Source organism: Macrotis lagotis, chromosome 2 (genome assembly GCF_037893015.1).
Source record: "Macrotis lagotis isolate mMagLag1 chromosome 2, bilby.v1.9.chrom.fasta, whole genome shotgun sequence".
NCBI classification, from domain to species: domain Eukaryota; kingdom Metazoa; phylum Chordata; class Mammalia; order Peramelemorphia; family Peramelidae; genus Macrotis; species Macrotis lagotis.
The window spans coordinates 307095901-307240079 of NC_133659.1; the positions used below are offsets into that span (position 1 = coordinate 307095901).

The 144179-nt window shown below is 38.5% G+C and overlaps 1 protein-coding gene and 1 long non-coding RNA gene across 5 annotated transcripts; one reads left to right on the plus strand and one right to left on the minus strand.

Moving 5' to 3' along the window:
• Positions 1-3963: 3963 nt before the first annotated feature.
• ATP2B1 (ATPase plasma membrane Ca2+ transporting 1) lies at positions 3964-119223 on the minus strand. 4 transcript variants are annotated; one of them, XM_074226561.1, is made up of 23 exons: positions 98413-107574; positions 96988-97114; positions 60141-60579; positions 48187-48384; positions 38343-38597; positions 38127-38252; positions 36330-36470; positions 33757-33795; positions 29856-30017; positions 28171-28385; positions 24080-24322; positions 22868-23109; positions 20454-20691; positions 18860-19039; positions 18203-18290; positions 17723-17829; positions 15953-16144; positions 15550-15763; positions 15089-15300; positions 13201-13308; positions 11440-11622; positions 11039-11125; positions 3964-5418 (listed from the first exon to the last, which is right to left on the minus strand). In XM_074226561.1, exons 3-23 carry the CDS (start codon positions 60346-60348, stop codon positions 5107-5109), a joined length of 3750 nt encoding a protein of 1249 aa, XP_074082662.1. In that variant the 5' UTR covers positions 60349-60579; positions 96988-97114; positions 98413-107574; the 3' UTR covers positions 3964-5106. The 4 variants fall into 4 exon arrangements, with proteins under 4 accessions (XP_074082662.1, XP_074082663.1, XP_074082664.1 ...); XM_074226562.1 differs by lacking the exons at positions 96988-97114; positions 98413-107574 and adding an exon at positions 119127-119223; XM_074226563.1 differs by lacking the exons at positions 96988-97114; positions 98413-107574 and adding an exon at positions 118922-118942.
• LOC141515188 (uncharacterized) lies at positions 118821-120586 on the plus strand. Its single transcript, XR_012476240.1, has 2 exons — positions 118821-118899; positions 119864-120586. It is a non-coding gene; the product is annotated as an uncharacterized LOC141515188 (long non-coding RNA).
• Positions 120587-144179: the final 23593 nt, after the last annotated feature.

Consider the following 144179-nt stretch of genomic DNA (forward strand, 5'->3'; position numbering starts at 1 on the left):
TTTAAACAATAGTCCCAAATGATGGCTGTGATTGTTCATTCTCTCAAATGGATAATTTGAAAAATTATGTACAAGTCAGTCCCTTCAATTAAAATAATTATAAAGCACCCAGAATTTGAATTAAGGAAAACATTACTAAATTGACAAAAAAAAAAAATCTCAATTGGACAAAAAGTTCAGTGCACAAAAATCCATTAAATGAATATTACCCAATAACTTCAAAGGTGAAGAACCCAGCTGTAAGGTACTCTTTAAATAGGATATCAATATTCTCCTTCAGAATTTGATAGCAAGCTTAAATCAATAATTTCAAGATTAATGTGCCATCATTTTATCAGGTGGGGTCCTAAGCAAACTTCCTTTTTGCCGGTTGTACAAACCACTCTTCTTTCTCCCAGTTCTGAAGAGTCAGGGACAGGGCCTAGACTTGTGAATTTATTGCTATATCAAACTTCCATGGCAGGATGGCACCTTTAGATCCTGAGTGATTTGTCCAAGGTCACACAGCCAGCATACATCAGACAGGACTTTAACCCAGGTCCTCCTGTGGTGGAGGTGAACTATCCACTAAGCTAGGCTGCCTCTCTTGTCTTTGGAACCAGTCACCCTCCTGCAAAGTGTTATGTCAAATTTCCAAATGACTCCACTCATCCCTCTCTTGGGCAATACCCTTCCCTCCCTTCCCTGCTTCCTCAGAGGCACTGCCTTCTTCTGTTTGTTAGAATCTAAGTTCTTCTTTGTGGACCCAGACTTTCTATTTACCCTATGTTGGTATCTCAGATTTGTGCTAATAGAAAGTAAGAAGATACACCTGTATGTTTGTGTAGCCTTGAAATTATTAAGTAAGCAGAGTCGTTTCTCCTTCACCAAATGGGGACACCAAAGTCTTTAACAGGACAGAAGGCTTGGCAGAAGAAATTATTAAAAAGGGAGTGAAGTAAGCAACCTTTAGAAAAGAACATTTCTTTTAAAAGTTGAATATATCTATATATCTTTATCTATACACACACACGTGTGTGTGTGTGGATCTGTACATACACATAAATGAAAATTATCTTGCTTATTCCGGAATTTTTCAAAATAATAGTAAAAAGGAAACTAAACTAGCAGGAGACCTTTTTAAAAAAAATTTATTTTTAACCAGGCTCATTCTAATAGCAAGTTGGATACATCCTTGGCAAGATATTTGGAAGTTAAGATTGTGAGATTACTCTTATATATACTTGGTAAACATCTTATTCTGCAATCCATAAATACATACAACACAGCCATCAAAATAAATTGCAATGGCCCATTCATTGATGCCAAGATGCCACCTGGCCTTTAGCGCTTAGGGAAGAGAAACAGAAAGGCAAAAGGCAATTTACAATATAACTACAGTACACAATATGTAATAAATAAAACACGTTGCCATGATATAACAATCATTTTTTTTAAATCCTCATTTTTTTAAATTCTGGTAAGATCTCCAAAAGAAATTTTTATTTTTAATTCAAAATGAATCATGTGAAATGTACATACAAATCCTGACTGGACAGAATAGAAAAATATCTTATTAGGATGATTAGAAGAGCAGCTGGTATTTTTATAATTTTGTGATTTATAAAGCAGTTTACAGAAGAACTTGTTTTAGCCTCACAGCAACCCTGTGGAGGGAGGCAGGGCAGATAGTATGATCTCCATATACAGATGAGGAAACTGAGGAAGAGAGAACTTGAATGACGTGCCCGGAGACATGGCAGCCCATGACAAGAGGTGGGATTCAAACCCAGGCCTTCTGGATCCAAATCGAGTGCTCTTTCCCTCAGACAACAAGGGCAGTCGGAAACAGCTTTAGGATCAATTTCTGCTTCGTGCATATATTCAGAAACCCCCCCAGATTTACATAATATACATCATGTGCAAATTTGAGTCCACTTAAGAATTATGAACATAAAACATTATTTCCACAAAGCTGATAGTTAGGCAAATTATGCATATAAACAGAGCTTAAAAGGCAAATTTGTTCAATTTTTACAGAAAGACCAGTTAATGACTGTCGATGAATTTTATAACCTATCAGCATTATTAAATGAGAAAAATATATTCTTTCACGCTTGTAATAATACTAAACACTAAAACTCAGGTTCTGTAGTAGCAAGGAGAGTGGAACTGTGCTACCCAGGGCTGAGGATAGTGTGGGTGATGGAAGGTATACTAATACTGTAACCTGGCTATTGTGGTTTCACTACCGTGAAATGCTATGAGCCCATGGATTTTCATATGGCTGATTAAAAAAACCTGAAGATTTATTTCAGCAGGAAAATTGTTTGACTTCAAAATTTGATATATAAATCCTAACATTTAAAAAGGTTAGTCGCCATTCACAAAGATAGCATATTTATGAAATTAAAATGGATTGACAACTTTTACAAAGAGGTAAAAACCAAAAGGCTCAAGTGGCAGAAATAGATGGCAAGCATCGTTAAAAAAAAAAAAATTTAACATCATCATGATTATTTTGGTTGGCTTGTACATATCAAAAAAAAAACAATGAGAGTTAATAGAAATAATGCATTTATGCTTAGAAACAATTGCCATTTCTTAATTGAGCATTAATGTGTCACGAAAATTACCATATCAGACATTAGTAAAGATGGCTGTGACTCATGCTTGTCATGTTTCCCCCCTTTTACCTAGCTTCCACACAAATACTAGGAAATGCATGAGAAAATTAAAAAATAGATAGGAATAATCAGAAATATTTAGCATGCAAAATTCATGATTTGGGGGAAGGGGTTGGAGGATGAAATAAACAGTTGAGTTTCTGGTATTGTTCTCAGTTCTAGGTTTTACATCTTTCACTAGTCCCCATGCCAGCCAAAAACAGAGAGTCAAAGAGAGTAGAACAACAGGAAAGGACTCACTACTGGGACACAGTTGTCCTAAGCCTGGTTAGGAAGAAAGGCTATTGCCTCAAATTAAAAATATCTGAATATTTTGCATGGGAGATGAACACAAACCATCCTCAGATGCAAATGCATTGCTAAGCCTGTGGAACTTCAGATACCATCTTCAAAATAAAACACAGCAACTATTTTTCCCTTTTTGTCTTGTTTCCGAGGCTTGAAGCCTTCAGTAATAAGTATTTGAGCCAGAAGGGACTAGAGATCATCTATTCTAATTCTTCGCCTTGCTTTCTAGATAAGAGGGGAAGTTAACGGCAGAGAGCTCGGCTCTCCTGATTACAAAGCCAAAGCCGGGCTCTTTCTACCAGAGCCTGCAGCCTCGTCCTGCCTTTGATACAGGTATTGGTAGAACATCCTGAGGGCAGCGCAGCGAGGCGGCAGAGTCACCGGATTTCCAGGACCCGAGGTGGGTGATGACCCCGGCTGAATGAAGCCCAAGTCCTACCCCTGGGTCGTCCTCCAAATCACGAGCACCAGAAAGCGGAGCTAGCCATCGGAGGTGGCTGTTCCTGCAAACGATGGCAGCTGACAATGCTCTGGGGACAGCTCTGCCCTGAGTGCCAAGCCTGGCTCACAGATGGGGGAGACAAGATGAGGAGTGGGGAGGGGCAGGGGGCTGGTCGAGTGGGGCAGAGAGAAGCACCTCGGCCAAAAAAGAACTTCTAGGCAGGCAAAGGAGCGCAGACCCAAGAGAAGAAATGTCCACTGGATCATCTGGTCTTGTACTAGCCTCACTGTCTGTCCACCTAAAGCTGATAATGAACGTAACAAAGGAGATGGCAAACCAAACATGAGCTGATTTTAGGTAACATGAGTTTTCAAATGATGGCATCTGGCCCCTCTCCTTCCTCAGACCCTGGCGTGCGCCCACCACCTAAGCACTCATAAGGGCTGCTGACGGTTACCAGAGTGACATCAGGTCAATGAGATAATGAATCCCACTCTGAGGTTCCAACTTTTCACAATTGTTGTGGTTAAAAAAGCTGAAAATTTTATAAGAAAACATTGCTACATATTTATTTAATAAAAGGGCGTGTTTATTTATGTTTACAAACAGGTTTCAAAAACAAAAGGAAAACATGTATGCTGCTACTACTAACCTTTTTTTTTTCAAAATGCCAACAGCCCTCATGCCGTATGAAGGTTTCTTAAGATTTATTAGAAAAATCAACACAGTTCACTCACAGTTCACCAAGACATCACTAAACTAACAGGTTTAGACAAAAACAAAAAAGGACTAAGGTTTTGTTGTATTTTGATTTAATTCAATTTGCCTGAAATAACAAAAGCATTTCAAGCACCTTTCATTACGTAACTGATGTCCCGCATTAAACAATCTACTAAATTCTGAACAAAAAGTTATTTAACAAGTTTTTCAAAATTTTTAAAAATTAAACAGTTGTTTTCAAAACCATTAAGTAGTAAATGTATTTAAGAAACTAATTAGGACAGAGGCCATAACTTCATTAGGACACCGCTGCTCATGTTTTCACAAAGCATTAGTGTTATCTATTTGGCTATCAGTATTAGCAATTTATCTACAATATTTAACAAGGTAAATTGTAGGCAAAAATTTAGTACAGTTTCAATAGAAACACCCTTTTTCCTGAAAATACAGCAGTATTTGAAGGACTAATTTTCTCTGCATCAGTTATAAGGAAGCTTCCCATCTATGAACAGGAACAATAAAAGTATCTACAAACCTTGTAAACAGATCTGTATCATTTATAAACATAAATAATCCAAATTATTAACAGCCAACAGCAGAAATTAAAGTATCAATTCAATGATCCAGGCCTTCATTGTCTTTCTCAGCTTTCCTCCTCCCTCACCCCCTTCAAGGATTAAGAGAAACTAAAGCTTTGCTAAACACACCATTCAGGACCATTCGGAAGTACGCTCGATGATCCACAGGTCACTTATGCCGAGTTACTGGTTTATCAGTCAGAGTTCATTACTCCCCACCCCCCAAAAAGCACCCTCAAAGTCTGGCGGAAAGCTTTTTTGTTTTAAAAAAATAAATCTACATTCGTACAAGTTATGTCTTCTGTTGAAGTCCAAGACAAGAATTCTATCTTGTCCATCACAATGTGTGAAAAGACCCAGTTTCGATTGGTTTCTTTACAATGCAGCTAGTGTGTTAACATTCAGCTTACGATCAGAGTGATGTTTCCAGGCTATGTAGTGGGCTTCCTGGGGATGAAGAGGTAGCAGACTTGTTCATTTCGGTTTTAAGATGAATTCCGCTGTCCACGGCATTATTATTTTTGTTAGAAGAGGGTGGAGGACTCGAGTTACGCTTTGTGGGGGGATTGTCTTCAGTATCAGTGTCATCAATAAGGGGAATGTGAGGCTCGGAGTCCTCTATCCTAAACTCAGGATGCGTCATAAAGTTGTGAATGGACCTTCGTGACTCCGTTTTTTCTAGCCCTTCATATAAAGAACTACGAAATGCATTCACCACTCGAATCTGCGAGGAGAGCAAGGAGAGCACAGTATTAGAAGCTTACAGACGGGGGCCACTGAAAATGGCTTATTTATGAGTCTGAATCCACAAACAGCAAGGTATGAGTGAGTCATATTGGCATGTAATGTGCAGTGGGACTTGCAATAACACTGTAAAAAAACCAAACATTTTAGTAAGACACTGCAAAGAACGACAAAACTACACACTCTTAACAATCAAGATGTCTAGAGTTTAAAGTTGTGTTAAAATAATCACATCATTGGTCAATGGCTGAGACTTTAAAAGTCAATGTCAAAATGAAGCCATTTGAAAAAAATGTAAAAAAAAGCACAACAAAAACTTAACTATACATAAGCTTAGCCCATTTTAATTACAATGTTTATTGGAAACCAATCAGAAAATGCTGAACAAACTCAAGCACAAAGGGTTACTATTTATCATGCTAGGAATTGGGGGGGCACCAACTATGAAAAAGCCAAGCAGATATAAGCCGAATGCAACAATGAATTGACACCTAGTCCTCTATGCCCTTAATTAAAAAAAAAACCCCAAAACAAATCCCTTCAAATTATGCAAAATATGCCACATTAACAGATATAAATATTTGAGTATATGCCAATTTCCCTAATGAGTTTGAATATTAAAAAACACATCCTAAACATCAAACTATATTCCAGAGGAGAGAAAAAGATGAACATGCATTGTGATTTCCTCTAGCACAAATTCTCATTTCTTTAAGAACACTACATATGCAAACTTTTCTATCAATTCTTTCACTGAACCCCAAAGATAGAAAGCTATGCCCAAAACTGACAAATTTAGCAGCATTATTACACAAAGTTTTCTGAGAAGGATGAATTAAAGTAGATTCTAACATGAAAAGAGTTAGACCATCTTCTTAGCCAAGTCTGAGTGACTTTCAATGAAAGACAAATTTTCAAACATTTAATTCTTCATTACCTTTTAAACAAAAACAATCTCAATCTTTTCCTATGGCTCAAAATTCTCCTCTCCAAAAGTCTTTTCTAATAAATCCCAAATTAGGTACCATTTTGTTAATTGTGAATAGGTACAATATTTCATGTAGTCCCAGCAATAAAAATACAATATGGTCAATTCCTATTTGTGTTTACAGCTTTAAGATTATTTTCTGGCTGATATGAATGTATTATTTCCGCTAACTGAGGCACCAAACACTCTTGTGCATGCAATAATTTGCTTCCTGAATAAGTAAGGATAATAATCCTTACAAACCTATCTGGTCCAGGGTCCTAACGTTTGATCAAGTACAAGCAGTGCCCCTTGGGCAGCACCCTCAGCTTCAGTTTCCAGTCAAGGGGAGGACTGGTGGAGGTTCTGAAACTCCACACTCGGCCCTTTCTCCCAACTCCCAGTCTGGGTGGTTTGCATCCTGCGCTCTAGGTAAAGCTACAGGATGCAATGCACACTGCCTGGCAAAGAGCAGGTACTATAGTATAGCTATCATAATTATTAAGAATATTTATGCAAAGAAAATGGGGGGGGGAACCAAACATCTTCTAGTAAAGCATAAAAATAGAAGGCAAAAGGATAGATTTACATATTTAACGTTATTTATAAGGAAAGCTTTCAATGTATTGGTCTTTGTCTATATTCAGAGTACTTCCAGGGAGTAGAAACTCCTAGAATTTGCTTAAATTTCCCCTTTTTAAATGCCCACTTAATTTACAGAAAGGCATTGCTTTTATAGACCCTTGCTGATGCCTTGAAGGAGGGGATTTTGTGGTGAAATGGAACATGTGGCAGTGTGGCCAAGTATTCATCAGGAATTAACAGCTGCCAGAGAAGAGGGCTAAGAACTCCCAAGGAGGAAAGGCATGCCTACGGACTGAAAATTCTAACAAGGCAGTGGAGGAAATAATATGTTTAAATGAGTGTCATAGGTCAGGTCATTTACCCTAATCATATCACCATCAAAAGTTATGAAAACTTCAGTCTTATGAGATTTTTTTTCCTATGGGAACATTTTCCAATCTCATGACCAAAGTCAATGGAATTCACTTGGAGGTTGTGCTTACCAGAACAGAAGTGATTATAATACTTTGTTTTTTCTCCAAAGGTCACAAAAAGCAACCAAGGATAGCCCAATCATTGGTACCTTTCACCTGGTCACTACTTTTTACTTTTAGATCCAATCATTGGTGCCTTTCACCTGGTCACTACTTTTTACTTTTAGATCCAATCATTGGTGCCTTTCACTTGGTCACTACTTTTTACTTTTAGATCCATCCATGAATCACCCAACAGCCAGAATTTTGGTGCTGAGATTCTCCAAACTGCACTCTGCTGGTCTTATCCAGCTGGTGAGGCCCTGCCAGAGCTGAGCCCTTGATAAACCAGAAGCCTTAGCCCAAAAGCCAAGAGAAGGATCTTTAGTGAAGGGTTCCTGAATAGGAATTCATATGAAAGCCTTGCTTCACATGTCATGGAGACAACAAAAATTTAAATTTTTACCAACTGGGCTAACAGTTAGACCAGGCCCCTTGCATCTACACAGATCTCTATTCAATTTTGTCTTGTTGGTTTGGGGTCTATTTTTCCAGCCTGCCAAGATCATTTTGGATTTTAATTTTGTCATAAAGTATATTAGATATCTCTCTCATCTCTGTGACATCAGCAAAGCAAGGCTCTTTGAGTCACAGGTAAAATGGATAAACAAAATAGGGTCCAAATGGATAAACAAAATAGGGTCCGGTGGCCAGTTATGAATCTAATGATGATCTATAATTTATGAATACGGTCACTCAATCAGGCATGAATTGAAGCGAATTACAGTTACTTAGTCCCTATTTAATCATAAAAGACAAATCTGATGCTAACACCTAGAGGTGTTCAGAGCATTGTCTTGGTCTCCTTATTTAGCAACCCTATTAAAAAAAACAAAGTTAGTTTGAATCTTTGGTAAACTTGTACAAACTCCCACTGGTTACTGCTTCACTAAGTGCTGAGAGATCACTGTTAGAATTTTGACTCAAGGGGGCAGCTAAGCGGTGCAGTGGATAGAACACCGGCCCTGGAGTCAGGAGTACCTGAGTTCAAATCCGGCCTCAGACAATTATTAATTACTTAGCTGTGTGGCCTTGGGCAAGCCACTTTAACCCCATTGCCTTGCAAAAACCTAAAAAAAAGAAAAATACAAAAAAAAAAAAAAAAGAATTTCTACTCATGTCAAGTCAGTCAGTGGTCCAGTTTCTGTCCTTGCCCTTCTTTTTCCACTCCTTATAAAGGTGCATCTGCCCATCTCTAGTCTTGTGAGAACTTTCTGGTTTCCATAATTTTTCCACAGAATTACTCAAGCAGGTGAGCAATCTAAGCAAGCCCTTTTCCAGGCCATGAAACATAACTCATGGGACCTTTGAAATGGATTCCCATGAAGCAGTTCTTTACTACTTCCTCATCTACCTTGGGCTTCCATGCTCCCTCACTTTTTATGCTTGGCTCTTTCTAGTCTGATGATCGTTCTTAATAGAAGATCTGAGATGGAAATTTAAAAAGCACACACGAGTTGGCTTACTGGTCACCTAGAGAAATTTTAGAACTGCTCCAGGGCTGTGATAATGCACTGGTACAAGGTGATGTCACCTATCACAAAAAAGAGCTGGTGTGTGGGTGTGCAAAAACCAGAGGCTTCTCTCCCATCTTAGTGGCCAAAGTGGACACCAACTACTTTACCTATATTTCCATGCCATATAAATGTCAAATAGAAGCTTATTTATAAAACTCACTGAATGGGATCTAGAATTCTTACAATGAAATATTTGAGATCTAGCAATCTAGAGAAGCTCTATTTTGCTTGACTGGATGAAAATTCCAGTCCTTGATTTTGTTTTTCTGAAAGAATATAAAAAATAAACTGAATAAGAACAATGAATGATAGGCACTGAAGAAAAAAGCAAGAAGGCATCAGTATTGGAAGAGATGTGCTAGGCTTGCAGCTGAAGGTACTGCTGAGGACACTGAGTAAAGTCACAACACCACTAAGACTATTTGCAAGAATAAGATGGATTCAAAGGGGAAAAAATGTAGAAAAGCTTTGTCGCTATAAAATTTTACATATATGCAGCATTAGAAGTTACACAGTTATCACTATATGCATTGAGAAGGTCAATCTTCACAAAACTCCCAAATCATGGAAGTCAAAGGTATTTTCTTGTCACAGAACAGAGAGTCATTTCCACGGAATCTCTTCCCAAGAGAAGGACAGAAGACCTGACAGAGTCCCTGCAGTCTGACATAGAGCAAAGTGGGTCTGGGGGCTTAGCTTTGGATCCTGGGTCTTACTGTCTATGTGACTGAGGTAGTTCTTGAATCTCATTTCACTTCATAGTAACTGGGGGGGGGGGGGGGGGGGGGGCGGGGAACCAGTATGATCCTGCAAAGAGACAACCTAGGAGAAACGTTCTGAGTAAGAATCACGCACAAGCAAGCCCAAGTCCTCCTCTACTCCTGAGAGCTCTGCCAGCGGGTAGGGCTGTATCCTCTCCTTCAACTCCTCATCACTTTTTACCTCCCCGGGTCTCTTAGTGCTTCCAGGCCATGGACAAGATTTCTGCCCCAGATGGAGCTGAACCCGTCAGAAGTCCACAACTTCCCTGGGGGAGGGAGAGTTGTGAGTGAGGAAGGGTCTAAATATTTGTGAAATATCCTGGGGAAGAGCCTCCATGAAATCTGGATAGCAGGAATTCACTGTAAAGGTGAAACAATTAAATCCCAAGACTTTTTAGAGTTTGTTACTTTCTGAAACCCTGGAGGGGGGAAAAATACACCTGTTAATAAGTCTCAAGAAATGAAGATGACAGAAATGTACTGTCAGTGAACAGTCCAGAAAATTTTAACCTTAGTGGAATAAGTAAATGAACTAGTCTGTTGGATCATTTGAAATGACTTGAAAATAAGATCATTCAAATAAACATATCGATACCACAGAGTTCAGAAGTTTAGGGACACATTAACAGCATCTCAAACAGAGCCAATGAGAATAGCTTCAGAAGCCACTCGCAGGCAACCAGTTCTCTAAAATTGCTGCTTGCTCAGGGCCCCAGTCCTCAAACCGAGCAGCTTAAAAAATAAAAAAGATCCCATGCATTTTCAGTTTTAAAAATGCTCTTTCTTGGAACAGTGGGAACAATGTGCAGGCTTTTGGGAACAGTGCAGTAGAAACATGTTTAAAGGCATATACTCAAACATTTATAGCAGTCTGACTAGCTCCATACCCTCAGATGATTCCCTATGTGGATAAAGCACAGCTCAGCACATAGGGAAACTCATAGGTTTTGTACCAGTCTTAGATTTGGATGTCATTGTTTTATCTCATATCTAAGTTGCCAAAAAATGTTCAACTTGCCCCCTGCCAAAAACAAACAAAACAAAACAAAAGCCTTGAGGTCTCAAACCACTTGATGAAAAAAAAGCTTATGAGAGGCCTGAACAGTGAGTCTACACATCAAGGAGAAAATGAGAAAGGTCAGGTGTGTGAAGAGGAAATGTTAATTCATGCACTTAGGAACACACACTCACACCCCACAGTAGTAGAAGCGGTAGTAGAGGAAAACACTACATGTGTAGGGGTAGAAATATTGGTTACATCATGGTGCTGGCTGGCGATGGAGGGTTGCCGCCTTAGCGCCCCCTGAAGGGTACTTCCGCTCTGGAAAGCATTGACTACATCCATCTGCAAGGAATCAGAGATCGTGACAGCGGGCTCAGCAAGAGAGAGAGAGAACAAGAGCAAGGACCGTCCGTCCACAACACATCAAAGGTCAAGAAAAGGCACTTCTCAGAGAGCAGGTTTAGGCAAGAGGAGAGAGAAGAGGAAGAAAGAGGAGCGGGAGGAGACCCACCGCACACCACCAAGGAGGTCTCCGAGGCCCCAGGACCCCGGCTGGGGAAGGGCGGGGGCCTCGAGGACACCTTCTACCTCCCCCCACCCCCAGCTAGATCAGCCCTGGATCTCCCTGGCAGCCCCAGCTCTCCCTCCGCCCATACCTGAGTTTGGATTCGGTTCAGACCCCTAAACCACAAGATCTGTCCTCGGCGTAACTCTCGCTCAGCGTGGTCGATCTCTTCAACATCTTCGGCTAATTCTTCCTCAGGTATTTCTTCTTTCTGTGTTCCATGACCAGCTTCTTTAAGGAATTTTAAACGGCTAGTTGGGACTGTCGAAATTAGCTATGAAGTAGGGGGAAGAGCTCTAAGAATAACTCAAGTACAGATTTAAACAGGTCAATTTTACATAGGAGATGCTTTTAAAAAGATCAGATTAGGAGCTCTTACTAGGATCTTAGTAGGATCCCATCAATCAAGTTATAAGTTTATCATTAATCATAAATATTTACTATCTTTTCCTACATGGAAAGAAATATGGCTACATGTTTAATATTTTACTTAACTAAGCAATTTAGCCTGGTTCCAAGCTTTACAAACATACTATGACATATTTTGTTTCAAATAAAATACAAACTTGGTGATAGTCCTCTTTGCTGTAGGTAAAAAAAAATTATACATATAAACTCTTCCAACAGAAAAAGAAAATCATATCACTAGAAAATATGTAACTAAAAGGTCTAAACTGACTTGTAAACACTAAATTATAGGATCGAATCGAAGACTTGAAATAGCATTGAATACACAACAGCTGCCCCTCCACACCTCAAAGCAGATGTGGAATTCTTGATATGGTAAGGTAACTGGAACTCCCTCAATAACCTGGGAAGGTCAGAGGAAGGTTCTTTGGAAGATGACCATGGCTTGGCAATGTATGGAGAGGGCTTGAGGTGAACTTTCAGGATGGTGATCCAAAGCAAAAAAAGGAAAACTTAAGGAAATTTCGTTCCAACTTAAGAGGTTATCTGAAAATAGATTTTTGAAGTTACTCAAAAAGGGTAAACCATGACTAGAAATTATTTCATGCACACAATAGGCAATTATGTAGGCTTGTATGCTTATGTTGAAAGCCTCTGAAAAAAAAAGGGAAGTGAGCTAAGCCATAAACGCTGGTGGTGGTGGGCAGGTAAAGCGGTGCAAGAATGCTCATGCTACCTCAACTTGAACATAGTAATATAATTCTTACATCACATTTATGTTGAAAAATATGATACTGATTAAACATTAAGAACGAATATCAATTACAAAGAACATTTTCACCTTTGCCCTTGGGGGAAAAAATGACAAGCAATGAAATAACAGAAACACACTGAAAAGTTTAGCATGGTCTGGCATTTCTTTTTTGGTTTCCCCAGACTAGAGAGGACTTCAACATTAATTCTGTACTCATTACTACTTCTGTAAATGAATAGAAAAAAAAATCATCATTGAAATTTAGCAATCATCTTCAATGATTTTCAATCCCATCAATTGCTTTTAAGCTTCTCAGAAGAGAAGCCCTGAAAGTTATAAAAACCTCAACCAGTTGATGCAGTACTATGGCCAGCCTTGGACCCGAGCTGGTCCTTGGTGAATCACCACCTCTCTCTCCTCTAGAAGTGCAGGCGGACAATAGGCCACCCTGCCCTGGCAGAGGGTATCTTGTCCCCTGCAGTTTCCTGAACCAATGGACTCGGGTCTAAGTCCCTCCATAGGCAGACCTGAAATCTTTGTGAACCGATGACCAGAATGATACTTCCCTGGAGTCAAGCAGTAGACCGAGTTTATTTAAAAAGCAAAAGAAGAAAACAAAACACTAGCAAAAAAAAAAAAAAAAAAGTGAAGTGTCTTTAAGTCTTACACAAATAAAAGTGAGATTTTTACCTGGCCCCAGAGTAATGTTCCCATTCCTAGGAATACTGACCACAGCCACTGGGCTAATGAAAGTTTTGAACAACTGAAAGGTTTTCCACCAAACTGCACAATTATTATCTGGGGGAGCAATCAGAGTAAATTCATTTAGTAAAAACAGTTCTCTTCTTAAAGGAATATTTACTATTTAAGAAAAATAATTGTTTTTCTTCTATAGTATTTTAAAAAAGTATCATTGATCATTTTGTAATTTCAAAGTGAAAAAACAAAGAAACAAAAACCAAAAACTTTAAAAATCTTTCTAAAGAAGAATAAGTAGTTACATGCTAATTTTAAATATTTAAAAAGAAATGAAAACTTAATTCCTATTAATTAAGACTGCATTGATGTATACAACAAAATGAAATCCTAAACAACTTTTTCTTACTTTTGCTGTGCTTTAAACAACACTATATTTTTAATTATGTAAGAAAAGAAGATTAAGACATTATTTTTATAGATTCTCATTCACAAATAGCTCCCACTGAAATGTTAGAATATGTCCAAAGGACTCTTCATTGTGGAAGGGCTGATGGAGGCTCCCTGGGGTTCCAAAGTACCTGAGACTCAGTACCATCTCAGAGGACCCTCCCGGGTGCCCCCAGGAAGGCAGGGAAGCAGCATCCAAATGACAAAAAGCTCACCTAAAATCAAGGGAGGTGAGGAGTGCAAGGGTTTTCTTCCTCATTTTATAGCTGAGGAAACTGAGGCTCAGAGCAGCCAAATGTCTCACCAAAAGTCAGGTGGCTTCCAGGTGGCAAGGCAAGCAGAGAGACTGAAACTAGGCCATCTGGTTCCATCCCAGAGTCTACCTACTGAACCACAACTGCCACCAACATGGGGCTTTCTTATTCCAAGCTGATTAGAACCAGAAGACAGGAACCTCATTTTAAAAAAATGACTCAGTGAAGTTGTTTGGGGGGGGGGGAAGCATTTTTTTATGCATTATACACTGTAATGTTTCTTTAATGCCACAGATATACATTTGAATCTCATGGGTCTTAGGAGAAAAACAAATTAAAAAAAAAAAAACAAAGCTTAACAAACTTTAGTACAAAATTTTTGTTATGTCAAGAAGCTTAAGTTCAATTTTATGATGATGTGGGCCTGGATTTTGCCAAAACTTGTAAGGAAAATATTTTCACGGAAATGGTTTTGAAAAGTGGAATCTCCTCCATGATGATTGCTACATGCCCAAATTAATAGTGACTACAGATATCTAAAAGGTATTTTCCAGTGCCCAGAGTAAAAAGTAAATGACATATCAACAGCCAAAAATTTTAAAATCTTTATTTTCATTTACTTAGTATTACTGGCAATCACTGAGAGTACGCATTCGACTGCTGAAAAGGCTCACTTTTAAACTCTCAATCTTACTGTGTTCACTGACTTCTTGTGTGATCATGCCCAATTCACTTAATATCTGTCTTGGTGTCAGATCATTTGTCAAAAAATGCCACAGGGCCAATTGCTACACGAAGACATACATCATCTATATCAGTAAATGGTATCCCTTACATACAAAGTCATCTGACATTTTGGTAATCTACGCATTTCCTCTAAAAAAAATGGTTTCTATTTTTTTCTACTGATACATTTCCCATTTCTTAAAAAGACTTGCTTTGATAATGACATTTCAAAATGCAAAATGTACTGACAACTTTAAAAAAAAATCTGATTCTCTTTTTAAAAAAGTGGAATTTCAACCCTAATCTAGTTTTTCAATGCAAGAAGAATTTGAATTCAATACAATACAAATGAAGAATTTAAACAGACTTGGCTCTCATCTCTAGGTTAAGTCTACCAGTCAAATATCTCTGATACAATAACAAAATTTGGAATTGTCTTTATAATCACCTACCTGAATCACAAAAGTACCCAGAACAATTGTACAGAAGATGATATTTTTGAAGATCCCTTCAAACACATTTCTTTCACCATGAATTTTTCGGGCATTGATCTCATTAAACAATTGCATCAGTACGAAAGTGTTAAACACGATAGTATAATGTTCTGAAGGCGGAGCATGCAAAGGAGCATTTCTTCCACTGTCAATATCGAAAAATTTTTCCCCTGAAATAATCAAAAATTGGCATTTTGCAATTATACATAAAACACACTGAATGCATTTAAAGTTATGTGTGCAAGTTACTGAAATAAATAATCCTTCGGCCTCAAGGGAGGCAGTGAGAAGCTAACATTTTAAAAGTGCCTGCTGTCTGTCTGAAAAGCAGGAATTGTAGAAATTTTTAAAAATAAAAGGATCAGAGATATTAGGTTGGAATAAGAATTCATTAACCAAAGCTCTGATCAGTGTCTTACCGGCAAACAAGAGGGTAAAGACCACCACAAGTTGATAGACTGCTTGACCCAGGATATTTTTCATCATTGTGCGAGAGATGAGAGGCTTATTTCTACCATAAGGTTTCCGAAGCAAGAGAGATTCAGTAGGTGGTTCAGTTGCCAGAGCCAGGGATGCCAGTGTGTCCATGATGAGATTTACCCATAGCATCTGTACAGCCTTTAGTGGTGAATCCTATAAAAAGACAGGTTTCCTCATAGACATTCAGAAATATCCTGGAACTCAGAAATATGTGTCATTTTTTCAGCATTTACAATATAGGAAAAGTCACACAGCATCAAACCATGGTTACTGCGATTTTTTCTTTATAAAAGAAAAAAGTCAACAAAAAATAAAACATCTGGAGTTGTCCTTGACACCTACCTGCGTAATACAGGCTCCTGTGAAGGCGACAATCACCGCCACAACATTGACCGTGAGCTGGAACTGAAGGAACTTTGAGATGCTGTCATAGACGTTTCTTCCCCACATGACTGCTTTGACGATGCTTGTGAAGTTGTCATCTATGAGAATGATATCTGAGGCTTCTTTGGCTACATCAGTTCCGGCAATTCCCTAATAGGAAAAGCAGCAGAGCCCCAAGTGTTGGGTTAAGTTGGGCCCACCAGTTAAATGTGACCACCCCACCAAGACATCACTCCAGAGACCAAGCTAGGAGGAACAGCCTGCCAGCGGTTGGACAAGACGGCTCTTCAGAGCCCGGAGATTCGGGCCCCCACTCTTGACCTCCTGAGATTCTGGGCAATGCCTGCTTTGCCTCAACTTCTGTTTAGATTGTTCTGGCTCCCTCTTTCCCACCCAAACATATGAGACAAAAGTGTCCTCCACCAAGTCATCTCCCTCTGCATCCTCCTGCTCCAGCTGTGAAGCCAACCTCTTAGGCCTCATGCTAACCCCGCCTTTTTGTTCTTACAACAACTTGTGAGTTTTGATGTTGCTTATGGAGCTAAGCATTCTAACAGCCTTTGCAAAAGGGAACTATGTTCTCCAAGGTACCAAACTGTGGGGGTAAATCTTTGACATCCAGCAGAACTAGGCCTATAGCCCCAGGGGATTAAAAGAGGACAAAAACACTGATGAGAGTTCTTTTTGTGGTGGCAAAGAAAGGGAAGTTCAGAGTCTTCATCAGTTGGGGAGGTACTGACCAAATTGTGATCTATGAGTAAAATGGAATACTATCAGAATGTGAAAGAGATAAATTCAACCTGGTAACAATGAAAAATTAGAACTCTGATCAATAACACAAGGATCAATCATGATTGTGGAGGACTGATGATGAAGAGTGTTAACGCTTCAGAGAAGTGATGCCCACAGTTGCTGGTGGATACCTTTGCCTCAAGCCTTTTTCCACTCCGATTTGCCTTGCACTCATCTTTCTAAAATGCAGGTCTCATATCATCTCCCTAGTCAATAGCTCCGGAGGTTCCCTATCACCTCCAGGACCAAATACCAACTCCTTTTTGGCTTTCCTACCTCTTTTTAGCCCTTCTTTCACCCCCGACCTGCTCTGGGATCCAGAAATCCTAGTTCCTTGTGGTTCCTTGACTAGGACGCTCTCCCTCTCCCACCTACAGGTATTTTCACGGCTGGCCTCATGCCTGGAATCGTCTCCCTCCTCTCCACCTCCTGGTTTTCTTTAAGTCTTAGCAGACATCCTGACATCTGGAAGCAAGCTTTCAGGACAGTGCTCTTTAATCTCAGTGCCCTCCCTCTGTCATCATCTTGGCCTCTATCGACTATTTGCATGGCACCTCCCTCACGAGACTATGAGCTGCTGGAGAGCAGGGAGTGTGTGTGTGTGTGTGTGTGTGTGTGTGTGTGTGTGTGTGTGTGTGTGTATATGTGTGTGTGTGTATGTATATATGTGTGTGTGTGTGTGTGGCTTTCTTTGTATCCCCTGGCATATAGCAGGTGCTTGATATATGTTAACTGAATATAAATGATTAAAATGAAGGATGAGACACATTTTTGGACACGGGCATTCTGCCTAACTACTTATTTGTTTCAAGGATTTTGTTTTTCTATTTTCCAGGTGGAGGAAGGGGAGAAAAAAAAAAATCAGTGGTTGTTAATTCGAAAAAAAGCATGGCAACCAATATTACATTTCAACATTAACATCTTTTAAATTCCTACCATAGCAAAGCCAACATCTGCCTTCTTCAGCGCAGGGCCATCATTTGTACCATCCCCAGTCACAGCTACAACCTGTCGTTGTTCTGAGACAGTGCTATCAATTATACCTAACAGGAAACAAAAATGAGTACTTTTAAAACTTTCTTCAGAAGGCAATTGTCTTCTGGTCCATAAAGCAAAATGTTCTATGTCATCTGATTAACAGGAACTCAAAATTCTAAACAAATTCCAAATCATCCAAACCAAAGGTGAGAAAGACAATACACATTTTAAGAGCAAAGTGAATAATTAAAAATTATTATTAACAACAATAGCATTGTTTATCCAAAAAAAAGAGAAAAAAGAAAAAAGAATTGGTTTATAATTGGACAAAGGAAAAAATTAAGTCTGTTAGTTTTACAGAAAAGAATCAACTTACATTGTATATAAAAAAATCTATTTCAGAAATACTTAAGCATTTTTATTGAAAAACCTGATTACCTTTAACCAGTGTGTGCTTGTCTGTGGGAGATGATCTAGCAAGTACTCGAAGCTTTGGCCAAATCTTGTCTATGCGTTCTTGTTCAATCTGCAAATTTAATAAGGGTTAAAACTAGCCAATATCAATTTAATAAATGGTCATCCTGGCTCCCATTTTTTCAACCCTCCAATCCACCTTCCATTCCACTCCTTGAATAATAAAATATGGCCTGGATCACTTCATTTCTTAGCTTCAAGAGTTTCAATTATATTGATCAAAGCACAATCTCTGGAAGCCTGGTCCCAGGAGGCTTTAATTAGTCTTGTTTCATTCCTTTTCTTCCTTCCTCATCTCCCCCAGTCTAGCTGAGATCCCAAATGCCTTTGCCTGTCCAGCTCAAACACCTCTGCCATGATGGCTCTCCTCCGACTCTACAAGATGTACCAGACTTCTCCTTCTGGTGACCGTCTCACTAAAGCTAGAGTACCAGTGTTAGGCAAAATATAATAACATTATGAAGATGTTAGGGGGAAGACATATGTCTCATTTATCTTTCTGATCCCTTTGGAACCTGGTACAGTGTACCGTCCATAGGTAGCAACAAATATGTGCTCAATATCATTTCCTTAGTTGAAAATTACTAAGAATAAATTCAGTGAAGAAATTCAATAACCTACCTCTCCCTTTTCATTCCTTATTCTTCGGTTGAACTCTTTACCTTCAAGGCACAGGAAATCTTCCCCAGAAGGCAAAATACCACATTTAGAAGCAATAGCCCGAGCAGTATTAATGTTATCACCAGTGACCATCCGCACAGTAATTCCAGCCCTCTGGCATTTCCTTATTGCATCTGGGACCTGGTTTGCATGGAAGAACCTCATCATTACCTGTGTCTATGTGGCCAGACCTTTAACAGGGAAGACCCGAGTCCACCCGAGATAGCAGGTCCACACAAGTGCTCACACATGCACAGGACGCACCAATGCTATGCTCTGCTCTCAAAGCAAAAAATTTACTCATTTAAAAAGAGTCGCTGCTGCTACAACACTCATTCAAAGAGTGAGAATTTAAAATCAATCACGACAGAAATCTTTGGTTTCATGATACAGAATCATTAGTTCTTCAAGATCCTGGCTAGGAAAAAAAAGTCCTGATTTTGGCTGGTTTATAAAATCTAAAACTTGAATGAGATTGACTCTCAGGGATTTTCCCTGGGTTGTAATCTAGCTCAGAAGTGAATGGTGATATGAGCTAATCTTAAAACAGTGTTCAAATTCTAGTAACCACATCAACAAAGTAGAATAAAATAGTAATACAAATAAAAAAAGTAAAACAGACAACTAAAGTCATCTGAATTTAGCTTCTGAAAGTACATGACTTTTTTTTGGGGGGGGGGTTAGTTGCATATCACCTTCCTGATAACCTAAAAAATAGAAAAATATGACAAAATAATTAATTTATATTGCCTCAGAAAATATAGAATTGGTATTAACTCCACTCAGAATCTGTTGGAGGACAGATAGGGAAGGAGGACACAACTCTAGAATTAAAAAAACAAAATTTCAAATATATTCATTTATGAAGAGTGGGACTATCCTCTCCTTTTACCTACTAACTTACCCAATTCTCATATTTTAAGATGGGAAAGCAGGGAGTTCACATGGAGAAAACTTTTCATGTTAAAAAATATACTTTGTAAAAAAAACCCCAAAGAACTTTCATTCTGAAATGCTAAATAAATTTAAGTAAACTTCAATATTTCCTCCTACTTTGAAGAGCATGTTAGCAGCACACCATCACTGTAAATGGCAGAGCAGACAAAGGTCACCTCCACCTGAAAAACTTGACTAGTTCTCATTTTAGTCTGGGTGGGGAGGTAAGAATGATTTTCTTTGACAAATAACTGGCATAGGAGGGGCAAAGAGTCAATAGTATCTATATGTATTCATAACCCATGGAACAAAACCCAGAAATACATGAATTAATCTGAGGATGTTAAAAAGGAAATGCCTATCATCAATTACCTCAAAAAGAAGCAATCTGCCTCATACTTTGAGAACATATCAACATCTTTAAAAGATGGAACTTCTGACTAACAATTTCCAAACCATCCTTTACCTAATTTCAAAGAAATAATAGCTTGCATTATTTATTCCTCCCCAATTTTTACTTAAAAAGTGATCATTCAATTATTCTCTCTATTCCCCCCGCCGACCCCATGAGGCTATCCTAAATCTGAAGCTGAAGTAAACTGACAGAAGCATTCTCTACCTCAGGTCTCACGGGATCTTCTATCCCTACAACAGCGATACATGTCAGGCCGGTGACAATATCATTTTCATTGTCCCAATCTGGTTCAGGTTCTCCTGCTGGGAAATCTCTGAATGCAAGGCAGATCGTTCTGAGTCCTTCAGATGCCATTGGTTCAATCACAGTTTTAACAATATCATCACGGTCTCTTGGTCTAAACACCTTTGCTTCACCATTAGCACTCAAGATTTTGAAGCATCTGCAAAGAAATGTAAAAGGATCAAAATAAATAAAAATAAAAGCCAAATCTTGTAAATTCAATAAAGTGTAAGGACTGTCTTACATCATTAACTAGCTGAGTGACCTTGGGACAAATCCCTTAAGATCTCTGAGTGTCAACTTCTTCACCATAAGGCCTCCTTCTAGGTCTGTAATTTTATCCTTCTATGGAACTGGATTCAACTGAATCATGCTTGAAATATCCTGGGACCTGGGATTCTGCAAGGCTCTCTAAGCAATGCAGTTTAAGTCAGGGTTTTTCTTTCTTACTAAAGTTTCTTTCCTAAAAAAAGAGATAGTCTGTTTATATCACTGACACTTCTTAATGCTGCCCCCCCCCCTTCACTGTAACCTAGTTTAATTGCTGTTTTCAGTCATGTCCAATTCTTTGTGATTCCACTGGAAGTTTTTTTTGTGGCAGATACTGGAGTGCCTTGCCATTTCTTCTCTAGTTCATTTTACAGAAGAGGAAACAGAGACATACAAGGTTAAGTAACTTGAGCAAGGTCTCACAGTCAGTAAGTGTCACAGGCCAGATTTGAACCAAGGGAGATGAATCTGCCCGACTCCAGGACTGGTAACTCTACCCATTGTGCCCCCGAGATGCCCCAAGTAACAGTCTGGGAATCAAGAATTGTCAAGCAAAATAAACTGACCATTGTACATGTGTGGAAAATGCATGAAGTTTATTTTCTAAGGATGATAAGATAAGAGTGCGCTTTATTTTCCTCAGTATTGAAACAGGGAGTGCTCATTCATTTTCATGTCATTTGGAAAAGAACCTAAGATGATGAGAATTACTTGGCCAGGTGAGATTTCACCTGAATTGGCCCACAATTCCTTTTTCTTTTTATCAGGTGAGGATGAATATTCCTGTTAACTGAGGGGCTAGTCATACCCTCTGGGGCCTTTACCAAACCATGTGCTTTGATATCTGGGGGGCGGGAGGGGGGTTGAGGGTGGCAGGGAAAAGTCAGTGAAAGGATGACAAAAAAATAGGAAGGAGGCATGCAAAGCCAGGTGGGATGGAGCCAAGTGGAACACCTCCAGGCCGGCCCCTCCTGGAGAACAGGCCTGCTCTTTCCTCAGTCTCTTCTGCCTCTGAACTTTAAAGTGTTTTGGGTCACCTGGTTCTCACCTCATCAGTAAGAAAGCCAGGACTTGTGTCCAGAGTCAAATCTACACCTAAATATTAGACATCTTCTGGCTTTTGAACCACTGGGATTTTGGAAACTTAGGGAGTGGCCCTTAAGGAAAGGTGTAACAAACTAGGTATAGGTGTGCAATGGCTTGAATATCAACATGCACAAGAGATGCCTGTCTGGAAGTCTTGAAAACTGCATTTTGCTGATTTTTCAATCAACAAATAATATTGATAACAGGAGGGAGGGAGTGTGTGTGTGTGTGTGTGTGTGTGTACACACATACACATGTGCACATAACCTACTCTTCTCCAACTCTGTCTTTAGATGTTTCTTTAAGACTTTGGAGGTCTTCTCAAGTTCTGTGACATATGTGAACAGAAAAATCTCAAATTTTAGAGAGGAAATAAAGAGACATAAGGTTTGCTAACTTTGACACCTTCTCAGGGGTTTTTCTGGTCAAGTCTCTGGCTGATGTTTCTTCCATAATAATGAATCAGGTTTACCTCTCTTCTCAACAGTCTTAAATTCTGTTGCCACATCTTCAGAGTAGCTTAGGTAAAAAGTGAATTTCAGATGTGGTTATCTAAGAAGAGATCACCAAGGCCATGCTGGCTGAACGCTTCCATTTCATATCAGAAACAAATACAAACATTTGTAAAATACAAACCAGAGGTGTCAAATTCAAATACATACAGGTTCCACTAAACTTCACATAAACAGCACATCTCTGTGCCTATATACGGACTTAGAAAACCATGCAGTAATGTTATCTGTGTTCTCTTGCATTAAATTTATTAAATTTTGATCTAGTTTGGGTCATTCTTTGGATTATTATGGGACATATGTTTGATATCTCTGGTACGAGCCTTACAAAACATAGTAAATTTACAGACAGAAAAGAAAGCTAGCTAGGTAAAGTTTTGTGTCTCATCAAATAACCAGTGTGGAAATACAAAACCTATACAGTATATCACATTATATCATGTCATCATAATCAGCAATTGATCTTACTTTTTAAGAATGATCTCTGAGGCACCCTTGCTGAATAGTCTGTAGCTTCCATCTGAATTTTTCAAGACAGTGCTCATAGATTTCCTAACTGAGTTGAATGTGTAGACTTTGTATAGAGCTTCTTCAGGGATTTCATTCCTTACATCCTGATAATCTAGTTTTAAATCCAAAACAAGTCCCAGCAGAGCACATTCAGTTTTATTGCCAACATGACGTGGTAATCCACCTTCTATCTCTGGTGGCTGTAAGAAAAAAAAAAAAGTAAAAGGTTATTTTTTTAAAAAAAATATCAAAAATTTATGTCAAAAAATTTCTCAAATGTTCAGGGAAATATAAAAGTTGCTACTGAATACTATATAATTTCATACCTTTCATTTAAATATACATAAGGTAAGCATCTTACTTGGTATACCACTTAGTAAAACAATTCAACAGAAAATGTACCACTTTACTCTTCTAGTCTCATTTTTAGAAACTGAAACTGCTACCAACTGTCAGGGCTGGAAGTGGAATACAATTTTTGCACTTTCATCTATCATCCCCACTTTTTGTAACTTTGCTTCCATTTTTATATAGAAATAAAATGGAAAAATTTACATTTTAAAAGTAAATCAGTGTTTTGCATTATTAAGTTAAATGACTCATTGTGAAGGTTTATTATTTTTGGTTTACTGAATACAGGGGCCAGTTTATGGAGATGATAAAGGAACTAGTTTTTAATGTATTTTTATTTCAAACAAATTACTTCTGTCTAGATATAGAATTTTCTTAAAAAAAAGTTTTAATTTTTGGATAATTAAGAATTGAGCTTTACATAAAGCTATTTAGGAAAAAACTGATGAGAAATTAAACTGATCAAACAAAATTGTTTTAGCAGATGAAATTAAGAATAAAGATGGAGAAATAGGCAGTACATATAATGGAAAGAATTTTCTGATTTATTAGAACATTTGTCAAAAGACAAATGAAAGATTTTAAGTAAACATATGATAATTCTGTAAAGTTCTCATGGCAGCATTTATTTACCACTAAGTAGGGTTCAATGATTTCTAAGGTCCCTTCTACTACTTTAATCCTATTAAATGTTCCTGATATCATTAGGCCTGGTATAATACATGTTTGAAGATTTACTTTTAAGAATGATATAGGCACGCACTCACACAAATGTATATCAGGCATGTACATGATATATATGGACATAGTAAGTCTTACCAATATTTTTGATGTATAAGCACAATTCACAGAAATTCCAGTTACAAGATAGGAGAAAATGCTTTCTGGAATAGCATCAGGATCAGGAACTTTTTTATAATGATTTTCATTTATATAAGCCTGGACAACTGTCATTCTATTCATAGTGAGGGTCCCTGTTTTATCTGAGCAAATGGCTGTTGCGTTTCCCATTGTTTCACAAGCATCCAGATGTCTTACCAGGTTATTGTCTTTCATCATTTTCTATAGAACAAAAACAAAGAGAATACATTGTAACTTACAAATTCATCAGTATGTCAAAATTAAAACTAAACATTTTAATATTCTTAAATACACACTATCAAATAACACAATAGAGTTTTAATTTACTAGATGATGAGGCAACTTGCCCTATTAAGGACTACTGCATGAAATCCTTGGTTTTTGTTGTATGAATTGTTGACTACTACCTTAAAAACCTCCTTTTATCTCTTGCTTTTTCTTTTAAAGGTTTTTGCAAGGCAAATGGGGTTACCCAAGGCCACACAGCTAGGCAATAATTAAGTGTCTAAGGCTGGATTTGAACTCAGGTCCTCCTGACTCTAGGGCTGGTGCTCTATCCACTGTACCACCTAGCCACCCCCTTCCTTGCTTTTCTTTTTAATCACACTTTATTTAACTGAGATACTAATGACCCTGAATACACTACAGAAAAGAAGCACAGGTGTACAAGAGTCCATCACATTATGGAGAACTTCAGAAAAGAATTTACAAAAACCAAAAGACCAGCATCTGTATGTAATACAGGTAATTCAGCTTAATTATTATTTTTTTTTATTACCTAAAATAGAAAAGGGTGCAGTATATAGTAGCAAGTGTTTGTGCTAACAGTTCTTGTATGAAGTTGTTTGATATCTGGCTAGTTAAGCAACTGAAGGTTAAAAAAAAGCATTTACATCTTATTTTCTAAGGCTTCTTATTCATTTTAATGAAATATTTAAATTCAATAACTATTGTCTGATATATGAAAGAATGCTGTGAGAAGCCAAAGGTAAAAATCAAACGCAATAGATAAATAATTGCTGCCTTCAAGGAACTTATATTCTCACAGTGAAAGAAAGCCGAGAGAGGGGAGTGGAAGAGCCACTGGAAATCCCTTCAACGTAAACCTCAAAGAAGTCGGGAGCTTTAGAAGAATGGCCTTCCAGGACTTAGACACCATCCATCTGACTTCATGGAGGTGAGAAACAAAATGTCACATTCAGGAGTCACGTTGAGAGGAAAATAGGATGCACAGAACAGAATGAAATGAAATGAAAACGTCCACTCCTGTAAGCTCTGGACGGGATGCAGGGAGCCAGATAAGGCCTTCACAGCTCATGCTAAGAGCACTAGGGCAGGGAGCACCCATGGAGCTGAAGACTCCGTGGGCAGTTATTTGAAGGGTAGATTAGTTGAGCGTGAAGACTAAAGGGAAGGACAATCTATATAGCAAGTGGTTATAGTTACAACAGCCCATTTTTAAGAAATGTTTTTGGAGGCCCATTCAAGATTCCTTCCAATTCTAGAACACAATCAGACTATGCTCAAGATGGTTTAGTGCAGGAAGGCTTCCTCCAGCCTGGAGAGGACCCCCAAACTGTAAGAACAGAAACCAGAGTAGAGTGAATTCAACGCAACCCAAAGTCAACTGGAGTAGCCAGAGTAACCGGAGGGCAGATGCCATGGTTTCTTTCTTGTCAGGAGGTGAGGGGATTTCAAGCAGAGGAGCAACAAGTAGGGGAGCAAATTAGGAAGGAAGGTTTTTGCGGGTGTGCTGCACTGTAGGGGGAATGGGCTTGAGAAAGAGCCAGTTTTTTTGGGCGGTGGGGAGATGTGGCTTACTGAGGTCAAAAAAGTTGCTGAATCTTACAAATGTAGTAATAAAAAAAAAAAGAAAGAAAAAAATTAAGATTTTGCAAGGCAATGGGGTTAAGTGGCTTGCCCAAGGCCACACAGCTAGGTCATTATTAAGTGTCTGAGACTGGATTTGCACCCAGGTACTCCTGACTCCAAGGCCAGTGCTCTATCCACTGCGCCTCCTAGCTGCCCCATAAATTTTTAATAAAATCAGAATACATATAAAGTTATAGTGAGTTTGGTAGAATGGACAGTTTATTTTCAACATTATAATCAGGTATTTTGTGAGAGTTCAGAATGACACATAATTTTGCTATCTCTAACATTCCCTTCCTTATGGATATTTTTTTTCACTCAACATATTTTTCACTCAACAATTTTGATTTATGCATATCATAAAAACAAATGTAAAGACTGTCAGATTGCCTTTTGTTGGGGAGAAGCGGGAAAAATTGTAAAATTCTAAACATTATTTTCCCCCTCTTACATCAGTCTTTGGTCCCCAAACATATATACAGCAAGTAATTACTAAATATAATAAAGACAATTTCTAGGACTGACCTTGTCTAAATAATATAGAATTCAATTAAGTTTAATTGGTGGGAAAAGTTACTGTACATAAGGGCACACACACACACACACACACACACACACACACACACACAATAAAAAAAAGCATAGAAAACTTCAAAGAATTATGGAAACTATACTTTATATAATACTTTTTAGTAAAAATGCCTCATTTTGAAGGAAAATGGCTTTAAATTCCTTTTATGATACTCAATGACAAGTATTAGTTTGTTGTTGTTTTTTCTGATCACCTACAAAGTCAATCTCCTTAATGACTGTATACACCAGACTAATACTGGAATTAGTATAAAATGCTCAGCTGCCTAACACTTAAAGATTTCTCCCATATCAAGGCTTACTATAAACATTTTAGAATATTATAAATTATAGAATCACTAGGGTAGGAATTATTTTTTTATAACATATTTGTCATCCCTTAAATTTAAGAAAAAAATCGATAATCATTCACATATCAAATTTTCTAATAAAAAATGTAAGCTAGAAAGATTTCTTTCTAACTCATCCTTTTCAGTTTATCCAATATTTGTATAACTAATGTGTTGAACTGTACTATATCCAAAGATTAAGTGAGAACAGATTGTTGATAATAATCTAGCACATTGCAACCTAATAGGAGGTAAGACATCATTAACTACAATGCATGATTACTATATAAGAAGTAGCATGTGCATAGGAGAGATCTGGGAAGGAAGCCTTCTTTAGCAAAGGATACTTTACAAGTCCATTTAGCTCCATAAGATAGCAAGCAAAGTTGGTTTATAAGAATACCTAACAGAAAAACACAAAAGTCACTAGGTCCACTGGATTTTTTTTCTTATTAAGTAGAGAGGAATTTGGTGTTTCTGTGCTGCTTCAGTTTCTTTACAATAATTGTATACCCTTTATAATGCTCTGATACGGTAATGATTTTGTGACAGAGACAGAAATACCTCTAAGAAAGTTTTGGGAGAATACAGTGCTTGTCTCACCTAGTAAAATAACTCTCAAAAGTTCAGATGGAACACACAATACATATTTCCAAATAGATTACTGAGTCCAGGTCAATACGAAAAAAAAAACACCCCAAGATAAAAGTGCTAACTTATTAAGAGCCCTCAGATTCTAAAAAGCCATTTTGAGAAGTCAAAAACCTTCAGAGTGCTCAGAAAAGAGCACTGAACTTGGGAGTACCTGGAGTTTCCTAACTTCTGTCCCTCACCTTGGGTTGGTCCTAACCACACTAAACTGTTAATCTGTAAAATGGGGCTGAGAGGAGAAGAAAGGGTTAGCTACAAACAAAGAATCTCAAACTTTTCGGTGTTAGGGCCCTTTACAATCTGAAAAAATACTGAGGAGACCCTCTCCCCTAAAGGACTTCTATTTCTGAGAATGACAGCTATTGTTAATTACCATATTTGGAAAATTTAAAATATCTTATAATTATGGAAATAATTTTGACTTTGTAGACCCCAAGGGACAATGTTTTGAGAACTGCTGGATGAGAGGACCTCTAAGATCTCATGCAGCAGTGGGTTCAGGTCCTGGGACTCAAAGTCCAAAGCATAAGGGTAAGATCAATCTGAGTCTTTCACAAATAAATTAAAAAATATTTATTAATTCCAAGTCATTATTGCACTACTTACCTTTACAGAATAAGCAAGTGAGATAGTTACAGCAAGGGGAAGACCTTCTGGTACTGCTACCACCAAGACTGTGACTCCAATAATGAAGAATTTCACAAAATATTGACTATAAATGGGCGTACATTCCACAAGCCATTGTCGTTTCTGAACCCAGAATGTGTTAATTACAAAATATAACACAAGGATGATAACTGTGATTGCAGACATCAAGAGCCCTTTCATTTAAAAAAAGAGGAAGGTTATAGAATTACTTTGAGAAATAAAAATACATTTAGAAAATACAACCAAATATTGCACCCAAACTATATTCTTAAATTTCTGATTCATTCATGTTATTTGTACTTCATTAACTACTTAGAAAAAGCCAAGGGAAGGGGGGAAATTTCCTAAAGCAAGTCACTTATCTCTTCTGTTTTCCAAGAAAGCAATGATACAGAAGGTCTAAAGACAAGCTCAGTAAGTCAGCAGTTGTACACTGCTCCAACACGTACTATGTCACTAAAACAGGAGGAAAATAATGGGAGAAATGTATGGAAAAGCTAAATTTCTTTGCAGCTCTTGAAATTAAGTTTTCCAGATAATTTCATTATTTTATAGGCTGGGAAGTCTTAGTTGAGAAACTTCTATACTGAAATATATTCCAACAGACAAAGTTGTATCTGCACAGTTTATTTGCAATTTTAGATAACTTTGTATGCCACTACTGTTTGTATAAACACAACTGATTATATTTTATTTATGCTTAAGACTATTTTGTTCCAAAGTAAAATTTTAAGCTTCTTGCAAAGGAAAAAACAAATCAATAAATATCGCCAGTCTGGGATTTATTAGCATACAAAAGGTATGCCACGCATTTAACAGATATAAAATCTTCTCTTAGATCCTTTCATTTAAAACTCAGAATGACTGCACCAAAAACACACATCTATATAAATTAATTGGCAGTTTTTTTCAGTGAGCTAAACTGTGAGCTCCCTGAGAAGAAAATACTTTTTTAACCCAAAACACTATTTCTTATGCAGAATTCCTACTCAAAGATAACACCATGATGATTTTGCAATTAAGTATCCAGGTGCTTTAATTTTGGTCTCTCTTTCTTTTGATATCAATTGTTGTCAAGGTTAGATCAGGGGCAGAAAGGCTACATCAGTATGTAGAAAGACCGCTATTTTGTGGTGAGGAAGTTGAAATGCTGTCTTATAGTTGGAGAGACAGTATTTCTGAGGTTCCTTCACAACAGCCACTCTTCTGTAACTTCAAAAGTCTTAAGAGGTTGCCTTGGGCACTGTACTTATGGGCAGAGCTGCCCATAGTCATAGGACCACTGTGTCTCTGAGGCAGGCTAAAACCCTGTCTTCCTTAACCCCAGTCATTATGAGAAATTGAGTCTAAATTTCAAACTAAGAAGAAAAAAGTAATGGTGATAATCTTATTTTAATTCAATATAATCAGAGTAAACTGCACAGGTGCACCAAAACTTTTGAGAAACCCTATACTTGGCCTCTACCACTAGCTAAAGAGAAATAAAATTAATACAACAGGCATGTCCTTCCTAAATTAGCTTTGGTTCATACTCTTAACATAGAACTTTGGCTCCCATAAAAGTAAGTGAAACAAGCAATTTTTAAAAGGAAGAAAACTGACAATGCATTTTTAAAAATCTTATTTTTTCCATTACTTCATACCTGCTTTTCCAATCTGAACTGCCAATTTTGTGAGTTTCCCTTGTAAAACCGACTTTTCTTTCTTTGGCAAGTTTGCTTTCTTTTTATCTTTTTCATCCCCATCTCCTCCTTCCTCACTTTTCAATGGCTGCATTTCCATGGCTGCGCCATCCTGAGCTTTTGCTGAGATTAAAAAAGAAATATACATTTAAAGAACATTATTCACCAGTAAGTGAAGATTTATGTGTTACTAGAATTTTCATTTATTTCTTCTCATACATATGTAGAAATTTAGATGATATTTGAGTTCTAAATAATAACCCATTCCCCCACCCCCAGCACCAAATACACTCAACACTTAATTTGCAACCATTATAGGCAGACTGTTGTGCTGGCCACCAAAACCAATGCATTGACATATGAAATATGACCCAAGACCTGGCCCCTCAAAAAATTTCCCCCCTCTTCCTCCCCAGTGGTCACCTGAATTGTATCTTATTTCAATCCAATAGGATGACACAAATAATATCAGAGTATTATAGAGCAAAATAGTAGCTGTCCTAAGGAAAAGGATCAAGATTAGGTTGGGGGAAAGGAATTTAAAGGAGAAAAGACTATTATAAGAAATAAAGGATTTTAATAAGCAGAAAGAGACTCAAAGGTACCCAGGCATGAAAAGCATACTGGTATGGTCAATTGAAGTAATGTTAGTTGTAGACAAAGTTCATTTTTAGCCATACTTAGCTAAGGTGTATAATAAATGATGGCTGGGAGGATGGTATGCTACCAACCAACAGAGGGCTTTAAATAAGAGGTAAAGAATAAGAACTTGATTTGATAAAGCAATAGAGATGACAAAGGAAGTTTTTAGCAGAGGAGTGATATCTCCTGACCCTCGCAATGTTGGCAGCTGCTGCAAAAATCATAGAACTTTAGATGGCTTCAGTGGCCATCTCATTTAAAAGAAGAGCCCCTAAGACTCATATATCCTTGGAAGAACTTGTCCATTATTTCTGCTTGAAGACTGTTGGGAAGGAGATTGCACCTGAGCTTCTTCTTTCCTTTTTAAGCCCAAATTTCCTTTCTGAAACTTTCACCTGTTGCCCCCAGTGGCCATCCAATCCATTATCCCTGGAAGAAGAGAAATCTTTCCAGCACCTAAAATAGCTCCCTGGACTTTGCCCAAAGACCTTCTGCCAAAAAGTCCCCCACCAAGAGTTAACCCTTGATCTGCCTTCCATTTGATGTTCCTCGTTCTGTCCTCAGAGACCTCAAAACAGTCCCTTAATGACTTGAAGATAACACCAGGTGAGATACCCTAGATCTCCTGGGAACTGACTGGATAGGACAGACCCCAAGTCCAGGAGCACCCCAAGGGTGTGACTGTGTGAGACTGGGACAGACCCTAAGAGAATACCACTACTTTATGAAACAATGAAGAAAAGGAGGAAAACAGGAGTCCAGACTGGGGAGGTAAAGAGATTAGGAGGCTGTATCATTGACAGTGGAATTTCCAATAGATAGGAGTCCACATATTGATTATTAATAAGCTATAGACGCATTAAGAATTTTTAAAAGGTCATTGGACTTATCACTGGTGATCTTAAAGCAATTTTATAAGGCTGGTGAAGGCAAACCTCCATGTGCAGGGGGGGTTGAGAAGAAAAGTGGGCACTGAGGAAATAGGAATATATGTTGCAAAAGCAAAAAACAACTGGATAGGTTCAAAGAAACTTTCCTTTTTAGGACCACAGAGAACAAAGCATGGTCTAAGTAGATGAGAAAGGAGCTAGAGGAGAGTCAATAATTTCAAATGCAACACAGGGAAAAAGAAGTGATGAGATCAGAGGTTCAAGGAAAGGGTACACCTGAGAAGTAGGAGAAATCCCACTGTGACTGGAGCTTGTGGCAGGACAGAGGGAAACATCACATATTCTGACCCCAATCTCTGTGAGCTAGGGTGCTGAAGGAATGGGTGGAAGAAAGAGAAGACAAGACGTGAGAGGTGAAGCCAAGATGGCAACCTCAGGGAAGCAAGCAGATCAGGTACCCCCTTAAAAACAGCACCAGACTGGAGACGACCCAAGGAATCCAGGGAGATGCTAAGAGGAAGTAATTTGGTTGAACACAGAACTGTCGGAAGTCTTCAGGCAAAAGGACTGGCAAAGAGTCTGGCAAAGCCAGAGGCAGCTCGGACAAGCCACGCAGGTCTTCCAGAATGGCCAAGGATGGGTCCAAGAGGCCCCCAGAAGAGCTCCAGGACCTTGAAAACCCTCGGGGAGGGGCGGAGAAGAGATGCTGAAGCATCTCAGGTCAAGCAGCAACCTGGGCAGGGGTAGTAGCCTTCAGGCCAGTATATCCCATTATTCCAAGGTCCCTAGCAGCCCAAATCTCAGAGATTAGGAGGCCCTAACTCCAGGAAATGGAGGTCAGTTCAGACTCTCAGGTGCCTAAAGACAAGGACAAACAAGGGTGACCACTCCAAAACACAGCAAATTCATACATAGTTTAGTATAGAAATACACCAAATCCAATAAATTAACAGGTGAGAATAGGAAGAATGGGGCTATGAGGAAAGAGAATGCCAGGGAAGAAATAGTCACAAGCAAAAGAAACATTCTGATCACGAAGAAGGGATTAAAATTGGGGAAAAAAATGGAAGGACTACAATCTAAGGGGGTCCCACGAATCGTGGAATGTCTGAACAAACTTTGATATGAATATTCTGGAATTATACTGTATCATAAGAAAGGATGAAGAAGAACATTTCAGATAATCTCTGGAATATGAGTCAGATAATGAAGTGAGCAGAACCAGGAGAACAATTTATGCAATGACAGCACCATACAGAAAAACAAGTCTGAAAGACTCCCAAACACTGACCAAAGCAATGTGCAGCCGCGCCTCCCGAGGGCAGACATATAGTCTGCTACTCCCCACCCTGCGGTCAGAGGATTGGACTCAAGATACAGAGTCTTTTGTTTGTAGAAATGGCCACTGTAGGAATTTAAAGGTCCCCCCCCCCCTTTCTTAATTGGGGAGGGGGAGTAACAATAGGGATTTCTTCAAAAACAGGGCCACCGAAGCAGTTTATAAAATGTACAGCAAAGAATAGAAAGAAGTGCAGGAGAAAGAAAAGATAGTCATGAAAATTTCCAAAGAAATATGTGAAATTTATTACATAATAAATCTTTAAAAAGAAGTGGTGCAAAGCAGAACCTCCTGGCTTCAGATATAATGTTCTTCCTTGTATTCTCCTTTCCATATGAAAAAGCTCTTGTTTTGGTGTTTCTAAGTTCAGAATTTTAAAAAGATCTGGAAACATTTTTTGTGATTAGTTATACAGAAATGAAATTAAGTTTAGAGAAGGATTGATGAACAGAACAGAGAGCAGAGCTAAAGTTGCTTTTCATGAATTTTGGATCAGTAAAATCAGCCCAAATTTTTCTAACAATGTCCAGCAGCCTTAGAGTGAGAGAGTGAGTTACACCCAAGGAAGATGATTCATAAGCTGGGAAGAGCATATGGTCAGAGGGAAAGGAATAGGCAGGTGATATATTAAAAGTGGCACAGGATAGATCGGCTCAAAATTGGGTGGAGTCAAAATATATTATCCTAAGGGTGAATTTACAAAAAGGTAACTATCGAGAAATATTTTTACAATGATTAAGCCATGAAGAGAAACCACTAGGCTTTGGCAGTAGATCCACCAATTACTTCAAAACCATGACCTCTGTTGACCTACCCATTCCCATTCTTAGCAATGTGGTGGTGGTTAAGATACAGCGTTGACTGAGGCATGCCTTCTGAGATAGAGGCTGTTTTTGAACCAAGAAGGTAAGCAGAAAAGCAGAACCCTTGGCATTGCTAAACATGACAAAGCAACTAACTGCCTGGTAGTATGAGTGCTTCTAAGTTTTACCTTTGTTGCGGTTCTCAACAGTGCCATCTTGTTTCTTATCTGTAAGGGAAAAGATGGGAATTAAGCTTTTCAAAAAGTGTTACTGGTAAATACAAACTTACCAAATGGTAGCTTAAAATTCTTCTTATAATAGCATTATCACTTTAATAATAATAGTAGTAGCAGTAGTACGTTTCTACTTTATGGCTTAGTTATGGCATTTTGCTCATATTGACTGACCTGCCTGGTCATTCTCTAGAGCTGAATAATGAAAATCTGATTATTGAACATAATTTTTAGTTATCTAGAATTCTTTGCACTTTTTTAAACAAGTTTTTGACATTCTACATAATTTTTTTCACGTGTTGTAGAAACCTTCTATACTGTAAATATACTTGTGTTTCTCAAAGTCTAATTATATGGATAATTATAAGAGACTTAAATGGGACCTGAGATCTAGTTTAGAGCATCTTGGTCGCACAGCAGATAGAGTACCAGTCCTGGAGTTGGGAAGATCTAAGTTCCAATTTGACCACAGGCACTTGATACTCTTACAAGCTGTGTGACCTTGGGCAAGTCACTTAGCTGCACTGCCTTGCCAAAAAAAAATAATCTAGTTCAAAATACATCAGGATCCTGGGGCGGGCCTAGCAGTTAAGTGTCTTTTCTGAAGTTAAACACACTGTCAAGAAAAGAACCCAGTATCGCTAAATCCCAATGCAGTATTCTTCCTGATTACCTAGCCTACTCCAATTTAAGGTTGATTAATATTTTAATTACCATAACTTTAAATGGTGCAAAACCCCAGTAGTTTACTGCCACAGTGAATTACAAACTGACTTAACAACAACTTTAAGATTTCACAGATTATCAGAGATGGCTAAACAATTCCAATAAAAAAATTAAATGAAATTCTTTTTAAAAAAATTTGGATTTAACACCCCCAAAACCCTACCCCTATCATCTTTTCAAGAGAGAAATAAACCACAACAAATGGACTGTATAGGATACTTCTATTCCATAGCCTGCTTAAAAAAGCAGACAATAAATTTCCTGTTATTTTCAAAACTATTCTGTTTACTTGTGATTCCTTAGAAAATAACTTCTGTTCTCTTCTGTGCATTATGAAGAACGTTTCAATAGCTCTTTCCCTCCTTGGGTAGTTTTTATTTTTGATTTCTTGAAATATAACTATTGGCTTCATACTGAGTTTGAGTTGCCACCATTTCAGCCAAAGCTATGAGAGTTTCCCAGGAATCAAAAGGATCTCAGAGTCTATGTACTGGTCTAATCTTATTTTACATATGAGAAAATTCAACCCAGAGAGGCTAAATGGCTTGTCAGAATTCAAATGCAGGTCTTCTATTAACAGTCTAAAGAAACAAAATGACAGGGATCGAAAGATAAAAAAAAAATGTAACACAGGGGTGGCTAGGCAGGGCAATGGGATGTCCCTGGTCAAGTCACAACCCCAACTGACTGGGCAAAATAGGACAAGCTCATGCTTTCACCATTTATTCAGTAATCTTTTTCCTTATTTCCTAGTCTCAAGCCTCTCCTCAACTCATTCTCCTAGAGGCTGCTCAAGTTATTTTCTTTAAATATGAAGCCTGACAGGCCACTCCTCTATTCAAACGCCAGTGGCTACTGGGCATCTCGAGGATCAACTATCAATCCCATGCTTCCAACTGAAAGTTCTTCACGATCTGATGGGCCCCAATACACCCTTTAACCTTTTCTACTGTCATTGTCATATGGTCCAGCTGAACGGCTCTTCCTCGGTCCATGGTTGAAGCTCTAGAAAAGTCAACTATGGAGAAGCCAGGTGAATAGGAAGAGAAGAGAATGGTGGAATGAGAACAAAGAGAGGAGAGGGGATTCAGAAAGAGAGGGTGGGGTGGTCAACAGCAAAAAAAAAAAGGTGAAGAGAAGTCAACAAAGATAAGATTTGACAAAAGGCAAATAGAGTAAGTAATGAGGAGATCACTTATTTCTGGAAGTAGCGGTTTCACAGTTGAAAGGTCTTAAGCCAAAAAGCAAGGGGTAGGTGAGAATTGGAACAAGGATAAGCAATGAGACCAGACAGCTTTTTGGCAATGAGAAGTGAGACCAGACAGGATGACAGCATGGAGGGGTTGAGGGGAGAGAGGAAAGGAAGGTCAAATAAAGGCTTTTTAATGGGATGGGGAGATCTGAGGGCAAAAGGGAGGGAATTAGTAAAGGGGGGTTGTGATTGTGGAGACAATTTGAGGGGGGACTTGGAGGAATGGGTTTAAGTGTTATAGAGAGGTGTTGTCCTTGGTAAGAAGAGCCAGGCTTTTGGTCAAAAGCTCATCACTAACCAACATTCCTTCCCTTCCCCAATTTGCCTTCTAAACCTTTTTCATCTTTAAATGTTTAATGGGCCTTCCTCAATTCTATACTCAAAAGAAAATATTGTTCATTTTATAGAATATGAATACTAAAAAGGTAACAACTTTTTTCCCTTCATGTTTGCTGTATCAATTTAAAAAATCAATCCAGTTCCCACAACCACTTCCAAATACAAACAAGTTTTGTTCTTTTTAAAAAAGGAATCAAATTATTGTATTTACTTTTCTTTTCTTTTTTCTTTTCATCCTTCTTTTCTTCTTCTTCACCTCCAGCCCCAAGTAAGGCAAAAATAATTCCAGTTTGAGAGTTCATACCCACAGCAGTAACTACCATTCTTCCAGAGCCTTCCATCACATGGGTACCTGTAACAACACAAAACCTGGTTTCTTCTTTGTAAACTTGATGCTATTAAATAATACCATTAATGTTTTATTAGGAAGTGAAGAAAATTTAATTATTAAAGATTTTCACAGATGACTAATCAAGATAAAATTCTCAGAATTAGGCACTCGATCCTTAAGAAAGTTTTTAATGAAATAGAGGTAAATTATCCCAAGTACTTTCAAATCAGACATTTATTTCAGTGGTGATATAGTTTTCTAATTAGTTAAACTTCACTTTTGTTAGACATAAAAATTAATGATAGGTATAAAACCATAAAATGGTGAATGTTAATATTTGAGTACAAATAGCTTGGCAATTCTTTATAGCTTTGAAAAACTTCAAGGAACAAGTCTTAAATCTGATTAAAGGATAACTATAAAAGAATAAAAGATCCAAGTAGCCCTATTGGTTCTAGATGTTTGGTAAATATTTGATAAATATCACAGACACAGACGCCCCGCCCCCCATAACCACAACTGCCCCCAAACAGAGTGATTCCAAAGGGAAAAAAAAGTTATTTTCAGCTAACAATCATTTACTATCAACTTTCTTCACCTGCAAAATGAATGGGGAGAATGGCAGACTAGGATGTGTACAGAGCAGTCTTTGGCAACTCTAAATCTGACTAAAGGATCCCATTCTGCCTAATCATCTAAAAGCTCATCCAGCTGATCCATCCCTCTCCCCTCTGATGACTTATGGGTCGCTAAACAGGCTTCTCCAAACTAAACAAAGTCTTTTCTTGATCCTCCCCACTCCCCAAGTTATCATCCTGGATCTGTCTTCCTCATTCACTGCTCCAATTTACAGAGAAGCTGCCAATTCTTCACTCCCTCCCTACTCCTCAGACATTTGCAATCTGGCATCAGTCCTCCCTAACCCACAACTCAGCCAAGGAACAAGCACTCACTATCAGGTTTTGTCCAAAGCTGCTCTAAGAACACCAATTGCAAGGAAGGAAGGAAGGGATGGATAGATCTCTCCTCTCAAGATTAGATTCTATTGAGATGCCAAAGAGCTAATTCAGATCTGCCTTAAATTTAAACTAATATAAAACCCTTCTAAATTCAATGCTTCTCTTCCCCCCCTTTTTTTCATTATAATTCTAGACCACATAAAACAATCAATCTTCCAAATGCCATAATATTTATTTTCCTGTTCAAAAATGAGGAGAAAAGTACAAAGAGATTTAAAATAGGTTAAAATATTTTTAGATAATTTGGGGGGGGCCTTGGGTCTGTACTCAGTATATAGGACAATCCTTTTCATCCCCTCACCTTCTTTCTGCTCCCCACATACAGCTTCCCTAGGAAGCTGCTCTCTTCACCTTGTCTGCTTTTGAAATAAACCCTTGTTTAACTCCTTTCTTGTATCTATATGGTTTCCCTGAGTAGGATGTTATCCCAACTCCTTCAAAGTAGATATTGGTTTGCATTTCATACTGGTTCCTTCAACACCTGATCCAAAATAGACATTTAACTGTTTGTTAACTGTTTTTCCAATGCTGATCAATAATTCTTCTGCAATGGATTCTTTCAAGAGCTGGGCAAACCTATACTCACTAGGTTACACTGCCTTTTTACACTATCATCTTACAATTTTTAATGTAAACAGTCTTTATAAAGAAGCCAGACCTGATAAAAGTAAGGGATCTTTATCCAATGTCTTCTTAACATGATCAGATTCTCCAGTCAGTGAGCTTTCATCAATTTTGAGATCATTTCCTTGAATAAGTATACCATCGGCTGGAAGAAGATCACCTGCAACACCGAGCAAAGAAGGGGTGTTCTGTAAAGGAGCTCATTCCCGCAAGGTCAAGGGCTGAGGCTGTCTTTCTCTAGGATGCTCACCATATTTCACTTGAGCAATGTCCCCAACAGTGATGTCGGCCACCGGTATCTGAATGACTTGTCCGCCCCTGATGACGGTAAACTTTTGCTCCTGTTCAATCCGACTCTGCAGACCTCGGAACTGCTTCTCTTTGCTCCAGTCGTTGAAAGCCGTTACTAACACAACACAAACTACCGACAAAAGGATGGCGGCGCCTTCGATCCAACCAGTTTCACCTTCACCTTCTTCCTCCCCAACAGATACTTGTCCACAAACTAGATGAAGGAAAAGTATTGAGAAAGGTGAAACTGATTGGTGCTGTCATGCCAGTCACAAACTAAACAGAAGCAGCTAGAGGAAGCCACAGTGCATAGAGTACCAGGTCAAGACCTGGCAGACCCGAGTTCAACACCTGCCTGAGTGAGGCAGGGTGAGTCATTGGTCCTGTCTGCTTTGGTGGGCTCATCTCGGTTATAGGAGACAACAGTTGTAGAGTGCTAGGTCATTGCTAGCTATTTAAAAAAAAATTATTATGTAAATATTTTATTTGTTTTCTAACTACATACAATGGAAGTTTCTACCAATCATTTTTTGTGAGGTTTTGAGTTGTACAATTTTTCTCCCTCCCTCCTCCCAACAGAAGGCAATCTTGATATAGGCTTTACATTTGCATCCATGATAAGCATAGATCAAAACTGATTTTGTTATGAGAGAAGAATTAGATCCAAAAAGAAGAGAGCATTAGAATTAGTGACATTACATACTACACAAAACAACTTTTAAGAACTGAAGATAGTAATCTGGTCTTCGTTTAAACTCCCTAGTTCTCTCTCTGAATACAGATGGTATTTTCCATCACAAGTCTTAAAATTGTCTTCTACATTGTACTGCTGAGATGAACAAGTCTATCCTGGTTGACCATCACCCTATGTTGTTGCTGAAGTGTAGAAAGTCTTCAGATTATGAATCTGAGCTACTGCTATGACTCTTATAAGCTCCCATCACATCCAGACCCTGGAATATGCTAGGATACAAAGAAGGGCAAAAGACAGCTCCTGCTCCAGGAACTGACCTGGGTGGAGGATTTATGTAGTAGCTAGATAGTCTATACTAATCAAAACCTTTGCTAAAAAAAAAAATCTCTGAAAATGTATTAATTTCCTATTATTTATAAAGTATCATAAGGACCCCAAAAAGGAAAAAAAAAAGCCCAGGATCTTAGTGATCTTGTTTTCGAATTGTGGCAGTAAGTTGCATGAAAAGATTGTGGATATGGAGCCCCCAGTAAGGGCCTCCCTCTAGACTGGCAAGCTGTTCCCTTCTGGGTCCCGAGGCCCTTAAAGGGCCAATGCATAACCTTGATTTGCGTATGGCGGTGAGGCTTTCATGGGCCTTCCCAGCCTGGAGTCCTCTCAATGTGGTGTCCAAATGGGTGTCCATGACTAATGGCAATAGGACTAGGCCTGGAATTCACTCAATGGTACCCATAACAAAGAGCTAACCAGGAACAGGTCTCTGGCTCTCAGGTGAGACTCTCTATGCCCAGGCAGGCTGGCATCTCCTTGCCCAGTATACCATCCCAGAGTTGCCTAGAGGTAGTTGAATTGGGATCTGAACCCAGTCTTTCCAGATGAAAGGGCAGCTCTCTCTCTGCCCACACTGTCATTCAAGACGATACAGAAGCCCAGTGTAGACTATATTACTCTGGAGACTGCAGTGCCCTATCAGCCAAGGGGAGGATCAAGAAGATCAAGGTCAAGGCCAGGTGCCACAGACTAGTTAGGAAGGCTGAAAGCCAGAGCGGTCTAAGGAGAGCTCAGATGTCTGAATATGGAGGAGAGTGCCGGAGAGAGATTTTTTTTTTTTAGATAGGAAAGACCTCAAAAGCATGTTTATAAAAAAGAGGGACAGACAGTCAAGGAATAATGGAAAGATCAGGAGACAGAAGATAAAGTACACAGGAGAGTGGTTCATTTTGGCAAGGTCTGGCTGATCCAACTGGAGGAGATGTTAAAGGCAGGCAGAGAAATACAAGAACATGGAGATTGGTATTTCTCTTGGCCCAAATTCCAGCTAAAGGAGAGGCAAACTCTCTCCTGAAATGAAGGCTAAGAACTTACAGAAATAAGAGAACCTCTATCAATAACCTCTATGGGCAAGAAGAGTCCTTACAAATGAGTAAGAGTATTGCTCAATAACAGAACTTGACAGAAGAAATCTACACTGGCCTCAAATACCGCTTTTTGGGCTAATTACCTTGAGATGCATCTAGCTACTCAGAAATACTTTTGTTTTTTTTAGGTTTTTTCAAGGCAAATGGGGTTAACGTGGCTTGCCCAAGGCCACACAGCTAGGTAGTTATTAAGTGTCTGAGGCAGGATTTGAACTCAGGTACTCCTGACTCCTGGGCCGGTGCTCTATCCACTGAGCCACCTAGCCACCCCAGAAATACACTTTAAATTCAGTTTTTAGCTACATATTCCCACATGAAACTCAGATTATACAACTGAACTAATTGAATGTCAAAAGAATTTGCTCCTGTTAATTTTAGTTCTGAAGACAAAAATTTCTGTAAACCTATTTTACATCAAATTATTTTAAAATTGATCTTGGTAAACTGAATGATTAATACTGACCATTGAATTAAATGATCTGGATCTAAGCTCTCCCACTGGCTTGGCTGTGTAAACTTGGGCAAATCAGAGGTCTCTTGCTTAAAATTCCTCAACTTCAAAAAGCTAACACCTTATTACCAAACACCCAGTATTTTTTATGAAAAACAAATCTGAATGCATGTCACAAAATCTGTAACTAACATAACACCCTCACATGTTGCAACTACATTTGAGCTCTCCCCACAGCAAGACAATCCTCTTAGTCACACCTAAGTTGTTCCCTTCTGGGCAGCCAGCTGGGAGAGTGAACAGAGCGCGGGTTTGGAGGCAGGAAGAACCATCTTCTTCAATTCAAATTCAGCCTCAGACACTGTTGGCCTCAGTTTCCTCATCTGTAAAGTGAACTGGAGAAGGAAATGGCAAACCACTCCAGTATCTTTGCCAAGAAAATCCCAAATGGGGTCATGTAGAATCAGACACGACTGAAACAAATGAACAACCCCGAAAACTTAATCCTTTTGTCTCTACTAAAGCTACTCCAAACCTTCCTTCTCAAAATTTCTCCTCTTCTCAGTCCATTCAACTATCCCTATTTTTTCCTCTAGTCTTTAAAAAATGAAGTGACCTTCCTCCTTGCCAAGGTCAACTTCACCTGTGCAGCTGATCTCATTTCTTGCCATTCTCTAGCAGAGAATAGGGACCCTCAATTCTGCCATCTCTTTTATCTTCAACCTGTACTTATCTAATGGCTCTTTTCCTATGGTCTTCAAACAAACCCAAATCTTTTCTATCCTAAAAAAAAACAAAACAAAACAAACCTTCACTAAAGACTACCACTCCTTCATACATTTTATCTCTCTCCTCTCTTTCTCAACCAAATTCCAAGAAAAGGACAACTCTGATCTGGGAAGCACCTCTACCATCTCCTGTCTTTTCATAAGACAGAACACTTCCCCCACCCCCACCCCCACTTGGGGCTGGTGTTGAAATACAATTAAAGCAATTAGTTTATTAACTGTCCTGCAGAATGATTATCTTTCTGTTCACATGAAATTGTTGACTCCACTTTTCTCACTCACTGCCCCTTCTATTTATTACTCAATGGAAAAATGCTCTCAATGTTACCAACCATTCCTTAACTACTAATCTCATGAACTTTTCCTAGTCTTCAGCCTTCTGAACTTCTATGCTACATTTGACATTACTGACCCCTTGTCTTTCTTCCTGGACCCTGCAATAACTTTTCCTCTTTTTCCTCTCTGCTGCTTCTCCTACCTCTCAGACGACCCCTCAAGTCTCCTTTGTTGGTTCATCATAATCCAGCCCACTAGTCTTTAATTGTAGGCTCAGATCTAGGTAGCCTTCTCTATACTATCTCTCGTCGTGACCTTTTCAACTCCCTTGGGTCTAATTATCATCCCTGTGCAGATTACTCGCAGATTTATATAATCCATATTAGTGTCTTTCTGAGATTCAATCCAGTGCTGAATATTTCAAAAGCATGTCCTAGGGTCATCTCCAGCATATTTCCAAAACAGAAATCCTTACCTACTTACTTCTTTCAAACTTCTCCAATTTCTGTGGAAAGTTTACTATTCTTCCAATTTCCTGGGTTTGTTCCCCTAAGCATTATCTTCAACTCCAGAGTCTCCTTTGCCCTGCGTATTCACCCACCTGTCACATCTTAACACGTCTCCGTCCTCCAGTGATGAATGGTGATACTCTCATCACCTCTCATCTAGATTAGTGCAACACGTTTTGAATTTTCCTCCCTGCCTTGAGACTCTTACTACTTCAGTCAATTCTTCACAATGCCAAGAGAATGGTTTTTGTATTCAATAAAAACCAGTGACTCCCTATTGTGTTAACAAAAATGGAAGAGTCCTCTAAAAAATCATGAAAGCTGATAAGTTATTCCAACATGTGCTACAAAAGCCGTGTGACTTAAAAATTAAACTAATTATAATGATTTTATTTTTTTAAATAAATAAAAAACATTGAGGCATTAGTCTCAATCTCTGAATGATCCTGCGCCTCCCCCATCTGACAGCTCTACTTTGTTTTGAGCCCTGGGCCATATTAGTGTTTCACTTGAAATTTGTTCATGTTCTATAGGGCCTGAGATGTGATGGTTTTACTCCAACAACTGTACAAGTCTGAGATTTGAGGTTCTGTTGATACTTACTCCAAACCACTTCAGCACAGGTGCAGTTTTCCAATTCCTATTTTTCAACACAGAAGAAAGGAGGGTCTTAATCCTTGCAATTATCAAAGAACACTTGAGATTAGGAACCCTTCAGATAACCGACATTATATCCATCTTTAAGATGAGGAAACTGGAACCCTCCAGTTAAAGGGTTGGGGACAGATTTAAATTCTGTATTCTGCTGCCTATTTAATGGGTGGCTTTAGGGGTCTAAAGGAGGAAGCTGGCTGCAATTTGTGAAGAAACTGAAAGGAGACCTGGAGGGGTGAGGAAACTTCAACCTGAGAGAGACCAGAAAACTGGCAGAGAAACAGGATTGTTATGGTGATGGAGGATTTCAATACCCCAAGTATCAAGCCCAAGTCTCTGATAAAGATACTCCTGGATGGGCCTGCTAACTAACAACATTTTTAAAAAAAGAAAAAAAGGAAAAAAGCCAAGAACCTAGTCTAGACCAAGAAAGAATTAAACTGGTAAAGCAGAAACCACACACCCACTTGGGAAAGTGATAGTATTGTCAGAACATGGGAGATTTGGAGAATAATTTGGAGTAGCTTCATATATACTTGAAAAAAGCAGATTTTTTTAAAAAGTTGGGAGATAATAGGTTGTGATTCCGCTGTCTGAGGCTCTAAAAGGGAATTAATGTCACTTCCTGGAATGTCTTCCCTCCACTGTGGTCAATGCCTATTAAATTCCTAAATAGCCATTAAAATCCTTATCTGTGTTACCTTCCACAACAAGCTTTTTATGATACTATCCTCCAATTGGTATATATCTGTGATTGTAGAGAATATCAAAGATAGTGACATAATGTCGGTCATGAGGTCCTGTCCACCCTCAAATGTTCCAGGGCTCCTGTGAGTGCTAGCTTTCCTATTTGTTGTCGTAAATCCAGCTCATGAGGCAAACAAGAGAATCCCAGTAAAGATTTGGATGATGAACATGACTGAGCTTAGAAGACCAGACCTGGAGCTGAGCCAGTGGCTGGGGAAACCAAGGTGACAATGGGGAAAATTTACAGAACCAAAATTTCAAAAAGGCATTTTCAGAAAGTAAGGGCGCACCAACACCAAGAACGAGCTGAATCCTCTAAGCGTTTCGTCAAGACGACGAATGTGTGGTATAAAACCAAGGCTTGAGAAAACTCTTATGGACATCAATGTGGGCTTTTACAAGTTCTGTTACGAGGGAGGCTTGGCTGGAACAGGAAAATGGTAATGGATCACACACACACAAAGAACTACTGAACCCTCATCTGGCTTCTGTCTTCCCTCTCAAAGAGGAGTGATCTAAAACTAAGAAATGGTAGCAACGGAGGAAAACTGAGCTGAGTGAAGACATGGTGTAAGATAACTCTGAGCCCATACCACGAATTCTAATCACCTGGTCCTAACAACATCAGAATTCTTGGAACAGAGTTTTACAGGCGGCTGCTGAGGCACTGATAGCAAGCCATGGAGAAAAGGAAAAGGGGGCCAGAACTGAGGAGGTTCTTCAAAAGGTGTGTTCCTGAGAGCCTGATATTCCAGGAAGGGGCTATCAAACCCGTGACTTGTAAACATTCAGAAAGGGGAATGGGCACCATTAGCAAGGGTGGATTTATCAGTCAAGTCACTCTCTAGGTCTCCCTGGCTTCCTTTTTTGATGGGTTCCTAGCAGACGGCAGGCTGGCCACAGAACTTGGTCCAGGACAAGGCTCTTGTAATATCCTGGCAGACAAGATAAAGACGTTCAATTAGCTGGAAGTGGGCTCAGTGGTCACTTGATTCAAAGAGCACTTGAAGAGGGATGGACTGTCCATCACATGTGTTCTTGGTGAAGAGATCCTAATGAGGTTCTCTAATCTGCCCAGATCAGGCTAGCGATATTCTATGTTAGCAGAGGCACCAACAACACAGAACACACACCAAGAGTGGGTCAAGATGGGAAAGCTCTGTCACCAGGCCACAAGGGCTCGTTCAAGGGATCAGAGGGGTCTTGTCCAGAGCCCGGATGATTCGAAAGGTCACGTCAGACCCTGACCACAGGATTCCACTATTTCTGCAATCAACAAGGTCTCAGTAAGCGTCCATGATCTTAAGGATACGGCAGGAATGGCTAGAAGTCAGTTATTGGGACTAATATTTTTTGAGAACACATTGTTTAAAAAGAAAATGGGAGAGGCAAAGCATACCTGACTCAAAAGACTCCTCCTTGCCCACTTTTTTGGGTAATTCTAGTAACAACACTGCCTAGGTTTTAACCTGGTAGTAGGAGACTGGAAGAAATGGAGGGGAGAAAGAAAGAGGGAGGTGGGGGGAAAGGGGGGAGAGAGAGAAGGAACAACTTCAGTGAATCTTGTTTTTTTACTATCCATAATAACATGACTGTAGTCAACAGAGCAGGCTAGCACCTCACAGTTTAATCAATTAGAAGTATTCACTTTCAATCACTAAAACTTTTCCATATGCTGAGTTTTCTTCTGCCTTTGTACACTTTAAGTAGCAAAACCATCTGAGTGAATAAGGAGCAGCATGGAGGATGGGAGAAGAGAAAGGGAGGAGGGTGTTGGGATGGTCATCATTCATCCATGTTCCAGGGACTTGTGCTGAGGACTGAGATGAAGGAAGAAAAAAGGAGGAAAACTAAGCAGTCATTTCAGGAAGGCAGGGTGGGAGCACAGTCTGGAGGATGTGGGGAGGAATGGGGGATCTCACAAAGGGCTCGGCCTCAGCAAAGAAGGAGAACTGCTGGATGGGAAGGGAATGAGAGGAAGTCAAGGGGGATGGAAATGCTTGCAGGCTCCTTGGGTAGATTTGTGGGACAGGGTTTTCCCTTTAGTTCCAATTCTTCCTTCACAACACACCTAACATGGAAATGTGTTAAAGATGACTGTACACATACAGTCTACCTTGGATTGCTCACCACCATGGGGAGAGTGGTAGGAAAATGTAGAACCCAAAAACATAAAAGGATAAATGTTGAACCCTAAGTGCCTCGTTAAAAAAGAAAGAAATAGGGTGACTAGGTGGTGCAGTGGATAAAGCACCGGCCCTAGAGTCAGAAGTTCCTGGGTACAAATCTGGCCTCAGACACTTAATAATGACCTAGCTGTGTGGTCTTGCACAAGCCACTTAATCCCACTGCCTTGCAAAAACTTAAAAAAAAAAGAAAGAAAGAAAAGATAAGTCTAAGGGCTATAGAGGAAGTGATATGCAGGAGGTAGCTGGTGATGAGGGATAGGAATGAAGACAAAGGCTAGACACGTGGCTTTCCACCTAAGCTGAATGAGAGTTCTATGGGAGTTTTGATATACTAAATAGGGAGAAGGTAGCCCAAATAGAAGAAAAGAGGAGAGAACACCAAGGAATAGCCAGACAGGCAGGGAGAGCATTATTTTGAAAACTCATTAGAGAATGAATAGCCAGGAAGAAGGCACGGTCAATGTTGTCAAATGAAAAAAGTCATCAGATTTAGCCATGAAAGAGACTCCTGGTCATCCTGGAGAGAACAATTTGTAAACTTAGTGGGTTGGGACTACAAGAGGTGGAGGATCCTGCAGGATGTGAGGAAGAGGAAACTTTCTGGAATTTTATGAGTGAAAGGAAGGGATGATATAAAACAACAGCTTGAGGAGATGCCAGAGTTAAGTGAAGGTTTATTTTTTAAGCAAGGAGGAGATCAGATCATATTTGTGGGCAGTTTGGAAGAAGCCAGGGGAGAGGGAGAGAGAGAGAGAGAGAGAGAGAGAGAGAGAGAGAGAGAGAGAGAGAGAGGGAGGATATGAGGATATGGAAGGGGCAATTCCCAGAGCAGATTAAGGAGTTGGATTCTGAGCACAAATCCTGGACTGGCCTTGGTAGAGAAAAAAAAAACATCTTTTCCTCAGAGACCAGAGTAAAATAATAGACAACAGGCAAATTGCTGAGGGAATCTGAAGTGTAGAATAGGAGGAGAGGGCAGTTGACATAGAGAGTCTTACTTTATTTGGTGAATTATGAAACAAGGTGGTGGGAGTGGTTTCAGGAAGTTTGAGAAAAGAGAATGTTTATAACAAAAACTATGGGGAATGTAACAGGTATTCAATCAGAGAAGGAATAAAATAATATTGTAATTTCTTTAACAAAGTTATTTTCTTTAATTAAAAATGAGCAATTTCTTTTAATTTAAGGCAATGGGGTTAAAGTGACTTGCCCAAGGTCACATGGCTAGGCAATTATTAAGTGTCTGAGGCTGAATTTGAACTCAGGTCCTCCTGACTCCAGGAGTGGCGGTCTATTCGCTGCACCACCTAGCTGCCCCCAAAATGAGCAATGTTTTAAATCAGCTAATAATTTATTTCTTAAAGAAACAAGAATTACAACATGATAAAGGACATAAAGAGCTTTCTAAACTAATAGATTTTTTAAAATGGTTCAAAATCACCAATAAGTAGAGTTAATTTTAACTCTGAGATTCCATGTAGCACCCATCAGAGAGGCAAAGCTGGCAAAAAGGAAAATGTTGGAGGGACTGTGGGGAAAATTGGGTACATTAAAACGTGATTGGTAGAACACTGAAATTGGTCATTCATTCTGGAAAACAATTATAACTATGCTGCACACACAGATAGCACCATTATTCTCTTAGAAGATCAAATAAAGAGGACAAATACATCTACAAAATATTTATAAAAGAAAGTAGAAAAGGAAAAACACACTACTTGACAAAAGGATTTCAAAGTATCTAAGTTCTTGTCAATACTGATATTCAAAACAACTGGAGAATAGAAACATACCTCTTTCCCCAATGACCCTCTCTTTCATGTTCTTTAAATCTTTTTTTTTGCAAGGCAATGGGGTTAAGTGACTTGTCCAAGGCCACACAGCTAGGTCATTATTAAAGTGTCTGAGGTTGGATTTGAACTCAGGTCTTCCTGACTCCAGGGTCCATGCTCTATCCACTGCGCCACCTAGCTGCCTCTCTTTCATGTTCTTTAATGAAGCATTCAACACCCATGTAATAATTACTTATCAAAGGTTACACTACATTTTAAATAATTTTGGGTGTTAGTCCACTTACCTTCATTATTCCCTTCTGGAGGTCGGTAAAAAGAAAGGCCCAATGATACTATGGCTGCAATTTCTAAAACAATTAATGTAACATCTTGTAATGCTTCCCATACTAACTGTAGAAATGTTTTTGGCTTTTTTGGAGGTATAAAGTTCTTCCCAAACACTGCTTGCCTCCTTTCTATATCTGCAGGATTTCCACTTAAACCTGTTAAAAAAAAAAGCAGGCATGTATATCAACAGTTATGGCAGTTGCTAATTTTTAATAAGTTTTTCAATTTTAGCACCTGTATCTACTCAAATTCAAATTTATAAGACTCTTATTAAAATCATTTATTAATAACAGATCAAAACAATAGCCACATGAATGCCCATAGAGAAACTTTTGACTCTATGCTTAAAGGAAACTAAAGCTTTTAGTTCAAATTCAATTTTTCAGTCATTTTTTTCTTTTCACTCTCCATATTTATGGGTACTAGAAGCAGTGGAAATCATTTTATTTAAATCTTCTTTCTGACATTTACTAGCTATAATTACAGAAGACAAGCTAGTTTAACTTCTTACAACTAAGTCACAGATGATTAGAGATCTGTATTAATTAAAGGAGTTAGTTACTCCACTAGGAGTTGTCCACAGTATTGGAATCACATGGCAGTACCGAAAACAGAGAGAAAAAGAAATGGTCTAAGCAAATCAACAGAGCACATAGTAAATAAAGAGCTGGGTCTGGAGTTGAGAATGCTTGCATTCAAACCTCAGGCACTGGCCACGTGGCCCCCAGGCACACGTCCCAGGAACTCTCCAGGGCTCATTCCCTGCAGCTTTCAAGTGTTGCGTTGGGTACTCATTCCTAGAGAAGATGGTCTGCAGCCACCATACCTTAGCTCCCGGCTGCTTCGTTCACAGAGGGCTTGAGGAGCCCCAGAGAACCACACAGTCATTCTTTCATTTGGGGGCATTATGAGAAAAAGCTAAGGAGGGTTGGGAATGCGAGGCCAAAGCTAGAACTTAGAATTGCAGCTCAGTCCTGCATAAACCAGAGGCAAACAAGCAGCTTCCTCTGTTTAGAACATAGTCTGACTTAACAAAGAAAATGAACATCCCACTTAAAGGAGTTTTTGCTGGCCATGAGCAAGAATTTACACCAGAGGCATGGGAAAGAAGAAAAAGGGATCAGATACCACCCAAAGTTGGAAATATAAAGAGGCAAGAGCTGGCATCTTATACTTTAAAAAAACGAGGGCAATTAAGCTAATGTGAAGGCACATAATAGTAGCTGAAAGACTTAACCAAAAGGGAAAAGGCAGAATTAAAAAAAAAAAAATTATTTTCAGGAATTAAATCAATTGTTTACCATACAAGAGATTAAAAGAATGTTTGTTACTACCAAATAAAGCTACAGCTGAATGGCCCTGAAGAAAAGAATTCAAGGGTTCCTCAATTATTTGAGTGAGAAATCATCAGTGCACTTTAGGTCCTAAAAATGTGAAAACACTGGCAAGGGTTGGAAGGGACAGGGAAGGAATAGGAAGAAAGGATTCTACTAGCTACAGAAAATAGTTAAAATTCATAAATAATAAGAGATTACTAACAAAGAGCTAGACCAAGCTAGTCTGAACAAAACCATTAGTTTTAAGAGCTAAATTCTCTTATGCTCTGAATTAATATAATAAAGCATGTTTGTATTAATATGACTAAGACTACAAAACTGACTACCAGAAATATGTACAAAATATAAAAAAAAAATGGTGCTCACTGGTAGGTAAATGGCTGACCAGCTATCTATAAATTAGATTGAAATTCATCAGGAAGAAATAAAATGAGAAATTCCATTCAAAATAACTATAGAATGCATAGCATTTTTTTTGGGGGGGGGAGATGTCCTAAGATACACTAAGAAACTAAGAATACAACTACAAAACACTTTTTAGAAATAAAAGAACTAAATAATGGGAGAAATTATTAATTGCTCATGGATTGGCCATGCCAATATGACAAAGATAGCACTACCTAAAATACTTTATTTATGCCAAAGCAATCAAATTGCCAAAGATTACATTAGAGGGCTACCAAAAAAAAATAACAAAATTCAAATACAGAAACAAAGTTTAAGAATATCAAGGAGTGTGTGTGTGTGTGTGTGGGGGGAGGATGGGAAAGGAGATCTAATAGTACCAGTACTCATACAATATTCCAAATCAGTAATCATCAAAACTATGACACTGGTAAAAAATTAGAGAAATGGATCAGTGCAACTGATACATACTATAAAAAAAGCAAAAAGAAGCATGTATGTATGTATTTTAAAGAAACCTAATGGCACCTGGCTATTGGGGTAAACACCACCTCTTCAGAGGAAGTTAGATTAAGTGAAGTGGATAGAATACGAAGTCCAGAATAGTGGAGTTAAAATACTTCCTTACGAGCTATATGACCCTGTGCAAGTCACTAAAGCTCTCCTCATCTCCATTTCCTCTGTAAAATGAGGAGAAGAACAGCACCATCCTCATAGGGCTTTTATGAGGATCAAATGAGGTACCCTATGTAAAATGCTTTGCAAATGTTAAAGTCACATAAAAATGCCAGCAATCATTACTTTTATTACCATTTGACAATTGCTGAGCAAACTGGAAAGCAGTTTTAACATCAATTAGATGTCAAATAAATAAAATAGATAATCACAAGGTAAAATTCCAAATGGACACATAAAATAATTATAAAAGAATCTAAAATGTAGGAGCAAAAAAACCCCCAAACCAAACTGAACCAAAAAAAAAACCCACTCTTGCAACTATGGATAAGGGAACAACAGAGTGACAAAAATGATTTTTTAAAAAACAGAAAATGAAGATTGTTGGAAGGACTTCAGGAAAATAGGCAAACTAATGAACTGTGAATTTTTACATCAGTTTTGGAAAGTCATTTAGAACTAACCTTCAGAGACAGGAAACTACAGGATTAATACAACTCCAAGGTGATCTCATCAGTGCCCAAGATTCTCAAATCTCCCTATTCTGCCCTAAACTCTCACATCTCCAACTGTCTTTCAGACTTCATGGACTGGATCAGCAGCAGACACTTTAAACCTGACTTGCTTTCCCTCAGCCCTTCCCTTCCGTGCCTCCTCGCTCCCTCCTGCATGCGCCTCTCCACCCCATCCAATCCCCGTGGCTAGGTCTTTTGACTTCTCCTTGGCCACGTCCCTCCTCTCCTGTCTCCACCATCACTCTTCATCACTGCACACCTTGGTGACTGCCACAGCCGCCTCCTTCCCACCTCCAGTCTCGACCCACCCCAGTCATTCCTCCTTAATAAAAATCCTCCAAGATCAAGTGTCATGAGCTCGGCTTGGGAATTAAGAGCACTTCTTCCCCAGGCTCCTCCTGTTTTTCCCCGCCTCGCTCTTCATTGTGTCCCCTTCAATCCAGAGATGCTGACCAGCATACTGGCTCTCCACAAGCTCTCACGCCCCCCCAGACCCGGCCTGCTCTTGCTCTTCATGGTCACTGGGGCTCTTTATCTAGCTTCCTTTAATCCCAACCAGAACTCCATCTTCTTCAGGAGCCTTTCCCACCCTTTGTGGGGTCCAGATCCTGCCTTTTGTTAATCCCTTCCTCCTTATCCTACGGGTAGCTTCATTTGCACATGTTTGGCTCCCTCCCCGGAGATTGTGAGATCTTTCTTTGTACCCCCAAGGCTAAGAACAGGGTCTGGTTTACAGTGGCAATTTAATAAATGTTTATTAACGGACAGGCTATATCCTAAAGAGATCAAAGGAAAAAAAAAGACTCTTTTTCCACATAGCAACTTTTTTATAGTGGTAAAAATGAAAAAAACTAAGAAGATGTGTCCATCAGTCAGGGAATGGCTGGATAAATCAGGAATATATGAATGTATTGTATAAAGAAAATAGTGAAAGGGACAGTTTCAAGGAAACCTAAGAAAACCAGTACCCACTAATGACATGTTTTTTCTCTTAATTCTAAAACCCACTCTTCCAAAATCATGAGTTTTTGTCAGGCGCTGCCCAATGGCTTCTCTCATTAAAAATCGCAAGCTCCATGACTTCTGACAGCTAGCTTTCAGAGAGCTTCGTGCCTTGGTTGACTTTCCCACCAAAACTCTGTGAGGTAATAGTGTTATCTCTATTTTAAAGATGGGGGAAAAATTGAGGTGAGGAGAGGTGGGAGGCTGGCAGAGGGACTCTGGGTCACTGCAGGTCCCTGGAAGTTCAAGGGGGACCAGGAGCAGTTTGGGATGAGGGGGAGGTTCAGCTGTCCTGATTGCTGCCCCCCCCAAAGGAGGAGAATGGACTCTCAAACAAATCAGTGACTGCCACTAAGGCTCAGCCCATCAGCATTTATTAAACACGGCTTATCCCGGATGAGGAATATAGTGTCCATGGAAGACAGACTCAAAGGGAGGGCCGAGGTGGGCTGTGGGGAAGGTCCGGAGGGCCTGAGATGGAATGGTAGTGGTCTTGAAGGAAGTAAGGGAGGCTCTGAGGCGGAGGTGAAGAAAGTCTCCTGGACTAGAGGACCACCAGTATTCACTGCATAAATTCAGGAAATGGAGCATGTACAAGGGAGTGAGGTATAAAGACATGGAAAAGCAAAGAAAGGGGCTGGGTACTGATGGGTCTTCAACGTCCCAGCAAGGACTTTACAGCCGCTACCAGAGGGAGTGGGGAGCCACAGGAGTTAAGGAGGGATGCCAGGTTCAAACCAGAGCTGCAGTTTAGGAAAAGTCCTCTGGCGGCTGAGGGGAAGACGGAGAGGACAGAAAGACCCAATGAAGGGAAGGGCCTGGAAGGGACTTGCGCACAAGTGAAGAGCACGGGAAGGGAGAGTTAGGCAGGAATGTTTTTTTTAAATTTACATCCATGTCAGATTGTATGACTTGGAGAGTTTCTACTAACAGGAGAGTCCTTGGATAATGGAAACTTCAGAGAACATTGCTAACAACTCAGTAGAAAAAGCACCCACATTCAAAAGATTTTCCAAAGTCTATTCATATTACGAGTTCCCCACCAGGAAATGTTCTGGTGTTCTAACACTGCTCCTCATTATGTATTATTACCAAAGCATTTTCCAAACCTGACTCAAGCTTCCACTGTTCACACTCTCCCCCCTGTTCTTCACCTATCTCTCATTCTGGATAGTCTATAAATCCCAGAAAAAGCTAGTAGCAATTTCTCACTCATCTTATTGTATTTTATACACTTATGTATTGGGTTTTTATTTCTCCCAGGAGGCTTTCAAGCTCCTTATGGGCTTTGTATCACCTTTAATATTGAGGGGGTGAAAAAACAAGACAAACTATTGCATATGAGTATGTAATATTTGTTGAATGAGTAACTACAATCACAACCTTTAAAACATTACATTTCAGAATAAATGAAAAAAAGTATGGCTATTTCAATATCTTACTATAGGTAGATAGATTCACAAGCTTTTTTTAAAGTTCTGATATTTTAGAAATATGTCACTCCAATTAAAGCATAGTTAGAAATAATGCCATTTGATTTGGCACTGAGCTATTGAAAAAACAAATTTGAAGTAAACATTTACATTTGACTAGATAATTTCCAAAGTTCCTTTCAAACATAAAATATTAAATTTCTGAGTATAACAGAATGAAAAACTATACTTGCTACCTTTCCACAGACTGCAGCACAAAGGTTTTTAAAATTTCATGTTGCACACTGAATTCTCTACCTGTTCATTAAAAAAAAATTAAAGTTTTATATTTTGTGAGCAGGCCATAGGGTTGCTCTTCATACTTTTAAAAAGCAAAAGCAAAATGAGGAATATAGGAAGATCCAGCATGAAATTTTTTGATCAAGAATTATATGAGCCTAAAATATAAATAACACAGCCATATTCTGTCAAGGAGGACATTCTGAGAAATGCTCATACTAACTTTGAGGAAAACAAACTGAAGAAGGTCAATTCTTTCAAATCAAAGTCTTCCAAGAATTGTTCTCACCAAACTCTAAACCAAAGGGGCAAGTGAAGGCTTAATGTTAAGCTAATTAGAGCTCAAGAGCTCTGAACTAAGCAAAGTTCTATCTGAAATCTCATTTTCTTTGTATCTCCATCTAGTGTTTTCCCATACAAGGCCTCCCACAGCATCCGGGGTCATATCTGGTGCTCCTGATCCATATCTGGCCACTGGACTCAGGTCTCCCCATCACTTAATTCCAGTTCATTGGCATCATGTCCCTGATGTCATGCTGTTCTTCAAGAACAAAGGCCAAAAAAATAACACAACTTTGAGATCCCCTTACTCTCTGGCTAAAGGTCTTCTTGGATTCAAATCTGGCTCGCTACATTATCCTGACCACATCCCTCTTGCTTTTCTTGTTTAGCTCATTTCAGATAAACAACCCTTCCCTTGCTATTTTTACATCAATTGTTTTAAAGTCAGGTTGAGCTTGTGGAGAGTCTTTGGGTGATAACACAGCTTCCTGTGGGTGGTGTTGTTATTTATGCTGCTAATGACAACAGTAATTTCTAAGATAATATGTAAGATGACATGTGTCAGGATTTTTACAAAGAATATTTCATAACAGAAAATTATTCATACATAAACAAGGTCTATGTAGTAAGGAAATTTACAGACATTAAAACTCTATGAACTACAGCACATCAACAGAAACAGATTCAAACTCTACCTCAACAAGGGAAACTATGAACATTAATGCTTAAAATCAGTCATTTATTGACCTAAGTGACTATTATTTCTCGAAGCATGCAATTAAAATTATTTACTTAGAATTTTAATCTTAAAAATAATTTAATGTATTATCATGGTGACAGAACTGGCACTTCTACCACTTTGGATTAGGCATACTACTAAGTAGATCTGCTTTGAAATATTATTGGATTAAGAAAAAAATTGGTTTTAGTTTAACATAAAGATACTTTTCTTGAGGAAAGAAGAGATGGAGGAAGTGATTTATTGTAGAGATATCTAGGGCCTTTACACCACAAGAGACTGAATCTCAAGATTCAGAGAGAAACAAGTCAGTTACTGGACACAAGATTTTTAAAATGCCTTTTTTAAAAAGTTTTTGCAAGGCAATGGGGTTAAATGGCTTGCCCAAGGCCACACAGCTAGGTAATAAATTAAGTGTCTGAGGCTGGATTTGAATTCAGGTACTCCTGACTCCAGGCCCAGTGCTCTATCCACTGCGCCACCTAGCTGCCCCAAAATGCTTTAATTTTTCATGAAATCCTAGTGTAATTATATATCACATGAGTATATATGCACATTTACAATACCAAACCAGATGAAAATTCCAAATGCTTGCTTGCTTGACAATCAAAATTACACCAGAAAACAATTTTGGGCCAAAAATGGAAAAAACTTCTTGCTACCTCACAGAAACTAGCAACTGCTATCATCAGTAGGTGTTAAGTGAAATGTGACAGTGTTTTTTAAAGAGGATAAAAATTGAAAAGCCAAATAATTAATCTATTAGTAATGTTGTCCTGCTTTTTAGTTTGATTAAGTTTAGAAAGATGCAAAATTCCTAAGATACCTCTGGCAATTTTACAAATTTAAAAAAAAATTCCTACTGAAAAAAAAAAATCAAACCTATAAAAACAAAAGAATATTAGAAATAGATGGAAATATTAATCTGATTAAGAAAAAAGCACTGATGGACAGAGGTGGGCAATTCTAAAGGGAAATACAGCTCAATTTGGGTCTCTAGCTGCAAATTATTTAGTGCTGTTTAAAAATAAGGCCTTATTATTGAGGAGTTTTGAAAAAAGCTAAGATCCTACAAATTTAATTTGAAAAAATTGTTAAGTTGTAGATAAGCTTAAACAGTTGGCATAATCATCTTTGAACTAAAAAGCAAGTCTATTAATTTGATGAAGGATTTCCCAATGTAAGTATGCTGTTGGGAAGAGTCACTTTGAAGACAAAACCAGATTTCCCTGGGATTTTCTGGTTCTACTAGACTCTCATGCCAGAGACAAAATCCAGCTCCCTCCCTCCTGAGCACTCTCCTGACGTTGCATGGGGCAATGTGAACCCCTAAGTGCCACAAGCATTTATTCCACACTTGCCATGTGGCAGTCACTATGCTGAGATACAAAGAAGGGACAACCTGCTGGCAAGCAGCCCTGTTCTACAGTCCAAATCCCAAAGTCCAAGGAGGGTGCAGGGTTAGGAGCCTGGGGCAACAAGAGGTTTCTGCACAGAGTGGGTGGGAGCCAGCAGACTGGCTCGGACTCTCCCAGGGTCAGAAGGGCTTTCCCACCTTGGTGAGATCTTGGGTCCTGGCTTTGTGTCTTAATGAATGTCCATCAGGGAAGAGGAGCTGTGACAACCAATACATAAAGGGCTCCCCTGCACTGGGAGGAGGGGGTTACTTTGCCACCCATTCCCACCTGGCTGTTTCACCAGCAGTTCAGACTTCACACGGTTGAGGGCCTCACTGCCTTCCTAGCCCTTAGGATCCGGCCCTTGGAGTGCCTTCATGGTGACATACACATCCTCAGGATGCCCGAGACAAGTCAGACAGTCCCACCATACCCTGCCTAACCCGTGCGCCTGCAACCCTCCTGCCTTTTCCTCACAGAGCTCTAGCCCCAGCTCAGATGCTCAGCACCGACAGACCAAACGGCCAAATTGAGAATCACCAAGTCCAGTCTGGCCTTGCTAGCCCTGCTCAACAATGGGAGCGGCTCCCTCCTCTCTCCAGGCGGGACAGAGACTGATGGATGGGGAGACAGACACAATCCACAGGTTAGCATTTAAAGCATTTTACGCTCTTGCTCCCACTTCTCTTTCCAAACAGTTTCCAATCAAACCGGTGATTCTTGACTCCAGAAACTCTCCCCTCCAACTGGAATACTCTTTGTTGCTTCTACTTTATCCAGTCTCTTACTTCACTTAAAACCCCACTCCACTGAAGCTCCAGCTCCGACCCAAGGTCTTTCCCTGCTCTCTCCCAGGTCCCTGGAATTATTTTGATTTATAATCGTATCTATTTTGCATCATCTGCGAACCGTATCAGCTTCCCCTCAACAGAGGCCCCCGCTGGATGAAGGCCTGCTGAATGAGCTGACGGGCAGAGTCCGGGGAGGGAGCTGGCCTGGTGGATCAGTACTACATTCCCTCTTCTCTTATGTGTCCACCCCTTGGAGCTCATCTCTGCCTCTGCTCCCACTCCCTTAAGGGTGAATAGTGGTTAATGGATGAATAAAGTCATCAAAAACAGAGATTTGGGAGAAGAGATGAGCTTTTTTTAAGGGCCTGGTGGTGACTTTGAGCTACTAGTGAAACATTCAAGTTGAAAGAGCTTTAGTTGGGTACCAAAGTGTGGTTAAAGAGTGGCTAAACTCTATAAGAGTTGGAGAAGGAGACTCCCTTCATCTATATTCCAGAGTTTGGCATAACAACAATCTTTTGGGTTCACCCACTGGCAAAATCCCATAATGGCAGTATTGGTGTTTTCTGACCTGGGACAAGCACCTGCTGTGTCCAAGTTCTGGAGTGAACTCCCCTCCTCCTGCCTCCAAGGCCATGGCTCTACCCGCTGCACTACCGAGCTGTCCTACAATGTCTAAGAGTAAAAGTAAAGAGAAGAAAGAATATCTGGGAAGCAGTAGGTCTTTGTCAAATAATGTACAGCTTAATAAAGATGAGGTTTTATTAAAAAAAAAAAGACTCAAATTGGAGACCGTGGGATCACAGATGGGGCACTAGAAGAGACTGGTCACAGTCCTTCAGGTCTGAGATTCAGATCTTCTGATGGAGAATCTAGGGCATTTCAAAATGCTGGGCTACTTGTGAGGTGAGCAGTGGTGACCTCTGAGAAAAGCAGGATATTCTAGGATCATAAATTTTCCACTGCACCATGACAGAAGGACATGAAGTATGGGTCTAAATAGTTCTTCAACTGCCTAGTGACATATGAATGTGTACAAATCTCTTAGTTTTTGCAAAGCAATGGGGTTAAGTGGCTTGCCCAAGGCCACACAGCTAAGTAATTATTAAGTGTCTTGAGGTCGAATTTGAACTCAGGTCCCCCTGACTCCAGGGCCTGGAGACTCAGGTCCCCCTGACTCTATCCACTAGCTGCCCTGTGTACAAGTCTCTTAATGCTCCCTCAGCTCCAGTTGAGCTGAATGATTCTTATGGTCCCAGAAAACATAAAGAAAGAAGGCACACCCTGGGCTATGGATGAGGTCAGGGAAACTCAGAGAAGATTCAAGAAGAAAGGGTAGAAGGGTGGTAAGGGTAGATTACAAAGGAATGAGGAAAGGCAGAGGGAGGAGAGACCACTTTTTCATTTAATCTGGATTTGAAGGAGTGAGAAGAGACAGAAAATTGAAAGAAGACTTTGCTTTAGAGAATTTAACAAGGAGATAGGAAGGACTAAATATATACAAACACACACACACACACACACAAACATATATATTGATCTCTCCCTCTCTCTAGAGAGTGCAAGCATATGAATGCTTTGAGATGTGGAAAAGAGAAGTTAAGAGAGCTTCTATAAAATGGTCTCAATCTTCTCAATGACCCCTTTAAAGCCCAAATAAAAATTTTAGTGACCATAACTCCAAAATAATTCTTTCATATAAAACAATCTTAATAAAATAACCAAGCAATAATGATATTCTGCAGACTATCCAGAGAAATCTGTCAAAGTTCTTCCTATGCGATTTATCCAGCCATACTTTTCCTAAAGTAAACTTTTAGTAAACATATTGATAGTTTGAATTAACTTTAAAACAATTTTTCTTAAAATTTCTATTTTACAGTAAGAGTGATAGTGATACCTAGGCAAATATGTTTAGTGCAAACATTGCTTTTGGAGGTAATTTCTATAAAATGGATAAAGAAAGCTAATATAGCTTCATTTGGAACACTGTCACATGTATTAGAGCAATAGCTTGGATTTTATTAAGTCTCAAATTTTATATTATATAAGTTGTAATTATGACTAACAGAGTTAATTCAAAATTATTCTTTCTCCTGCCTTAATGAGATTATTTTGCTATTTCCAAATATCTTAACAATTCTGATTCCATAACTTTAGACTCAAACATTTTCGAATAGCCAGATAAGACTTTACTTCTGAAACCAATTCAAAGACAACTACAATAGGGATTTACCTTTTTTCTTAGTCCTACCATTATGAACCACTAAATTAATACTGAAGTGTTATGAAATTAAAAGATGTCCTAAACACATGTAGGATTTAGAGCTATGTGGTTTTTGTTTTTTAAGACTTGAAATACTTTTCAACTGAAGGAAGCAGTCATTAGTGTATTGAGTCACTGCTCTACACTCCATTTAATTTTCTTCAAAAATGATAAAGATTTATTCTAAGTTAAGCAGTTGCCTAGTCAAGGAGTAGTTAACCAAAAACCATATGTAAAATTTTGTCTAAGAACAAATTTAAAAATAAAAAGCATTAATAGAAAATTTTAAGTCAACAACAACACTTAAGAACAGTAACAATTTCAGCTGCTTTAAAAAGTTTGCAAAGTATTCTATCAACATCTCATTGGATCCTCACAACAATCTTGGAAGGCATGTACTACCATTATCCTTATTTCAGAGATGAGGAAGCTCGAATTCTACAGAGATTAAGTGACTCGTCCATGGTCATGCAGTTAACGAAGTTTCTGGGGCTAGATATGAACTCAGAATTTCCTGACCACAGGTCAGAAAACTCTCTCCATTGCATCAAATGGAAAATGACAAAAACACAAAAATACACATGGGAATAATCTTACCTATATGGAATACACAAACACAAAATAAGATTTAAGATATAAAAATAAACCAAGTGACCATAACCCTGCTGATTATTCCTTGGGTTATACAAACTTCTAATAATAAGGAAAAACACATTTTAAATTTATAAATCAAAAACAAATGTTGCCTCTAGCAAAAACTAATCAAAAGAAGTCAAAACAAAAGTATTACCTTCATTGGGAGAAGTTTTCAACTTTGCACAAATTCCATAGACATCTCCATAGCTTTCTTGTATTTTCCGTAATGCATCAGTGGACCTGAGCTCCATGAGAGCCCGGAGCTCAGCAAGTGTAATTCCAAAATCTCCATCATAATTAGCTTCCTTCAAAGAGTTTTTCACTCCACTGTATGCAACTGAGTTGTTGGCCATATCGCCCATTACAATTATAATTTTTATTATGAGGAAACTGTTTCCAAAAGGAACAAATTTCTTTCACTTGATATATTTCCAAGATGAAAATTGTTTAAATATGAAAATCATCCTCAAAATAGACACTCATCATGTGAATTTGTAAAGTAGCATCAGCAGCAACATTTTCCATGGAGGTCTCTTGAACTTTGGTCCATGGCTAGTTTCTTTTCTCCACATTAATCATAAGATAAGTGTAATCTGAAAAATAAAAAATTTGAAATCATTAATAAAAGTATTTAAGTAAAACAAATGTTAACAATTTCTAAGGGCCATATGTTAAGATGTAAAAGATAAATGTAGGCACATATGGGTATGTTAACACACACACACACACACACACACACACACACACATACACACACAGTCAGCTCTGTTCAGTTCCATAATTTACACTAACAAACAAGTGAAATGCTGCTTCATATCACTAATACAAAAAAAAATGAATGAAAACTGAGGTTTTATTTCACAGCCAATAAATTGGAATAGATGAAAAAACATTGGAAGGATATACTGTTGGTAGAGCTATGAATTGTTGGCTCTATCATTCAAGAAAACAATCTGGAATTATGCTAAGAATCTATATACGCTTTGACCCAGAAATTCCACTTCTCAGCATGTATAAAGAAAAACAGGTGCCAGATGCTTCTAAAATATTCACGGCAGCACTTTTCTTAGTAGGAAAAAAAAGTGGAAGTAAAGATGTCCAGTGGTGAATAGCTAAATGAATTGTGGTACAGGAATGTAAAAATACATGGTACCATATGAAACAATGATTATGAATTCAGGAAGTCCACAAAATTCACTGAATGAAGCAGAACCAGGAAAAAAAAACATACTGACTGAATAAATGGAAATAACAAAAAACAGTCCCCCAAAACAAAACTGAACACCATGACTATAATGATGACCAAAGTGGGTCCTGGAGAAGAGGGTAAAGATTATCCACAATGAGTTCTTTTTTTGGAGATTAGAAGGAAAAGGAAAGGTAACTGGACAAAATGGAAAAGGGCAAGGTGTGTGGAGAAGGGTCATTTTTAGACTTAGACAAGTTCTGTTTGAGAGTTGGAAAAGTGGGATTGGAGTTCAAGAGAGATATTTGAGATGCATCAACAGAATTAACTAAACCCATTGAAAGCAGACTATATAGAGAAAAGGGCAGAAAAGGGTTCTGATTAATCTTGAAGAATAGTTATAAAGCTAGAAAAATGATTCAGCAAAGGAGAATGAAAAGACAGAGGTAAATACCTTACATACCATAACAGGGAAGCAAATACTTATCTATGGTATGAAAACTGAAGGAAGTCAGACATACACCATCTTATTCATCTTTCGCATTTCCATGACAGAAGGCACATAATGTCACAAAAATCTTGAAGTAGGGAGAAAAGAGACCTCAATGGCCATTCTGTCCAATCCATAACCAATCAAAAACACCCCAGAATAAAAAGTGATTATCAAGCTTTTGCTTGAAAGCTCTCCAGTGAAAGTAAACAGCTATTTCCAAGGAAGTCCATTCTGTCTTTGCATAGCTCATCAAATTTAGCTAAGCCTGAGTTTTACCTAAAGCCTCAATTTTCCTCTATATACTTTCTATTCATTGCTTCTTGTTCTAAACTCAGTGATCCAAGCAGAAATAGTCTTCTTTACAAGATGGAATTTCAAATATCTGGAGAGAATTTGATTTCCCAAATTGTCCTCCTCTAGCTAAAAAATTTAATCTCCTTCAACCAAATCTCAACCCAGCAAGTCCTCAGTCTTTCAGCATCTTGACTGCTTTTTTCCTGCTACTAGTTCCTCTCCAGTTTCCTATGTTTTTTTTTAAATGCGGCACCCAGAGCTGAAAGGTGCACTCCAAACGTCCCTTTTACTGACTCAACACACTGCTTACAGTCTCTCTCTCTCCTTCCTGACAACTTCCATACCAGCTAGTCTTGCCATGCCATGCCCCTCTTGTATCTAAGATGTCTTTTTAAGAAGTAAGATCTTATATTTATTCTATTAAATTTAATTACACTAGGCTACAGGGATGGTGTTGTCATTCAACATGTGAATCTGCCAATTAAACTGTCCATTTATCTTTACCCAAGGGACACACTTTAAATGGCATGGGGACATTTTTTTCCAGGTTGACATTGTGCTATTAATTACAACCAGGTTCAAACCAGGTTCAGTTGTGTTATCCAGCTCCTAACACTCTATTTTGTACACAACTATAAAATGAGAAGCCTTGTCAGATAGTCTGCTAAAATCTTGGTAAACTCTATTGCAAATTCCTGATCAATCCTGTCATAAAAGTACTCAGACTCCTACAAGTGTTGCTGAAAGGGAAGCATTCAAATCTAGCAGGGAACCCTCTCGAGAGACTTAACAAAGAGTTCCTGAGATAAGTTGTCATACGTAATTCACAGAATGAATCTGGGCCAGAAATGACATCATCAGCCCTGTCCTTGTTAAAATACAAGCACTGGCTGGGACTGTTGGGTGCGCTGAAAACAAATTCAATTTAAATACCATCTGACTGGAGGAAATACTGGAGAAAAAGAAACCTGGAAGCAGGAAAACCAGTAAGGAAGCTAGTAAAACCACATGGGCAAGGACCTTCAAAACTCAGTTCAATCAACTTTTACATAAGGCCTTTCCAGATCTCCCCCTGCTGAACTGGTCCTTCCACCAACATCTACTTATTTCATACACTCACCCCTCTTCCCTCTGGATCTAAATTGTAAGTGGTTTGGCCTTGGCCCCCCCCCTCTTTTCAATGGGGAGCTCTTCCTAGGCCCTTCGGGAGAGGGGGTCCAGACCAGCGGCTTATTCATTCATCCACGACACACCTTTCACACATTACCCCCCCCCCCGTGAATCAGCTCCCCTTTAATAGGACATTAGAAATTAAACTCTTAGATGACAGGGCCTTTCTTTTTCTTTATATTCCCAGAACTGAGCAATGTCCAGGTTAATTAAGTACTTAATAAGCTGGTTGTCATTGTATCCCTGGTGCTAATTCACAATTTCTTAATTAAAGTTTGCTGTTTGCCAAATATGAAAAAGAGGTGGAAATAAGAGGACTTTGTAGCTGCTTGGATGTGGTCAAGCAAATCAAAGACGTTAAGAAGGCAAAGCCTGAGACTGGAGCCACAAGGACAAGTTCCTGGGCCAACCTCTTCTTGCTTCCACACCACTCCCAGCTGCTGACCTGAGAAGGATTCCTGTCTTATAGAGAATCCAGAGGGGGAAAAGAGAACTTCACTTCAGAAATATCTTTTCTATTATAAGCTTCTGTTAAAGAATAAGATTTTTAAATGATCTTAAACCTGTTAAATAGAAAAATCACCAAAACGAAGGCACATTGAGGATTTGCACAAACTGATGCAGAGGGGAGCAGAATCACTTATATACAATGACTATGATAACTTAAAGACAGACAATCATTTTTAGACATGCCTATAGTGTAAATTTGCTTTTGCTTAATTATGCTTACAGATTAAGAAAAAAGAGGGCCTTTTTATGGTGGAGATGCTAGAATTAGGAGAGAAAGTAATGTGAAAAAAATGGAAGACCATCAATGAAATATACAAGTACAGAGAACGAAGATGGATCAGAGAGCTAATGTACTGAATTAAAGACTTTCAAAAAAGCTTTATGTAATGGAAATTCTCATTTCATGAATAATCTTTTTCTGTTCTTTCTGTATAGTAATGCTTAGTCTGCTGGTTATTTGTCAAAATTAAAGTTTCATGTACAAATACTGTAAACATACTATCATGACAGGATATTTTTATACTTCACCAGACTGGAAAGTCCTTTCTGAGTTCTTAATAATGTCAGAATAATTTTGAGCACACCGACACATCCATTTTTATATTTATATGACAAAGTTATCTGTTTTAGTTTCCTTATTGGCAGCAAGATAAAAAAATAAAAGTGGGTCTTAATATCTCTGGTGTCTAGTATTGTATTTTGCATGGAAATATGCTTAATGAATAAACGTAGAATTGAAATGAAAAAAAGTGAAGCCAGGCATTAAGTATTTTTAAACAATACCCTGTTAAATATGTAAACACTAAGGGCTTCTGAAAAGTTTTATTTTGCTTTAAATCCCTGGTTTACTATATTTTTCCAAATATTAGGTTTCAGATGTTAAGTTTGAGATATGTACTATGCATCTAGTTTCTGAAACAGTTGGGACTAAGAATTATTACTGGTAAAAAGATTGATGATGCTAAGCCTAGCACAAAGTGAAAAAAGACAGAGTATTAATGATATTTGAGGTCCCAAAATCCTGGAGGCAAAGAAAAATACAGAACAAAAGAATAATTTAAGTAGAAAGATATAGGGAAAACATCAAAGGTTCCCTGGTCTACATATGACAAAACAGCTATAAATTAACAGAATTTATCATATCATATAAATGGGAAAGTAAGAACAAATATTCTTAATCAGAATATAGTCACTTGAAAATAAAGTTTCTTAATTATAGGGTAGAATCATGTTAATGAGATAATTTTAAGAGAATAAAGATATAAACCTCCATTAGGGTTCAGTATATTTCTGAGGTAATGAATGAGGAAGTAGAAGGGGGAATGAAGCAACAGAGCATGGTATAAATTGAGGATTTCTGTAATAACAAAGTCAGAGGCTAAGGAAGTCAATTTTCTCTATGTCACAAATAATGGAGGGACAACACCAGGGATTTTTAATCTACCAAAAACCAAGCACTCTGTTCAATATGTGTGTATTTTCAAGGACTATATGAAATGAAAAATTCTTTAAAACTTATATAAATAAAACCAACTAAAATCATGATTAAATTTGCACATATATTCAGAAAAAAGTGTTGAAAACAAATAAACATTTATTAATATTAAAAATATTTATAAGGAGTGGCTAGGTGGCACAGTGGATAATCGAGCACCAGTCCTGGAGTCAAGAGGACCTGAGTTCAAATTTGACCTGAGACACTTAATAATTACTTAGCTGTGTACCCTTGGTCAAGTCACTTAACCCCATTGGCTTACAAAAACCAAACACACAAACACACACACACACACACACATATATTTATATAGGAAGCATAGTTATAAATAGTATTTTCTGATGATGGTAAATTACATCTAAAGCTATAAGCAAGCATTATATTTAATGGAAATAAGCTACAAGTCTTTCCAATAATATCATTTTTTTTAAAAAAAGAACATCCATTATCACCACTATAGAAACATTGGCTATTTCAATACAGAGGTTTAAAAATTAAGAGAGTTTAAGTACAGGAAGAAAAGAAACAAGATGATTTTTTTTGTAGATATGATGATCTACATGTTAGTCTAATCATTGAAACAATATTAACTGAAATAATAACTTTTAGATAAGATTTAAAATTAATCCATATAAATCATGAACCTTTTAAAAACATAGTACTAAGAAAATATAAAAATGGATTATATGAATGTAATTACAAATCACTGCTGAAATAGAGACAAATAAGTGGGAAAATTAACTGCCTGTGGTTGGGCAGTGTCCAAAAAATAAAAAAAGAAGAAAATCTTTCCTAAATTTATTCATTTTGTACCATAACATCAAACTACAAAATAATTATTTTTAGAGAATGAGGAAAAACCCCAAACCTAACAACAACAACCCAAATCCAATATTCATATAGAGGAAGAAAATGAGGTCAATATTATCAAGGGAAATAATGACCAAAAAAAAGTGTCACGTTAGGAGACAGACCTAGCAGTACTAGATATTACACTACATGTATACCAAAAAGTGGTCGTCATCAAAACTTTCTGCCAATAACTAAAAAGAAAAAAAAAAGCGAAGTTGATCAGTGGGACAGATAAAGTATCTAACAAATAGAAGCAAATAATATAGTTGCAAATGTTCAACCTCAAAGAACAGAAAAATTGCTGAGAAAATGGAAAAGAAATCTGGCAGAATTTAAGTTTGCTAAAATCTCCAACTACCTACCATAATAAAATGACAGAGATGTGTGCCTCAGATATAAAGACTACAAGAAAAGGAATAATAAAATATCTTTACAATTATGGACCAGGGACAAATTCATCGATCAGTTAAGAGCTCACAGAAGAAGAAATAGCTTATCTTTATCACATAAAATTGAAGTTTCTGCATATAAAACTGATAAAGTTAAATTTGCAAGGGAAACACTTGACTGGGCAGTGGGGGTGGAACAAAGCTTTGCTGCACAGTTTCTTTGATAAACATCTTATATCCAAGATATAAGGAACTGTTTCATATATTTATCGAGAGATTTCTCAATGAATGGTCAAAGGATATGAAATTATTTCTCAAAGGAACAACGTCAACCAATCAGTAGTCATCTAAAAAAATGCTCAAAAGCACCAATAAAAAATGCAAATTAAAATAACAGGTTCTACTTCATAGCTTTGATTATTATTATTTTTTGGCAAGACAATAGGATTAAGTAACTTGCCCAAGGTCACACAGCTAGGAAATTAAGTGTCTGAGGCCACATTTGAACTCAAGTCCTCTGAACTTCAGGACCATTGCTCTATCCACTGAGCCACCTAGCTGCCACCATACTTCATAGATTTTAGAGTGACAAAGGTGACAAAAAAAAGAAAAAAAAAAGGTAATTGTTGTAGGGTAGTAGAAAGGCACTCCCCTGCCTTGATACAAGCTGGAAAGTTCATTTACTCTATTATTTTTTTCAAAAAATGATTTGCTTTTGTCTTGCCTCAGATGATTCCTACCAGGCCTTTCCTTTCTTTTATTTCTAAAGTTCATTGAAGCATAATAGCTCTTGGATCTTATTTTAACTCTGTATCAATCTCCTTGTTTTAAGCCTTGGCTAGATTTGATTTCCTTCTCTATCTTATTATCCTGCTGTTTTATGATTTATCCCATTCCCAATTATTAAGGATGCTTTCCTCTCTTCTGTTTTTGTTTGGATTTTTTTGCAAGGCAAATGGGGTTAAGTGGCTTGCCCAAGACCACACAGCTAGGTAATTATTAAGTGTCTGAGAGTAGATTTGAACCCAGGTACTCCTGACTTCAGGGCCGGTGCTTTATCCACTGTGCCACCTAGCCCCCCCCCCCTTGTTTTTGTGTGCTTCTTCTACTGCATCCTTTACCCCTTTTTTTCACAAAAAAAGGACAAGACCACAAAAAGAGCCTGCTCAGCATTGTTCTGAATTTGAATCAACCTGTTTCCAGCCCACTATCCCTCTGGATTCTTCCACTAAGAGCCCCAAATACGAGGTCTCCCTGCTTCTTAAAAACCTCTCTTGACAATTCACCCTGAATCTATCTTGCCTCTTTGATGACCCTCCCCTGAACCGTTGCTAGGTTCTCCTCTACTTGAGGTTAAATTGAATGTATTTCTACACTAAGTTGTGTGTTTTAAACCCCCACCCCCTTTTATAGTTTAAATAAATGCTCCCTCCTTCTTTGTTTTGCAATGTTTTCCCTGTATTTATATTCTATTAATTTTAGCAAATAAGCTCCCTCAATCTTCTCAGCCCCCTTTCCCCCCAGTGTTATTCCCCCCCCCCTTTTCTTTCTTCTTTTAAAGTCATTAAGACTTAAAAAAGAAATCCACTTTGAGGCTGTTCTCTTTTATTCCCTCTATGACATTAGGGTTCTGAGAGGAAGTGTACATAATTTTCCCTTTATGAGAATAGAAACATTTCATTCTTCAATATGAGTACCTTACCATTGTTTACTCACAGATGCCTTTTTAAATATTTGTCTGGACTCCTAACAATCACTTATACTCAGGTTTGGTATTTTCATCCAGAATGCTTAAAAAAGTTTTGTCAAGCTGAGCAAAGGGAGCAGAACAAGAGAACATTTTCCATATTAATCACAACACTGTGACTCGATCAGCCTCGATGAAAGCAGCTCAGAGAGATAGGACAACCCTAGATGACTGTAGACAATGCTGTTCCCATCCGGAGGAAGAAAAAGCAAAACAAAGCAAAAGAAACTCCTGACAGAATCTGAATGAACAGTAAGTTCACTTTTTAAAAATTTCTCTTTTGTTTTTCCTTTCTATCACGTGGTTGTCTTTCTTTTCTCTTAGTTCTAATTCCTCAAACAGAAAATGACTCATCTGTAAACATGCTAAACACAAATATTTATGTATAGTGTTCACCAGACTGTTCACCCCCTGAGAAGAGAAGGCTGGGAAGGGAGGGTGGAAGGAGAGATTATGTGACTTAGAAATATGCATACCCATATCAATAAATGTTGAAAAACTTTCATAACATGTAATTGGAAAAATAAAATTATCAACTGAGGGATAATTAATTTATCAAATTAAAAATTCCTCCCCCCCCAACCTTGTAGCATTTATTCTATGGCTAAATTACTCTTGGTAAGCCTGTACCTTTTACCTTCTGAAATATTGTAACCCATACTCTCTGCTCCTTGATAGTAGCAGCTACAAAATCTTGTATAAACCTGACTGGCTCCTTGGGAGATTATTTTTTCATGGTTACTGTGTTAAGAAAAGTGCAAATTATCAGAATTACTGCTTTTACTTTGTAGTACAGTACTTTATAGAACAGTATGCAGAACAGTGTATTTTCAGCAATCTCTAATGAAAGATCACAGTTTGGGGCAATTATGGGAACCTTACCCTTTATATTTCTTATAGATTCAGTTATCAAAATTCTCATTTTTGAGTGCCATTTTCTAGGAAGTTTATCTCCACGAAAGTTAAGGATTGACTAGTCCTCATTAGCTTATTTTCTAGATCAAAGGTTTTCTCTGGAATTAGCCATTTTCTAGGAAGTTTATCTCCACAAAAGTTAAGGATTGACTATTCCTCATTAGCTTATTTTCTAGATCAAAGGTTTTCTCTGGAATTAACTTAGTAATTATAGATTAGAAATTATAGCTCTTCATGTAGATATGATGTCTTATGTGTAATTTTAATTACATTATTAGCATTGGCATGGCATGGCATTTCTGGTATTAAAACTATGAGAATGGAGAAAAGAGTTTTAGGACAGATAAAGATGGCTTTCATTATGGCAGACTGTAAGAACACATGTCCAGGGGAGTTTTTTCTTTGGCTAACTTTTTACATGGACAGAGTGACCTATATAAACTAAGATAGAAGCAGGATTTAATTTCACCCAAGCTTGCGAGTGAAAGAAAAGAAGATATAAGTTTCCTGTCCACTGAGTTCCTAGGTTCTGACCACTAGTCAATGCTCATAATCTCTTAAACCATGGAACTATTTTAAAATTAACTCTTCTTTACAAAGATCACTAAAAGGTAGTAGTACTAACTTACTGGTCATAAAAGCACTAATCAAATGTTCAATATAACAAGAACAATTACAGTTGTTTTTAATAGAAGTGTTAATCTGAAAAAAATTCTAATTAAGTCAACCAAAAACCCCACCCATAAAAACAACACAAAAGTCAAAATGTAGTTCTATCTGTACAGAAGGTCTAGGAGTTTAATGAATATTTTTATGATCTAGTGGCTAAGGGATAATCCATAGCACTTGTGGAATAATTCTCACAAGGGCACAAGATCCCTTTGACATCTAGAGGAACTCTGAGGGTCAAGTTCTGACAAGCATAATAAAAAAAGGAGATCCTCTCAAAGGCAAAAGTTGTGCTTTTACTTTTCATTAGTCTTCATTAATGGAGTGGTTGCAGTTTTAGACAACAAGAATGTAGTTCTACCATTTTAGAGACTGCTTCATACTAGAGTTCTAAAACTATACAATTTCTAATTTCCATCTCCCTCATGTGCAGTATAAATCCTTACTTGAATGAGAATGTCTAAATAGTTTCTAAATATGTATTTCTTTCTCAAAAAACAAAACAAAACAAAACAAAAAACTAGTCCAAGGACAAAATACTACTTGTCAGGGAAGAGTCTGTAAAGGAATTTTCTCTATTCTTAAGAGAAGTTACTTATTTATCTTGTCTTAACGAGCAAGGTGATGGGAGAAATGAAGGTATAAAAACAAGTAAAAATAAAAATTTATTTCTAAGAAAGCAGTATATACATATTAGCTATTATTATTATCATCAGTAAAGTACCTAACACACACACACACAATTTTTTTTTAAAGCTTTTATCAAAATCCCTTCTATGACCAAAGGGGGCTTTGAAGAATCTGGGTCAGTAAAGGCTGAAAGTAATGGACACTTTTATTTGGTATGTTTAAGGTAAGGTTCAAATGGAAGGCCATGTGGCTTAACTTAAAGAAGTAGAAGGCAGGGAAAACAAGACTGACCTACTAAATCTGGTTTACACTAAGGGCAAGACTGACACCTTCAAAATGAGACTAGAAAAGAGGTAGGGCAGAGAATATGGTCAGTATGGATGACAAGGGAGTTTTCCGGTTGATGGCAGGAAGAATGTGTCCATGATATTTTCTGAGCTGCACTCTACAACTTGTCTTGGCTTACTCAGATCGGCAGAGGGTGTGGAGGGAAAAGGGTCATAACAGCTTTAATATCAGGACTGTTTGGAGCTTTTACAGAGAGGAAGAGGCCTAATTCTTAGGCAGACACATTTTTTCCATCTCAGAGGTCAAAATCCAGGAGGCACCAGTCAACAAGGAATGGAAACTGCAAATTTCTACCTCTAAAAGATTCTAAATAGAGGATCATTCCAGAAAAGGAGCAGGGCAGGAATAAAGGACACAGCTGGGGAATGAAGATTCAATTTTGAAAGGCCAGGTTGGAAAAACCAGGTTTAAAAAAAAATCATTCTCTGTAAGATATTATTGGTTTCAAGTTCTCTTAAGTTTACACAAATGAATCATATTCATTCCTCTATCAATGAGTTATGAGTTAGTGTTTTTAAAATGAAAGTAGGATGAGTTTTGCAAAGTCTTTTAATTTCTCAGTCTTTGACAATTCAGTTCTTTAATACCCAGTCCTTCCCCCATCTCCAAACCTCTCCCCTTCTTTGTTATTATTGGCTGCTCTCTCCATATTTATTAAGCAGGTACCTAGTGAAATCATTAGTTACCTCTTTCCATAGTTTTTTCTAACATTTATAGTTAGAATTATTTTGTTTCATGACTAATCACAAATATAAAGAACATCATTAACTTAGGCCTTCCATCACTTTCTAATAGGAAGCAAAAAAGAATTGATCCAATGGACCTGTAGTTTAATCAACTTGTAAAGTTCTAATTCTACCTTGATAAAGAAATCAAATGGGAGCTCATTTAGTAGTTAGCCAACAAATAATTTTCATTTTAGGATGGGAAAACCAGTAGAGTCTGGGAGTAGTTCATACATTTCAAAGAACAGTTCTTTGGAGTCTAGACTTTTGCAAACTTCTCTGGCAAAACTAGTCCAATTTCCTACAAAAATCAGCCACAACTGGGGCAGCTAGGTGGCACAGTGGATAGAGCATTGGCCTTGGGAGTCAGGAGGACCCGAGTTCAAATCTAATAATTACCTAGCTGTGTGGCCTTGGGCAAACCACTTAACGCCATTTGCATTGCAAAAACCTTAAAAAAAAAATCAGCCACAACCAAACTCTGGCCAGAAAGTTATGCTCATTCTTACCTATTAATGTCTTGACAAAGATGCAGGGGCACTGCTGCCCAGGTTTTACTACCCAAGCTATCCTGAGATTAATACAGTGGAAAGGGTTAGCTTATTTTTAGTGTCACTAAAGTCTGAAGTTTTCTTTTTTTTCTCTCCTTAGCAAGACACTTGTGTGCTGATGGGGATATCCAAAACAAAGATTTCCTTTGCATTGAAAAACTATTCCAGTAATTTGTAACTCTTCCTTAAAGATTTTTAAAAAGCTATGGCAGATGATTCATCATTACTTCATGGACTTACCAATAATGTTCCAATCACAATTAGGATGTATAAACCTCTTTACATTTCTTGAATTAACTACAGTGGAATCACTACCATCCTCATCTTTTTATGGTTTAGAAAAATGACTTCGATTTACACCTCAAAATCTTCCACTAAACATTCAAATAAATGCTTGTTTAACTTTCTCCATGTGATTACAACTTATGGGGTAGATCACTGCATCTCATCCCTTTCTTAACAGATCACAGAACTAATGTAAACACTCTAAATGTCCAGGTTGGAAAGATTCTTCTAGTCCCACTCACAAAAATCATGCCTCAAATTCAGAATCTCCTGTTTCTTCAGGCTTCACTTCCCCCTCACTGTTTTTTTTTTTTTTTAAGTTTTGATCCACCTGATACACATTTATTTGAGTTCTCAGGAAAGGCTCAGAAATCTGATCCAGATTTTCCTGTTCAGTTTGAAGTCGAGAAAGACCATACTTCCAGATAGAGAATCCAAATTTATCTTCCCCTACCTTCTTTATAAAGGAAAAACAACAACAAAAATCCCCACTTAGATAAAAATGGCAGAACAGGTAGCTTTCCTGCCCATTGTGCCAACTTAGAAAAGTATAGAGGAAAAGAAGTTTTCTTTTTTCTAACACTGGCTCCAAGTTAACACAATATGGGCAGATTTGGCACCACTGAAAATTAACTAAATTTAAGAGTATTAGAGTATAATTTGTTCTAGTCCTGATTAAACCATTTCATTAAAAGGAGTCCACTGTAAGCAAGTGTGACAGAAAAAATGAATAGCATATTATACTGGTATCAATGAAATACAGAAGACAAAAAAGGATACATTTTCACAGGGATCACACAGGACGCTGTGACCCAATACCCAGTATCAGGACTGCATACAAATACTGACAATTATATAAGCTTTTGTCAAAGGCTAGAAAAATTGAAGACTTTGCAAAACTCATGACAAATTCTGAAAATGAAGATCTGAAAAACCTACTTTCAATTTAAGTTTTTGGATTGGAAGAAGAGACCTTGCAGGATAGATGATGAAACATAGGCAATAAAAAAAAAATCAACTGTCTTCTGTCCAAGGTAATGCAGATAAAAACTTAAGTGTTGGGACACAAGGCAGAGTCAGAATCCCAAACCAAATCTCCTGACTCCAAATCCACTTGATGCTTTCCACTGTACCAGCTGGCCTATAAACTAGCAATTAATTGGCCATTACATCATACATTAGATGGTTAATGGAGAATCGTCTTTTTAGATTCTCACTTTAAATGGAAGTAGCCCTGGCTTGAAATTGTTATTCTAAAACTCCAAAGTGCTGAGTAATATGACTTCCAAATACCACAGAAGCTATCAAACAATAAAACTGAAATACAAGAGAAAACAAGTGCTTCTACCAAGAGGTATGCTTGTGCCTCTCTTCCCAGTGACAAGCCCCCTTTTCCCTTGGGACAGGGTGCTGATTGCCCCTAGCTTCTGGTTTTCCTGCGCCATCCCAGGACCTAGGCTGACCAAGCTAACTCTGGAAGAATATGGTATTTACACTACAATTTCAAGTAATTTACTGCTCTCAAAGATGGTATGAATGGATACACTTCTATCCTCCAATCTCCCACGGGGTAATAACCAAATAAATGAATACACATAATTTACTGTGAAAGGCTGATACCATAAGCAAACAGGGAGGTGATGTCAAGACAAGCACATGAATTGGATTTGAGTGGGGGGTGGGGTAGGGGAAGGGAAGCTGTGCTAAGTCACCAGCCTCACTTTCTCCTCCAGAGCCATCTGAGTCCAGTGGTCAGAAAAGAATCAGGATGACTGGAGATGGCCCTGGATATGAGGCAGTCAGGGTTAAGTGACTTGCTCAAGGTCACAAAGCTAGTAAGTATCAAATGTCTGAAGCTGGAATCGAACTCTGTCCTCCTGACTCCACAGTCAGTGCTCTATGCCACCTAGATGGAGTAATAATTTATTGTCAGATATATGGATAAGGGAAGAATTTAGGACCAAAGATGATAGAGAGCATTACAAAATGTGAAATAGATAATTTTGATTCTAAAAAAATTAAATAGTTTTTGTATAACCAACATCATAAAGAAAGCAGAAAACTGAGGGAATTTTGCAATAAGGTCTCAATTCTCTATACAGAGAACTGAGTCTAATTTATAAAAATACAACTCATTTTCCAACTGATAAATGGTTAAAAAATGCAACATTGAGTTTTCAAAGAAATCAAAATCAAAGCTATCTAGAATCATATGGAAAACAATGCTCTAAATCACTACTGATCAGAGAAAATGTACTCCTATGATACTGGCTAATAGGGCAAAAAAGAAAAATGCTGGATGTAGGAGGGGATGTGGGAAAACTGGAATACTACTGCAGTGTTCTAAAACTCCAAAGTGCTGAGTAATATGACTTCCAAATACCACAAAAGCTGTGGAGTTGTGAGCTGCTCCAATCCTCCTGGAGAACAGTGCAGAACTATGGCCAAAGAACTAAAATGTGTATATATTACTTTGATCCAGCAATACTACTGCTAGGTCTTATAGCCCAGACATCCAAAAAAGGGAAAAGGACCTTTTGGCACAAAAATTTTTATTTTATTCCTATGAATGTATACACACACAAATATATATACATATACATATATATATATATATATGTATGTGTAAGATAAAATGTGAAAGGATAGCAAATTATTAACAATGACATGAAAGGATGTGTCAAATCACTAAAAATAAGATAAAAGAAAATGAAAATAGCATTCAAGTTTTGTATTCCATCCAGAAAATTGGCAAAGAAGACAAATGATGGAAGGGGATGTGAAGAAAGATAGGCAGAAACACTAATGCACTATTGGTGGAGCTGAGAATTAATTCAACTATTCTGGAAAACAATGTGGAACAATACTCACTTAATTTCTCTACTCTTTGTTCCAGTCAAACTGGACACTCTCAAGTCTATCAAGAAAAGAGGCAAGAATATTTATAGTAGTTTCTTTTTGTTTTGAGCCCAGACCTAGAAACAAAATAGCTAGCCATCAACAAAGGAATGCTTAACTTAAAAATAGTGGTATACAAATGGACAGGGAATTTACTGAAGTAGACAAAATGCTAAATATCAGAGTCAAAGACATCTGGGAAGCCTTGACTCATGCCAAGTGAAGTGGGTAGAACCAGGGGATCAAAGTACTTGATGCTTGAAAGAGTAACATGAGGGGTGAGGCAGCTAGGTAGATAGAGCACCAGCCCTGGAGTCAGGAGGACCTGAGTTCAAATCCAGCCTTGGACACTTAATAATTGCCTAGCTGTGTGGCCTTGGGCAAGCCACTTAACCCCATAGCCTTGCAAAAAAAAAAAAAAAAACAACCCTAAATAAATAAATGAATGAATGAATGAATGAATGAATGAATAAAAAGAATAACGTGAGGGGACACAACAGTGGAAGACTTGAAGAACTCTAATCTCTTTGTGAAGATTATAGAGTCACAAAAATAGGGCTGTTAGGGAACCTAGGTGCCATCAAGCCTAATCCTCTCATTTTACAGTGAAGACACTGAGCAACAATTTTGCCCAGGTTCTCAGTCAGAAGTCGGGGGGGGGGGGGGGGTGAGGATGATGGAGGACAGATGAGACATGCGTTCTTTGACATGGTGAATTATGCTTGACTGAATATCTGCTTCAAAAGAGGTCACATTAGTGCATAAGGAGACACGACAACAAGAAAATCAACAAAACGTTTTCTTGAAATGTCCAGAAGAACAAATACAAGTTAGTAATAAAGTTGATAAATCTATTTCTATGACAATTTTGGACCATCTTTCTTGTTCTTCCTATCTTGAAATACGTATTGGCAATTAAGTTCAATAAAAAAGAAAATAAAGGTACACTATAATGTACTGTTGTTGAAGCTGCAAACTGGTCAACTGATTCTTGAAACTAATTTAGAATTATATAAAAAGACCCTCTAAACTGCTCATACTCTAACATAGCAACACTACTTGGAAAACATGAAAAGAGGCGGAAGAGAGAAGGTAAGGGAAAGAGAAGAGAGAGACAGAGTAAGAAGGGATGTTCACTGGGGGAGGGGAAGAGGATTCATAGGAGTACTTTTTTATTGAAGCAAGGAATTGAAAATTAAGGTGCCATTCTAGGACATTAGGAAGTTCAGTGACTTGCCCAAGGTCACACGATCATTATGTAAGAGATAGGATCTGAGTCCCAGCCTTCAGAGCTGCCTAAATTTTGTTACTGTCATAGTAAATACATACTTTTAGAATTATGTAAAATAGTTTAATTTCACGTATAAGCCTTTTTCTTTTTTGCATATAAAAATATTAATTTTTGCTGATATATGTCAAGTTCATATATAAAAAATTAAACTTTAGAATAATGGAGGTTTTACCTCACCATCTAGCAAACTGGAAAAAAGTGATAAAATATGGGAAAGGTCAGTGCTAGAGGGACTATAATAGTTATTAATAGTCAGCATTTATATAATGCCTGCTATACACTAAATATTTCATTTGATCATCACAATAACTCTGAGAGGAAGGTGCTACTATTCCCATTTTACTGTTGGGTCACCCATTTGGTAAGTGCAGGCCCAGCACTCTCTCCACTGTGGCTGCCTGGTAGTTGGGAAAAGATGGACTGTTGGTAGGAGGATAAATGGTCTAACTTCTGTAAAGTAAATTAGAATTATGCTACAAAGTGACTAAAATATGCCTTTTGTCTCAGAAGCTTCAATGATAGATATATATGTATACATATATATATATATATGTATATACATATACATACATACATATAGATCAAGAAAATTAAAGAGACAAATGCTCCATAAACACCAAAAAAGATCATATCAGCACTTTTATGGTGGAAAAAAGAAAATAAACCAATAAAGACAGAAAACAATTAACTGGAAACAGCTAAACAAATTGTGATACTGCCTGTGAAGGTATATTACTGTGCTGTAACAAACTGTGAATAGAAAGAATACGGGATAGATGGTATGAGAAGCCTATAACTTACAGAAACTGAAATAGAATGACGGGGAACCAAGAAAATAATAAACACACAACTAAATCCATATAAACAAAAAAACAACAAACAAATCAAAACTCAGGGCTTTGTAATTATAACAAGAAGCCTGACCTAAAATCAGAAACAGAATACACTTCCTTTGCAGATGTAGGAGACGATGCCTAGGGAATCCTGTTGTACTTGGCTTACCTGTCAATTTGCTCACATGCATTTCTCTTCCCCTCCTTCTGCTTTTTACTTTTTGTTTAAAGAGATGGCTATGTCAGGAATATAATGGTAAATTAAGTTTGATTCTATCAGTAAAAATGTTTCAAAAGTGGACAACTCACAGTTGGTGAAAGTTGGTTAGCCTTAGACTAGATTTTACACAGGTTCTTAACCTGGGATGCACAAATTTTTTTTTAAGGGAAATGAATTGTTATTAGCTGATTTGCTTTTTTATCTTTTGTATTTTATATCTTCAAAAGATAATTTTCTGAAGAAGGCTATAGGCTTCACCTAACTACCAAAGTAGGCCAAAACACAATGATTAAGTACTTTTGGGCTAGACTTTAAACTCCCTGCTCTTTCCATCATACCCTGAAGCCTAACCTGAGAAACTAACAAGTGAAAGGAAAGATGGATAATAGTAAAAACTTAAAATAGGTAAAGGTCCTTTATTAAGTACCTCAGGTTGGATTTGAACTGTTCTGACTCCCAGGACTGGTGCTTTATTCATGGTATCACACAGATGCCACTGTCATATACTTTTTAGAAGGAAAAAAAAGTTTTTTTTTCACAAATTCAATAATTCAAAAGTTTATTAGCATATGAAAATCACTGCAAAAAAAAAATCACCACTTTCCAAGAAATCTTTCACTCGACTTGGGCTTCCTTCTGGGGATGTGACCTCTAAGCAAGACCTAGCCCCTCCAACAGACAGTCTACATTGGGAGAAGGGAGGTGATCCCTCCATTTTTCTAGTTACAGATCAAAGATGATTGATTAAAAACCTATTAAAAGATCTGGGAAAAGCTCAGAGCCAGGAACACCTTCCTTAGTCACGTATGGAATCCGTCCATAGTGAAACCCTTCCCTCCAGAGCTCAAGGCTGAGGATAAGAAGAGCTCCTTAGGTCTCCCTTACTGCCAAGTTGCATGGTCTGGTGAGGAGGATTTTAGCTTCTATGGCAGGAAAATGCTAAATAAGAAAGTGTGAGAAGAAGTGTGACAGATATCCCTCCAGCACTTTCTTCTTGTTCCGCCTTTGTTCTTGAAGAGAACCAACGGCACCCCTTGTTGGGCTCAGATCAAGTGTGCATGGGCGACATCTTGGATTTCCTGCATAAAGTCACCAGTCTCCCTCCTCCTTCCTGAGTCTCTCAAGGCCGGTGGCAGGACAAATGTCAGGACAGGTAGCGGATGACCTTGGCACCTTCAATGGCTAACCAAGTCCCCAGGGCCTCTCTGCTCGGTTAGCCACTGGAACAAAGCGTTCGCCCCATCGCACTCCACTGGGGGAGATCCGTTTTACCCTTGTGGCCACTTCTTCATGGTACAGTTTCTTCATCATAGGGTGAAGATGGACTGAAGATGGAAGACCAGCCCTAAGAAGGGCCCCGCCAACCCTGATCCCAGAGGGGCTAGTTACCTCGGATAGCCCATACACTCCCATGCCCACCACACAGGACATCAAGGTTTCCTGATTAATCTATCCACGAAATTCTCTTCTAGGAAATGTTCCTTGAGTTCTTTTTCACTATAGACTCCTTCCCTCTGTTTTCTCCCTCTTCCTCTCTACCACAGGGTCATGATTATGAAGGGCAGAGTCTCCTTTGCAGAAGGCCCCTCAGCTGAATGGCTCAGAGAGAACCAACTCAACACAAAGATGATGTGGCACACAAAGCATCACACAGCAACAAATCAACAGCAAATGGACCTCAGCGGTCAATCCTGCCAAGGTAGAACAGACTCCCCTTGCTAAACTGCCCGCTCTCCAAAGGGCAGGTGGCATTTCAGCTTCTCTTCAAGGCTGCCCTCCAAGGCCACCAACTGTCTCCCGCAGAACTTTCCTCATCCACAGTCCATTCCTGCCAACTCCGTGGAGGCAGAAGCGTTCCTCTTATTGTCCTTGCAGGGTTCCCAAAGCTTTGCACAACCAGCTCTCAAAAGTTTGGGGCTTTTTGAATCTAAGAAGTCATAAGAGGAACCTTTCAATACCAATGTAAAACAAAACCAACAGAGAACAATAGGCAGAACAATGGGTCTCTCTGGGAACCCCTAACAAACAAGTTAGACTAACAGTAGTAAAACTGGGGCTGGCCATCCATCAGAATGTTCAAGACCAAAAATGGTCAGGAGGCCACAATCACAATGGGCCAAGTCAGTCCTTGGACCCCAACTAGGCAGAGAAAGAAACAGCAGCATCTGGGCTTCCTTACACCTACTGTTGAGCTGATTTGTAAATTCTAATATAATGAAGTCAACAAGGAAATTAGAGACTGCTTGGTGTGATAAAGAGCCTGGCTTGGACTCAGAACACCCGGGTTCAAACCCTGCTTCTGTCAATACTGTGTGACCCTGGACAAGTAATACTGAAGTAAAAAAATCAACTCCCTGAGCCTTTAATTCTGAAAGGGTTGGGGGTGTGTGAGAGAGGCTCCCAGCTCTACAGCTGAACAAGACCTTCAGATCATCCCCGTCCAGCACCCATTCCAGGTGGTGGTTATGGGACCAGCAGAGGGTCACACAAAGCTTTTGAGGCAGGCAGATTTCCTCCATCACTAAGTGTGCAGAAACCTGATCCTCACTGTCTCTAGTCCCTATCTATCTCTAACTTGGATGAAGTCATTTAGACACAGACCCTAAGCTCAAAGTCCCAGGGACCTTTGAATTCTTCTCCACCACATTCTTATGAATCCCAAAGTTGGTCAACTCTAATGTTCTCTCCTGAATATTCTCAACTTCAAAATGAGTAGTGCTCAAAAATGACATTGGTATGGAGATTATCTGGAAAGAGAAATGAATTTTTCTACAGAAACAATGTTATAAATGACTGGATTCTGAAGTTTGTACACCAATGTCTATTAAAACCAAAAAATATATAACTGAACTACTGTACACTTGCAATGGAAATAAATATATACAACCTGTTCAATAATGCAGAAGAACAAAATTAAATCACCTGTATCCATCTTTTAAATGCTGTCAATGGAGAAAAAGATCAAAATATTTGCAGGGATTCTGGTGGGGACATTTGGACACTTTGTAAAGGTTGATAACAACTGTTTTTCTTTGATTTCAAAGCATAGAGGCTGCTCCAAGAATACCATGAGCATCATTCTCATGCTTTTTTAATATATGTGAAAAGAAGAAGAAAAATACAGAGTACAACAATGGGGAAAGAAGGTGGTGAAGAGACAGGGTTGGGACAATTTTTTAAAGCAATGAAAGAATTGAAAATGTATCATGGCGCCCACTCAATTAACCACAATGGTTAGCTGTATGACACAAAACAGCAATTATCAGGTGCTATCAGCTCTCAAGAAAGCTCATTTGCTCAGTGAGAGTTTTAAGACAGTAACTAAACATACAACTAATTGATAGCTAGAGAGGAACAGTTAACAGTTGAATTTTCATAATTTGGAGTGTACATGTACCATCTGTACACAAATCATATATTAAAATATAAATATAGTATGAACCTGTTATCCCTGTTAAAAATGAAGTTATTTATTAAACATGATGTGCACTGATTTAAGGATATAAAGAAAAAAGACAGTACTTGCTGAATCTTTCAGTTGTAGATCAGACGGAAAGGTCTGCTGGTCCTTAGGGTGCAGAAGCAAAAATGGTTGATAATGCCTTTTTTTTTCAGTGTCATTTCCACTGATAAAATGTTATCAGCCACTGATGCTGAACAATCTGACAGCGTGAGGACTCTCCTCTCCTGGCCTTTAGCAGCAGTGGCCAGAGCTGCTACAGGAGCAGGTAGCAGGCTGCATCTCTACAGACCTGGCTTTCCAGGTGATGACCCAAGGGCACTGCAACAAAAGCAGCAGTGTTCCAAAGCCTCCTGATTTGGGATCCTAGGCTGTTTCCATCAGGGTAAAGCCGAAGTGGTGGTGATAGTGGCTTGTCTTGCCTGGAACAAATCATCTTTCTTTCTCTCAGGATGAACTGCTGTTCCAGCGAGACTGGCCTGCCCGCCCTGGATGTGGAGTTGGTTAGTGGCTGGCCCCTTCTCCACCCAAGTTCCTTCCCCAGGTAAGTGCTTGGAGGGCCGGACTGGAAACCAGACCCGTGGTCTCCGGTGCCCTCTCTAACTGGTGATAACTAATGGTCAGCGGCTGTTACTGGTTACGAGGTCTCATACTCCACGACACCTCCCCTCCATGATGGCAGGGTGGATTGCGGTCCTCTGATTGCTTGGGAGACAGACACTGATAATGCCGAGGTTCTGGGTGCAGAGGCCTGACCTGTCTCTTTCGGGATCTATGGAAAGAAGTTGTTCAAGGGGCTGGAGGTGTTATCTTGCGTGTCCTTTGCTTTTTTCTGTCTTTAGTGGTTCCCTATTCCCTTAAGAGAAAAGACAAACTCCTCAGAAACTTCTCAGACTGGTATTTAAAGTTCTCTACTTTGTGGTTCTGATTTGTCTCCAGGCTGGCTCATATCATCCCCCTTTGAAGCACTGTCAATGTGGCCCAGAGACACTTGCTTAGCCTTGCCAATCCATCTCTTGTTATTCTCCCTTCACTCATGCCAAGCTTTCTCAAATGCAGTCAAAGCTCAATTCAAACGTTACCTCTGTGCTAAGACTTTAATTATCTTGCTTTTTACTCATTTGTGTGCTGGACCTGTCCCCTAGTAGCTCATTCTTATCTCTGAATCTTCAGCATGTCATCCCCTTGAGTGCACAGAACACACGCGTGTGTGTGGTCAACATTTTTAAATGCCAACTTTACATTCATATATGAACATATTCACATTATAAGCATCTTGACCTTAGGGACCAGGACTACCCAGTTTCAGGGTGTCTAACATAATGCTGGTATTTAGTGAACACTCAAATGCTCTTTTAAGATTTTGGATGAATTAATTTTTTTTCAAAAAAGGCTGTGTGATGGTCAAGTTGTTCAGGATTCAAATAAATGAATGTTTCAGTATTCAATTAAAAGATTGTCTCTCCACAAGACCCTAGAGTTAGGACCATATTTTATTACCTCTTTGGCTATTGCAATTTTCCTTTATCACAAGTTTGCAGCTGTGGCATCTTGATAAAGGGCTAACCTTTGAGTCAATAAGTTCAAATCAAGCCTCTGCTAAATACTGGTTATGTGACCCTTGGCAAATTGAAACCTTGCAAGAGTTTCTTCACACAGATATCACAAACTAAGAAATTAAATAGCTGTCAATATGTGCCATTAAGGAAAACTTGACTAGCTCTGACAACTATCCTAACATATAAACAAGTTTCATTTTCCCCAAGGCTTTACTGTCTAGTCCAAGCCACAATATTTATCTGAGTATACTGGAAACACTTCCTTAATAATATGTTAATCTGATCACCAACTGATTCTAAACCACAAATTCCTCTGCAAAGAGAAACTACAGAAAACTACAGAAACATTCTCTCTTGTTCAAGAGTCTAACATACCTTCTGACAAGAGGGGCTGAAAAACACCACCATACCTAAGAAGCACTGTCTCTAGCAATCAGAGAATGAAAACCAAATTTTGACTGTATTTCACAAAGAATGATATTCAAACAAAAAAATAAAGGATAGATGCTTCAAGCCTCCTAGAGAGAACTACTACCTTCCTGTTTAGGATATCACTAATGATCGCCAATGTAGAGCACAGGGAGGCTTTCTCAAAGTCTAAATTTACTTCTCTGCAATGTCCAGCCTGTTACTCCAAGTGCCATCCCAGTGAAGGGGGGGGAATTCGAAAACTTCATCCACCACACATTAAATGACCACGAGGAGGGTAGAGCCTTGGCATGGAGGCAGAGGAGCCCCACTGAAACCCTAACTGGTGCTTCCTGCCCCTCACTTCATCTGCCTCATCTTTACAATGAGAAGAGAGGCCTGAATCAGAGGGCTTCTTGGGGCCCTGCTTGCTCCAGACAGAGGATCCTAAAAGGGGCCAGGAACAATAAAGCGAAACTCTCTCTTTGAGTCAGCTCACAATCATGCTCTGGCCTCCTTGAGCGTCAAGACACATGAGCCCAGCTTACTGCAGGGTAAATACAAGTAGTAACCACTCTAGCCAACACCTTTACTATGTGATGTGCTAAGACATTTGATCCTCACAAGAGCCTTGGGATAGATGCTATGGATGTTTTCATTCTTCAGATGAAGAAACTGAGGCAGCGGTAATGCACTAGTCTGAACAGCGTCCTAATTCCAGGCCCAGCACCACCTGCCTGCCACATTAACCTAGACCCTCGATCTCCAGGGGGAAGGAATCCACCCAAAAAAGAAATGAGGCTCTTGTAGCTGCTTGGTGATCCCACTTCCCTTGCCACAAGTATACTGATCATCCCTTCAACTGTTTTCTGGAGTTGTACCAGCAATTAAAGTTAAGCTCAATGGGAAAGAGTTTACAGGGTCTATTTTTATGTTATTTGTTTTTGGATAACTGAGATACTGGCCCATCTCTAATTCTGTGCCATATCTCCCTTTTTCTATGATCTCCCCAACCCCTGATTATAGGCCAGCAATCAGATTTGTCTGTTACTCTGATAGTCCATACATTTCACAGATTTTCAAGGAAACTGAGGCCTTAAAGCTGACTTCCCCAAGAACATCCAAAGGACCAACACAAGTGATTCTCAAATACAGGTCCTTTGATTCAGTCCTTTTTCAGATGATTACCCAGAATCTCTCTCTACTCTATATTCAAAGATAAGTACCTCACCTTCTTAAAGGTCTATAGACTGTCAAAAGGAAAGGAAAACACCTAACATACCTTCTCTCCTTGCCTCCTCTGCAATGATACTAAATGGTGACTTCAAGTTCATCAGGACTGGGACAGACAAGGAAATGGCAGGCTGGCCCTTCCAGGATCCAAAAGTGATGGATAGAAAACTTCCCTTCCTCCTCATAGTTTGATACCTATTTTCATGGGTTTTGGTCCCATTTGCATTTTATACTTTCATTTTCCTTGGCAGAGTCCACAAAAGCAAAACCAGAAGTTGGGTTGTTCTTCCCTGTCTTTATTTAACAAGGGTTCCTTCCCCCCACTTTTCCCTAACAGAACTTTTAAAAACAAAACCTTTTGTTATCCTGAGTTTCAGAATCCCTGACCCTCTTTCTATCTTATACGTGTCAAAGCTTTCTCTATTGATCCCTGCTTCCATTTTCTCTTACGTGGTTCTAATAAGGAAGCTCACTTAGGAGCTCTCTCTATAACAACACTAATCCCTTTGGACAAATCTCTCATTTCCTGGTCAGAATTATTTGGAACTTAATTCTTTCCCTCCTGATGTCTTTCCACAAGAAAAAAGAAACAACAACAACAAAAAAAACATGTTTCATTGATACCTGTAAAACTGGCATCCCTTGCATTAGGAGCTAAGGCCAAAATTTCTATTGCTGATCCCTTTTTTGGATTTTCGATGAACTTCTGATCAAGCCAGGAGATAGGAAAAGTACAGGTAAGAGAAAAATGGGAACTGGAAAGGTACACTGGAGATTCTCTATCTCTTTAGAGCGAGCCGTACAGAACTTCATTCTTCCTTGAAACCAAAGAGGAACAAATCTTCCCCTTTGAAAAAAGGTCAGGAGGATTTTTATAGGGAATATACATTTCATCAGTTATAATTTAGGTTAATGAAGCTGCCTTTTATTTTATTTTTTAGATTTCTCAAGGCAATGGGGTTAAGTGGCTTGCCCGAGGCCACACAGCTAGGTAATTATTAAGTGTTTGAGGTCGGGTTTGAACCCAGGTACTCCTGACTCCAGGGCTGGTGCTCTATCCACTGTGCCATCTAACCGCCCCTGAAGCTACCTTTTAAAGGGAAAACATACATATCTATGGAAGAGTAATCCCAATACTCTTTGATGTAAATTGCTTATTTAAGGGAATTAGAAGTGCTGTTCAAAGTAATTACAGAAAATAGGAAAGTTTGAGGAGGGCAGAGGGATCTAGGCAAGATGCTATGATGAGAGCCTTTAAACAGCCAAAAGGAAAAAGAAATTCTGGTGAGGTAAAATTATTTCTACGATGTAATAACTCTGCCTATAGTCTTACTGGCATCTGACTTGTTTGCTTTATTTTTTAATAAAAGAAATAACAGTTTATTATGTACTAATTATCATCAATCAAGTTTGAGAATACAGAAAAGTCTCTTTCCCCAGGATTTAGAAGTGGAATGGACCTTAGAGATAATATAATTCAAACCCCTCAATATTAGAGATGAGGAAAGAGAGGTCCAACAAGATCATACAAGTAAGAAATAACACAGTAGATTATTCCACTATATCATACTAGTAGAGGAGAAAAAAAAATCCAACAATAATCTATAGTATGGTTCACAGTATACTGTAGAAATGTGAAGCAAGTTAGCTACAATCTGAAATACTGGTTATACTCTATAAACATGCTTACATAGTAGCACTATAGAGTAGGCAAAAAACTAAACAACAAAAAAAATGATAATTAAGTGACTATCAATGAATGGGATAAACTAATGGAGATACTTGACAGTTATAGATTATTATAAGAAATGAGGAATTCTGAAAAACAGGAAAACTTAAACTGACACATAGAAAGTAGAACTAGGGAAACCACAGAGAGAGCTACGACAAATTTTAATAAACATGGACATTAAAAGATATCTAATTCCTATTAATTGCAAAAACCAATATTAGAGTTTTTTTAATCAATGAAACTTTTTTTGTACAATGTGAACATAGTTGTTCCAGGATACTATGAGAGATCCTATGAATCATAAAGATTGCTAGGCAAATATAGAAATATTTTAAAGTGAATCAGCTATTGTGACTTGTTATTATGTTTTCATTTTTAAATCTGAATCTGAGCTGACTTGTATTATCCACATCACATGGATCAAGTTATTTTTTTGTATCCCTAAAATGGAATTGGAAAGTATAATCTCTAAAGTCCATTTTAGCTCTAATTTTATATATAAAATTAATTCCCTGAAACAGCCCATTGTGAACAATTTTCAAAAGTAAAAAACAAGCATATAAAAAATATTTAAGGAAAATAGTGACAGGTTTCTGATTATACTTATAAAACTGAGAGATGGAAAGAGTCAATGTTGGGTGTTTAGAGGGTAATATATAAGACAAGCACACTAATATGATGATAAACTTTGAATTAGTACTACTGTCCTGGAAAAAAAAATTGAAATTAAGAAAAATTACTCAACTGATATGACACCTTTTGATTTAGTAATCCCAGGTGGGGGGTTATTAATGGGAAGTCACTGTGGTGTTAAAAAAAAATTCAGCACTAAAATTTTAGATTTTAAAAAGCATAGGTTTTTTTTGGGGGGGGGGGAGCAGGGCATAGATTCTTTATATATATCTTAATCAGCAATAAGTTATAAAATGTTGTTTAAAGTACCAGGACAGAAAACATTTGTTATAAAGGATAGCTCTCTTGGAAGAAGAGGATGAATGCAGGGGGAATTCAGATGATGTAAAAACAAAACATAACAATTTTTTTAAAAGTGCTATAAAAAATTTACTGACTCACCATGACCTTTTTTTTTTTTGCCCCAGGGACTTGGAAATGTTTTAAGATACAAAGAGGTAAAATAACCTTAAAGTAGGGAAAATTTTAGTAATTATTTCTCTGCCAATTTTAAATTAGAGAAGCAAATCCTAATTGCTGGTTTTAAAAACTATTTTGTAAACAACTTGAGTCCCTATGATAGCCAGAACATCAGCCCACCTATGATGGGATGCAAAAGCAAAAGAAGGTAGTTAGGACTCTATGTGGTTTATGGTTCGGCTGCAAAAGGAATAGGACTGAAGAGTACTTACAAACAAAATGAATACTGAAGTGCTGAGAGGAACCAAAGTAGAGACATGACATGTCAAGTGGGATTAATCGTGGTCCTTGGGGAGTTGTGAGGGAGCTGTAAGAGTTGTGTAAAAGAAGTATGCAAAGAATTGGAGAAAATGAACACACAAAAAAGGACAAAATAAAAGTAAGAAGCTAGAAGGGACAAGCAAAGAAATTTTAGGTCTCATATGATGGATATTAGGGAGTCACTACAGACTTCCTAAGAGAGCAATAAGAATGAAAATGGTGCCTGAGGAATGTGATGTGTGATCTAAAATTCTACACCTGGAAAGAACTTTGCTATGACAGAGTTCAATTCTCTCATCTAGGAGGAAATGAAGGCCTGCAGAATTGCCCCAGGTCAAATAAAATTTCCTTCTTCTTCCTATAAACAGAATGATTTGGTTTACATGTTGGACATTTTAAACAAGAGAATTGCGCATTGTTTTAAAAATCAGATTACTTGGTGCCTGGCACAGTGTCTTACACTAAATAGGCACTTGATGTTTATTGACTTAATTTCAAAACTCATAAAAATGAAAAATTCAGTATCACAGAAATTTAAATTTATATGCCATACCATTTATAGTATCTTAGAAGAATTTTTTATTCACTTAATTTGCCGAAATGGTGCAATTCTAGAAACCATGCTATTAATTCATAAATTAGTGAAAATAAATCTTTTAAATACACAATATAAAAACAAAAAAATATAAAGCTAATATAAACTGAAGGGGAAACTGAATGGTCTGGATTTTTTTAAGGCATTTCTCCAAGGAATTTCTATAACCCTATGATTTTCAAGAGACTAAATACTAATGTTTTTCTCTTACCTATTTATGCAAACTATTCTTCAAGGTCTACTTCAAGACTTATATTCTCCAAAGTGTTTCTTCCAACTAATAACAGATCTCTCCCTTCTCTGAGCTTTTGTAGTACTTAGTGACCCATCAAGTCTGGCTCCTTGGTTCTTTAGTGATATTGGATGTGCTCTTTTTATTCTGGCAAGAAGGTGGCTCACTCCTTAACAGCAGGGATCAAGTCTCTCTTGTACTCCCAACAATGAGCAGCCCAATGCTAAAAATGTTAAGTGGCATTCAAATATTTCTTGGAGTTATTACAAACAACTATTCACCTTCAATCAGTAAAACAATCACCTTAGCAAAACAAACAAATGTAAGGGAAAAAAAGATTTTTTTAAAATTACTATTTCTTCCTCCTAAAAAAACAAAACAAAACCAGCAATTAGTCTTTAAAAATTATTTTCCCCTAGAAAGAAAAAAAAGCTACTTGAAGGGTACTTACTATGTGGCACTAAGGAAAGTGGCAAGCTCACATTAGCCATTCCAAATGTTTTGAGTAATAATTCTACTTTTGAAGAGAGCACACAGGCACATGCATACACACACACACACACACACACACACACACACACACGTACGTGCACACAGGCAGGCCTAATGCTCTCCTTTAGGCTACTGGTAAACACTCACTGTGGCTTCTGCCTCCTCCATATATATGTCTACCAAACAGTTAATCCCACGGGACAGATGCCTCAGTCTTTTCTAAAACAAGCCGACCACGAGGACAGTGAAATAAGTTGTCCAAGTTAAATATCTTGGAGTCACTTCTTTTTTGGATCTTCTAAACCTTTTCTGTGCCTTGAGTGCCCTGAGCACTCTGGTCAAGGCTATGGATGACTTCTCAGAAAGTTTGTCTGCCCACATTCATTTTTGAAGGAAGGTTAAATTTCAGTGAAAGGTTTATGAATAAAAGATGGACTGTCTTTCCCACCCAAATTCAAAGATTCCCCTGGGGTCTGCTGAGTCCTCAAGTTAGGCACCCTGGATCTCCCTTACTTTACAAATAATAAACTGGAAAATATGTGTTAGCAGTTTGTACAAGTTGCCAAAAATACACAGGGAAGTTAGTGGTAAAACTAATACTTTTTCTCCAATCAACATTTGCTGTATTAATCACTTACTAAACTTAACATCTACAGAACAGACATGCTGAGTAATGAAAAAAGGTCCTCTTCTCGAATAGTTTAAGAGATAAAATGACTTCCACCCCCCCCCCCATTACACACACACTCACTGCATGTGACAATGAAATAACTTCACAATCGGCTGAAAGCAGAAGTCTGCTTTATGCAGGTGATTTTCATGTTTCTATGGATTTGGTTTGTGGCTGCCGAGCCCCTAAACCAGAGAGGCTTGCATCAGGAATTTACAGAACCTCCTGGAGCCAGATTATTAGGAAATCAGTCAGGACACACTTCTTAAATATGAGGTAGGCACTCTGCTTGGCAAAAGACAGACCCACACCCAAGGAACTCCCTCCTTTAATGCAGGGTACATAGAATAAAAAAGAAAGAAGACACCAGAATTGAGAAGACCTGGAGGCCAGGTCTTCCAGCTGGCGATCACCAGGTTCAAGAGTAGTACAATGGGCAATGGAAGGTGGAAGAAGACTCCAAATGGGGGAGGGTGGGGCTTAGATTAAGAAGCGCTCCAATGGGGATCACCTGGGTGGCGCAGTGGATAGAGCACCTGTCCTGGAATCAGGAAGACCAGAGTTCAGAAACGGCCTCAGACACTTAATAATTGCCTAGCTTTGTGACCTAGGGGCAAGTCACTTAACCCCACTGTCTTAAATAAATAAAAATTTAAAAGAAAAAAGGGCTCCGAAGCCCCCCCCCCCACAGAGGATTACTACTCTCTACTAGAGATCACAGGAAGCCCCCAGATTTACTGAATAACAGCCTAACATAGCTGGATCTATAGTTGGAAAAATACATCATCAAGTGGAGTGGGCAAAGACTGGTGGTGGCAGGTAGAGCAGTCGGCCCAGCCCAGGACAGACCAGGGATGAGGAGCTTCTCCTGCCTTCTGGTGGGAGCAGCATTAGAGTAGGCCTAAAATCCAACTGGGAATCTGGGTGGCAAGGAGGTGCTGAGAGAGAGCTGGGGGACTTAAGGGAAATCTGGAGAAAATTATTCAATGAACATCCAACCAGCTCCTAGGAGGCGTCTGGCACCGCATGGAGGCAAAAAGCGGCACAAGCCAGCCCCTGCCCTCATGGAGTTCCTAGACCCAGACCATTCTGACTAAGGTGGGAGAGTCCCAGATTCAAGTGAGGAAGGATCTTTGAGGGAACTTCCAAGAACACTTAGCCCAAGAGCCTGGAGAGATGAAGGGAACTGCCCGCAGTCAAAGAGAGCCCACCCAGCAGGGTTGGGGCTCCGAGCCTCTCCTCTCTAAACCCCACATATCCCCTCAGCTCCATGGGGCTCATGATTCATGGGAGGGGCTTTGTAAACCTGAGAAGGGTTCTATTAAATACTTAGTAGAATTTATTCATTTAGATAGTTCAAATTAACTTCTAGTTTCGCTTTTCTGTTTTTAATGTTAACTTCATTTTGAAATTCTCTTGAAAACTGCAATCTATCTCATCTAGGTCTCCATACTATACACTGATTGTCTTAAAATTATTTTATGACCTATTAAAGTCATGCTTTTTATTGAAAACAATGATTACAACCAGAAGTCTCAAACACAAGGCCTACAGCATACAGCTGAACCAGATTACAATGTTATTCAGAAATATTTAACAAAAGAAAAATCTCTCTAATATATGGTTTTCTCCATTAATATGCAGATTGCAGGGATCCTCTAGTTGACTGGCCCTCATGTCTCTAAGTTGACACTACTGCTTTCTACCTTGCAGCATTTGAACTTTTAGAAGGAGTTTAGGCAGCAAGCAACCAACACAGCTTTGTTTCAAATTTATCTGGATATCTTTTAAGTTTTGGAGGGGGCAAATCAAAGAAAATTTACATGGGAAAAAACCTCTCTACATAAAAGTTAAATTCCTGAGATCCTCTGTCTTAACTCCTTTCAGAGGGGCCTCCTGACTCATTAAAGGCCTGAGACCCTCTGCTTAACTCCAATCAGAGGGCCTCCAGACTCATTTCTGTTGTAACTCCTTTGCTCCCTTGTTATTAATTTGTCATCTGAGAACAGTAATATTGGTATGCTATCATTAACAAAGATAAAAGCAAGGCAATATTGCAGATGAAAAAGGTATTGAAATATATCATAGCAAAAGGTCTGGTTCTAGTTCTGCCAAGAATTAGCTAGGTAAACTTAGTCAACGATCATTTATTTGACAAAACACCACCTCTTTTGACTTTGTTTCTTAGTCTATAAAATGAAGGAGATAGTCCATCTGCTTAAGATCCCTTCCAGTTTTAAAATTCTCTCCATTTGAGACAGTAACAATCCAGTACAATTAGTAGCAAGAAAAGAAAAATGGAGAAGAGTCATGAGAAATAGAATGGTTAATTCTAAAAGGGCAAAAATAATTTCTTTTAAGCTAAGTATCACTACTATACATAAGCACCTTCTCTTTACCCAGTCTCACTTTGGGCCCGTGTCCAAGAATTTGTGGAGGGCTCTGAGGAGCCTCCCTCAGTTCTTCACACTATCCCTCGACCTCGCACCATTAGGCTTCCTTCATACGCACAGGCCCAAAGACTACACACAGCAGAGCTATGCAGGACCTGCCACCCACCCCGGACTACAGCCCGTTTCTAGTCCTGATTTGTCCAGGCATCACTGGGGAAACGATCCATATGGGACTTAGACCTGGCCGAGGCTGCAGTCTTCCTCAGCAGCCACAGCTACCCAAGACTCAGAAGAGAAAGATCTTGGAGATCCTTCCCTTGTTCAACATTTGTGTATTAGTACAGAAAAAACAAACAGGGAGCTTTGGGGAAAGAATAGTGCTGTGGTCTGCAGTGTCCCAGAAGCACTGGGACTGCAATCAGCTTACAGGGCAAGCCAGGTTATACAGATGCAACTATTTGAATCTTTCTGATTTTAAAACTAGTTAGGTAATTCTGTCCTGTTGCAGAATAGACGACAGTTTGGATGATAGATAAGAAACTGGGGAGACTGGGATGGTCTGTGACCAGGGTCACAGCAAACTTGAGTATTTAAACTTTTTTTTTCCCCTTTTGGGTCTGGGTTGTACCTCGAGGAAGCCTTTCCCTTCCCCTTTAGCCCTCTATTAACCTAATCTATGTCTCCTTTTCATTGACAAATTCCTAGAAAGGTTTTAATAGTTGTCAGCACCATATATTCACAATCCATTTACTTCTGAGTCTACTATTCTATCCTCAAAACTTATCAACGACTACATTTCTTGGTCTTTCCCCAGCCTACATATGCTTTTCTTCTACAGATCCAGTGATCCTGCTCTCCTCTGGTTCTCTTCCTTGTTGGCCCAGTACTATATAATTAATCGATAGCGGGTAGTGTCTCCTTTGATGGATCATCACCCATCTCCTGTCTCCAAGTGCTGGGGGTCCCCAAGGCTCTGGTCTGGGCCATTCACTTCGAGTTCATTTCTCAATTATGCTGATCCTACTGGCTCCTACGGGTTCATTCTTCTTTCTACATAAATTACTCCAAAGTCTCTATATCTAGCAGCAATCTTTTGCCAGAAAGTTAGACCTTAATATTCAACTTTCTTTAATCCAACATCCCTCACGAGCAGCTCAAAACCAGTGTTAGAAACTGAGCTCATCTCTCCTTCAAAAACAAAACAAAAACGCCTCACCCTTTCTCTAAATTTCCATCTCTGTTGAGGATTAGGTATTACTACCATTTTCCTCATAACCTCAAAGCCATTCTGACCCTTCTCTCTCTGTAAGTCCAGAAGCCTAAATGTCAAATCCTAGTTGACTCATTTTTGTCCCTTTTACTATCCACTCATAAATGTCACTATGGTAGTTGAGGCTATCACCTCTTACTAGATAATAGCTTCTCTATTCAATCATCTACACATCTGGCAAAAAATAATATTCCTAAAACTGATGTCTAATGTCAACACTCCTTTCTCTGCTTAACAATCTTTTGTAGATCCTTATATCCTCTTGAATAAACTCCCAAGTCTACCATTTAAGGATATCCACACTTAGGCAGTCTCTACTGAATCACTATTCCTTGATTTGATATTGCTTTGCGTACCTCCATTTTATGCCTGGAATATAATTGGTCTCCACCTCTGCCTCTCAGAATAGTCCTTCAAAGTTTAAGGTCAAATGCCATTCTTTCCTAGAAAACCCTTCTTTGCTGCTCATTTCTGGTTGTTCCAAGTGTTCACATCTCCTCAGATTACCTTGTATTTATTTGTCTATTTGTAGTTTGTTGAGCACTCCTCCCACCCTGCAAAACTAAGGGCAAAACCCCCTTTTCCCTCTACTAGTAACCTACTCCTAATAAATATTTGTTGAATTAAATCAGATGTACTCCAATTGTTAAGGGCTTTGCATAGGGAACTATTTAGGGAGAACTGCCTGTGAAGCATGTAAAGTCAGTGAAAGCTATTATATACCTTTTCTGTCAAGAAAAACTTGGCCCTCCTTTATCAGAGATGGAGAGGCTGAGATTTTCTACAACTTCTTTCTTAAGCTGAGATTCCACAGAAAATCCTTTGGGGTTAGGAGAGGGGAAAGAGCAGGCTCCTTCACTGTTGAGGGCAGCCCAGGACAACCCAGGACACCATTGAAGCAAGAGGCACTAACATTCAAAAACACTGCCCAGGAAAAAGGGTTGGAAACTCACCGGTTTCTTCCCCCTCTTTTCCCTAACTTGGGCTGTAACTATGACAAGTTCATCGTCGTTGTGAAGGGGAATGACTGATTAGGCCCTTGCCAGGTGATAAGCCCTGGGCTGTGTCCTAAGGATACAAAGACAAGAGCCACTGAGCCCCTGCTCTGGGAGAAGGTGAGTCCCTCAGGGATCTGGCCTGGACCTACTCCTCTTCTTCCTCTGTTGTGACTTCACCTGGTGATCTCATTGGCTTTCATGGATTGAAGACCAGAGATTTCCTGCTCATTCAAATGGTATAAGAAATCATGTTCACGGTGGGTTGGGTGGGAACTAGGAACGGGGGTAGTAGTTATCCATGAAGTGGGGAAGAGAGAAGGCACACTGGCAGGATGTTAGGGCAGGAAGGAAATTCCACGGCACCAATGCCTGTAGTCCACTGGAGTCTTTAGTCTAGTCTAGGAACCACACCACCAGTGTAAACAGAAAATGTACTCCAAATTTCCACCAGTAAACTTATTTTTATTTTCAACACATTTGTAAATTGGAGATCAAAGGTCCATATGGGTCCTCCATTGACTTCTCCAAAAAATTTAGACTTTAAATATCAAAGAATACCTACCTAATTTCTGCCTGTCCTTGCTTTCTAATCCCTTTGATATGTATTCTTTGCTCCTGTCAGTGGAAAAAGTTTAAGAACGACCATTTTCTTGCCTTCCCTAAATCATTCCTTTATTTTTTATCAAGAAACTCACTACCCTTTATCAATTAATTATATAGTATAATGTAATATATACAATTATTTTCAAAAAGCGTATCTTTCTATATTCCTAACTTTAAAACATTTGAAAAAGAAGGATCTCTTGAAAAACTAGTCTCTACATATGACAAATACCAAAAATTAAAAAAAAAACCAACAAGCAAATTGGAAGCTTCTCTGACTGCTAAGAATAGGCTTCCTTGTTTGCACGAACATTACAGCATTGGGTTTATAAGTAACTTAAAATTCAAGTAAAGGAAATCTTAGGTTTTTCAGATATGTCAGAAAGAAAATGTGATTTATGGGGATGGGAAAGCACCACAACTAATACAAGATATTTCCAACAAGACACTAACATAAAAATAGCCAAAGGATAATGAACTACACTAAGACACAATGGACAGTCAAGATGCTGGTAGCTAAGTGTCACCAGTGGATAGAGTGCTGGGTTTGGAATCAGAAAGACTCATCTTTATGAGTTCAAATCTGGCCTCAGACACTAGATGTGTGACCCTGTACAAGTAAAAGTCACTTAAACTCTCTTTGCATCTGGAGAAGGAAATGATAGGGACACTAGGGGCAAGTGACCATTTTATCTTAGAATTTTTGATTAAAAACAAGATTAAGAAAAAAAGATGGTCTCCTTGGACAAGTGTTCTAAATTTGGGGAAGAGTAGATTTCAAAGTGTTCAGCAAAAAGATAAGATTCATTCCCATGCATTAAATGCCACGGGGGAAATAAGCTAAGAAAGAAAAGAAAGTTTCTTAATAGTGAAACTCAACTAAATAATTCTAATAGGAAGAATTGATCACCTCATCTCAAGTTTTAAAAGTATAATTTTAAAGGTACTAAATTTAAAAGAATAATTTTAAAGGCACTAAAACTCAATAGCAATAGAATAGCAAAGAAAGTTAAATTATCACCACCCTCCTCCAAAAAAAAAAAAAAAGAGAGAGGAAGGACAGTATTTGAAGTCATATGTTAAGGGAAAGAGGAATAAAGAATGAAAAGGGCCTTTCCTGATATAGATAGAGGCAGCTAGGTGGCACAGAAAAATCCAAATGGGGTCACAAAGTGTCAAACATGACTGAAAATGACTGAACAACAACAAAAGAAGACACAGTGAGAGAGTTGACAGTCTGGGGTTAGAAGCCTCACTTTCCCAATCTAGACTCAGATTAGTTGTGTGACCCTAGAAAGCTGCTTCACTCTGTTTGTTAGGTTTCCTCCCAGTAAAATGAGTTAAAGAAGGAAATGGAAAAACCACTCCAATATCTTTGCCCCTAAGAAAACCCTGAATGGGCACACAAAGAAGTAGATCCAACTGAACAACAACAGTACACATGAGATGCTAATAATGGAGAGAAGGCAGGACTCCACAATTGTTCTCCACCAAGGAGAATGATCCTTGGGAGGGAAAGAACAAATTTACAAAAAAAAGGCTAAAGAGTACCAACTCAAGATAAATAGAGAGATGGAGCACCAAGCTAAACTTGAGTTCTAATCACCAGGCCTTAATTAAATTACATCAGGAGTGGGGGTGGGGAGATGGTATTTAAGATTGCAGACCTGCTGTTAACTTTTGAAGATTATGGAGAATAAATGAGGGGCTTTAAGATGGTCATATTTCCACCTAAAATGAGATTTCAAATATATAGTACAATTTTTCTTTTGTCAACTCTTGTGATTTCACCCATGTCCACGGCATTGAAATTCCTACTAAGATTCTCCTATTTTTTGGGTAAGTGAAAGTGTCAGAAAGTTATAAGAGGAGAGGCAGAGCAGGACTGGAACTTGGGTCTTTCTTTCTGAGCCCAATGGAGCTCTATCCACAATGCCATTCCTTGTCTCCATACAAAATTTATTTTAAACAGATTTTCAGCAGTGTTTTTAAAATTTCCTTCAGGTGAAGCTGTTCTATTCACGGACATCAGAACTACTATCCTGCATCTTCATCACATACCTAGTCATTCTCTTTTCCAGATCTTCCTAACAATGTCATCAGGGCAGCATTTTTTGAAATCTTAGAGATGGTCAAAATTCAAGTGATCACCCTTCCCCACAATTCTAGGTACTGAAGTGTCATTTTATATACAAGCTCTCTAAATATGACAGTATGAAAAAGATTATAGATCAAACTTTTTTTTTAAAAGTCAGATTTTCCAGGGCACAGAACCTATACTTGGTCCAACAATATATTTAAGCCCAAAGAACACTGTCCTTGAAAAAGAAATTCTGGATGGATAAAGTTCCAGATATTAAATAAACAAATGATTTTTTCCCGTCACTTATCACTATGATACTATTACTTTCATTAATCACAGGAATTTTTAAAATTCTTCACCTTAGACTGGATAACATGTTTCCAAATAATACTTAAATTTGTCACATCCTGATAGTACTGGTCCACCTTCAAAGTCTTCTGTCCAACTTCGAAAGGTCTCATCTTCTATTTATATTGAACATTCAATCTGAAACACAAATCACCATGTTCAAATTTCCTTTCAGATGAAATGGTTTCAGAATCATACTCTTCAGTTATTGCTTTAGCTTATCATCTAATAATAATAATAAAAAACTTATTTTCTAATGTATATCATTATTTCATGACTTACATATCCTTTATTCCTATCTTGCTTAAAAATGTTATAAAGGAAAAAACACAATTTCACTATATTTTCTCTCTATTTGAATTCATAGAAACTTAAATGTCCAAGTGACTCATTTGCAAGATTTTTATACTTCAACACACATTTTTACATTCTTAAAGATGTAAAAATGGTCATTTTTGGATGTCACGAAACAAGAAGTCCTTACTGTGGCCTCAATCTCCCTTCAAGTCCTTTCCTTTGAAGTTAAATACAGCACTTGACAAGTCTCAAATAGTAACAAATGTCCACTATTATTTCTAGTTACCATTAAACTTCGATAGTTATATGGGAACCTGCTCTAGAGAATTCAAAACTTATGTGTAATTAATGACTACCAACAAATTCCATGTAATTACATAATCTTCCAACCTAGTCTCATCTCTCATTTCCCTATTTCTTCTGGATTTGCTGATGTCTCATCTCATCTGCAAAGTAAAATGTTGCCACCCACCATCATTTTTGTTATTAATACATCTTCCAGGACTGATCAGCAATTCTCAATATTTTATAGAAAAAAAGATAACAATCATTGAATTTCATCCATTCTTTCTTCTCTTTTGCTTCCTATGATGTACAGCCATTTCTGGGGACTGCTAAGCACTGGGCTTATTGCTGTGTGAATGGATTAGAGCAGAGACTTCTTTTTCCCATTTAACCAGGAACTGAATGCCAACTGCAGAATACATTTCCAACTTTTAAAAATAACTGTCTTTGTAAAAATAGCTGGGAACAATTCATCTGAGCGTAGACATGGAGCAAATAAGAGAAGGGAATAGCACGGTCATGTCGACCCCCACTACAGGCTAGTTCCAAAGGAACTGCTGCAACACACACAGGAAGCTCCAAAGGGACCAACGAGAGCAGCCTCATGTCGAAGATTCTATGCTTGCTGAGGGGCAGCTTCTCAGTCATTTGTTTCTGTCAACTTTTTATGAGCTTGGCCAAGTTCAATTCACTCAACTTAAAGACTAAAGATGTAAGGTGATTTTTTTTGTTAAAAAAAAAAAAAGGTTGGCTATCTTAACCTAGGGACAGCTAGGCAGCGCAGTGAATAGAGCACCGGCCCTAGAGTCAGGAGGATCCAAGTTCAAATCTGGCCTCAGACACTTAATAATTACCTAGCTGTGTGGCCTTGAGCAATCCACTTAACCCCATCTGCCTGGCAAAAACCTTTAAAAAAAAAGAGAGAGGCAGTTTTTTTCAAATATCAAATAGTCAAATATTAACAACAGTTTAATAAAACTTATCTAAAAAAAGGGAGTCACTTCACTAAAAGCTATGTTAAGTCCTACCCCCAAATCACCTTTGTGACACAGCGGTAACCCCAGTTCTCCAAGGCAAAAGAAGACATGCATACAGAACTCTCTGCCAAATAGTCCCTGCTCTCAGGGAGCTCATATTTGAATGGTAGAGCCAATGCAGACTAAGAAATTGTGACAGCCAATTCAGATGGGGAAGGTTCCATGGTCCTTAGGGAAAGGTGGCAAAGCAGACAGCAAGGTATCCTCTCCTCTTATAAAATGAGTTTCTTGATAATGAATACTGAAGGGTCTTCCGTGACTGTGACTACTAGTGGCCAAGGTGCATTTCCATTCAGGCTACCTACCCAGGGGCCGGGAGCAGGACCAGTAGTCTGCTTGCCGCTGCCACACCAGGCTAACTGTCCTTTAGTGACAGATGGCCAGCGGGGAAGGTGTGCTCTTCTCCACTCAATGACTGATGGGTGAAGAGTGAAACAGGCCCTGAGGTCTGGAGACCACTGTTACTCCCAGATGTCTGAGAGCAGAGCCATCTCCATCAGAAGGTAAAGGAGAAGTCGAAGCACAGCCTCGGACGGCTAGTCTGAGGAACACTGGGTCTGTCCTGTGAGACCTGCCACAGCTCCACTTGGAAAATCACAATCAAGTTTTTTTGGCTAGAGCAATTAATGAGGATCATCTATAAAGGAATGATCTTATGATCTGTGCTGGTAAGAGAGTTCTGATAAAATCAACAAATTCTTGAAGAAAAAAAGATGAGTTCAAGACCCACTCCTAATATTGTTACCTAAGTCTCAACCTCACTGAGCTTTAGTTTCCCAACTCCAAATTGGTGACCTTGCACTATACATATACTTGTATTTTATGTACTAAACTACAAATATAAACACAACTCATCTTTGTATAGTACTTCATTACTACTTCAGCAGAAAAGTAAAACTGTTTAAATTCAATTAACTAAGCTTTACATTTAAAAATAATTTAGGTGTTAAATTCATGTAAAATTTACCCATTCATATAAAAAAATCAACCTGTTCAATTAATAAGATTTTAAAATAGGTTTGACAGTCACATTTTTAAGAACCTTATAAATAGTATTTGCCCTCTAAACTTTGCATCTTCATCAACTGTTATCAATCCTACTTTCATATTTGGCAAACTCTTTGATATCTTTGGAAAACATCTAAAGCAATAATTTGCTGGCCAAGAGTTTAAATTTATATGGCATATTTTATCAAAATATGTCTATACTCCAATAATATTTCAGCTGCCAGAAACAAACCTTGGTAGTACAGTTAAAAAAAAAAAGGCAGAAGTTATGGCTTTGAATACCATTTGAGAGACCTACTTTTTTGTGACCCTGGTCAAATCACCCATCATCTCGGGGCCTAAGCCTCTGTAAAATAAGATTCCTAAATTCCTCTTTTACAACATGATTAATATGGAAATATGTTAATCATGATTATACATAAATAACCTATATCAGATTGTTTGTGGCCATGGGGAAGAGAGGTCTATAGAAAAATGTGGAATTCAAAACCTTGCAAAAGGATTTAGGATGAAAACTATCTTTATATGTAATTGGAAAAAAAATGAAATTTTACAAAAAGTTCCCTAACTCTAAATCCTGTGAGGCTAAAATACTAACCTATGTGATAAACTGCTTCACCCTCAACAGGAGGCAATGCAGTATAACAAAAAGAACCACTATCCTTGGTAGGAAGGGAGAAAATGAATTTTAGAACCGGTTACATCAGTTAGCTGTGCAAATCTGGGCTAGTAACTTTATGTCTTTGGATTTTCTGTACTTGTGAAAAGTTTTGTAAATCTTAAAACACCACATCTATAAGGTAGCTAAATTAGGAGGATATGAATGCAAATCCAACCTCAGGCATTTACTAGTTGTTGTGACCCTGGGCAAGTCACTTAACTATCTTCAAAACAAACAAAAAACACCACATACATGTGAGCCTTTCATGTGAACTCAAAAACATTTTACAGTTGCTGGATCCTAAAGTGGGTTTTAGGGAAAGTCATCGTGGCAGAGAACTGCCTCCAAAGAAAAGACAAGGGACATAGGAGAACAGAACATCAAGTAAGGAAGACAGTAAAAGAATGGCAAAATGGAAAAAAAGCCTCTGTATAGCGGGAACCGGAAAGAGTCATTCAATCGGTACTGTATGGCTGTGTCTGATCATCAGAAAGATTTTGATTTCAGGTTATGATTTAAGCGCATGCTCTGGAAGAAGAAGCAAAGACGGAGTCGGCTGCAAGTAACAGGCAGGGAGACTCACTCAGGGAACACTGGGGAAGGAACAGGGGGGAGAGGTCAAGGAGCCTGCAGTTTAAATGGCTTCCAAGGACGGTTTTTATGTGAAAGCAAGGGCTGAAACTGGAGGCAAAAACAAAAAATAAACAAATGATGTATTCCTTAGGGTTTAGAATAAGTTGCCATGCCTGAGAGAAAAATGTTAAAACTGACGAAAACAGATGTGTTAGGTATTTCAAGGGAATTAAGTAAGCTATGAATTTGTAACTCATCAACCTGCAGACAATTTTGGAGCTAGAAAGGAGGTCGGTCATTAAGTACAAAGCTCTTCCTTTTACAGATAAGACACTTCAGTGACATGCTCCAAATTACATGTCTAGGAAGTGGGGGTGGGGAGCTAGGACATGAACCCAAAGCTGGCTAAATCCAATGCTCTTGGAGAAGTCCAACTGCCCTCTGTAGGAATGCTCCATTTGCCGTTCCTTTGGTGGGGGGCAGTGACTGACCAGAGGGGCTTCATGGGGTGTACCTTGTTTAGGATCCCTGGAAAGCTTTGTCAATGCTTCTCATCTCAATTTAACTGAGGTGGTTATTTAAATAAATAGATCAAAATCAAAAAAATATCTAAGAAAGACTGACACATATTTCTTCTGTTTCATCTAGAAGTCTTGTTTCAAGCTACAAGGAGTGATTTTCCTTTTTCTCATTTCTCATTACATTGTTTGATCTTTTCCTTATCATTTTAACTTTTAGCTTCTTGAGTACTTTTCTCTCTCAACTAGATCATAAACTTTGAAAAAACTCAATTGCTTGAGAACAGTGACTGAGCTTTTTTTCCATCTTTATTTTCTTAGCAACTATCCACAAACAAAATGACTGCTGGATTTATAAAGTAAAACTTTTCAACCTTTTTCCATACTTATTTCAAAACGTAATTCAATCCAAATTCAACAAACATCGTTAAGCACCCACTCTGTAGGAATCACAAGCCTATGTGCTGCCTACCACTGGGAAATATAACCTGAAAACAGATAAAGTAAATGAAAGTTCATCTGAGGAAGAGCACATTGGCTAGGGAGATCAGGGAAGAATCTCCTGGGGCAGGCAACAGCTGAGTTCTAGCAGGAGGGAAATTAAGTATATTCCAAGAGATTTGGGTCAGAGTGCATTGAGCACGGGTAACAGCTTCAACAAAGGTGCAAGGTAGGAGAGGGAATGCTGGGGTCAGGCAACGGAAAGCAGAAGAGCCTGACTAGAAGAGTGTAGATAGGGAGGAATACTGTCACAGAGCTGTTGGAACCAACACGCAAATGCCTCTGAATGGCCGTGCTGAGGAATTTATCTAGAGGAAATAGGGAGTCATCAAAAATTACTCTACTAATTTGGAGCAAAGCAATATAGAAAAAAAAGGAAAAAAAATACGTGGATTCTTCAGCAATTCCAGAGAATATACCTTGACTATTTCTAAGATTTTATGCCCAAATTATTTTATTTCTTTATTTTTCGAATATAAATCACAAAATTCATTTCAGAAATAAGACTCCTTAAAGAGATTGATTAAGATGACAAAAACAGAATATGATCAATGTTGGTGAGGATGTGGGAACATTAGGACACGACTGCACAGTAAATGGACTTGTGACCTCATTCAACCTTTCTGGAGGGCAATCTGGAACTATGCTCAAAGAGGAATCAAACTGTGCACACCTTTTGATCCAGCAATACAAATACAAGGTCTATATCCCCAAAAGCTCATCAAAAAACCAGGAAAAGTCCCACATGTTCCAAAATATTCATAATAGTTCTTTTTGTAGTAGCAAGGAATGGGAGATTGAGGGGGATGCCCATCAACTGAGGAATGGCTGAACCAGCTATGGCATCTGAATGCTACGTAGGACCACTGTTCTATGAAAAACCATACATGGCCAGACTCTAAGAGAAGCATGGAATAACGTATTACAGGATCTGATGCTGAGCGAAAGGAGTAGAACCAAGAGAACATTGAACACATCAACACCAACACTGTGATAGTCAACTACGATGGAATCAACTCCCCCACCAGTTCAATGAACAAGGACAGTCCCGAGAGACCTGCTATGGACAATGTCATCCACATCCAGAGGGGAAAAACTAAGGAGTCTGAATGCAAAGCAAAGCATACCATATTCACTTTTTAAAACTTATTTTGTGCTTTCCTTTAGTTCTAATTCCTACTTCACAACATGACTAATATAGAAATGTAGACTGTACATGTACAACTTTTACCAAATTGTATGCTGCTATGGAGAGGGGAGAGGGAAAGGAGGGTAATAGAAAACTGTGGAACTCATAAACTTGCAAATGTTGAATGCTGAAAACTATCTTTGCATGTAATTGGAAAAATAAATATATATATTTTTTAGGTTTTTGCACGGCAAATGGGTTAAGTGGCTTGCCCAAGGCCACACAGCTGGGTAATTATTAAATGTCTAAAGCCGGATTTGAACTCAGGTCCTCTTGACTCCAGGGCCTGTGTGCTATCCACTCTACCACCTAGCAGCCCCTAAAATAAATTTTTTTTTAAATCAGCATAAGGAAATATTAGTTAATTCCTTCTCTAAGGTTCTGTTTCAAACAAATATAGCTGAAAAGTATGATTATAAATCCTAATATGGAAGAAAGTGTGCTTGCTTGACTTAGTCTGGGATCTGAGTTCAATTTCTAGATTTCCCACTTACTCTGTGTGTGACAAACTCTGAGTCCTATAAAATAAAGGGGTAAGTTTAAGCAAAAGTCTCATCCAGATGTAGAACTAAGAATCTGTAATCTCATGCTCTCTGAAATACATGTAAATCTGTACTGGGATGAGAAATATACATTTACAAAATGTTTTCCTTGACAAATTTAATTCAGCAAATGTTAAACACCTCTTTTTTTTTTAAAGAAAGAGTACAAAGCTACAGATGCTGCAAGAGAGACATAAAAGTTTACTTAAAATTCAATCCTTGTCTTCATGGAGTTTATACATCAAAAGACTGCCTAGATGTAGAAACAAGAAGAAAATAAGCCATCTTTCCTATCACTCTTGGGAGTGAGAATAATTAGTTGTTTATCTTAGATAATGGTAAGACAAGTTAAGGTACCACATAGTTTTTAGAGATATCATTCTCCTAAAGTCTGGTATTCTTTAAAATTGAGGGTTTTTCCTTGATTTTTTTTCTCTTATCAACATTCAAAAAAAAAAAAAGAGTGGGAAAAAATGACCTAAGATAGACTAGTTAGGTGTCAAACGCAAGGAGTGGCTAAGTGTGGGCTGTGTGCTCACCCACAAGCACACTAACGGGACCCCCAGTGGTGGAGTGGCAGGGGTCTGGAGAACACGGGTCTCAGCATCAGGCAAGAGCAAGACTGAATTCCAAATGAGAACCTGGCTGGGCGAAGGGTCCCAAGACCCACTTGAGTCTGGAGCAAGAATTCTCTTGGGCCTCTTTTTTGTATCCTCAGTGCTTATTATTAACACAGAGTCTGGTATATAGTGGGTGCTAAATAAATGTTTATTGACTGACTTCTAAGTCTACAGAATCAACAAAGCAAGAACTCAAACCCTGATCTGTAGCTTGCTCAGTTCTGCCTTGTAAATGTTCACACTGAATGTGTTAACAATTTGCTTAAAACAACAGCGCCCCAGCACAGTCCTAAAAAAAAAAAAGCACCGAAGAAGTGGGCATGAGGGGTGCTGCAATCTGCACTCCTGGAAATCAGACATGAAAACATGGGCGTTTGAATAAATGAGTCAGTGAAGAAAAAGTTCTCTTTTTCTGTAATTTTTCTAACCCCACTTTTAGTGGTTAATACAGTTTCTCTCTTCCACATCTCCAGAGTTAAGGGCAAAGCACTCTCTGCTATCTGGAAAATCTAATATAATTTTTTGGCCCTCCTTCATACCAGAGAAAATGTCTGAAATTTTTATCTTCTTTTATAGGATACTCATAGTACCTTAAAATTTGGGTTAAGCATTTGGCATTAGGCTCTGTGTCATCTGCTGGTCTTTTAACTCCCATTCAATTTCTTATGATACGCAGAAATCATGATGGGGAAAGTCAAGATGTGGAAGGAAAAACTAATTGTGGAGCATCGTTTGACTATTGAACATTTTCAAATTCTTTTCAGAGTAGCAAACTGTTACTGAGAAACTGATTAGAAATGTCTTCTAATTTTACATTTTAAATCAACAGATCACAAATTAACCTATCACGGTTCATTTGCTTATCCCAGGATAAACACCACAATTTAACATGGAAATCTTAATAATTACTTTATAAAAGCCCACAAAGTTGGAAGGAAAGAAAAATGAGAGGGAAAGAATGCATGCTGGAAATTATCCTACCAAAACACATCTAAGTTTCATATAAGGAACTAGCAAACACTACTAAAGCAGGCGATAATTGGAGAAATTTTCAAACTCAAGTTTGGGCTACACAAATAAAATGAAAATCATAAAATCACCTAAATTAATTTACAAATTTAGAAATATGCTACATTATTATCAAGGTGACATATTTTTGAATTAGACAAAATAACAAAACCCATAAGAAAAATAAGACTTAGAATCTCAAAGAAAATAATGAGAAGGGGCAGCTAGGTGGCGCAATGGATAAAGCACAGGCCCTGGAATCAGGAGTACCTGGGTTCAAATCCGGTCTCAGACACTTAATAATTACCTAGCTGTGTGGCCTTGGGCAAGCCACTTAACCCCATTTGCCTTGCAAAAACCTAAAAAAAAAATAATGAGAAAAAGTATAAAGAGGGCAATGCAACTCAAACTATGCCACAAAGCAGCAGTCTTTAAAACAATTTAAAACTGGTTAAAAAAAAAGATAAATAGAATAGACCATATACAAATGATAACAGTGTTTGATAAACTTTAGTATATAAATTACTGGGAAAAGGACTGCTTGTTGACTAGAACTGGTAGGAAAATTGGAAAGCAGTTTGGCAAAAATTAGACTGAGAGGACCATCTTGCATCATATACCACAATAAGCACAAAATGAATAACTGCCTGTATTTTAAAGAGAACAAGATCAAGTAATCTCTTAATATGACAAGGAGAAAAAATTTTTTAATAAGTTTTTGTTCTTTTGTTTTTATATTACCTATTTCCCAATAGGTCCCTTTCCCTGCTCTCTCTCATTGAGTCATCTCCCATAACAAGAATTAAAAAAAAAAAGGAGTGAAAAACAGTCTGGGAAAACCAACACATCAAAAGAAGTCTGACATCATAGGTAATGTTGCACCATGATAGCTTTGCAAAAAAATAAAATAAAATAAAAAAGAGAGACATGGGATGGGGAGCTCAAAGGGAGAAGAGGTACCTTCTTACATCCTTTCTGTGGGGTCAAATTTGGTCCTTAAAATTTCCTAGCAGTTGTTCTGCTATTGTTCTTTTCACTTAAATTGCTGTAGTCCTGCTGTTTTGCTAGTTGTGTTTACTTCCCTTAGCAGCAAACTCACAAAACTCTTTCCAGGTTTCTCTATATTCCTCAATTCTTACAGGATACTAATATTCTATTACATGTAACACAAGGTGGTTAGTCATTCTAAGGGGGAAGATTCTTAGCCAAAGGATAACGTTCATAAAACCATTTTAGCTACATCAAATTAAAAGTTTTTTCCACAAATAAAATCAACAAAGAAAAAAGTTATGAGAGATTTGGCCAAGGTCATATTTGCATCAAATATGAATCAAAGTCTGATATCCAAAATACAGAGGGAAAAGCATGCTCCAGGTATTTGGGTGAGAAGACACTATAATTATCTGTTAGTCTGATGGTTCATTAAATGTGGGAGGAAGAAAAGTGAGTAAGGGGGGGGAAGAGCATCTATCCATGTGCCCTGCAGCTGCTCTTTTATGATTCTCATTTTACAAATAAGGAAACTGAGGCAGACAATGGAAAAGCAACTAGCTCACAGTCTCATGGGTGCCTGAGGTCCATCATTCTCTCCACCATGTACCGAGTCAGAGAAAGACAAACAAGAATGGGGGGGGGGGGGCAGAGATGGAGACAGTGACAGAGAGTGAGACGCATGCACACACACACTCTTAACATTAGTAGACAGACAAATGAATATTAAAATAACTAAAAATTTTATTTTGTGTAAGTGGGCAAAAATGCAAAAGATGGAAAGTCAATTTTGGAAGGATTGTGGGAAAACAGGAAAACAATGCACTGCTGATGCTCAACATAATCCCAGATTCTAATTAAAGGGAAATGACTCCACTGGGCATACCATTCAGGAATCCCACTAAAGGACATATATCCTAAGGAAGTCAGAGATAGTAACAAGAGGTCCAGTAGGACCCCAAATGTCCAGGGGAGCCTTCTTCTAGTGACCAAAGAACTAGAAAAAAGAGGCTATCTTTGACTGAGGAATGGTGTGTGTAATATAAATATAAAATTCCTCCTTCGAGAGGAAGCTTTTCCCAGGTCCCCTTAACTCTAGTTGCTCCATCTCCAGTTGGTCATTCATAGCACTTGCTCAGAGAGAGGAGCGTGAATGAGGTGTCCACCAGGACTGTGAGTTCCTTGAAAGGAGTTTTTCTTTGCATGGCCAGCACACAATGCATGCTATTTAGTAGTAAGAAACAATAGATGAGGAAGTCATAGAGAAACATGAGAAGATCTGGAACTGAACTACAGTGAATGAAGCAGAACCAAGGACCCACACTTCGGGCCCCCTCCATCTCCGGTCCTCCACGGCTCCTTCCCATCTCTTGCTAGGCTCTTCCTCCCTTCCCGCCCGGCAGCTCCCAGCGCCCCTCAGACAGCTGGCCTCGCAGGCACCTCTCCTTCCCCCCCACAGGCTTCCTCCCTCCTCTCCTTTCCTGGCCTGTGGTGTCATGCTTCCAGGCCTATTTCCAGCATCTCCCATGAAAACAGGATCAGCTCTTTTTGTCCAGTATCCAACATACAGTAAATGCTTAAATATAAATGTTTGTTGACTGACTACTAAATGTACAAAATTGCAACAATGTAAATGAACAGATCACTAAAAGCAAGTTGAAATTGGAGTAAGAGAAAACCTATGAAGGTCCCAGAGAAAAGATAATGAAACTGAGCTCTTCCCTCAGGGCAGAGAGTAAGGGACTAGTAGGATGGAAAATTGTCTGTGGAGTCAGACATATTTGTTTATCAGATGTTTTTGCTTAATTGGTTTTCTTTGTCACAAGGGTGGGTTTTAGCTAAGGGTGAGAAATGATTATGAAATGATGACAAAATGTCTTTTTTTTTAAATAAATGAAGAAAGGAAGAGATATCCTACTATGACTAAGTGGGAAATTGGGTGGAATACTCTGCCAAAGCACAGTAAGGATAACCTCGCTATGTTAGAATATTAATCTCTAGTCTTATATTATTTCCACCTCTAGCACTGACATTTCTGAAATGAAGATGAAACCCTCTTTTTTATTAACATGTAATTAATAAACTTATTTGACTTTTCCTATAAAGTCAAAGAGGCGTTTATCAGCAATTTTTACTTCAATGGAATTCATTAGTGAGATTTGAGTATCCCACCAAATGACATTAACCTTTTCAAATCCTATCAAAATAACACTGACCGTCCCAGTCAAACTGAGGATTATGGGGTCATCTTTAATGAACTTCCAGGACCATTTTCTGAAAGCCTACCACTTTCATTGCATTCATGAATCTAGAGCATAGGATCAAACACTTGGAAATGGAAGAGACATTTGGGTTCATCTAATCCAAACCCCCCATTTTACAGATGAGAAAACTAAGGCCAAGGGAGGGGAGAGGACTGTCTTGCCCCAGGTGTGAGTGAGACACCCCCACACCCACACAGTAAGTTACACAGCCCGGGTGCTCATCCTCCAAATCTAGAATCTTTCTACTCGCTTCATGATTTCTTGGGATAAGTAGCATACACAACATACAAAAAAATTAATTCTCTTCCAGGTCAAAAGAAAACTATCTCACTCTTCCATTCTCCCTCCCTCCACAAACAGGACCCTGACATGACCAGCTCCAGGCCTTCTGCTGAGATGGAGGACCCCAGCCCTGACCATCTGGCCTGATCCTGCAGGCCTGGGCAAGTTAACTCCCTCTGAGCCCTCCAAAGCACATCAAGTGATTAGTATATGGCAGTGGACAAAATGAAAGGCAAAAACACAGACTCTGCCCCAGAGGAGCTCACATTCTAATGGAGAAACACCATAAAATTAACTAGCTAAGTACAAGACCTGTAAGAGTAGAAAGATAAGAAGCAGAGAGGGAAAGAAAGTCATTAGCAACTGGGGGAAATGGAAGAGACCTCCTGGAGGTAAGGAAGATTTATTAAGCTAGTGCAGAAAGCTCTGTGGGGCAGCTGGCACTGTGTGGGCATGGGAAACGGTGTGTCTAGTGTGAGGCACCACAAGCAGGTCAAAGTTGCTGGAATGTAGGGTGTGTGAAGAGGACAGATTATGAAGAGCCTGAAATGCCAGAGGGATTTCTATTGGATCCTTTAGATGCCAGGAAGCCAGGAAAGTGCACTTAGCAAGAGGGGCACCTGCTTTAGAAACTGGCCCTGAAGGCTGAGTGGGAGATGGAGGAGAGTGATCTGAGGCACTTCAAGAGTCCAGGCAAGAGGTCTGAATGAGGCTCTTTACCAGAGTTGGATTGTGCCAGTGGAAAGAAGGGGACTGAGATGTTTTTAAAGGCAGAATTGCCATTGGGGGGAGTGGGGAGTAAGAAGTATAGGGTAACAACGTGGTCAGGAGACTAGGGGTTAGGAAGGGGGGGGGGGTTTGATCTTTTCCTTTGGGCTGGGGTGGATTTGTTGAGTTTGAGATGCCTATAGGACCTCCAATTCAAGGTATGTAAAAGACAATTAGACAGATTAGAGTGGAGAGAGAATCAGGTCTGGAGTTGGGAAGACCTGAGTTCAAATGCTACCTCCCAACCCTTACAAGCTTTGAGATCCTGAGCAGGTCACTTAATCCTGTTTGTCTCAGTTTCCTCATCTATAAAATAAAATTGGATAAGGAAATGACAAATCACTTCAAGTTCTTTGGGAAGAAAACCCAATGGGGTCATGAAGAGTTGGACATGAGTGAAATGATCCAATCAACAAAAAAGGCGATTGGTGATGTGTGACTAGAGCTCAGAAGAAACAAGGACTGGAACAGTCTGCACAGGGATGCCACCTGAGTGGAGAAGAGGACCCAGGGCAGGGAGGAGCAAATGGCACCCTTGTTCAGTGGAAACTAGGCAAGGAAAGCAGTTGGGCAGACCAGAGAATCAGGGGCAAGCCAGATTATGAAAACCTGATGAGGGGGGAGAATTTGAAGAACAAGGTCAACAGTTTCAAGCATGCTGCTGCTGCTGGCTACATATAGAGACAGAAGCTGTGGGTCAGTTCATTTCCAGTTCATAAAACTAATTTTACCACAGAAAACTTGTTAGAGCAAGAAAGTGCCCGATGGAACCTTAGAATGTTTCTCTTGACCATGGTCGGGAGAGGGGAGTACGAGAGAGAGAGAGAGAGAGAGAGAGAGAGTTAGTTAGTTATCAGGGTAAGTTCACAGCAAAACCGAGGAAATTAACCCTATTTTCATTTTTTTAAATAACATATTAAGTATTTCTCATACAGGTTTACACTTCATATTAAATATTTCAAAGAGTAAAATATTTCTATGATAAAAAAAATTTCTCCCGGTAGCACCTATGCACACTGTACAGAAGAAGACTTTAGGAAAAATTGCTCTAGGAAATAAAATCGAAAAAGTTATGTTCTTAAAGCCAGAATATAGCAATCAGCACTGAAATACAATGTAACCATGTATATAAACATTTGACTGCCATCTATGCACATTTTCTGACAGGCACAGGAGACAAGAAGATAAAATGTCTTCAAAGAACTTATAACTGGGGGAGTGGGAGGGGCAGTGGGAGGAGAGGAATGCAAATACACAAATAAATATGATCTATTAAAGGAGAAATTATGGAAAAGTCCTACAGATCCTGTCTTCAGATGCCAGGAAATGGGTAAATTTCAAAGAGGAGGACCCTCAAATGAAAGAAAGAATTTTATTTGTGAAGATGTATAAGACACAGGGGCAGAAGAATATAGAGATGTTGTGTGTGTATATATACATCCTGCTACAAAATATGAAAACACTGGATTAGACTTTAAAACCAATTCTCACTCTGACAGCATTGTTGTTTATTACAATTAAGATTTCAGAGTACCTTAAATCGATATCTTTGTTGAAACTTTTAAAAGAAAAAGGAAGGTAATATAACACATATAAAGTCAGCCCCACAGTCTGAGGAATGTTCTTTAAAAATAGATTTAATTTCAGAAATGAAATTGCCTTTCATATGAACTGTCCCGGGCTGGTTTAAAAGTAATCTCTGGTTTTTAAGGTCATTGTTTAAGAAGGATGTTTTAAAAAAAACCTTTCAACTTTTGAATGTAATCCACATAATTAATGCCACTCATCAATTTAGTTTTTAAAATTCTTTAGCACTGTGCTAAATAATGTGGAAGATACAGAAGTTTCCCAAGACATATAAAAGAAGCTATGCAGTCAAATGTTAAATTGTGTGGTACAAGTTATAAATGTTACTGATATTTAATTACATGACAGCAGTGAAGAATTTTTAGTATTAAGGAAAATTTTGTGGAAAAGGTAGAAATTAAGCAATGAGTAGGATTTGAGTCCTCCACCTCCTCTCCTTCCCCCTATCCAATAGTCTATGAATGGGCCAGGAAGCCAAGAAAAAGCAGAGTATTTACAAGTAAAAAAGAACAGTATTAACAAAACTATAAAGGTGTTTGTGAGACAAGGAGTAACCAGAGCCTAATTAAAAAATCAGGAAATGTGATGGTTGGGAAGAGGAGTATTCAGAATTTGAAATGGGGTGGGGTATAAGGGAGTCAAGAGAAAAATTACTCAATCAATTAATAAACATTTATTAATTATTCTATCAGGCACTGTGCTAAGGGCTGGAAATACAAAGAAAGTAAAAGTCCCTGCCCTTGAGAAGCTCACAGCTTGATGGAGAAAGGCAACAACGCTATCAGCAATGGACAAACAAGCTCTCTATAGGCTAACCAGAAAACAATCCAGAGGAAAGACACTAGGTAGAAGGTGGGATTGTAGCTAGGCCTTGAAAACGAAGATGATCCCTAAAGGGGGTGGTGGGTGGGGAGGGGAGACTGGGTGGGATCATGGAGAGTTTTCAGAGTCAAGCAGGGAGCTCTAGATATAATGTATTTATATCACATTGAAAGGTTCTCTTATTCTGTTCTTTACCCCCACCTCTTTCCTGTTTGGCAATTCAAAGTCAGAAAGGCAAAGAAATCCATGTCAACCAAATCTAAGGGACAAGTTCTTTTGGGAGTTGTTCTGACTGGGAGGTTAATCTGGTTATCAAATTCAAGAAAACATCCTTATACTATTTAGAACCAAGCTATTGTTAATATCACAGGTAAATAAACATTTAATTTTGGAAACCATAAGTAACGATTTCCAAATTTGCCAAAATCTTTATGTTATTTAATGCAAATCTGGCTAGGATTGTTCAACAGGATAAGACATTATTTAACAGAAAGGTCCCCCAAATCTTAGGAACTAGAGTATTCAGAATTAAATTCTTAGAAAGTTTTAAAATAATTTTCTACTTACACTCAAAAATTAATAGCAGTTTTCTAAAGAAATAACAAGGAAAAATAGAAAAGAAAGTTTTATTCAAATAACTACAAAATATAGAAAATATCTGAGTCAATTCAATATTTCTTTGGGTACATGACAAAATGGTTCTAACACCAATAAAAATGATTTTTAAAAAGGGGTCAGTCCGTGTTCATGGTTAGGCCTTGCCAAAATAAGGAAAAGACAGCAGTATGTTAATGCCATACCAAATTACCAAGGGAACACTTTACAGAACCAAACAAAATAACCCAGAATTCATAGAGACTAAAGATGTAAGTGAAAGAATAAAAAAATTAGAAAGAGAAGAAACAGCACTTTCAGACCTCAAAATATGTTCTAAAGCAATCATAAAATAATCATAACAACCATTTGGCACAGGTTAAAAAATCAAAAGTGGCTTGCATCATCTCTGGAACCAAAATAGGTCCCAGAACCTCTGCCACTAATCTGAGTTCCAATGCCTCTCTGAGTTGTTTTTAATCTACCTTTTTTTTTTTTTGGTAAAGAGAGCATGTCCTACTGGACACAGTGCAAGACTTGGGAGTCAGGAAGACCTGAGCTCAAATCCTGCTCCAGATAAATACAAGCTGTATGTATGACCCTGAGGGAGTTAGACCAACATCTTACACACAGATCACAGTAAACACAAAACAGAAAAGTGACTAGAATATTAAAGTTCATCCAATTAAAAAACAAAATCAGAAAAGAACCAGATCGTGGCACTTTGCACAACTATCCTAGGGGGTGCATTCTTAACCAAAAGGGAAAGAGGCAATCACCAAAGATAAACTAGATAATTTTGATAATACGAAACTGAAAAGGTTTTGAATGTACAAAATGTATACACATGAGATAAGGGAAGTGAATTGACTGTAGAAATAAATCTGTCTAGAAGAGTTTGATATCCAAATATACAGACAACTAACAAATTCCCCAACAGCTATTTAACAGCAATAATAAAGGGTGTAGGTGGTGCCTACTCTTTGCCAAGCACCTGTTCTGCTGAGTTCTTTACAATTATCTCCTTGGATCCTCACAACCATCCTGGAAGAGAGGTGCTACCATTACTCCCATTAGACAAATGAGGAAAATGGGGGGGGGGGGAGGAATATGAAGTCTTCCCCCTCTCCCAGGGAATTCAATCACAAAAGTTAAGGTTCTCTTTACACTAAGTGCTTAGAGCTTCAGTTTTAGAAACATAGTCAAGATCTGGGCAGAAAGAAAATATCCATAGTGGTATATGAGTACTGGAAAATGTTATTATATGTATATGAACAATTATGCTAAGCAAATTGTGGTACATGAATGTAGCAGAATATTACTATGTGAATATGAACAATTATGCTAAATACAGAAGCAGTATGAGAGAACTCAGATGCACTAATGCAAAGAAAAGAAGTAGAATCAAACAATACAAAACAAATCCTGTTTAAATGGAGAGAACAACCCAAACCTGGGCCAGTCTTAGCCACCAACGAACAGTGAGGACATGCTTCTTAGCCTATCTTTCCTCTCTCTCCTTTGCAGGAAGGTTGGGGGGACTATTGGGATACAACACGACTGGAAGATCAGGCTCTGGGTTAGTTTTGCTCAAGGTCCCCCTCCCAATTGACTCTTTGTCCAGAGGAATGGCATCTGACTATGAAAAGGTTCCCAATTCACCCACTACAGTAAAAGAGAGCTTCATAGTATCAACCACAATTTTCTCAACTTCAATTCCACTGACTTCCATGACCATCAACTTATAACTGACAGTTCCTAGTTAAAATATTGAGGTACATCTTGTGGAAAAAAAAAAAGAATGTATAAAAAGTTTAATGGTGGGCCAAGTTACTATCACTAAAAATCCAAGTTTATGTTCAGTAGTTTTAAAACTAGATATTAAAATGTCATTTTATTCTAATTCACTGAAAATAAGCGAAAACATATTTCATGTGATAACTATTAAACAAGATACTTCTGATCAACAGAAGTACCCTTATCTCAACCATGTCAGAGAACATTTTATTATGTACCTACATACTGTTACTAATTCCTCCTTCAAAACAAAGCCTTATTAACTTCTGTTTGTAATTTCAAGGGTGAAAGATCTACAGTCTAAGTGTAAGATCATTAATGCTTCAATATAAACAAAGGTTATTATTTACCATGAAACCTGCTTTTCCAGAGGCAGTAGCAGATATGCTGATCGTGGCCATTACCACCCCACAGTCATGAACAACATGCAGCAATCTTAAGACAGCGCTGCCTTTTTTTGGACTACTGACTCACTGAAATTGCAGTCCAACCAAAACCCAAGATGTTTTTCAAGTGAACTGTTGAATTTGTTTTTAGCCCAAATCTAAGATTTCACTGTTATCTCTATTAAGTCCCATCTTGTTAAGATTAGAATTCTAATCTGTCCAGCTTGTCTTAGGCCCTGTTATCCAGTGTGCTTGTGAATTCGCCTTTCAGAGACAAGGCATTGCTTCTATGTTGACCCCAGATCAGACCACATCTGGATGATGGTGGACAGCTGTTTTTTTCCCAGTAAGGACATGGATACATATAAGTCAAAATGCATCCTGTAGAAGGTCACCAGGAACAGGTGTCAAGTTCAAGTCAAACGAGGACTAGGTGAAGAAACTAGGTAACTAGGTATGTTTAAATGTGGTAAATTCAGCCTTGGGGGCAACATGATAGCTGTCTACAAGTAGTAAAAGCTTTTCTGTGGAAGTGAAGGACCAGTTCAGCTTGTCTTCAGAGGGCACAATTAAGGGAAAAGGAAGGGATGAATAAGTAAATTGAGGCCTGGTGGGAAGGGCTACCAATTAGAACTAATCGAAAGTACAAGGGGCCACCTTTGCATTGCCATTCCCCCTAATCTGTGGAGGGAAGCTTTCTTCTCCAAGAAGAGCTTAGAAGAGAAAGCTCTGAGGGAACTTCCAACTTTGAGATTTTTTATTCCTTTCCTAACACTGACAGATAAATAATCACCATAATAAATGAGCGCAGAATTTGCCTTCAAATTACATTTTAAAACAAATATTAAAGTTCCATATTTAATTAATTTTGAACTGGCTGAATTGTGACAAAATCTTTAACAGTACTCAATGAAGTACTTCAATAAAAACATCTCTCAGAAAAGAGAATGTATACAACAGATTTTACAGAAATATTTCTACGTGATCAATAATGATCAAGATTGGAGAGTCATGAGAGCCCTCTCAAAGAACCAACACCTAGGCTATGAGAATGACTACACTGTCTGCAAGCATAAATCAATTCTGTTTTAAGTCAGCTGTGATTTCTGGCATATCAATGTTCCTCTCTAATCTGCAGTCTTCACATAATGTTGGCCTTGGGCCTTGTCATGAAACCACCTTCTGAGTGAGACTGAAGGTCATTCTGGAGTATCAATAACTAACATCTCTTGAATGGGCTATGTTAGGAATGGATCTGCTGTACAATCAACTTGATTACATCACATACTTTAGTGAGGCCCCAAGATATTTACCATCCTGTATCACCAAAGTGAAAAGATGTGCCTCTGAAATAAAATGACAGAGGTGCTTAAAAGGAAAAATGGAAAGAAGACTTCATTTTTAATATAGACTAATGACAAGAAAATGGAAAATTCTTATGTTTGAAAATCCAAGAGATCAAAAGTTGCTTAATATTGCAAGGAAGTTCAACCTTATTTAAACAGTACTTCAAATTGAAAGAAACAATTTGCCAATTGCTTTAATTATAACAAATCTAAATAAAAATGTATGCGTTTATCTGAAATGGAATGTTCACATTTATATGACTACAGCTAAATAAAATGTATTATACCATTCATTGTGCTCATGCTAGAAACAGATTTTCATTAAGCCTCAGCAAAAATTAAAAGAATATATCTTTTGAGGTATTTTAATTATGAGTAGTATCCATGCTATGGAAAGAGATTGGTTCCACAAAATAAATTAGCAAGTAAAAATGTAGTCATTATCATTAACCAGAAGTTCCATTTTTTAAAAATCTTAAAAATCAGGCACATAAATCATGTGCATATACATATGCCTATGTATATCAAAATCAAGAAGAGGAAACCCAGAATGGAAGAAATCTATTTATTAAATCACCATTTTTGTCTCTCTTCTCAGCAGTTATATATTCCACTACTGTATATCCTTCTGCCCATTCTGAAGACATAATCAGTTATCTTCCTTTAATACCTTACATCCTTTCAATATGAATTACACTCACAACTATAATAAATTAATGATAAGTATTAAGTCTACATTTCCCACAAAACTAAGCAAACCATCTAACCACCATCTAATAAAATCTGTATCTGTACCTTAAGTACTTGCAAACAAATATTTCCTCTACCGCCCCCCCCATACACTGTAATTCAGACTGAAAATATTCAGATTTTACTCATGCTTTATTCTTTTGGGACCCTTAGTTAATTTTTCTTAACATCTTCCATTATCTTAAACTGAGAAAAGACTTCAATAATCAGTATCTGTATCTGTGAAACTACAAAGACTACTAGAAACCTATAGTAAAACACGTTTAGGAAGAAGCTTTTGAAAATATTCTGATCCAAAATTGTCATCATGTATGATTTACTAAAACCATACGTACTTACCTATAAAATATAAGCAAAAGGTGTATTTCAGTGACAGCACACATAGCTTAAAGACATATATGCCACCAGCCTTAAGAAAGCTTGTTCTATCCCAACTACTATCTTCATATGACATGGATTTCCTTTTCATTCAACAAACATGCATGAAGTACTTTTTTTACAAGAGCCCTGTGCTAGCGAGGCTATGAGCTGAGATTACAAATTTCAGGTCACACAAGCCACTTGGCTTCATGAAGCTTAAAATCTAATAAGGGGGTGAAGGTAGAAATGAAAAGAACTTAATTATAATTTTAGTTTAAATGCATTCAAGTGTTATAAAGCAAAGATTTATGTGAGGTCTGAGTCAGAAGGTCATACTCTAGCATGCATATTATAATATAATGCTCCCCATAATGCATAAGACAGACCAGACTAATCTTTCATTTTGGTTATCCAACGACAAGCACAGAATTTTATCCACGAGGTAGACAAGGTTGAAGAGATGATTGTGGCCCCCAAAGCCAAGGTAAACAGGCTGGCAGCAACATCTAAAAACACGCACATGAGACTGCTGCTTCGTCAGCACCAGAACGCACAGGATCTATAAGGACTGTCCATCTCCTGGGCACCTAAGTGCCAAGTTACCAGTTCACACTATTCCGGAGACAGCGGGGAACGGGGACAAGAGCCGGGCTGGGAAGGTTTCTGCCCGTGGGAGCCAGGACGAGCGGCCGAGCGTTTCCTAAGCCTCGGCTGGCCAGGCTGGCTTGCCCTGTTAAGCCTCCCAGGTCTGGGGGGGGGAGGACGGGGGTCTTTGCACTCTACACGCCGCGATCCATTATTTAAAGAGCCACCGGGCAGCCGTCGGGGCCAGTTCTAGCCCTGGACGTGCTTCTCACCCCTCCCCATAAAGCTGGTCCTGGACTCGGGCTTAAAATGCAGAGCGGCCCCGGCTGCCCCGGGCATCGGCCCTTCACACGCTGGCACTGGAAGCCCAAGTCGGGGTGCGAATGTAAGCAAATGAAAGTGCCCCCCGCCGGGTGCTTCACTTGTCCGCCAAAGCCAGTCTTAAAAAAAAGGAGAATTTCTGCGGAAATCCTGGGCGATCCGTGCATTCGCCCGGGAAGCTGAGCAGCCCAGGTCTGCCGGGAGTCGGCCGAGGCTCCCGGGCCGCCCCCGGCTCGCCGTCCCCGGCTCCGGCTCGCATGCACGGGGCGCCCGCGGGGCCGAGCCGGCCCGCTGCCCCCCGGGGCCGGGCCCCGCTGCCCCCCGGGGCTGGCCGCGCCCTGCCTCCCCCGCGGACGGGCCCCGGGGAACAAAAGAGCGGCCCGGGAGCCGCCGGCACTCGGCAAAGTTTGGTGCGGGGCGCCGCTGCGGGCCGGCTCCGGGGCCGGGCTCCGGGGCCGGGCTCCGCGGTCCGGGCTCCGCGGTCCGTCTCCGGGGCCGGGCTCCGCGGTCCGGGCTCCGCGGTCCGTCTCCGGGGCCGGGCTCCGCGGTCCGGGCTCCGCGGTCCGGGCTCCGGGGGCCGGCTCCGCGGTCCGGGCTCCCGGGCCCGCCCCCGTGGCTCACCCCCGGCCTCACGTGGCGGGGCCCGGCGGATGACAGCTCCGGAGGGCACAAAGGAAGGGCTCCCGGGCGCGCCCACAGGTGGAGGCGCCGCACAATGGCCTCCGCGCCCGGGCCGGCTCCTCCCGGGGCCGGGGCCGGGCCGGGACGCGGCCTCGGGCCGCAGCGGCTCCGCGGGGCCCGCGGGCGAGGAGGGTCCCGGGGCGTCCTCAAGGTCACGGGCGGGGGGCGCTCACCTGTGCCGCCCCGAGCGCGGAGCCCGGGAGGGGGCAGCGCGGCCCGGCCCGGCCCGGCCCGCCCGGCGCGCGCACGCAGCCCCGCGAGCCGCCGCCGCGGGGCTCCAGGGGCGCGGGGCGGGGCCGCGGGGCGCCCGGACCCCGGCGCGGGGGAGGAGGAGGAGGAAGCCCGGCCGCCCCCCGGCCCGAGGGGACGCGCGCTCACCGGCTCCGGCCCGGCGCTCCCCCCACGCGGGCCGCGCCGCGCCGCTCCGCTCCGGCTCCGGCCGCGCCGCTCCGGCTCTGGCCGCCGCCGCAACCGCCGCAACCGCCGCAACCGCCGGCGCTGCCTGGGCTGGGCGCGGTCACGTAACGGCCCCGCGGGCCGCGCGGGGCGGGGGCGGGCCGGGGGCGGGGCGCGGCGGCCCGGGGGCGGGCCGGGGGCGGGGCGCGGCGGGGCGGCCCGGCGCGGCTCCACGGCCGGGGGCGGGGCGCGGCGGCGGGGCGGCGGGGGGGCGGCGGGCGCGGGCCGGCCCGCCCCCCGCTCCTTCCCCCCGCGCCCCCGCGCCCCGCGCGGCGCCGCTGATTGGCCGGGCCGCTGTGACGTCCGTGTTTCCATGACGTGTGGGGGCGGGGCGGGGGCGCCGCCGGCGGGCGCGCCGCCTGCCGGGCTCGCGGGAGCCGAGGGGCGCCCGGGCCGGGCGGGGGCGGGGCCGCGGCGCGCGCCGGCCGCGGGGCGGCTCCTCCTCCCGCCCGGGCCCGGCCCGGCGTGACGCGCGGCCCGCGGGGGAGGCCGGGGCTTCCCTGCCCGCTGGGGGGCAGCGCGCCGGCCGGGGCCAGGTGCGAGCGGGCCGGCGGGGCCCGGGGACACCTGCCGCGCGCCGGGGCGGCCCCGCTGCCGGCCGGCCGGCTTTGCCCTCAAACGCGATTTGTAAAAAAAATTCTCTCCGCATCCCCCCGCAGGCGCAGCCCCCCGGGCCCCCACAGCCCCGAGCTGCCGCGACCCGCCCGGCCCCGCTACCTGGGCTCCAGGGCCGGGCCGCTCCCCGAGCCCCGGACCGCGCGCTCTCCCCTTCGCCGCAGGGCAGACCAGTCCCGAAAAGCTGCCGACCCGGGGGACCGTCGTATCCTCGTCTGCACAAAAGACCTTTTTTCCCCCCAAAGAAGCAGTTGTGCCGAGATAGTGGAGACAGATTAACATCAATGCCCGACAGCTTCAGAATGGCCGAGCTCCTCCCTCTGAGCCTCTGGTCTGGGCGCCCGCGGTCTGCCCGAGCATCCTCCCGGGCCCCGGGCCCGCTCCGCCGCCGCGCCGCCGCTGCCCTTGACTGCAGGGAGCCGGCATTGGCCCACCCCCACCCCTTCTCTTTGATCACTCGGAGGAAATTGGTATAATCCCAATACATTGCTGCCCCCTCATAATGTCATTTCGAAGCTTCTTGGCAGCAGAATAGATTACTTAAAAGTACATTGTTGCTTTAGTCAACTTCAGGATTTCCAGCCCCTGAAAAATTCTCCAGAGGATCCAGAAATCTTTTAGAGTCTTCGGCTTTCCTCCCCCTTTCCGCAAGGAAGTCTCTGAAGAAAATGCAATTCTGCATTTTACTTTAATCAAATATCTGACATTAAAGTGACGGCCGAATCATTGCTACAGTAAAGGAGTAAAATGGATGATGAGGAAACGAGGATCTGTGCATTTTTGTTGGGCTGTCGCCGTCCGGCTTTATTTAGTCCATGGACTTGAAGTTCTGTCTGTGGTCACGAAAAGGACCCAAAGTTCTAATTTTACACCAGGCTTTACATAAAGCCTGTCTTTACTGGTAATCATTTAAGTCCATTATATTTAGGACATAGTGCCTCAGAAGAGACTGTACTTTTTCCCCCATGTTGTTAAACATTTTCTTCAGACAATATAGTTCTAAATAGCAAAACAGAATAATCATAGAATTTACTGTGAGATGTAAAATTTTAAAATGCCTTATTATTATTGATATTTTTTCCCAAAGGATCAAGAAACAAGATAGATTAGTGGTATTTGGTGCTAAGTGGATAGAGTACTGAGTTTAGGAATCAGGAACATTCATCTTCCCAAATTCAAATCCATCCACTTGCTGTATGACCCTAGGCAAGTCACAACTCTACTACCTCAGTTCCTCATCTGTAAAATGATCTGGAGGGGAAAAAAAACCTGGTAAGCCACTCCATATCTATTCCAAGAAAATTCCAAAAGGTGGTCTTGGAGACTCAGACATGACCATTTTTTTCAACTGTAGATTCAGAAAATATTCTTTGGTTTAAATTTTCTCCTTGGACTTTATGCAGCATAGCAGCAGGGATCTGAACAAGCTGTGTTCAAAAATACCACTGCATATAACACAAATACATAAATATGTATGTCTTCATAATCTTAAAATTAGATGGCTTTCTTATTGGATTTTATCTCATAATCTTAATGCATACTATGAAGTTGTAAATAAAAATAATTGGGTTCTGAAGTCCCAAGTCAGCTAATATTTTAACAGACTTGATGTTAATTAAACTCTTAGACTATCAAAACAGACATGGGAAAGCAAGGCCATGTGCAGCAAATCACATTTGAATTTAAGAGTATTTGGTTAAAAAGGGGAGAGAAACCTAATATTTTTAGCACCATTGCTGCAAATTCTATCAATTCAAGATCAAGTACACTTATCTATTCTTAGTCACTAAAGAAAGTTCCCCAGTATTCTAAATGTGCTGCATTTGGCTCCTGACATTGATAGACTTTGTGTACCATATTCTGCCAATTTGAATCTGGCAAAGGGTGAAAAATTAGAACATGAGTAAAAATTCATCCAATAGACCAGTAAGTTCTGGGATTATATTTTCCATACTCTTTGATTATTGCCATTCCCTACAACAGAGATACCCTTATTAACAGGTAATTTTATTTTAGAAAATACTGAAGACAACTGATAATATAATAGAGGGAAAGAGAGGGGGAATGCAATCCATTTCAAGAAGATGTCATACAATTACAGAAAGCTCCACTGGCCAACATCCCTAGGGTGAGATGTCAGAAGCAATACTTTGCTAAAAATAAGATAGTAACATCGATCGATATGCGTCATTGCATGGAAAAAACATTTTTTCAATGAATTTAATAACAGGTCCAAAGATTTTATAGAATTAAAATTCAGAAGAAAAATGATGTCTCTTCACGATTTACTCAAAAAAAAAAATTATTGGACTCAAAAGTATTTATTCACAGGTCATAAAAAGAAATCCCCTCCCCTTCCCCTCCTCATCATCACATACAAAAAGCTTGTAATGTGCTCAAGAAGGAAAAAAAATCCCCAAACAACCAACATTCCTCTACCAGAAAACAATTAAATGCTCAACTATTTGGAGATGTAATTTTGGTTATAGTGCTTGGAAAATACAATGTGGAAGAAGGGGGCCTTAGAAAGTGAGTAGGACATCATTAGGAAAAGGGAAGGCATGCTGGGATTGGAGGAGGAAGACTAGAAAAGGAAGAGAATGAGTTAAAACAGGGGACTTAGAATAATAAATATGCTATGTTCTCATTCTTTCCTCTCTTATTTTCCATAGGATAATAATAATAACATTAATACCTACATATACACAAATACATTTACGATGTATTATATATGTCCATGCAATACACATATATATTCATAATTGAATTGTATCATTTTACATATGAAGGTAATATATGAATGAATAACTTTCCACATTTTGAATAAATGTTTGTCTCAACCCTATTTCCTTAAGTGAGGCTTTCATTTGAAGTTCATTTTTCCCCAACAGTGATAATTGGAGTTGAGTCTTCCATCTCCACAAACATTTTCTAAGTGCCTACTAGATATAAGGGAAGTCTACATTATAAAATAGTGGATGAGGGACTGACCTCGGAGTCAGGAAGAGCTAGATTCAAGTCCTGCTGGCACATGTTACATATATAACCCTGAGAGAGTAAAGAACTCTCAGTGTGTCAGGCAGCTTTTCAAGACTATGAATTATAGATTATTTGCTGATTTACATTGATGGAAGAATTTCCACACCAGGTTTGTAATGAAATTATAGATCCAGATCCACGTAATCCCATCTGTGAAGAAGAAGAAGAGGAGGAGGAGGAAGAGGGGGAAGATGACTTGTTCTGTGCTAAGGATGAAAAGATGTGGAAATAATCCACAAACTTTTCTTCTATACCCTTTTTAATCCAGATCATGCATTTTCAAGTATGAGCAAACATTTTCAAATGGTGAACTACTATGCATTCTGAGAATAGTCTGATCTTGATATTTGTTTTTTGCCCTCTGGTCCCATCCAAATTACCATGACTTTAGTTCCACCAATACTGTGAAAGAAAGCAGAATACAAATTTGATGGGGACTATGTTCTCTGAAGAGTTGATCCTACTGGATCTCAGCACACCTATCATGTTAGAGGCAGTTCTAGAGTTAAAATTCATTAAAAGGCATCAGTGGAATGTTCACACTAAGGATTCCCTTAGGATGTACAATGTGAAGAGGAGAGCTGTGGGAAAGAAAGGCTCAGGTTCATCTGGTACCTCATTCCACTTGCGGAGATGAGACAGCTATGATCTGAGGGAGCATGGAAAGTTTTTGATTATTACTGAACTTTCTACTGACTGAGAATCAGGGTAGTAGTCAAGCCATTTCTCTCTCCCATCCCTACCACACCTCCTCCATCTTTTCTAACTAAGAGGGCACATATATAATCCAGAACTTTCCTTAGAGAAGTTTATGGTTTTAATTACTTTTAAAAAGCCAACTCAATAGAGATAAAATGCAACTTATTTTAACTGGTTTTGATTTGTATCTTCCTTAATTGTAGGTAAGGACATGGGTGGAAGAATCAGTGCTTGGTTTTGGGACACATAGATATAGAAAATAAAATTCTCCTCAGTGGGCATGGGACTAAAATGAGAATCTTATGTTTAGGTTTATTGATTAGAGATGAACTTCCCCCAAATTAGAATTTAACTGATTTTCTGAGGTCTTCATTTTACCCCTTGGTTTAAAATGAGTCAGCATACTAATTTACTTGTCATAAACAAGGCTGGGCTATTAGGTTGTGTAGCCTTACTCATTCATCCTTCTCACTCCTCCCACCAATATAGAAAAAGTTCTCTGCAGAGGTTGAGTTTATAGAGATAGCTAAAAAGTAGGAACTTCCCCTGATGAGAGCAAAAGAACTATGACTCAGAGGTTGACAACATCTTCTCTCCAAGGATGGAGACCAAAGGAGGGAGTACCTTTTTATTCCTTTTGGCTTCATCCTCAATTTCACACCTAGACAGATATAAATGCTACATTGGTATATGTGTGGACTTTCTGTCTTTGGTCTCCTTGGCATATATATATATATATATATCCAGTTGTAGGAATGCTGGATTTTAGGATATCTGCTCCGAGGTAAGTGTTCATAGGATTATATATAAGAACTAAAAGGAATTTCAAAGAACATCTCTTTAGGAATGAGAGAATTAAGTCTAAGTAATTTGCCCAAAATCACCCTCCAAGACTGTCAGACAGAAGTTGGAACCAAGACTCTAGAACTAGTTCTTTTCCCACTGTACTAGAACTTCTCCCCTAGGCTCTTGTTAATAGTTTTTGCTTCCTTTGGGGGAACTTATCACTGAAACATTCCCAACTGGGTGAAATTTTATGCTGTTTCTATTATTGAAGTGGGAAGATTATATTAATGAAGTCAAAGAGTAATCATGAGTCAGTCAAGCTAAAGAGGCCTAGGAATAATGGGAGGTAGTTGTAAAGGCCGAACTAAGTCCTACCTATATAAGGAAAACATTTTTTAACTATCAGAGCTACTTAAAAGTAAAATGGGTAGTGGGTTAGTCTTCTTTTGCTTTTCAAGTAAAGACTTAGTGATCACTTATTGGGAATGTTATAAAGGAGATTTGTCTTCAGGAACAGGTTGGACCAAATGACTTCTGAAATCCCATCTCTGAAATCCTGTGACCTTGATTCTGTAAAGTCCTATATTTGGACCTATTGGACATAACTGAGTGCCTAATTTGATGTTAATTATTTTTAGGTTTTTCACAAATGCTTCATATATTTGTCTTAACTCTCCAACTAGAGCATAATTTCCTTGTGGATAAGAACCGTTATTTAATACCTCATGTATTTTATGAATAAGTGATACAATTTAGAAGGATTTTGCTCTTTCCATATAGAAAGTTGCAAATAATGTACCCCTCCAAGGGAAGAGCTAGGAAACCTCCACTTTGTTTCCTTCCCTAATTTTCCCCTGGAATCAGTATCTCTTAGCAATGTAGCTTCTTTATACGACTTGAAAATCAGGGAAAGGATTTCTTATTTAGAGTTGGTAGTGGTATTACTTCATTCAAAATGTTCATTGATTACATTGTGTGTACACACAAGAATTACTTTACTCCCAATGATATAGCTTTATCAGTAATAGAGACAATTTTGGGAGATACCCATTACTTTATGTAATTGTTAAGTCCCATTCTCATTTTTAGATAGATACATCTCTTTCTGTATTCTTCTATGAAAAGCCAAGGAATATGGAAGGAGACAGGAAGAAGCATTAGGCAAATTGGTCCATCTCCCATTTCCCTCCTTTTGCATTGTCTCCTTTGTCTTGTAAATACTCCTTCCTTACTCCTGCAATCTTAAAATCCTTAGCATCCATCAATACTGAGCTCAGCTTTTCACAATCCCCCCTAGCTGCTGTTTTTTTCCCTCAAATTTTATATATATGTATATATTTGTATATACATATATAGTAGATTAATTTGTCTATATCTATAGCTATTATGTATATATATATATACACACACACAAACACATAGATAAGGTGGGTAGATGGGTAGATATGTAGATGATACATAGATGGATAGATAGATAGATAGAGGGCTAGGGAAACTTATCCTTCTACTCAATCTCAGGGTATCTTTACTTCTTGATTCTAATATTATGCCAAACTGGTTTTATACCTGAGAGAGCCTATCTAACTAAAAGAAAGGTCAGTTTCTTTTTTTTATACTCTTTAGATTATTATATAACCACATTGGAGCTATTAGGACAACTTACTTAAAGCTTACATTTAACTCATGTTTGGAATCAAATCAAAAAGAGAGAGAGGGGGGACCATTCACTATGATCTAATCCAATTTTCTCACTTTTCTGTAAAGGAAACTGAGACCAGAGAGGTCTCTTGCATAAGCAGTAACTTGCCCAAGGTCACAAAGATTATAAGCAGCAGATAGAATACTTGAATCTCAGTCTTTTCAATCTATATTTTTCTTTGACATCACACTGCCTCTCAAAAGGAACAGTGTCCTACTGTGACTCAGATTCTACAGTGCAGAAAACATCTTTGATGTTAGTGTGACCCCCTCTTTCCCTCACTGCTCAGAGTGGTGGGACTTTGACTAGAACTGGGAAGCTGGAGTTGGTGCAACTTAAAAAAATTATGAGATATACAAGAGAGGAAAAGTTCCTTTGTGAATGTTGATGGGACATAGAAGTATGTAAAAGGACATATATCCAGGCAAATGAAAGAAGGAACTGGAGAGGCCAAGAACAAAGGCATACTAGGATGGTATGACAGAGGCAGACTTCTTTTTACAGTCTATTGCCCCTGATGAGGTAACCACAGGGACCCAGGCTTGATGAGACAGACACAGTGAGGAGCAGTCAGAGATCCCTGTCGGTGATAGGACAAGGAACACAAAAGTACTGGATACCACTTTTTGCTCTGAGGAAGAGCTGAGATCCTGGATCCAGAGTTTCTGATTCTTCACCTAAAGACTGGACTTGTTGGACCTGTGGGTTCAACATTTATTGCAAACTATATTTTTTATCTATATTTTATATATTATCTATATTATATAGTATCTATATAAAGGCCTGCATGGTGGAGAAGTGAGCCTACATGCTAAGCAAACGGAAGTGTGCATTTCTTAGAGCTCCTGGGGTTGGAATGGCCCAGGTACTATCTGGAAACTGCCTGGGTCTGGGAGAATCTTTGGGTATACAACACTATGGTGTTTTAGTATGTATTTTCCTGCTTTTATTGACTCAAAACCAAGAGTAAAACACTGTATACAGCTTAAAAGAGTGAGTAGAAGCTCACTGTAAACTATGAATCAGACATGGGCCAGCTATTAATTTCCTCTCCACAAAAGGAATATTTAACATGCCTAAGAACCATAGGTGCATATTGACAGGAAGACTTAACACATGATTCACTCATTTAAACTACTGTTCTGCTTTCCTGGGAGGCTGAGACAAAACTTTCATAAAACTTTTCCTTGATGGCATTGCAAAATCAAAACTTCACATTTCACCTTGGTTCTGTACTGCTTAAAAACTCCTTCCAGGTCCATATATTTTGTTAAGACAGAAACGCCCTTTTCCCTGTTGCCTATCAGCTTTGACCAAGAGATCCAGGACCTAGAACCTCAATCATCACAAGATGATCTCCAATGCTGGAAAAATATATTTTAGCATTACTGTCACATCTTCATAGCTACCGTGTGGCTAGGGTTGGGGGAAGGGGGAGAATAGCTCCTTTCCCCATTTCTTTGGAAAAGGCTCAAACTAATTTTGTCATTAACTACAACTAGGTAAAGAATAGAAGGTGAATTATTTCATTTTAGAGATCCACAGTAGTTCATAAGGGATTACTTCAGCATCTTAAAGAGTTTAAGGCACTGCAGCCCTGTGGCAAGCATCCCTACCATCGCTGAAAGTTTCCAAGGATGTTTCAGTGCATGCTCCTTTTGGTGTTGTTTGTCCTTCATTCTTCCATGACATCAGGGAGGTGATGCCATGACATGCCATTGAAGTGGATTTGAGTGAGGGGTTGCTATGCTAAGTCACCAGTCTCACTTTCTTCTCCAGAGCCAATGGAGTCCAGTGGTCAAGACAACTGGAGATAGCCCAGGGTTAAGTGACTTGCCCAAGGTCACACAGTAAGTTTCAATTGTCTGAGGGAAATTGAACTCAGATCCTCCTGTCTCCAGGTATGATGCTCTATCTACTGCACCACCTAGACTGCTAATGGACCATCATCATGCATATTCTGAACAATCCCTAATATATGTGCATCTTGCTTTTACCCCTCTACATTATACTTTCATTTTTAATTCTGTATTCCTATAGCCAAGTACAATGCCTAGCACATGATAGGCACATGTCGATTGTTTGCCAAGGAGGGTTCTTCCCTTATTGCTCAGAGGGAAGGGATTACCTAGTAAACATTTAGTATACTTGTTGCCTTGCCTTACTTCCCCTGGTTTCTTACTGCTCACCTAATTTCCATGTAAATTCTCTCTCTAACTCATTGTCCACAAACCAAACTATTTTCAAATCACTGATGGACCCAATAGTACTTTGTTTATATTGTCACCAGAAAATTCTTGACTGTAAATAAACCTTTTCAAGTAATTTTTTTTTTTGGGGGGGAGTGGTTTCTTTGGGCAGGTTTACTTCTTACTTCCCATCATTGTTCTAAGTAATTTGACAATATACCTTTATGATTTGATTCTATAGATTCCCTCTGTTTCTTCTTTCTTTCCTTCCAACATTTATATGAATTTACGTTTGTTAATCTTGTGTTTGCTATCAATATAATGTTATACCTATTAGGTATTTAATTGGTCTCATATCTTATTTTTGTCCCTTCTGACCTAGACTCTTCTTTTACAGTTTAAGCTGCTTTCCATCAAAGAGTAAGAATAATCTTCTGTTCATTTATTCAATCAACAAATATTGTGTTTTGTAAGTGTAAGGAACTTTGCTTGCTTCATTTGCCCTACAGTTGGTGTCAACATCATTTGCCTCCTCCAAACCCCTGACTTTCTTCAGAGAGCTGTTATTAACTATCTTTCACAACACACACACACACACACACACACACACACACACACACACACACACACACGCATCATGGGGGGGGGCAATAAATGGGGGAATTGGAATGATTATTTTAAAATGTTTATTTATGCATACCTTCCCTTAAAATTGTTTGTTCCTTCCATGATTTTTATTTTACATCATGTAACTGCAGTATTGTTTGTGCCTCTGTCCCCTACCCATTATCTTAATAATTCTCTTTGCTTTGCCTTGTTTTAGCCCATTTTGCATTTGTGGAGGGGAGAATAGGATCAATAGGTTTAAAATGAAAAGAATTCACTTTTAATCTTTTTTAGTCATTTGGTATAATTTGGCAAAATACTGTATTTCCACTAGCTAATTAATAGTTAATTAATAAATATTTATTTGCTGAAGTAGGGAAGAAGACTTGTGGAAGGAACTCTTGGGTAGGGAAATGCTTTCTCATCTTAGAGAGCTGCCCAGAGCAGGTGTCAAATTCTCATCCCAACCATATTAAAATGTAAATGAAAAATGTTTAACAAAATAAATAAAATACAACAGCACACAGATAAAGTTAATTTGTGGGGTTTAAAGTCAATATGACACTGTGGAGAGCTATTTCTATTTGAGTCTGATACCACTACCCTGGAGTAGTCTAGAAATGAGATGTTTTGCCCAGGATCGCAGCTATTATAATTCAGAAATAGACCTTGACTAAAGATTCCCTTGGCTACAAAGCTTGCTCTCTAATTACAGCACAATACTCCTTCTCTTACTTAATATTAAGTAAAATGACCATTTATGAAATAGAAGTCAAATTAATTCTCTTCCTCTGCTTAGCAATATTCCCTATTCTTCCCCTTTTCTGAATTACTCTAACAGCCCCCAACTTGAATTGGCAGGTTGGGTCCGTGGAGGATGAATGACTACTCAGCAAGAATCCCAGTGGTAAGCCTGAGGGATGGAGCTTCCCATCCTATGTGTTCCCCAATCTTGATTAATCCATTGTTATCAGTTAGTTTTTACAATGGAGTTTTTAAAGAGAAAGTAGAAAACTGACAGAAATGCAAAATATCTCCTTTACCTCCAAACTAAAGATGCCTATTCCCCTGGGAAGAGTGGGCACAAGTTTAAAGTGGTTGACAAAACTCACCCCTCTATCCTGGAATAGCACTCTCTCCTACACACAACACATAAGATCCTTGAGAAGAATGGGTTCACAATGGAAGCACTTATATAGGGATACAGGTAAGTCGAATCATGCATACTTCCTGGCTCTTGGAATCTTTTCTCCTGGCAAGAAGCCTGTGTCTTCTACGCTATGATAGCCTCTCAGGAATTGTTTCTGCACTGGACTTTTTAAATAGGGCTTGGGTACTCTGCCTATCATAGATTCTGTTACTAACTCCAGTTTTTGGATATCTGATATCTCTTCAAAATTTTTCAGGCTCACAAAGTCATAACCTAGTCAGTCCTATCTGAATACTCATCAATGTTTGTGATTAGTAAAAAATAAACATAAGGGAAATAGGTGGCACGCAATCATGAACACATGGTGGTCAAGTGTGAGATAGGGTCTCTTTTTCCTACATGATACCTACCTCTCCACTAGTGGAGATCATCTCTCACACCTTTTTTATGTATGCACCCTTCTATTGAGTTATTAGCTCTTTTGGCTCCTCAGTCAGCCAGAAGACTTTTTTTTTTTGTCATCACATAACCATGGAGAACCATTCAATCATCTATGGTCAGCAATTGGCTTCCGAAATCCTAGGTTTTGGACAGGTATTAGACAGAGAATATTATGTACGTTCAGTATTCTCCACCAGGAAGGATATAGCTGAACATACTCAGTGAGTGCCTGGGCCCTCTCCCTTTACAAGTATATAACTAAGAATTAAATTGATTAGAAGTCAATAATGGCCATGAATAAATTAATGTGTCTTTGGATCTGATAAGTATATTGGATTTTGATAAATCATTTATACCAGAAAAACAAGGTCACCTAACATTTCATGTGCCAAAAGTTGATCATGACATAAGGCAGTTAGCTTAAATAGTTCTAAAAGAAGGGGAAAAAAGTAGAAACAGAAATATAATTCATTGCTTTGTTAGTTGTGCTATGGACATTAACCTATAATGGTTATTTAAGTATCAACTTCTATTTTATTTCTATTCTTGTTCTCTAATGATGAAAAAGAAAATCATTTCTTTAGAGACTAATCAGGTATATTCTATAGAGCCGAGCTTGGAGTTACTCTCTCACCATAAGATGTTCTCTGAGTCAGAGAAATTATCTTTCTTCCATTGACACCTTACGCAAACACAAAGGGGAGCCTACACTGATTCCATATGACACTTTGCTATTGAAAATAACATATCTTTTTACTTTTAGGATTTGTACTCAGTAGAGAATTTCTATAAATTTTATTTAAAAATCTAAGTTACTTGAACAACTTTCAAAATATATCATATATATGATATAAAAATTCTATTCTATTCAATAGCTAAGTACATGAACTAGAAGATTATTTTAATTTATATTTTATAGGTATTTATAACTACTCATCACGAATGTTCTTCATAATGCCTGGGTAATACATTTGCCTTCTTTACCTTACCTTATGTTCTCTGTTGCAGAATTTGCTGTAGTCTGCTAGAACTATTTAAACATTGCCAATATTTCACTTAGTGAATATACTGCGAAAATCTATTTTCGCACAAATTAACTGCCATTCTCCTTGCCATCTCCTCTGCCACTGAACTTTTAGGACTTTCTGAGCCTTTCCATTGGTCCTACAATTAAACTTTCTTTTATATGATGTCTCTCCCAATTAGATTATGAGCTCCTTGAAAGAAAGTAAGCATTATCTTGCTTTTTTTCCCTAATAGTTCCTTAGAACTTAGCAGAATGTTCTGTAACAAAGAAAATACTTAACATTATTTTTTCATTCACTTATTCATTGGGCATTGTTACTAGTTGAGGAAAATTCAAATTATTTTATGTTTTGTTGTGTTTAATTATAGATTTGCCGAAATGCATAAGATCTAATTTTTAAAATATCTTATATTTATGGCCATATGAGTCTTCCTTTTTGTTGAATGTAGTCCTGAGGAAACATTATGTTCTGCATCATACAGTGAATTGCCCTAGGTTTTTGGCACAAGAGATTTGGCAATAATGAATCCACACCACCAGGCCAACCCTAACAAAAGATAAGACCACTCTAGTGAAGGGGTTTTAAGAGTGTCTAAGTATTCCAGATTAATACTGTCAGCATCATGTTAAGGTGTAGTGATGGAACTGGTAGCAACTAGCTTGATCAGTGGTCCGGCTAACAATGACCACAGCCAGGCTGAGCTGAATCACCATTGTGAGTGTGCATAGCAGGAAGATTTTAAAGGGAAATTGAGACCTCTAATTAGACAGTCTCTAACTATGGAACCTTCTGATAGATTCAGTTGTTGGCAGAGAAATTCAGACCCAGAGATGCCTCCAGGGCTTAGCAAGCATGTAATTGTGTTCTTCAGGATGTCCAGTATCTTTTCTTAAAGTGGACATTCCCCTGTGGGCTTCTACCAGTATGTTGGCCCATGGGAATGCAGCCAAGGAAGATGTGTGTTATGGTCATGTTTCCCCTGCCCATGAGCATCTTATGTGCTATGACTCTTTTCGGGAGCAGCTGAGTAACCATGTCTCAGCTTTGCCATCCAGTTGAATCTATGATAATAAAGACTTTCTGGGAAAGCCTAGGCCGCCTCTCAGAAATGGTGACTGGGAGATTTTATCTCTTCAAACTTGGAGCAAACTTAAGAACTCAGTATATAACACATAGATTGTAGAATGAGAACATTTCAGTAGGAGGAGGGACTTCAAAAACCATTCCTTAACAAAAGAATAGGTTGAGTCCAAGAGAAAGGAAACAACTTTATCAAGACACAGCAACAATAGAGAGTATATAGGTTACCTAATTTTATGTTTGATATCATGAGAGTATCATGGTCGTTCAGAAGGTAGCTGTGTTTGCCAACACCTCTGACAAGAACACTAACCTATATACCATTTGGGGATTGACTGCATCTAGTAGATAAATGCCAAGAATAGCAAGACTTTCTGGCTTATGCTCAATTCAATCCAATTTAACATTTATTAAGTAATTACTATGCACAAGACGCTATGTTGATGAATATGAAAATAAAATAAAATCTTGCCTACCTTCAAGGAGCACCTACATTCAGCTAGGGATACAGTATTTATCCAGATAAACAAATACAGTGTGATTTGAAGAGAACACAAACACCAGTATTTGGGAGTAAGAGATTAGGAAAGATGTCACATAGGAAGTGGCACCTGAGCGGAGCCTTGTAATTCCAAGGAGCAGGAAGGAGAACTGAGAAGATCATTGCAATGGTCGAGATGAGGAGTGATGAGAGTTTGAACTGGAGGGGGCGACCGCTCTTACCTGATCAAACCAGGTTGAGTATTGTGTTCAGTTTGGGTCAGAATATTTTAGGAGGCATAATACCAAACTGGAGAGTGTTCTAAGGAAAACTTTGGAATGATGAACACTTTTAAGATTATACCATCCGATGACTACTTAGAGGAAGAGAAGGGGCGTGATAGTCAGGGAGCAGACTCTGCTAGACCCTAGAGAGCAGAACCAGGAGCAATGGCAGGGAAGGTACAAAGAGTATGATCTGGATGTTGGAAAAGTTTCTGAACAATTAGATTTACCCAAAGTAGCACGTGCCATCTCAAGTCTTAGTGTTCTCCCCTTTACTAGAGTATTCACAAAAGTAATAACAGACACTGTGCAGTCTTTTAATGTTTATAAAGGACTTTAACATCTTATTTGACCTCAAATTCCTATGGATTAGAGACAGGTATTATTATTATTATTATTATTATTATTATTATTATTATTATTATTTTATTATTAAACTAAAACTCAGCAAGTTTAAGTGATTTGCTCATGACCATGCAGCTTCTATGGGACCATCTATCTGACTTCCAAGTCCAGTATTCTATGTGATAGTCTGAGTACTTTTGGGATGTATGGTAGATGAAAAGATTATGGTTATGGACATAACAACTACTTTTTACTGTAAGAAAAAATGAAAGGATTGTTTAAGAGAAACCTAGAAAAACTTTCATGAACTGATATTGAGTGAAGTAGAGATCAACATGAGATCTATTTGTTCAATAATAGCAATATTTTTATTTATTTTTTAAAATTTATTTTGAATTTAAAAATTTTTTCCCTAATCTTCCTTCCCTCACCCCACAGAAGGCAGTCTGTTAGTCTTTACATTGTTTCCATGGTATACATTGTTCTAAGTTGAATGTGATGAGAGAGAGAAATCATATCCTTAAGGAAGAAAAATAAAATATAAGAGATAGCAAAATTACATAATAAGATAATATTTTTTAAAATTAAAGGTAATAATCTTTGGTCTTTGTTCAAAATTCACAATTCTTTCTCTTGATACAGATGGTATTCTCCATTACAGATACCCCCAAATTGTGCCTGATTCTTGCTATGAGGGAATGAGCAAGTCCATTAAGGTTGATCATCACCCCCATGTTGCTGTTAGGGTGTACAGTGTTCTTCTGGTTCTGCTCATATTGCTCAGCTTCAGTCATGCAAATCCCTCCAGGCTTCCCTGAATTCCCATCCCTCCTGGTTTCTAATAGAACAATAGTGTTCCATCACATACATATACCACAGTTTGTTGAGCCATTCCCACAGTTGATGGACCTTCACTCAGTTTCCAATTCTTTGCCACCACAAACAGGGCTGCTATGAATATTTTTGTACAAGTGATGTTTTTACCCTTTTTCATAATGTCTTCAGGGTATAGACCCAGTAGTGGTATTGCTGGGTCAAAGAGTATGCACATTTTTGTTGCCCTTTGGGCGTAATTCCAAATTGCTCTTCAGAAAGGTTGGATGAGTTCACAGCTCCATCAACAGTGTAGTAGTGTCCCAGATTTCCCACATCCCTTCCAATATTGATCATTATCCTTTCTGGTCATGTTGGCCAGTCTGAGAGGTGTGAGGTGGCACCTTAGAGAAGCTTTAATTTGCATTCTTCTAATAAGTAGCAATTTAGAGCAATTTTTCATATGACTATGGATTGAATAACAATATTAAGATACTTTTGAAAAAACGCAAGAACTCAGGCAGCTAGGTGGTGCAGTGGATAGAGCACCTGAGTAAGGAGGGCCTGAGTTAAAATCTGACCTCAGACACTTAATAATTACCTGACTGTGTGACTTTGGGCAAGTCACTTAACCCCATTGTCTTTGAAAAACAAAAATACAAATAAACCCCTTAAGAACACGAATTAATGCAATGACCAACCAGGAGTTCAGAGGACTGTTGTAAAAGAATGTCACCTACTTTCTATCAGAGATGATATGGATTCAAGATATAGAATGTGACATTCACTTTTGGACATGGTCAATGTAGAGATATGTTTGACTTGACTGTATAATTACTATAAGGGTTTTGGATTTTTTCTTTTTTTTCCAATGAAGAAGGGTAGGTAAAAAAAAATAGTTCTTAATTTTTAAAAAGCAAAAAAAAGTGAATCCTTGGCAGCATCTGAAACATCTCTACTCTCTTGGAGGTCATAGTTCTAAGAATTGTCATTCATTCATTCAGAAACATATTTACTAAACTCAATCAATAAGTATTTTATTGTTTATTCCTTCACTATGGGATACATTCACTTCGGAAAGTCTTTATGGAGATGTTGAGACTTGACCTGACTCTGGAATAAAGTTTAACAAAACAGTTCTCTATATTATACATAATCCCAGGTTGTGAAATGACTCTAGAATAAGAGATTTAAGTCCCTCCCCCTCTGATAGTTATTATCCATGTGACCTCAGTCAAATCATCTAATTTCTTTAGGCCTCAGTTTCATTATCTTTAAAAGGAGAATATATACATACATATATATATATATATATATATATATATATATATATACATTGATGCCTTGTCCATATTTAGAGGTCCTACAAACCCCAAACGTAGGCCAAGAACAGTCATTTTTTTTATTGTTATATCTCCAATGCCTAGCCTTTAACATATGTGAAATGCTTAATAAACATTTTATTAAATTTACTTCAATTGGATTCACTATGTCTGTTTAGAAGTTGTCATATTTCCAAAATTTGTTCCTTATGTTCCATCATGACTATGTAGAAGTCATTGCAATTTCTGGTAAATTTGAAATTTAATTCACTTTGAAAATAAAGAAAAGAAGTTTAAAATTAACACAGTTTCAGAAGGAACTTGTTATGTAGAGATAACTCTTAATTATTTTCACTGATGAAGTGGGCACTTGAAATGCTTAAGGGATCTATTCTATTCTGAAACAGTGAAGAAGCTGGGATTGGAGCCAAGTCCAGATAATCTAAATAACTACACAATGGCACAGTTGATCTGGTTATTTTGTCCAATAGGCTGGCTACATGATCTATTTAGGCATCCACCACATGTACAATCCTGAAGATAACTGGAAAAACACCGGCTGTCTGTGTTATAAGCATTTATTGGAGAAATGACCAGCCCTTAGACATGTGGTCATTCTTAAAAACACCCAGGAGAGCATTTTCTTAAGTATTTAACCATTGAAGTCAGATGCAGGATCCAATAAAGAATCCACCCCCATCTCTACTCCCCCCCCCAAAAAAAGAGACTACATTGCCGACTAGAAATGTTATCCAAGCAGTGCAGCTGCTAGCTAATTAAACAACCCAGATCACAAGGCTGAACTTTTAGTACCACATTTATAGAATTAATTCAGAGAACATGTTATTAAAGTCCTGGGTTTATCAGAAGTAGACAGCCTTTTTTTTTTTTTTTGAGAAGCATCTTGAAAATTAACATACAGGATAAACTGCTTATTAGAGACCTAGGCCTATGAGATTCCTTGTAAAGATGCAAAAACTCAACAATGAATTTCCAAGTAAAAATAATGAGGTTTTTTTTTATTGTGACACTAATAACTAAAAATATTAAATTTGCTCTTGTGAGAATGCTTCCAAAAGTAAATTTCAGAGAATTACTTCTGAAGACCTCAAAAGAAGTACCTTTCTTGATGGCCACTACTATGTTGGATGTTCTTTGATTATGTGGCAGTTCCAAGTTTAATATGTTAAAATGAATTCGGAGTCAGCAACTGCACTATGTAAAGGGAGATTAATTAAAATTATAATTCCATGTGATTTCATTTCCTTTCTGTTGAATTAAGCTTCCTAACTCATCTTTAAAATTCACATCTAGAAATCTAAATAGTAAAATAGAAAAAAAATTTAAGCAATAAGTGGTGAAAGCTACCACTTCATCATGTGAAAAAAAGGGATGCACAAATGATTAGAAACTTGGTTTTTAAAACAATCACAGATGTTGAGGAATCTCATTGTGAGACAAAGTCCTTGTAGTCATTCGTGCTGCTTTTATTTCATTTTCACAATCTTGATTTACAATGAAAAGGTAGATATTCATGCTATCTAGAAGACTCTGACAAAGAAATGTCATGAATTTGTCTAGGAGAGGCAGAGTAGAGAATTAAACTGGTCCTTTTTTAGGATTCAATGGTTTCTAAAAGTCTTTAAAAAACTATTTGATGTAGGGGTGGTTAGGTGGCTCAGTGGATAGAGCATTGGCCCTGGAGTCAGGAATACCTGAGTTCAAATCCAGCCTCAGACACTTAATAATTACCTAGCTGTGTGGCCTTGGGCAAGTCACTTAATCCCATTGCCTTGCAAAAACCTAAAAAAAAAATATTTGATGTCCCTTAAAAAAGTAATTTGTCATTCGTCAGATCTCACTTTCAGTTCAAATAATTGACATTCTCAGGATACAGCACTATTTCATATATATATATATGTATATGCACATATATATACATGTTTATATACACATATCTATATATGTTTATGTTGGTTGGTTGGTTAATTGATTCTTGTCATTCATTATTGAAGAATAAAAAGACATCACTATGTTAGAGATAAGTTACAGTGTTCTAAAGATTGTCTGATCAGACCAATATGAGCTCAGAATGCTCTACCACAGATGGGGCACAAATAGTCCATGTAAATGTCTGGAGTGGATACTCTAAACTTACTAGCATGGCAGTGTGATAATTGGCCTTGATGTGTGTTCAAATTCAGTGAAGGCATTTGATAACATGGCTGAAAGCATCATATTAAAAAAGCATAGGAACAAGGATACAGACTTATTTCACTCCATTGGTGACTGGGAAATCTCAAGAGCATGTTCCACTATCCAGAATCTGGGCAAAGATACTGTCTTGAAGGTGATGTATAATACTGATGAACTTCTCCAGGTAGCCAAATGTTGACATAATTTTCCATAAGCCCTCACAACAGTATCAAAAACTTTGTATATGTATGGATATATAAAGTGTGTGTGTGTGTGTGTGTGTGTATATATATATATATATATATATGTGTGTATATATATATATATATATGAAATGAAAATTTAAAAAGACTCCATTTATGTATTCTATTTTAAATGTAGTATACCTCCGGTTGATTCATTTTTAAAAAAGCCAAAGATTGATTTGGTCAAGCAAACTATATAGCTTTCATGCTCTTCTTGAAGTATCTTCTAAATGTGTGGAGAGTATAAAAGATTCTGTAACAGATTTAAACATAACAACCTAGTTGACCAAGTTCTTAGCTAAGGTTCTCAGTGGTGTCAGAGAATGTCCAAGAGACTAACTAAATGGATTCCTGCAAATTTGGATTTTTTTGACTTCTAGGTGACCATATATTGAAGACATTGGAAGACTATAGGACTCATTCAATGAATTTCTTATTTGTTTGAAAGAGACAGCAGCCTAGCCATACACAAGGGAAAATAAAGTACATAAAAAGTATATTTCACACTGGTAAATTGGGTTGGGGAATTAGCAAACTGGCATAACTACAGATTTAGATATATAAAGCTAAATGAACATAAAGACAGACATATAGATAGATGAAGAGATATAATTATAAATATAAACATAGATCACATTATTGCAGTTTTTTACAAAATCTTAAAAATATAATAGATGACTCACAAATAAAGAATATGTCTTCTTAAATCAGATCTACTGACATCCCTAAACAAGAAATTTACTTGATTTAACACTCTGCTGAGTTTTAAATTAACTGATCTCCTTAAACTTTTTGCATAGTTTCCAAAAACTTTTTCAGATCAATTTACATTTCTTTAAAGAATAGTTTTGAAGATCATTCTTTGCATATGGTATCTAAGCCACATTGATCTCTCTTTTTGCTGACTCTTATTGCTCTAATTCTCTATATCACATGATCAAATGAGAACCTGTAGACAATGCTTTGCAAAGCTTATAGTATTATAGAATTGCTGGTGGTTGTCGTTATTCTTTTATTACTTTATTGAATATTGCCATTTTCTAATATATCTATAGCTCTGAGACAGAGATGGGAATTAGACATTCGCACAGGTATACTTTAGTATAGGAAATTAGCATAGTGAACTACTAAATGAGCAAACTCTTTTTTCAATGAAGAACAGCACCTCATCTACAGATTGAAATCTTAGAGAGTTGCTTAGAGCACTGAGATTCTCAATGACTTGCCCAGGGTCACACAGTCAGTACTAGTCACAAGCAGGACTTGAATGCAGAATTTCTTGGCTGCAAGGCTGGCTCCCTCCCTCTTCACTATACTATACTTCCTCTATCATCAATCTATATCAAAATTTATATTTATATACCTATATCATCTATATATTTATGTTAATATCTATATGTCACCTAAATATCTCTCCCTATACTGATATTTCTATCTTCTAATTCTATCTCACTCTATGTACATTATCTATGTTGAGAGATAGATGATATAAATATAGACATAGACATAGGCAAAGATCTAGGTTTTTCTATCTCTGTGTTCATAAATACCTATGGGTAGCTGACTTTACTTTTGACATGTACTACAGATAGATATTGAACTGGGGCCAGAATTGCAAATGAACAGGCAATCTGGTGGTATCACATCTGTGAAGTTGTCTATTGTATCCAATGATCCCAAGGTGCTCACTTTATTTAAAAAATACAATATTTTACTGATAATACTATATATCTCTGAGTCATAAAACATCATGATCTCAGAAGTGATAAATTTATAGGTCAACCAAAGGGCAATGGAAAAATGGAATGGGATGAAGGGTAGTCTTCATATATTAGTAAAGGTGATATATATATATATATATATATATATATATATATATATATATATAATAGTATAAAAGACACATATGACTTGAAAAAGAGCTCAGTTGGTTGTCCATGCAGCAAAAGGGAAGAGGAATACATGGACAGTACCAAAGAAATAGAAGTCTCTAGCATCATCATCATCATCATCATCACCACCACAACTACCACCAATACTACTATCATCATTATTGTAACTACTAATATTTATATGACAGTTTAAGGTTTCTACAGCCCCTTTGTTATGTTATCTCATGTCAGATAGCACTTTTATAGAAAAATATGATCAAGAATCTTATAGGATTTGGAGTGGATGAGTTGTGATTTGCACCAGAGGAGAATATTGCTTAATTGCTCAAAATATAGTAGAAAGTAACTTTTTATGATATACTTTTGTGATTCATTTTTATGTTCTTGTTAACATGCTTAAATATGCATTGATTTCATTTTGCACTTGCAAACATATTTTACACATTTGAATAAACTACAAACAAACAAACATTCTATTTCATCATTAGAAAGCAAATGAAGTTAATGAGGGGACAACTGCTCAAGATATATTGTAAATAGAAGATTGTATGGGAAAAACAAATAAGAAAAGAAATACAAAAGAATATTCCAAAATAATGTTAGGGTGGAAATTGCTAGTTCACAAAATCCAGTCTTTTGACATGAAATCTATGAAATACAATCTTCAGCTAAATTTAGAGAAGTAGCCTTTTCAGATCAAGGGAAGTAAAACTTCCTTTTCTGCTTCTTACTGTCATATTTTAAGAGGAATACTAATAATATAGACTATATCCAGATAAAGATGAATAGAATAGTCAGAGGTTTTGAAATCATTGTCCTGTGTTACACATAGATGAGGAAACTTAGAGGAAACATGATAATTTTAAAATAAATACGAAGGTAGCTTGCATGTTCCATTGGTATCAAGAGATCTTAAGGAAGGCTCTTAGTACACTAGAGCCTCCAATACTGAAATGAGAAGACTTGGACAAAAATAGCTCAACATGGGCAGGCAATGGAGAGGGTACAATCAACATATTGAAGGAAATTCCCACTGATACACTGAACTTTTTATTTTTATTTTTTATTTTTTTAGGTTTTTGCAAGGCAAATGGGATTAAGTGGCTTGCCCAAGGCCGCACGACTAGGTAATTATTAAGTGTCTGAGACCGGATTTGAACCCAGGTACTCCTGAATCCAGGGCTGGTGCTTTATCCACTGTGCCACCTAGCCGCCCCTACATTGAACTTTTGAAGAATCATGTCAGAGGAATGGAGTTTTATTTTGTGGGCCACAGATTATGGAACTATTGGAATGATGTGGTCCAAGCTGTAGTGAGAAAGATTTCAAGAGTGGAAAAACTACCTGGAAAAGTAGTGAGTTACCCAATATTATAATGTTTTGTCAGAATCTGGGTGATCATCTGGGTAGCACAGCATGATGAATAGAGCACTAGATTTGCAGTCAGAAAACCGAAATTTAAACCCCACTCAGATACTTACTAGCTGTATTATCCTTGACAACTATCTTAACATTTGTATGCCTCAGTTTTCTCATCTGTAAAAAGAGGGAACTGGACCTGGTGTTCCCCTGTCTTATAACTCTAAATCTATGATCCTATGATCTCTCAGGGATGGTATATAGTAGATTCATTCATCACTTAGGAAATTGGATTTGATAATCTTGGAGGCCACTTACAATAGTAGTACTCTCATTCTTTAATAGCAAAATTTTGACTAAAAATACTTGTAACACTATAAAGAAGTTCATTAACTCACAGTTAAATTGAAATTTCATTTGTGAGTGGAATCTTAATATTTTCCAATTTCTCATTTCCTTTGAGACCAAGAAGGAACTTGCAGATGATTTCGAGTCGATTTTGCTATGTTCTAACCTGATTATCAATGACACAGATAAGTTACTGTATGTGTAACTTGAAGGAGGTGGGGGAACTAGCCCAGTGGAGGTCTGGTCCTCAGAACACGTGTGGGAGGCTTTAGCTGGGGCCAGTTGATGAGAGGTGGTGACTCTATTTTTGGAAGTATTAAAATATTAAAAAGTTTAAAATTTTAAGTTCATTTCTTATAATGACGATTGTTTTTACATCAAACCCTAAAGATTAATGTTAAACTAGAACTTGGGTCTGAGCTGACATAAATCTATATAGATTTAGACATTAAGTCCATATTGACGTGGAAGTGGTCACACTTAGTCGATAACCATTAATTGTGATTAGTAAGACACGAAGCAGGAGGTGAAAAAATGACAAGTAGGCAAAAAGGGGAGAGGAAATGAAGCATTCTTGAATGAATAGGCAAACATGAGTCAATGAGCAGCAAAAATCAAAAGGACAAAACTGTTCTGTTCCCTAAAATAAATAAGATGAAAACAGAGCAAAAACCAACCTCCATTTCCTGCTTAGACTAGTCTTTGTGCAAAAAGTCCACTTTGTTTCTGTCCTTCATCCATGGGATCCAGTGACCACATGCTGTCTACACGCTGGGTCGGAGCTTTCCTATTGTACTCTACCAGGTCTAATCTTCCTAACATCTCTTATGCTCTAGACTTTTTTCTTTCCTTGTTCACTCAGTAGAACTTATACCCTACTCAATTTTAAAGTTATATAATTTATATTATAGTTTATTAATATATATCTTTATATATAAATATAATTTCTTTTAGCTAATTTCATAAACTAATTCATGCTGTTATTAATGGCTGGTGATGACTTAGTTTTTTAATTTTCTTAATTTTTTTATTGCAGTGTACCACAGAAATGACTCTTTAAAAATATTTTTATTGCTATCTTTTGTTTTTACATCACCTGCATGTCTCTGTGGATATCTCCTCTTCCCCCTTCCAGCCATCTCTTTAAAAGTACCATTTTTTAAGGAAGGACAGAAAAAAATCAGCAAAACTGATCAATACATTGAAAAAAATCTATTGTTCCACAACCATGGACTCCACCCTGCCAAAGGAGCAAGGGGAAGAATCTTCTTGTATTTTTTTTCTTTAAGGACAATCTTTTTTATAATTTTTCAACATTGTTTTCTTTGTTTTGGGTATTATGGAAGTTGTATATAGAAATATAACTTACCTAACAGGGAAATAGGAGGAGAAGGGGATAAGAGAAAGACATAGAATGACAAAAGGGAGGAAAGTTTAAGGGAGGCAGTGGTTAGAAGAAAACACTCTTGAGGAGGGACAAGATCAAAAACCAAGAGAAGAAGAAGCAAGAAAATGGGATGCAGGGAAAAACACATTTATGATTTGAATGTGAATGGAATGAACTCACTCCTAAAAATGGAAGCAGAGAGCAGAATGAATTAGAAATCAGAATCCAATAATATGGTGTCCACAAGAGAAATACTTGAAACAACAATACACAGTGTTAAAATGAAGGGCTAGAGCAGAATCAAATATTCTATAATTGAACTAAAAAAAAAAGGCAGGGGTAGATCTCAGGCACAGCAAAAGCAAAAACTGACTTAAAATGAGTAATCTGGAAAGCTACATTTTGCTAAAAGACATCACAGACAATGAAGTGATATCAAACCAGCTTACAACAAATTTTTCTAATAAAGGCCTCATTTTTCAAATACATACAGATCTGAGTCAAAAAAAGATATAAACAGGCAGTTTTCAGAACAAGAAATCAAAGCTATCTATAGGTATATGAAAAATTGCTCTAAATCTCTATTGATTAGAAAAAACAAATAAAAATAAGTTTAAGATGTTCTCTCATATCCAATAAGATTGGCTAATATAAAAGAAAAGGAAAATGATAAATGGAGATTTGAAAAAAACAGGAACTCCAATGTACTGTTGGTGGAGTTGTGAACTGTTCCAACCTTTCTGGAGAACAATTGGAATTATTCCCAAAGGTCTAAAAAACTATGTATACCCTTAGACTCTTCAATACTACTATTATTAGGTTTGTACCCAAAGATATAACAAATATTAATCGGAGTTCTTTTATGTGATGACAAAGAATTAAAAAAGAAAATGAAAACATGTCCATCAATTGGGGAATGCTGAATAATTATGGCATACGATTGTGCTGGAATTACAGGAAAGAAATGATGT

What these genes read in the sequence shown, in the direction of transcription:
- ATP2B1 (XM_074226562.1), bottom strand. Translation starts at nt 60,348, where the DNA reads ATGGGCGATATGGCCAACAACTCAGTTGCATACAGTGGAGTGAAAAAC. An exon ending in AGTTCAGATTGGAAAAGCAG is followed by an intron (nt 28,386 to 29,855) that starts GTATGAAGTAAT and finishes TTTAAATGAAAG; the next exon opens with GGCTCTTGATGTCTGCAATC. An exon ending in TCAGAGATCATTCTTAAAAA is followed by an intron (nt 20,692 to 22,867) that starts GTAAGATCAATT and finishes ATTTCTTTGCAG; the next exon opens with ATGCTTCAAAATCTTGAGTG.